General features: G+C 37.7%; 9 protein-coding genes and 1 long non-coding RNA gene across 21 annotated transcripts; 7 read left to right on the top strand and 3 right to left on the bottom strand.

Moving 5' to 3' along the window:
- Positions 1–1,867: 1,867 nt before the first annotated feature.
- Positions 1,868–10,034, top strand: pabir2 (PABIR family member 2). 3 transcript variants are annotated; one of them, XM_083561536.1, is made up of 10 exons: positions 1,868–1,953; positions 3,814–3,892; positions 3,994–4,047; positions 4,832–4,875; positions 5,070–5,124; positions 5,778–5,879; positions 5,969–6,054; positions 6,144–6,205; positions 7,565–7,667; positions 8,002–10,034. In XM_083561536.1, exons 1-10 carry the CDS (start codon positions 1,883–1,885, stop codon positions 8,135–8,137), a joined length of 792 nt encoding a protein of 263 aa, XP_083417662.1. In that variant the 5' UTR covers positions 1,868–1,882; the 3' UTR covers positions 8,138–10,034. The 3 variants fall into 3 exon arrangements, with proteins under 3 accessions (XP_083417662.1, XP_083417660.1, XP_083417661.1); XM_083561534.1 differs by lacking the exon at positions 1,868–1,953 and adding an exon at positions 2,470–3,521 and having other exon boundaries at positions 6,141–6,205; XM_083561535.1 differs by lacking the exon at positions 1,868–1,953 and adding an exon at positions 2,491–3,521.
- Positions 10,035–10,926: 892 nt separating this feature from the next.
- Positions 10,927–16,630, bottom strand: mospd1 (motile sperm domain containing 1). Its single transcript, XM_083561432.1, has 6 exons — positions 16,503–16,630; positions 14,472–14,749; positions 14,303–14,378; positions 12,727–12,959; positions 11,390–11,551; positions 10,927–11,301 (listed from the first exon to the last, which is right to left on the bottom strand). Exons 2-6 carry the CDS (start codon positions 14,623–14,625, stop codon positions 11,270–11,272), a joined length of 657 nt encoding a protein of 218 aa, XP_083417558.1. The 5' UTR covers positions 14,626–14,749; positions 16,503–16,630; the 3' UTR covers positions 10,927–11,269.
- Positions 16,631–18,613: 1,983 nt separating this feature from the next.
- Positions 18,614–44,740, top strand: ints6l (integrator complex subunit 6 like). Of its 2 annotated transcripts, none has more exons than XM_083561416.1 (18): positions 18,614–19,025; positions 19,144–19,221; positions 24,723–24,872; positions 26,170–26,259; positions 26,436–26,619; positions 29,974–30,102; positions 30,423–30,586; positions 31,591–31,743; positions 34,527–34,659; positions 35,909–36,003; positions 38,100–38,210; positions 38,963–39,178; positions 39,435–39,561; positions 39,782–39,924; positions 40,182–40,410; positions 41,200–41,589; positions 41,706–41,799; positions 43,464–44,740. In XM_083561416.1, exons 1-18 carry the CDS (start codon positions 18,915–18,917, stop codon positions 43,564–43,566), a joined length of 2,700 nt encoding a protein of 899 aa, XP_083417542.1. In that variant the 5' UTR covers positions 18,614–18,914; the 3' UTR covers positions 43,567–44,740. The 2 variants fall into 2 exon arrangements, with proteins under 2 accessions (XP_083417542.1, XP_083417543.1); XM_083561417.1 differs by having other exon boundaries at positions 18,731–19,025; positions 19,309–24,872.
- Positions 44,741–51,880: 7,140 nt separating this feature from the next.
- Positions 51,881–58,525, bottom strand: mmgt1 (membrane magnesium transporter 1). Its single transcript, XM_083561433.1, has 4 exons — positions 58,353–58,525; positions 53,225–53,277; positions 52,998–53,101; positions 51,881–52,880 (listed from the first exon to the last, which is right to left on the bottom strand). The coding sequence occupies exons 1-4, from the start codon at positions 58,429–58,431 to the stop codon at positions 52,724–52,726; spliced, it is 393 nt and encodes a 130-aa protein (XP_083417559.1). The 5' UTR covers positions 58,432–58,525; the 3' UTR covers positions 51,881–52,723.
- Positions 58,526–58,678: 153 nt separating this feature from the next.
- slc9a6a (solute carrier family 9 member A6a) lies at positions 58,679–73,690 on the top strand. The gene is made up of 16 exons (XM_083561427.1): positions 58,679–59,079; positions 59,788–59,987; positions 60,864–60,941; positions 61,127–61,203; positions 61,306–61,418; positions 61,788–61,893; positions 65,657–65,798; positions 66,203–66,308; positions 66,403–66,491; positions 67,023–67,136; positions 67,586–67,697; positions 67,894–68,047; positions 68,860–68,890; positions 68,977–69,062; positions 69,320–69,425; positions 70,508–73,690. Exons 1-16 carry the CDS (start codon positions 58,800–58,802, stop codon positions 70,769–70,771), a joined length of 2,058 nt encoding a protein of 685 aa, XP_083417553.1. The 5' UTR covers positions 58,679–58,799; the 3' UTR covers positions 70,772–73,690.
- A 3,911-nt stretch (positions 73,691–77,601) lies between these two features.
- fhl1a (four and a half LIM domains 1a) lies at positions 77,602–86,735 on the top strand. Of its 2 annotated transcripts, none has more exons than XM_083561430.1 (6): positions 77,602–77,721; positions 84,414–84,595; positions 84,783–84,960; positions 85,036–85,205; positions 85,373–85,559; positions 85,720–86,735. In XM_083561430.1, the coding sequence occupies exons 2-6, from the start codon at positions 84,440–84,442 to the stop codon at positions 85,872–85,874; spliced, it is 846 nt and encodes a 281-aa protein (XP_083417556.1). In that variant the 5' UTR covers positions 77,602–77,721; positions 84,414–84,439; the 3' UTR covers positions 85,875–86,735. The 2 variants fall into 2 exon arrangements, with proteins under 2 accessions (XP_083417556.1, XP_083417555.1); XM_083561429.1 differs by lacking the exon at positions 77,602–77,721 and adding an exon at positions 82,712–82,870 and having other exon boundaries at positions 85,720–86,445.
- Positions 86,521–117,409, bottom strand: map7d3 (MAP7 domain containing 3). Of its 6 annotated transcripts, XM_083561426.1 has the most exons (21): positions 117,256–117,343; positions 107,335–107,433; positions 105,999–106,079; positions 105,746–105,909; positions 105,501–105,609; positions 104,818–104,913; positions 104,050–104,151; positions 103,166–103,261; positions 102,312–102,407; positions 101,098–101,223; positions 99,236–99,381; positions 97,496–97,629; positions 97,174–97,409; positions 96,713–96,848; positions 94,174–94,354; positions 93,975–94,079; positions 92,867–92,920; positions 92,562–92,634; positions 92,282–92,471; positions 90,025–90,299; positions 86,521–89,422 (listed from the first exon to the last, which is right to left on the bottom strand). In XM_083561426.1, exons 1-21 carry the CDS (start codon positions 117,299–117,301, stop codon positions 89,415–89,417), a joined length of 2,553 nt encoding a protein of 850 aa, XP_083417552.1. In that variant the 5' UTR covers positions 117,302–117,343; the 3' UTR covers positions 86,521–89,414. The 6 variants fall into 6 exon arrangements, with proteins under 6 accessions (XP_083417552.1, XP_083417547.1, XP_083417548.1 ...); XM_083561421.1 differs by lacking the exons at positions 86,521–89,422; positions 90,025–90,299; positions 92,282–92,471; positions 92,562–92,634 and having other exon boundaries at positions 92,702–92,920; positions 104,050–104,154; positions 117,256–117,409; XM_083561422.1 differs by lacking the exons at positions 86,521–89,422; positions 90,025–90,299; positions 92,282–92,471; positions 92,562–92,634 and having other exon boundaries at positions 92,702–92,920; positions 99,236–99,357; positions 104,050–104,154; positions 117,256–117,409.
- On the top strand, positions 92,562–92,952 carry LOC310737221. Its single transcript, XR_014536785.1, has 2 exons — positions 92,562–92,628; positions 92,861–92,952. It is a non-coding gene; the product is annotated as an uncharacterized lncRNA (long non-coding RNA).
- Positions 117,410–121,131: 3,722 nt separating the features above from the next.
- On the top strand, positions 121,132–132,409 carry adgrg4a (adhesion G protein-coupled receptor G4a). 2 transcript variants are annotated; one of them, XM_083560111.1, is made up of 27 exons: positions 121,132–121,239; positions 121,333–121,446; positions 121,868–122,497; positions 122,783–122,880; positions 122,991–123,049; positions 123,270–123,324; positions 123,422–123,453; positions 123,555–123,706; positions 123,808–123,846; positions 124,543–124,628; positions 124,778–124,845; positions 124,986–125,021; positions 125,127–125,275; positions 125,909–126,035; positions 126,579–126,688; positions 126,999–127,203; positions 127,438–127,603; positions 127,759–127,905; positions 129,005–129,124; positions 129,231–129,276; positions 129,489–129,592; positions 129,682–129,803; positions 129,897–130,165; positions 130,853–130,949; positions 131,059–131,339; positions 131,679–131,780; positions 131,885–132,409. In XM_083560111.1, exons 2-27 carry the CDS (start codon positions 121,374–121,376, stop codon positions 132,001–132,003), a joined length of 3,492 nt encoding a protein of 1,163 aa, XP_083416237.1. In that variant the 5' UTR covers positions 121,132–121,239; positions 121,333–121,373; the 3' UTR covers positions 132,004–132,409. The 2 variants fall into 2 exon arrangements, with proteins under 2 accessions (XP_083416237.1, XP_083416238.1); XM_083560112.1 differs by having other exon boundaries at positions 121,133–121,239; positions 121,342–121,446.
- Positions 132,410–138,189: 5,780 nt separating this feature from the next.
- On the top strand, positions 138,190–141,442 carry vgll1 (vestigial like family member 1). 2 transcript variants are annotated; one of them, XM_083560109.1, is made up of 4 exons: positions 138,190–138,427; positions 139,171–139,362; positions 139,473–139,868; positions 140,531–141,442. In XM_083560109.1, exons 2-4 carry the CDS (start codon positions 139,173–139,175, stop codon positions 140,569–140,571), a joined length of 627 nt encoding a protein of 208 aa, XP_083416235.1. In that variant the 5' UTR covers positions 138,190–138,427; positions 139,171–139,172; the 3' UTR covers positions 140,572–141,442. The 2 variants fall into 2 exon arrangements, with proteins under 2 accessions (XP_083416235.1, XP_083416236.1); XM_083560110.1 differs by having other exon boundaries at positions 138,221–138,427; positions 139,530–139,868.
- The last annotated feature ends 1,777 nt before the right edge of the window (positions 141,443–143,219 follow it).

Here is a 143,219-nt window from a genome sequence, read left to right as displayed (position 1 = left end):
TCTATGCTACAGTATTGCGACGGTTTGCCCTCTGATAAAGCAAAGTAGCTGTATAAGTCATGTGTGTTGCTAAACATACCCAAAGTGTGACATGCAAATATTAATTATAAAGGAAAAGTCCATCTTGAAGCAAATACATTTTACTATATTTCTGGTTTTCCTATACATTAGCTGTTCTCAGCTACATGTGTCACAGTTTTAAACATTAGGGAAAATGGTTAGATTTTGCTAGTAGCTCCTAGACACAAAAGTTCAACTACTTCTTAAATCATGACATTTTATTTTACATAAATGTTTAATGTCAATGAGAAATCTAGTATAGAAATAGTGTAGATAGTAAACACTCCAGAATAAGGTGGATTTGATTTGATGGCAGACTCAGCTTGGCTAGTTAGCAAAGATGATGACATGGTGGTATGGATAGGAACCGTTTTGAGCAGAGTGTAGAGATAAGGATGTGAGAACGGACAAGACTGCTACTGCTCGAGTCACTTTAGGTAGTGTTAAAGCACAGGCAGTTAAACGGCATTGTGGATAAAACAGAAAACCATTAACCATAGTGAAAATGGACCAGGAGGTCAATAAAAGATGTTTAAAATAACTAAAACAAGCAACTCAGAATTTTATTACAAAACCAATTTTGGACTGCTAAAGATAACATGCTAATTCAAATGATCAATTAGCAAGTATTTTGGTGGATTTTTTCCCCCCTTTGATTAAAAAGCATATGAGGCATTTAGGAAATGTATGCTAGCCTGATATAACTATTCAACTAAGCTGTTCAATTTATTAAGGTTATTGCCAACATGAACATTACTTCCTGAGTAATGAATTTGTGACATCATACCACATTATAGGTAAAACCAAAAACCCTGTCTGCCAACGAACATAGGCTGTAATGTGAATAGTGAGCTCTGTGTATTTATTATGAAGTTAGACTAATGTGTGTGACAAAGAGTACTTTGTAAACTCTGGATAAGGGAAGTAAACTGAAACCATTTCATATAAATAATTTCATTAGAACTTCCACAGAGCTTTGTTGTTTCTTAAGAACTATCTAAGATCAGGCCAGTTAAATAAATATGGTTGTGAATTCCAATGGTGATCTGGTTAAAGATATTTTTTGTTTACCATGTATAAGTTTCGTTATCATTATATGTCTCTTTACCTACTCTGTGCTGTTTTTGTCCTTGTGCCTAGTCATAGGCTATACTAAAACAAAAAGTGACCAAAAAAAATGCAAGCAATGACATGACTTGTCCTAGAAACCCGGAGATAGACCTTCTCATGTGGTTTGGGAAGTCAGACAATCCCAAGGAAACCCTTGTAAGCTCTATATCGGCATATAGAGAACATGCAGAGAAACTTCAACAGACAATAAAACTGGGATTCAAGATCGCCGAAGTGGCAACACTATCCGCTATGCCAACATGTCAACCAAGCATAATATAGTTTAGGTTTTTATAGTTTTTATAGTTATAGAAAATATAGTTCATTTAAAATCAAGCTTCCTTACTGATATGTTAACACTCCTACTATGACAAAGAAATGAACAAGACAATACCCTTTTAATATTCTCCCTGTGGCATGAAGTCTTCATAATGTGAAGACTAAATAAAAAATTGATAGATGACATTAATAGGCAGTTAGATACTAATTATTAAAAAAATATTTACAGTTCACTGTTATAAATATAATAAATAAGTATGAGTGCAGGTCAGGATCTTTGCATTGTATTACCATATTACATGGAAACAAAATAAATACAGAATGGAAATGAGTTCTGGTGTGTCATATTCCTATGTTGTAATCAGAAATACAGTGCGTGTAATAACATGATATAGTAAAAGGATTTGGTAGTTTAAAGCAGTGAAGTGTGAACATGTTTAAACTGCAGAAGGCTGGTCAGTCTGAAGGAAGAGCCGTGGAGAGAGGGTGTTTGCTGCAGGAGAGGTAAGGCCTTAGAACCCAGGCTGGCTTGTTTTTATTTTTTTTTGCAGTGCATAATTTCTGCTGCTATAAGACAAGCTGAGCTATCATAAATCATACATTCTTTAGAAATCAACAGGAAAAAATGATATTTTAACTCATGTAGCTTAGCAGCTGTTTTTGTTATGAATACCACCAGGCCTACCAGTATTGGCCTACATGGCTGCTATAGTGTGAATAAAGGGTGTTTTTTTAAAGATGTGCTAAAGTATAATTATATGTTCACCATGATTCAGTGCTCCTGTGTAAATGCTTCCGTAAACTTTTAATATTGCATTGTTTGTTAGTAAAATAATTTCTTAGGTAACTTTACCAACAAAGAGCTCAAGGCACGCATGCGTTTCTCTGGGCCGAAAATGAAGGCGGGGCAAATATGACGTAAGAACGTAACGTTTCCAGGAAGTACGATGAACTTGCGATTTCATTGGCTACCCGCGCCCTGGTTTCCCTTTCAAAAGCTTACGCTTGCGGCGACCCAGAGGTTTGATTGGTGCAGGTTCTGTCGGTCACCCGGCGATAACAGGGAGGGCGGAACAGTTTGGTCGAGTCTCGATGTCCAGTGCGGCGCCCACAGGGATATAACCACAAACTTCGCACAGGAAGATTCATGCACTCGCATTATCTGTTCGCTCAGACTGATGCTCGGGCAGGACAGAGGTTGGACAGAAAGAGGATGATGGATAATAAGTTGTTTGCTCGTTCAATAATAGAGTAGTGATATAGGTAGCGGGTTAGCATTGCATGCTAGCGCATCAGCAGCATATTTATATATATATATTATATATATTTGCATGGATATAGAGACAGGCTGGTTAGCCAGGATGCTAGTTTTTCTTTTCTAATTAGGACCAACTGAACCTTTTTGTGTTTTACAGTTAAACTGAACATTTCCCAGTACGACCAGCTCCTGCTCGGGGAAGGTTGTAGGTGTTTTTTTTTTTATTGCGTGTCTTTTTTTGTATTTTCTAAAAAAAAACAGCAGGAGTTGAAATTTAAGCTTGCTGGAGTCCGAGGAAGTAGCGTTAAGAGCTAAAAGCTAACAAGCCAGAAAGCTGTAAGCGGTGTACCGAACGATTTAGAAGTTTGTGCGGCCGCGTGTTCATGCAGGTTACGTCGAAAATTTGATCGGGGAAAAAAAATCATGGACACATGGTTCCGTATACGGATTCGTGATTTCTGGTTAGTGTGGCCATGCATGTAGCTAGCAGCTGCTTTCGGTTGTAGACGTCCTTTACGCGTGCAGGGCTCGTTAGCTTGTGCTAACTGCCTGAACACTGCGAGATGCGCAAATAAAAGCGGCAGTTGAACTCGCTTTGGCTGCTTTGAGGCGCTCAACGATGTAGCTTTCTAGCGGAGAAACGAAGTGCACGCGGTTGTGAAGTGAATTCGGACATTTAGGAAAGCACCATGAACAACCAAGGCATGATGGCGCAGGAGAAGATGGAGTTGGACTTGGACATGCCGTCGGCTCTGCTGCAGGGAGACGGACACTTGCGGCGATCCAACAGCGAGCCCATGATAAACGGCTTAAGGTTCATTGACCGTCTATCGTCCGTCATTTTCATGAACTAAGACCAATTCCAAGATTTATTCTCACAGTTTCTGGGTTCGACCAATTTCGACTAAACTGCATGAATGTTACTTGAACACCCTCCTTGATATCAGGAGTGTGAAATCACAGATTTGCAAAACACTTTAAAGCGAACAAGGCCATTAGTCTTAAAGCACAGACTGTATACATTATACGCAATGTCCATGCAAACGCACCCTATGCTTTGTTTGCCTTTACTTTGCATTCAGTAACAATTTAACTCTGTCTTTCAGTGACAACTCTCAGGTTTTCCAGAGAGATATCCAACGAAGCAGACGAAACAGCACAACTCTTGTTAACCGGCCGAACATGGTGTGCAACACGCAATAAATCTGGTTCACATTCACATAATCACCATGTTGTTGACTGTGCACAAAGTTCTTTCTGCTTATTGTTGTTTGTGTAACACCTAGGTTCCATCTTCTCCAGTTCGTATCCCTAGCACCAGGCTTGAAAGAATCAAACAGGTAAACCCAGCGTCTGTTGATTAACTCTACTACGTGTTAGTAGGTTTTGAAATTTTAACTTATAAATACTTGAAAACACAAGCTGTTGGTGAATGTGAATGGAAACCTCCATTTCCTTTCTAGAATCTGTGCATTTACGTGTAAGGACCAAAAGAAAACTTTTAAGTCCCTTAATTGTACTATTTTTGGGGAATAACCAAAAATTGTACTATTTTTGGGGAATAACCATGTTTTTTGGGGAATAACCATATTTTTGAAGTGCTAACATGCAGCAGCTACTACAAAAATAGATGCCATGTTGAGTGTTTAGGAGTAATAGCAACAGTAGGCAGCTTTTTTTTTTTTTTCTTTCTTAGCACAATTTGTTAAGCAGAGAAACTGAGGTTGCTGTAGTGTGATTGTAGGGGAAGTCCAGAAGGAATGGGTTGTGAAATCCACCCAAAATTTTTGTTTGGGTAAAACTGAACACAATTGAGATGAGAACCACTTAAGTATGGAACTCAGTCTGTAAAAAAAAAAAAAAAAAAAAGGAGCATGTAGATGATGTACTGAAGTGCATTTTTGTCTTTATTTTGCCTTTACGCATTGGCTCTGTTAGAACCCTGCTTATTTGATGGTTTCCACATCTGTTGGATAAAGTTATCCGTTTCTGTGTAATTGTGTAATGTTAGAGATCTCATTGCACATGCCTGTTCTTTCCACAACACTGGAGCTTGCATGTTACTGTTTTGTAAATGGTGCTGCTTGATTAATAGGTAATATGTATGTCTGTCTGTCTTTGAAGGAGGAGGGGGTAGATGTGATGAACCGGGAAACAGCTCATGAACGGTAAATAACTGGCTTTCCGGATGCTGTTCATTATGGGTGACTATAATACAATATTTCTTTGAACAGATGAAATCTTGGTATCAACAACCTCTCTATGGTCATGGTGTGTCCACCCATTTCCTGTTATTTTTGAGTGATTTTTTTTGTTTTTTCTGTTTCTCTCTTTTTTTTTTATATTCTTTTTGTCCAACTAGGGAGGTGCAGGCTGCTATGCAAATGAGCCAGTCATGGGAGGAAAGTCTTAGTCTGGTAAGGCTTGCTGTAATGTCCAGAACTTCCTGGTTGTTGTATGTTGAGCACTTTACATCATGGGACACTGGGTTTCTGTAACACTTGTTGGCCCGTATACTATGTAAAGGATTTGTAAGTGATCAAAGGCTGAAGTTTGCATGCAGTGGCTTTGTTGCCACAACCCATCCACCCTCTCCCCACTGATGAGATTGTGGGTGTAGAAACAAGCATGCTACAGTAAGATGGAGTTAACAGGGCCACCAGTCTCTCGAGATCAGACTGTGTTGGTAGTATAAAACTCCTACATTCCGCCTCACAAACGCACTTTGCGGTTTGTTAGGATATGGGCTGGAGGTGTGTACAGAGGTCCCCTGGAACTCGTGGGGGGGTTACATTCTGAGATCTCCCGCGAGTTCTGAAAATCCACGAAGTTTGGACGCAGCCCCTAAACGTAATAGTGTACAGTGTTTGACCAAACCCATATTTTAAAATGTTATTCCTAACGTTCCTGAACATTCGGTCCCGCTGTGGATTCCCACGAATTTTAAGATAATCCGAAACTTGCTGTTAGATAGGTTCCAAACGAGAACCTGCGGATTTTCCGAGCTGCGAGTTTCCCGAACTGCGAATTATCAGGGGTTGAACTGTGTGTCTGTACTGTGGTATTACAGAGTGACAACGACTTTGAGAAGTCTACATCATCGTCACCGAAGCGTATTGATTTTGTGCCCGTGTCTCCGGCTCCATCTCCCACCAGAGGAATTGGGAAGAAGGTATTACTTTGACGATTTCATGCACTTCTGTTTTTTCTGATTTTATATCGCTAATGCTCATGCAAGTGTTCTCGTTTCTTAATGAGCAGCAGTGCTTCTCTCCATCTCTGCAAATATTGGTGAGCAGTAATGGTCTAACTCCCAGCCCAATTCCCAGCCCAACACGCCGCTTCAGGTAAATGTGCTATTTTATTTGACACGCAAACAATACCTGCTAATGTATTAACATTAATGCGATGATCTGGTGCTGTGTGCGCTCAGCAGAAGGAGTCAGAGCCCCATTAACTGCATCAGACCCAGCATTTTGGGGCCCATCAAACGAAAAGGTAAAACTATCAGCATGCATACAGAATTAGATTGTGGATGGTCCTGAGTAGTGATGCTAAGGCTGTCTGTCTGTAAGGGGGATTTAAAATTGCCTGTAGGAGTTACTCATGATTTCCTCACCATATCAATACATTCTAGCAAACATTTATTGGTGTGAGAATAGGAGAATATTATTTTCTGTCACAGAGACAGTACAGGGGCATATCATGCTTTCCTTAAAGTGTGTTGAGCTACTCTACGCATTTTGTGCATGCAGATGCTGTAAATGACGTCACATGCTGAGCATATAAATCTTCACAGAATCTTTAAAATTGCGTGTCTACAGCCTTTTAAATGTCATTTGGTGGTGCTCAGGATAAATCGGTCGCATTTAAACCATTGTTGACATTACTTTAGACAATAGCTTGAATGTGAACAATCATACAGCTGTTTCTGGTAAAGCGATTCTGTTTAACTGTTTAATTCTGTTCTGTAAAGATTCGTCAGTTCAGAATTTTTCTTTTTCCACATCATCCTGGTTTCATCTTCATTCTGAAATCGTAGTTTACGAAGAGCTTACAACAGGAGTACAGGATGTCATGTTGAAATGTATTTATTAGAGAGGGGTAGGAAAAAGTTCCAACACACGTTTACCATGGAACACTGTGAATCATAACGAGTGGCGAAAAAGGCAGTGACCTTACCAAGAACCAGACTCTCCAAGCTTATTAGGGAGAACTTTTAGAAAACTACAGCGACGTTTAACGAGCTGCAGAAAATTTAACAAGTGCTGGCCGTTTGATTTATGTGGCAAATATCTTGTCGTCTTTTCATGTCTGGGCTTTGGTGTAGTGTGGCTTGATAAAAGAACCCACATTCTTTTGGTGAAAAAAGCCATTCCTTCTTAACCCCTAAACAATATGGCAGATTCTGCTATAGGTAGCATTTTTTTGGGCCTAATTCTGTGGAGAAGCAAGGTAGTGATGGCATCATGCCTAGTAGGCTGCTCTCTTCAGATGGGACTGTGGCTCTGGTCGATTTAAAGAGAATTGTGAATAGCTCCAAATTAGCAATCTATTAAGACACAATATTTGCAGGACATTGTTAATCAGGCTTCTGGGAAAAAAAATATTTAACATGGCAATTTGAATATGTGGAATGACACACACACACACAGTGGAACCTCGATACTTGTGACTTTTCATTTGGAACCGGACTAAGATTAGGAATTAAGATTATTTTGATGTTTTGGCAGCTGTCATGAGACTGATAGGAAGCATATATTTTAATGAATGTGCACAGGACTGTGAAAAGCACTCTTCATTGAACTTTATTGAGAGAATTTTTTTTTTTGTTAAATCTGTTCTGTCACGTCTTAGTTTCAGGAGAGATGGAAGCAGAAAGCCAGCCAAAGAGACTTTTCCAGGGTACCACCACCATGTTGTCCACAGAGACGGCCCACCTGCCTGAACTCAACTCATGGTATGTTTTCCATATCTGATTTGGTTTTATGATTACTGGAATGACAAAGCACCTGAGTAAAAAACAAGCTAGAGTGTCTACTAAAACCTGGAAACATTTTGAGCTTGTTTTGGCTGGTGAAAAGTGTTACCAATGTAAGAGATTTTGTTTGCATTAACTCTATTGGGCTAAAATATATAAAGCAAACAAGTACAAGTAAGTAACTATTATCTTTATTTGAACCTGAAGCTCTGTTTTGCTTAGATTAGTAAAGTGATTACCTTTTTTTTTTTTTTTTTTTTGCTAGTCTGGTATCTGTTGTATCTTAAGGTTTGATTTGTTTTTATTCCTACAGTTTATCTGCTGACCTGCTTGATGGAAGCCTCAGCAGTGTCGGCTCCTCTTCGGGTTCTCCATCTAAGATGGAAGGAGTTTCACCCTCCTCAAGCAACTCCCCCTTCACCCCGCTCCAGGACCTTTCACCCAAGTGATCGAGACGTGTGTGTATATATGAACAAGAAAAGGCCACATGAATGATCCTCCAAAGTTTCTTGTGCTTCTGTTCCATGCCTTCCCAGCCATACTTATTTTTTATTTTATTTTTTCTTCGTGAGGATTTTTGTGGGTCATTGTGGGGAAGCTCTGTAATAAAAGAAGCCAAAGCCCTGCAGGTATTTTGTATGGACTGTACCATTTGGGTAATCAGCAGTAGTAAAGACTGAATGCTGTTTGCACCAGCTGCTATAAAAAGGTGTAATATTTGGGGTGATGCTCCATAATGAAATGAACAGCATTTCAGAACCCTGCAGTTTCTGTATGATTTATTTATTTTTTTTTTTTTCCCCTGGCTTTCTTTAATGAGGAGAGAATTCTATTATAAAAAGTTAAGCTCTTACAGAGCAAAGTTTTCCCATTTGCAACAGTACCAGTAGGTTGGCTGTGACCAGGTCTGTTAACTTACACAAACGGATTGCCAACAGGTGTTGTGAGAGAGAATTTAACTTATTTAAATTTTTTTTGGTTCCAGCTTGTTTTTTTTTATGTTCTTTGTAAGTATGTACATACATTTTAATGTCTATTAGCTTGTCATTTGTGTTCCACGAGGGATTGAATGTGTGCACAGTGCTCGAGCAGTTAACTGACAGCTGGGTGCGATTGCACGTCACATTCGTTTACCGTTTGAATCCGCTTTTAGTCACGTGTATAAGGATCAGCCTTTCATTATTCATACAGATGAATAGGAGGCGGCAACACTATTGACGAGTGCCTGTTTATCACTCTTAGTGCTTCATTAAGTTTTTTCTAATGGAGTTAACAGTTGCCACCAGCTATTCAGAAAGCGGCGCAAATGTTGGTCGACTGCAATATTAATGGGGATGTGTACCACTAAATCCAGGATTTGAGCACTACAGTCCGAGTTGCAATTTGTCTTCAGGTCTACCACCTTGGGATGTGGTTTAGCCCTGTCCGCTTTAGAGAAGTGAACTGCCTCACTGCAGTGTGTTTTACAGCCCTTTAAAACAGTGGCTTGACCCTTATTCGCTTGTCTTTGGAATCACTGTGTGACAATACCAACCTTATACAAATGACTTGTGTTCAATGCCCTTTTTTATTTTTATATAAACATAAGAACTACTGCATACCACTGTCAGTTATTTTGGCGAGAACGCAGTTTGGATAACTAGTAGAATAGAAGCAGCTGATGATGGAGACATTTAAATAGATTTAATAGATTGATGGGTCTGGAGGAGGGTCATCTGCTGATTCAAGTAGTTTGCCATTAAACGTTTGTAAATAAGAGATGTAAAATTGTACTTGTGCATTTGAGCTTTTGTTATTTTAGTAAATAGTATTTTTCTTTTTCTGTAAATGGCTTTATGAATTAGTTTCCTTGAAAAAAAAAAAATGACTTTACTTCCTCAGAGCATGATGCATCGTAAATGTTTTTATTTGCAAGCAAGAAAATGATTGTAAATTCTTTGTTCTTTTTTTTTTCTTCATGAATTTGAAAGTGTATTTTATTGTCCCATATTAGAAATATGGCTGAGGCAAAACTGCACTGTACATCCTTTCTCTGAATGTCTGTCTTTGCAAAGAGGTGGGGAGGAGCAGTATGTGGGTCATGGAGGTCCCCTTTCTGTACTGTATTGATGGTTGCAGTGTTTGTGGTTTGATTTAGCAATTTTTTTGTTTGTTTTATTTTGTCCTGTGGACTTGTCTGGTCTTTTATTTAAATTACGATGTCCTCTTTTCAAGAGCATAAACCTTAAGCTTATGTGTTAAGTGAGTCGAGTGCTTTGCTGAGCTCGGCTCTAAATGGACAAAGATAGTTTCTTGTCCCCTTTATCAGTGATCTTCAGATTACAAAATAAATTATTGGTCTGGCAATTCTTGGAATGGATTTTCTTTTGCCAGAAAAGAGGTCATGCTTTTTATATTGCAATTTCTTTGAGAAATAATTAACGAGCAACATTACAGTATTAAAGAAGCTACATCGGCAGATTTTAACTGCGCTCTTATTGTAGGACTCATTTCTCTCAAGTTGCTTTTAGCTATTAACTTTGACCCTGAATGTAAGAAATAGCTGGAAGTTTCTTCGTAATAAATACCAGCACTATGGGGAAATGAATAAAATCCAGTAGTTTAAGTTGCTAATACATTGCTATTAGATAGTTGCAAACTTTTCCAATAATGGGACTTAAATACAATGTGTTCAATTTTGTTAACATTTTGTTTAACAAAAATGTCAGAACACTGCATTAATTTCTACCTGTAGTTGATCTACCAGTCAATTGTGCTTTCTTGACTCAACAGTGCACCACCATACCCTTAAGACAGTCACTATTTTCACTGCTGAATGTGCTGCACAGTAACCTAAGTTGCCTCTTCGTTAAAAAAAAAGTTTATATATATATAAATATAAAAAGCACATTTGGGGAAGTGTTGGTGTATTCATTTCAGGATTTTTGTAAAAAAAATAAAATAAAAAAATCCGAGCCTATAAATGTAAACTGCAGTTTATGCAGATATTGTTACTAGTGTACAGTTAAGAGTGTACATAAGTAGATAATTGGATTGCAGTCAACTATTATGTCATAGCACAAAATATACTATTCATTATTTATGAACATTTATAAATATATATTTTTTTGCATGGATGAAAACCATACAAGAATGATTTGGCTGACATTGTAAACTTTATAGGTGTTAATAGACAAATCCACATGCATGTTTATTTTACATATTGTGGCAGTAAGAATAAAGGCACTGTCACAGGTGATGAAGTAAAATGTTTAATTTAACATATTCCTTATGGTTATGCACACAACCCCCATCCCACCATCCCTGATAGTCAGCGTGGCTCAGTCGCCAGCTCAGTCATTGTTTCTGGGTGTCCTCTCAGAGTACATTTCTCCCTGGCCCCATGATGTTTTCATCTTCATTTGGGCATACACTTGGTTGTAATATCATTTAAGCAGTTAGTTCCTGTTAAAAAAAAAGGGTTGATTTTTATCTTTCACATGGGTTCACCCCTTTTTTTCACAACTATTCTGGTTGTGCAAATGTCTATTTTCCCTCTTTTTCTTCAGTTCCTCTATACAAAGTCATCAGCCAGTGGCACATCATGTGCGGAGGATAACCATTGTGAGAAGACCTGAATCCGAAGAGACACAAAAATACAATGGCTACATGAGCAAAAAAATTAAAAATCTGTACACAATTTAATTTACAGTGCAACTCACCTAACACGTAAGCAGCTACGAGTTTCTTATTAACGCTTAAGTGGAGGTAGACAGGCACTGTGGATTCCTGCTCTCCCAGTGTAGGGAGCATAAGCGCAGCCATGCACACTAAGCCCAACAGGACAGTTAACAGGCTGGGGCCCCCTGACGCTGCACGACTCTCTGTAGAACACATACATAGAAAAAAAGTTCAAATCAATCATTATTAACAAATCATTATTAGTCATAGACGTAGCTCTCTACTGCCACCTAGTGACAAAAATTGTCCAGCAGGATAATGTAGAAGGAACTACTACACAGTGAATATTAAGAACAAGTAAATACCACTTTGCCAATGACTTCCCTAAACCAGTAGTGATGAGTGCATTTGTAAGAAGTAATCAAGGAAGCATGTTCATTCACCCAAGAAACATGCATTTCTACTATATAGACTTGTCTACACATATTCAGTGCCCAGAGATTTGTTATTTACTGAATATATATGCACCATGTAATGTTTATTGGATATATTTTTACATAGTCAACTGCACTTTGTTAATCTGTACAATGCTACTATTTGCATGTCTGGTAAATGCTAAAATAATTTTTTTATTGCTGAGTTGATTGTAAATTAAGTGCTTTAGCTAGCTACATTAATGGGGTTGCGACAGTAGCACTATACAGTAGTACTGCAACAGACAGTTGGTTTTGTTTCACTTTCGTGTTGTAAGTGAAGCACACATGATTGTCTTCAATGGTTCGGAATCCCTCGTTGTCAAAAATCATTAGCAGCTGGTCATTAAAGATTTATTGGTTAAGGGTTGATATTTTCACTCACCCTAACTGCTGGGTTTTATAGTTAAGATGTTTAATCAGGTCACGCGTAATGTAGGAAGATGCTATAGTTCCCGCTGTGGATATTTTTTGCTGAGCACAGTTTGAAGTCTGCTTTGCATTGATTGCCATTATTACACACGGAATGCTTTCAGACTGCTGTCTTTTCATGCAGTCTGCTCATTAGCAATTATATCACATCGTATCAGGTGATAGCAGATCTTGTTATCAGAGCACTTTTTTTAGAAGTACAGATTAATGGGCATGGTACTGGACCAAAATACGATTGCATTATTGATATTGATGCATTGTTAATGAATACTATAATATAATTTGAATAAAAACAAATTCTTCTTAATATGATACATGTATGAATGTCTTCCAATATTTAGCTTATACTGAGCTTAAAGTAACCCATATGAATTAAATATCTCTTCGGTGTCCGATCTTCAACAAACACACACGACTCACACGTGCTTATTCGTTAATTCAAGTTTCATGAGGTCTAGTACAGTTGTCGCTACCTGTCTGGAATGCAGTCTGCTCAAAGAACAAGCTGTCAGTGAGCTGCTCCTTCATCCTGCGCTCCTCCTCCTGAGGCCGGCTTTGAGGCTGCTCCTGAGCTGCTGAGGGCAGCAGCGTGGCCATCACTTCCTTCCGGCCCAGAGCTTTCCTCTGGCTCTGCTCAGACACCTGCAGGCGAAATTTATCGATCACTCCATAGTGGCAGGCCCGCACGTCTCGGTGCCGGATCACTCTATAGGACGGAGGAAACGGCAAGAGGTCAAAGTGGAAAGATCACATATCGACCATTTCAATTGTGTGGCCTTTACTAACTTCTTTAGACAAATCTAATTTTACAAAAAATAAATAAATAAAAAGTACAGAGACATAATTCTAAACCAACTGCAACACAGTACAATGTCCACCAGTATCCCACATTGTTTTGGAGAAATATATATATTTTTTTTACATTACTTAATTGATGTTTCATGGAATCCATTTCTTTATGCACGGCTCTCTCAATATTTTGCCACAACATTGCAATGGGGTTGAGGTCTGGACTTTGGTATCTCAAGATCGTTTTCAAGATTTTTTTTTTTCTTCTACAGCCATTTAGGTAATGATTTGTTGGTGTATTTAGGATCATTGCAATGTTTCATGACCCAATTCGGGTAAGCTGCTAAACACACATCTCACATTTGTCTCAATGACTGCAGAGACCTAAAGCTGCAAAACAAACCCAAATCATCCTTAATTCAACCCTAAATCATGCTTCATAATAGAGGGGGTTTTTCTAGTCACAAATAAATATAATCCATAGATGTCCAGCATTTTTCTGTGCTGTTATGAAAACGAACATTTAATGTGCTTACTGAGGCATGTAGGTCACATAGCTCCTGTTTTTTTTACCCCCCCTTAATATCCCTGAGCCCACTCCAGGAAATAGTGTCAGCTGTCTTAAAGGCTCTCGATTTGTAAGCAATCCTTCTTACTGTTGAATGGTGAATTTGAAATGGTTTGGGGATGGCCTTATTACCCTTCCCAAACTAATCAAGAGCAACTATTGCTTCTGAAACGTCTACTTCTTGTAATTATTTAGACAAATACACCAAAACCTGCCAAATAATCTGCTTTTATAGAGGTAGTCTCTATAGAGGAAGTTCCATGATGATGAATAAGTCTTGTGTATTTCATTAGAAACACACAATTGTAATCTAGTGCTGATAAACAAAAACTATTTTATTTTCCTCCTGTTCTATTCATACCAAAATAACCTTCTGTTAAATTCAATACAAAAGAAAATCACATCAAACCTTGTAAATTCTTGTCAAAACTTTTCTAATCACTTTTTTCTCCAATGACATTCTGCAACTTGGATTAAACTTAGGTGCATTTTAACCTGGTGCTAAGAAAATAACCAAATGGTGATTTTAGAAACTGTCACAAGTAGATGTTCAAACGTGTCCATCGCATTTTTGTAGTTTCTTTCTTTAAAATCTATACCCAGGTATACCTAGTAAGTAGTTCCTATTTAAATGTAATGCTTGGATCAACAATATATCTCTTGGTTAAATAACAGACACTTAAAAAACTTACATGTCTACACAGCATTGCGGCTTGACAGCACCAGTGGCATCCACTACTGCATACTTATTTGGTGCTGTGCACAGAACTGAGAAGGAACAACAAACTGTTAAATCAGTGCACCGTTTGGAGTGTACTAAAAGACAGTCATGTATTGCTTGCAGACTTGTGTTGATCTTACCTTTGAACTTGAGTGCAAACTCATATGGGTTGTAAAGGGTAAGCACCTGCTTGTGGGAGGCCTGCTCATCTGCATAAAAAAACAGCTCCGTGGGGAACACAAACACTGGAAGTCTTCCTTCCACTAGGTCGGGCTGCCGGCTGTGCTGCTGCATTGGCACAGGCTGAGCAAACCTAGCCCTTCAGTTTATACTCTCTTTTGGATTCAGAGTGTGAAGAAACTCCCTTAAACATCAGCTGGCCTTGCTCACTCAGTTCCTTCGCAGCATGATGATTAGCCTTAAAAACAAAGGCACAATTTATCTGTTTTTTATTATTTGTTTTTTAGTAACGAAACCTGATTCAGTGCACCAAAAGCACTGTGACAAAGAGAAATCTATAAGAAGAGAAAAATAAGCTTTTGAGGGGAAAAAAATGTTCCATGACTGAAGAGAATAAACTGTGTATAAGGTGGGATTTTACATCATTTCTAATATGTTTATATAATACATTCAAAAAATCCCATCTGTGCATGCATGTAAAAACAGTGAAGACGCGTAGCAAACTTTGTACGTGTACAATGATTGAATACAGCTTATTTGTGAGTCCTTCTCTACACTATATATCAGAAATAACCAAACCTTGACCAACGGGCTAAAGTGGGTCCATGGTGACCTTTGATTGAGTAGCTGGAAAAACTACTGGAAATAAGGGTTCATGTCTCTCACTGAAGGTCACTGAATAGGTCATTTTTTTCCTATTCATTTTAGATATTAAATCATAAATGAAAGGAATCATGGCTTTCATTTTAATATAATGTTCACTACACTGCAACATAGATTTTTTTGGCCATCGGCTTTCAATCGAGTTGGATTTTTGGCCATTCATAGGAAAAAGTGCTGCATCATGCGTGGCACTGGGATAAGACTCTACATGAACACTCCACCCTGTATGCCCCATGTATGATCTCATTTGTCTCATTTTGGCCAAACTGACCAATTAGTCCTGAAAATTAGTCCAATGGCCCAACCAGTGACAACGCTGCTCTTTACATAATCAAGACAACCAATGGTCAGTAGACTTTTCTGAATTCACAAAAAACACTGAAATCTCATACCAGTGGCACACAAACAGAGCAAAATAATATCTGTTAAGTAAAGATAATGTGGTGGTCTGTTCCCATGGATGGATGAAGTTGAGGTATAGAAACAAAACTAATAAATACTGGACAGAAGTTAACCAGCCTTTAATTAAATAAATACATTTTACAGAAATATATACACAACGCGACTGCCCAGGCCCAAATTAAAACCCCGAAGGCTACACGTGGCTAGTCACGTGACCACGTTTACCCGCAGATCTCATTACTATTGCGTGCGAGATTCCGCAATAATTCTAATATTTACTTCCCAAAATCAACAACACACAACCACACACACATATCAACCAGTTTGGTAGACTATAAGTTAACTTAACATGTGTGTTGACGCAGTACTCAGACTGATGATTGCTTCCTAAAATGCTGTGACATATATGACATGTATGCCAATGTTGTCCGGTGTAGCTCGAGCTAACAAGACACATAAACAACCGGCTGTAACATGATCTTTTCTCCGATACGGCTTTGGTTTCACCCAAAAACTCATTTTGTGGGATGTTTGTTAACAAGCTGTCGTGTTGTCACGTAGTATCCACATAGTATTCGTTAAACATTAGCTACATCCCACAAGCTATTCCAGCTACAGCAGCCCAATGTAAACATTGTAGACATCCGGACTTTAGCCATCGTGTTTTCTTTTACGCTATAAATGATATTTAACGATGGTGATGATTGTCGAGTCTTTTAATATGAAAACCAGAGTACAAAAAAAAAAACCCAGCCCACATAACATCGTGCTAATCCAGATATGAGCTTGTACACATCTCCTGCCATACAGGCTTTGTTCATCAGCTTGATCAAATAATGTCCATATTGACCCTGGTTATAACAGAATTATTTTTTTAATTGTCAAATTCACATCAGCATCTTAATTGAGTAACAGTAAAGGTTTACCTTTGTCACGACAATTAATGTTGATGCGAGGTACTGTGCAAAATCCCACCCTTGTTTTGCCTTTTTTCTTTGTCGGTGCGCTGCAGTTCGCGCACTGAACTCTGGGATGCCGGAGGGCGTTAGTTTCTATGACGTAACGAGCCTCCATACAATAATTGTGGACATGCTGTCCTCTTCCTTGTTTACGATCGTTTGTTCCGCTTTGCAAGGCTATAAAAAGTAGGATTCCGAGCGAGAAGAAGTGGGAAATCAGTGATATAAACGCGTGGTTTTCAGCAATTTATACAGTGCATAGCTACAATAGAGATCTACATTATTACTAATTGAAAACAAGTCCAGACCAAAAGTAAAATCAGGATGCATGCAAGATATGAACTAGTCGCCAATGTAGGAGACGAATATGGTACTCACTTGCATACAATAAAGAGACTTAATGCAACAGCCTACTGCTTCCTCCTTTAGTTCAAGGGCAATTCCCATTTATTGTAATATAAACCACCAAAAACAAATAAGTCCTCAAGAAAAGTTAAACTTTCTTTTTTTACAAGTCATCACATCTACAGCATTCAATTTGACCTTGTTGTTAAGACATTTCTATTTATCACATGCATGACAATAAACTGGACATTTTTCTTGTAAAGTGTTAAACTGTATTAATAGAGACTGGCGTTTACTGTCTGTTGCCTCATTGCCTTGAGGGATTCAACTTTCCACCTCGAAAACAAAGGTAGTGCAGGACTTTAAAATGGTTTATGACTCGTAATATATACTGCCAGGATTCATTGGAGGAGAGAGAGAGAGAGAGAGAGAGAGAGAGAGAGCAAGCAAGCAAGCAATCGGATATATTTACCAGTGTTAATGAATCCTGACGGGACACATTATGAGCCATAACTCTTACACGAAGGGACACATACGTGGGTCAAAATCTCCTAATGTGAATATGTGCATAAAATAAATCGCAGGTTGCCAAATAACTCAGAAGACATCCCACAAAAAAAAGCCAAAATCTTTGATCACCTGTGATGTTTTATCTGTCTGTACATCCACACAAAAAAGTTTCTATATAATATAAAAAGAAAGAAAGTGTTGCGCACGTGCAGAGTTCACCTGCAATTGTAGCTGTGCGAGGCACTTTGTCCAATATATACTTTTTTTTTTTTTTTTTATAATTACCATGTGCAATTTCTTTTTAATGGCGCTCAACATATTTTCACACGTGGCGATGACTGTTCATCAAAGTGTGCACATGCCAGTTAAAATTCCGAGTTTCATCCGAAGTTCAACAGGAACCCACATGCGTTATCTAGGCTGTGTCAGTTGTGGGCGGGGCTTAGCGCCCTGTTCCACGAGGCGGTTCTATAGAGAAGCTGCATGAATGTGACGTGGATCGCCGCTTCTCATGTACAGTGCACTGAGTCGCCTTCTGGAGTCACGTCCTGACATATCAATAATGTCCTTTGCACCATTAAACATAATCCAACCTTCTGGATTAAATGAAAAACAAGATCTGGTTATGAAGTTTAAATACCCGTATGAATAGACACGTGCGTCGCAGGGATTATATGGTTATATACACACATCTATTTATCGTAATTATTTTGTTTAAAAAAAAAAGGGAAATGCAGGATCCACCTCCCTCCTGCAGTGTCCGTATTGCAAAGGGCATGTACATGCATTAGTCCGTAGTATTTGTAAAGCATAATTGATGTTGATGAGCAACGCTTTTGAAGCAGACATACAGTGCAGCATGCATTGTAAAAAAAAATGGCGCTTTTCTAGGGCAAAAAAAAAGATCAGAAAAGGGCGAGGGGGAAATAATTATCATTTAAAAAAATCGCATTGATGAGCACTTCCCCCACCTCCATGAAGACATCCAGAAGAGAAGACTACTAAAGGACGTTTGGCGTGGGATTATCTTAAAAGCGTGTGCACTCACGAATTACATAACAGAAATGCCAATACGTATGCTTGTTCCAGCGGATCCAATGGCGTATCATACTCGTGTTTAGAAGTGAAAGGAAGAGCACGACGTGCCTGCGGTTCGCCCCTCACACCAAGAAGGAAGGAAAAGTGTGAGGCGGGTGAGAAGAGCTCTAAAACCCAATTCGCATATTCATGAGCCGGAGGCGTGGTCACTGTGGCCTGAGCTCGGCCAATGGGGTGTGAGCGGCGGAGCGAGGGCGTGTCTGTCTGTTCGGAAGAGAAGTTGTGTGAGCGCGAGCCCCAGCACTGCTCAGAAGAAAAGACAGATAGAGAGTCAGGCGGCGGCAAAGGGTGGCAGTGCGACCCTCTTTCTGAGGGGGGGTCTGATTATAACAAAATATAACACACCATATATGCATGCCCAGGCCGGTCATATGCCGATCATAGGGATTTTCGTAACCATCTAGCTCTATATCTATCCATTTCAAAATGCCTATTTTACTTTTCCTGATAGACACGTCCGCTTCTATGAATCAGCGCACATATTTGGGTACGACGTATCTGGACATTGCTAAAGGCGCGGTTGAGATCTTTATGAAGGTAAAGAATAATTTTACCCCGACTTTTACCGCTTACTGTTGTACCTTGTGGCAGTTAAGGATCCCTGTGATAGGATCAAGTCGAAATTAATGTGTTATTGTTTCGTTTTCTTTAACAGCTGCGTGCCCGAGACCCGGCTAGTAGAGGCGACAGGTACATGCTAGTTACATTTGACGATCCGCCATACGGAGTAAAGGTAAATAAATGCTGCTCAAATTGTTTGTGTGGATAAATCGTAGATTTTTTTCTGACAGTGAGACTCTACTGTCCCTTTGGTTCGTAGCATCGGGTCAGACGGCTTCCCGGTGACGAAAACGGCTATTTTTTGTTAAAATACCCGCAGACGCGGAGCAGCGCAGCCTCTGAACATGGCGGACATTTTGCTTTTGTGTTGGGAAGCTCTCGGGCGCTTAGATGGAGGCGGAGAGATTTATTATCTACCGTGACGTATCGCGTGACGCGATGGTGGGCAAACTCGTCCCGGATTGGACAAGCGATCTGCCCTTCTCCCTCAAGCCCGCCCCTCCCGGCGCGCTGTGGCTGACCTCTGCGCTTTCTTATTGGCCAATAAAGACTAAACAAATCAAAACTGATTTGATTTCTGAAAAGCCATCAATAAGAAAATGAGAGTGCATTTCACTTAGGGTGTTTTATTTTTATATTAATATATATATTTCCCCCCTCTCATTGGTTAATTTTACATTGACTGTAGTCTTGACATAGTCAAGTGCATATTTATAACAAGCATCAGTTTTTGGCCCTCTCCATTCACTTACCTCTCTCCATTTGAGTACATGAATCACCCTCTCATTTAGAAACTGTTTTCCCAGTGTCAAATCCCATGTAAGCATAAAACAAATTGCCTTCTCCTAAAGTTACCCGGTTTGCATTGCTTAAACAAATGGCCTGACAGAGACAGAAAGTTCACATTGTAGTATGTGACCCACACAAGGTGATCCTGACACATACAGATACATGCTTTTGGTTTGGCTTCCCTTTTTTTTTTGTTGTTGACATCTTCCACTTTTTAAACTGAACATTTCAGTTTTCACAAAACCCACCGACATTAAGACTTGACTACGGCAAATAAAACATGTTGCTGTGATGAACAAAAATAAATCCTTCAGCAGTTATAACAAGTGTAAAGGCAAAAACAAGTGACCATAAACACAAGTGACCATGTTTTTTATATGAATATATGGATAATTCCAAAGTGTCATATAAGCACAAGTGTACAACATTTACAACCTGAAATAGACTAATTAGCAGGTTGTTCCTAAGCATTTTGCTTCTATTTTTTTTCCCCTTATTCTATATCACATCTTTACCTCTCACATTTCTACAACTTATCCGCAGGCAAAGATTTAAACTACATTGCAATTGCCGTTAACTTTGTAAATTCATACCATTTCTTTTAGTTTCACAGTAGTTTCTAAATAATTTATTTTTATAACTCAGTAATATGCTTTATCATGAATAATGAACACCATTGAACAATAAGGAAAGGATTTAGAGAAGGACATGATCAATAATATTGTAGAATATCCTTCATTGGATGCTTATATTCTGTGCGGAAAATCAGTGTAACATTTATTGCAGTACAGTTCATGGTAGACCAAATTGAAGGGTCTTTTTATTTGCACGGTAGAGCTAAACGTTCTACCCTTGTCCTGACATGGATTTCAGGATCTGTGGATGTGACTTGCTGCTGCATGTGAAATTGCGTCCTTCATTAGCTGGTTGACATTGACAATGAGAGTGGATTCATTCCCAGGCAGTTCATTAGTGTTTTCTCTCTGGCAGGTGGCCAGGTACTCTCTCAGGGGCTTTTCTAAACCCACACTCCTTTTCAAGCTTATCCTAAAAAGTTTTGGGCTACTTTTTTCAGTGCTTTACGAGCTTTGAAAGTGTGTGCAGTCATATTTAGAAGAGGCCCCTAATAGACTTTTGTCCACACATATTATATACATGTCCTGTATTGTTCATTGTCTGTTGGACAACAGATTGTTTTTTTTTCCCTGCTCACTGTTGGTAGTCCTGCAAGGCATCTGTTTCGTGTTGATATTAAGCGTTATAAGACACAACAGCTCACTAAGCTGTGAGCGTTGTGTATGTGTGTGTATATGTGGGTGTGTGTTTGCTATTCATGGCCAGCATGTCCCACCCACCTGTTTAAAAACACTCTTCTCAACCAAGCTTTAACTTTTCGGAATTAGTCACAGAGCTAATCCAGTTGTCAAAAACAATACACCATGTAAGAGCCAACACAGCAAGATAGAATCTGGCTACAGTGTCCAAGAGAGTGGCTTTTTAATTTCCTGTCAATTATTCATGAGCTTTTCTGTAGCTAGTCAGTAAAGAGTTTGCTGTAAGCTTCCGGCTCTGACAAAGCTCTCTTTTTCTGAGCAGTGTGCTTCACTCTTCTCATTCTTGGACAAACAGATCATTATTCTTAGTCCTGCCCATTTTCTGAAGTTGTTTTTTCATACATTTTTCTCATCTCCTTCCCCTTGCTGTATGTTGTTGATCATGTTGGTGGTGCTTACAAAGTTTGAGCTTAATTTCTGTATTATTACATGTGAAAGGAATTTAGAGTTTAGAGATTAGTTTTGGGCAATGAGATACTTTGCACATGGAATCCGTTTTGCACATGATGACGGGGTTCCTTTTATTATGCTTAAGTAGATGGACAGACCTCAAAGGCTTTAAAATATCAACGGAAAAGGAAATGAGTTAAATGGTGGCTGTGTATTTATGGGAGAATTCACAAAGTATTTCGGTCTTTTCTGAATCAGGCTACTAAAGGAGGGTTTATTGGATGCTTGAAATAAGCCTGATATAATTGCTACCACTTTTACTCTTCGCTTTCTCCTCATTTTGGTGTCCCTTCTAGTGCAGGTTTTACGTGGCTTGGTAAGCACACCCCATTCCGTTTCTTAAACTCTGTCAATCCACGTATGAAGCAGGACAAATAGTGATAGTAAAAGGCTTGAAATATTTTTGTGTCAAGACCTTGTTCTATTGCCCCAGATGCAGAGGAGCTTTTCACAAGTGGGATTTTTTTTAAATCTGTGGGTTAGCCAGTCATCATTAATTAAAAAAAATAGATTTTTCCTACATATCAAAATTATGTTTTTACATATAACAAACACCTGCCGGTCAGCGCCATTTTTTGCTACAGATCAGAATGTCAGACTCTGCGTTTGTGTTGATTTAAAAAAAAGACAACCTCATCTTGGAACAAAGCAGACCCACAGGGAGAGTCTCTCTCAGTGTTACTTACATGTACAAAAAGCTCTGGTATCTAACACATACTACATTCCCAGCTAACAGACACCATTTAGTAGCACACAATATTAGAACATTTGAAAAATATCCAGAATTCTAGGTTCTAAGAATGTTGGGCTGTAACTTTCCAAAAATAATGTTCCTGCAGTGTTCAAAACACTTGCTGTAATAGTGGTTTGTCAAGGAAAGACAAAACATTTGTCGTGGACACATTCCTACTAATGATCCTGTAACATACAAATATCCAGTAACATTGTAGGAATCTTGACTGATTTATTGTCTTTAAACCAAAACTTTCTTCAGCCATTATGTTATAAAATAATATTTAGCTAGCCTTATGTGTCCATGGTCGATTCAGTTTTGGCGAATAAAGGCTAAGCGCTAGGACAAGTCTCTGCTAAGGTTCCTTATTTGGCTACATTTGGGGGCAATATTGCATGAGGTCTTCTTGGCAACGGCAATAAACGTAAGAGAGAGAATTTAAAATGTTAAAAACAGTAATGCTAATTAGAGAGGCCGATTCAGATACATGCTATTCTAATACAAGATTCTGACATTATAAAGTGTGATGAAAGTTAAGGCAATTTCACATTATGAAAATATATTGCATGCTGTCTGAGTCCACCCCAAGCTGTCACACGTCTGGCTCTGCCAAAATGATTCCTGCTGTTCCTTCACAGACGTTGCATTTATACGGGTGCTGGTTTTCTCATAACTGCAGCTTAACAGGGAACAAGTCCTTATCTGTCCGTTTATGCTGTGCAGCTCATTTGTACTAGCCACCTGTCCTGCATTTGGATAAGGAATACAGTCATGTTTGGCTTGTATATTACTGACACCATGCCTCTACTCTATTTTAGTTGTGTTTCTGCAAGAAAGCTATCGGGGTTATTTTGCGCACTAATTGCACTCATTTTTTTTTTCCTTAATGATTTCAGTGGATTTGAGTTCTACTGCATTGTTTTGACACAAAATATACCCACAGTTTTAACTATACTGTATTTGATGTTAAATAACATGGCATCTAATCAGCAAACCTAGTGCAGAACATATGTCTCTATCATTGATATCGAGACATTGGTGTATGCAGTTCTTGATTTATTTAGTCAAAGTCTTTCTGAAACTCTGTTTTTCTTTTATGTCAATGGACATGGCAAGAAAAGCACTCTGACTCACACCTGTTGATGAATTGTTAAAGTAGATGGAAAGAAATATAGAATTCACAGTAACAATAGGTCCTCTAACTGAATTATTGAGTGCCACTGAAGACACCTACACTCTTTAGTGTGCGTTGGTTTCCTCAACATACACAAGACCAGCCCTTAAATGACCTCAAACTCTCAAAAGACAAATATCTATGCGTTTGATTCTTATAAAAGTCATCCCTATACACTTTTACATTGAGACTGAGCTGTCTCAGGGTGGAGCACTGCAGCATCTGACCTGTGACTCTTGTGGAGATTTGACATACATGCACATTTACATGTAATGCACTGATTTCCTCCGAATGAATAATTTAATTTTGGATTAAATGATTGTACCGTTATTATGGGCCATTAAGCACGTTTGTTTCCTGGGAAGAGAATCTGAAATGTCATGTGCACACATAATGAAACATCCCTGTCTGCAGTGTGTTATTACGAAGAGAGAAACTTTGCAACGCAATGGCAACTTGATTTTTTTCAAGAGATGGAAGCAAATCATATCAGAGGTTTTATATCTGGACTGTATCACTGAACTTTTGGCTACACACACACACACACACACACACACACACACACACACACACACACACACACACACACACACACACACACACACACACACATTATTTGTCTTACTGTCATTGTGAGGACCATCTATTGACGATTCTTATTACAGCTTAATAATGCTGTGTTTACAGCTGTTTCTTTTGTCCATGCAAATACAAAACTTGTTGGTTCCCACCAAGAAATCCTGTCAAGACACAGCACACTTATCCTGTCTCTCAATGGATCCTGTCCATGTTCTCTCAGTTACTTTTTCATTCCCATTTGTGCTCGGTAAGGCTGCAGGTCATTTGTAGATTGAGCATAATGCTGTAACAGTAAGGCACTTGACCTCACTGGAAGAAGCAGCGAGACAATTCACAGACAGAAGGATTCATTAGCCTGTGCTGTCCTGTGTAGGCTTTGATCGCATTTTGTAGTACATGCCATCCGATACCGTGTGCGAGTCTGCTTGTGTTTGTGTCTTCACAGCGCTGCAACGTGACCTAATGTGCGCGCTCTCTCTTTCTCCCTCTCTCTCTCTCTCTCTCTCTCTCTCTCTCTCTCTCTCTCTCTCTCTCTCTCTCTCTCTCTCGGTCCGCCAGCCTTTTTTTCTGTGTCTTGTGTGACCTTTTTCTGTATGTGTTTGTGTGCACCATAGGCGGGCTGGAAAGAGAACCATGCCACCTTTATGAGTGAACTAAAGAATCTGCAGGCATGTGGACTGACCACTCTTGGTAATGCTCTACGAACTGCCTTCGACCTGCTCAATCTCAACAGACTGGTGTCTGGCATCGACAACTATGGCCAGGTACTAATGACATTCTCCTTCATCTTCTAAAGTGGAAAATAAGTGGTGGAGCCTAAATGAAGCCTGGTCTGGCTTTCATGATTTCATAGTTAGGCTGTTTGTTAATGGCAAAAATAATGTTTCATTTTGCTAAGTATTGAAAGTATTATTTATTTTGTAAATGATTCTGAAGCAAAATAGTTTGTATTCACTTTTTTTTCTAAATCTCAGAGACTGCTCATAAACTATTTGTTGATTTAAAGTATTTAGCATTACACATTTTTTAAAATGTAAAATAAAATGTACACACCACAGTATACATCTAAATAAATACAAATCCACAAATGGAGTCTACAGAGATTCTTTTTTAAATAGTTTTCTAAGGGTTTTTTTTTTTTTTTTTGGAAGCAAAGGACAATCCAACCAGTTGTGATTAAACACAAGTCAGCTAATTTTATCTTAGCTTGTCACAGACACTTAATTTTGGAAGCCAATAATTATGACAGTGATTAATTGCACTTCCCATTTTTTATAGCCTATATTTTGTCCTTATGTACATTTAAAATAGTAAGCCATTTAGCATTCAGCCACTTTGTCTGAGTGAGTGTGTAGGAATGCTGAACCGCTAAAGTACAGTACAAGATATAGATAGAAAATTAAATCACAACATTGTGTCTATTCTCAGTGTAGTCCTGCTGTAGCCATCTACCATTGAGCCAACGCTTGTAATATCTACCGCACTCAGTCAGACTGCATTAAATATATGAACAGAAAAGTCAATAGTATGGTTGCTTCAGGGCTGCTGCATTTGTGAGTGCTTCCCTCTAAGGAACGATCTTATTTTTATAACCCCATGGGCCAGCGGGTCGATGATAGGAGCTCCAAAGGTCTAGTTTGCTGTGTAGATGTGCAGCATTAAAATTTTTGATGTTTATGATCGAATACTTCACCTACGTCAGGTCTACATTAAGTCAAATTAAAAATAGTCCAATTTTACGTGTTACACTGCGATGTATTTTGATACTTTTAACTCTTAACTAAGTTTTAACAAACCAACTCTGACCTTCTGGACCAAGACTTTGGGGTGCACTGCAAATTTAGTAAAGTTTCTTTTGATACATTTGAAATTGCTTGTTTCAATACCAGTTTTCCTGTTAACGGGATCTAACTGACTATGATCTCTTCGTTTCCATGTTTTCCACCCTTACATTTTGGTCTGTGTCATGATAGAAGTGTGTATATATAATCTGATTCACTTACACACATAGTTCTTCTGGTCGCAGCCAAGTGCTCTAAGAGTGTTTTTCTTTCCCTTCAGGGTAGGAATCCCTTTTTCCTGGAGCCGTCAGTCATCATTACCATAACGGATGGGAACAAGCTGACACACAGCTCTGGAGTGCCAGATGAGGTGAGGACCTGTGACCCACCATTTGGAGATTCTGTTTTAAAACTGCGTTGTATGATCATGGAGGCCTTTTTTCTCATCTAGGTCATTTTGACTATCTAGTAGTACAGCAAGGAAACGTGGTGCAACCTTAAGTATTTTTTCTGTTTGTAAGCAGTTTTTTTCCTATGTCTCCTCAGCTTCACCTGCCTCTGAACTCCCCGCTACCCGGGAGTGAGCTAACCAAGGAGCCGTTCCGTTGGGACCAGCGTCTCTTTGCCCTGGTGCTGCGCATGCCCGGTGCAGCCGTCCCCGACACCGAACAGCTTGGCAGTGTGCCCAGTGATGAATCAGCCATCACCCAGATGTGCGAGGTTACCGGAGGTACTAGCACAATTTGTTCAAAGCCACTTGAAGCCACTTTTCTGTCCATCACTTTATTTGAAAGTAGCAGAGAAGAGTTATGTCCTGTGCAATTCCCACACTGTTCTTTACACACTATTTAGAAGAGAGTTTTATCTGTGCCAGATGAGTGGTCGCAATTTCCTATAGATATACTTATCCCCAGCAGTAGAAACATTATAGCCATTTGATGTTGGATTAGTCTGTTTAATTTTTTCTTCACAATACACAGAGCCACCTGTCAGTTACAGGTCATTGTAATGCATCGAAAACCTTTTTTAATTTATACACCTGTTCTTATTCTGTCAGATTGAAATGACTTCTAAACGTGTTTTTCTCTTAAAGTTTACAGACTATTCATCGTGTCATTTTAACTTGCAAATCCGTGCTATTAAAATAATGGAAGAACTTCTAAGATTTCCACAGGAAGAATGCTGAAAGGCAAGTCGGTCAGTCAGTAAAGGCTAATATCAGTAAATGGATATTATATTTACGTCATTCCTGCCAGAGTTAAGTTCAGTCTGTTACATTTATGGCATTTGAAAGATGATCTTCAGAGAGACTTCTTCTTTCCGCTTCTCCCATTAGGGGTCGCCACGGCGACTCATTTATAGAACTGAGCAGTTAAGGGTTAAAGGCCTTGCTCAAGGGCTCAGCAGTGGCTGCTTGGTGGTGCTTGGATATAAACTTGCAACCGTCCCTTCATAAATCCAGCTTCTACCGAACTACCACATCCTTGCTGTTAACATTCATTCAGTGGATAGGTACAATACACCTAGTCATATGTAATATTAATTATTTAGTATGTTAAATTAGCAGGTTTACATGTACGCATTAGGTGATCTTAAATCCTTAAAATTGGAGGCACCATATACAGCGAGAATAAGAAGGTTACACACCACCCACATGTGAAAAGTGTAGGTTTTATGTTAGGGTGAAAAAAATAATTAAACCAATAATAAATAGATAATCATTGCCAGATGTATTTTCTATTTAATATTATATATCATGAAAAAATAAGTATGAACAAGTGTTATTAACCAACAAGTAACAAATCTCATTCAGAATATTGCTCAAAAGTCTTTTGTGAAGTGATTCTGTTTAATTCCAAATAAAGCTTGTCAGTTTCTGTAGAATTTTCTTGACATCATCTTGGTTTCATCCACCTGCTGAAGTGATGACTCACTAAGAGCTTAAAAGGCATGTACAGGATCTCATTGTCAAAAGGCTATTGATCTGGAGAGGAATGCAAAATAATTTCCAACACATTAGATGTTCCATAGAACATTGTAAAGGTCATCATCAACAAATAAATAAATGGAACATCACAGTGACATTATAAAGAACAGGACACCCCTCCAATTTTGATGAAAGGACAAAAAGAATGCTTATTAGGGAGGTTGTCAAGAGACCCAGTTTAAATATAAAGGGGCTACAGAAATATGTGGCAAGTTCTGCTCACTCCCTGGATGTTGTAATATATATTTAATTCCTACATGTATTCTCCACATGTCTGGGCTATGGGGTTGGATGGCTTGATTAAATCTTTTTCTTGGGAAATAAACATCCAGTCACAGCAAAATCATCTTAAACTATGTGCAAAGTTTGTCTGATGAACTTTTGAGTAACATTTAGAATGTTTCCCACAAAGAACACCATGTTCACTGTGAAGTGAAGCGTAAACCCGTGGACTTACTTAGGCATCTGAAAATTAAGAAGAAAAAAATATCAAGTCAAGTCAAGAGGCTTTTATTGTCATTTCTACTATACACAGTGGTACACAGTGAAAGCGAGACAAAGTTCCTTCAGAACCCTGGTGCTACATGTAACTACAACACACAACATAAAGCTACATAAAGTGCAACCTAGTGCAAACATTCATTCATTCATTCATTTTCTCCCGCTTATCCGTAATATGGGTCGCGGGGGCAGCAGTCTAAGCAGGCCCCCGCCTTCGACTGCTGCCCAATCCTAACAGCACCGTCCCTTAGGGTCCCTCCTGCAGGTTGTGAGCCCACGGGAAGCTAGTGCAAACAGTGCAGACAAAAAATAGTACAGACAGACAACACAAGGCAGTGTGGGACAATCCACATAACACAAGATAGCGCCGACCAGTAAACCTACTGTATACTCTGATTATACAGTACAGTGCAAAGAGGACTAGAATGACTATAACCAAGAGTGTATGTAAACAAACACAATGCAGTGCAAAAACAGCAGTAGCAGCAGTCAAGAGGTGCAAAAAACAGCATGGAAACGGTAGTTTAATTTTAACAAAATATTCTAGCAGAACAAGGATTCCAAGCACAAACAAAATAATTGCTTAACAAGAATATAAACATTTTATAACGGTGAAAACCTATGTTATGATTTGAAGAGAGCTGTGTCAAGTAGACTCCGTCTTAATTTGATATCTCTGAAGCATTTTTTAAAGAGTGGAATCAAATTGCCAAATCTGGATGTATTAAGTTGATTAGACCCATTCTGACAGTGCTGAAGTACAAACGAGAAATGGTTTAACAAAGTATTATAAGCGTTGTTTACACTTATGCACTCAGGTTACTGTATGCCTTTTATTTTTCTACTAAAACATTTCTTTTTGTTTTTTCACTTAAAAAAAAAAAATAAATTTAGGTTGTAAAATAACATAAGGAAAAAGATCTGATGTGATTTATTTTGAGTGTTTTTATTTATTTATTTATTTATTTATTTTTTAAACCCAAAAAACTGCAAGTTTAACAGGGGTGTGTAACCTTTTTATATTCACTGTAGGCTGTAAAAGTCGTTATATTGACACCCTGCCCAGTATAGTCATGTACATAGAGAGCCATTTGGTATTTAGCCTGCTATTGTTCTGCAAGAGATATCTTAGCAGAGACTAGACTCTGATTCAGGATCATTAAACCTGCCTCCTGTCTGTCATTATTCTAATTAGATATGACATTAGTGAATTATACTGATAGTACAGAAGGTCATTTGTTCTTGTCCTTACTGAGTGAAAAGACAATTACTGTTTTTTTTTTAGTCAGGACATTTACAGCATTTAAACACCATTCAGTAAATGCAACTCAGTTTTATAGGCTTCACTGAAAAACACAAGTGCATATAGGCCAAGGTTAGAGAACACCATCCCCCTAGAAGCCTTTTTCGGAGGAGTTAATGTGGAAGTTTGATATTACACCTCTGAAAACTGATATTTATTTGTTTTTTCCTTGTTTCTTGTCAGCGGTTGTCTGGTGCTTAGCACTTAGTAGATACACCACTGTCAGGTTTTTTTTATTTTTTTTATATTCTCTCAAATACATAAACAATACATTTTCTCTTGGTGTTTTTAAGGTCGGTCGTATTGTGTTAGAACACAGAGGATGTTGAACCAGTGTCTGGAGTCTCTGGTGCAGAAGGTTTTGAGTGGAGTAGTTATTAATTTTGAGAAGATGGGCCCAGATCCACCTCCTGTGTGTGAAGGTATGTATCTGGGGATTGGCACAGCACACTATGCTTGCAACCTGATGAAATTAACATGAATTGTAGGATTTCATTTCCCCCAGCATAACTTATTCACGCTATCGGTTTGATACACAGGATGCAAATCGGAATTATGTTTGAAATCCACCATTATGATGAAATTCATATTGTTTACAACCCCTTTTTTAACATGTCCTTGTAGAATTAGAAATGATGTTAAAGAATATAAATATATATAATATATATAATATATTAAAAACTTGTAGTGCCTGTTTGATGTGATCCGTTCCACTTCATTTGCTCTTATTTTTGTCATGCAGATGGTCTGGTAGATCCAGTTCGACCTCTGTCATCCTTTAGCTCCCAACCTTGGCACAGCTGCCACAAACTCATATATGTTCGGCCAAATCCCAAAACTGGTGTCCCTGTGGGCCACTGGCCGATTCCTGAGTCCTTTTGGCCTGACCAGAATTCCCCCACCCTGGTGAGTTATACTATAAGAGTCAATCCTAAATTCATACAACTTGTTTTAACTGCCCACACACTATTCACTCCAGCTGACACTTTTGCTGTTGTTTAGCAAGAATGTCCAGATGGTATGCCCCTTTTTGCTTTTTTTTTGCCAGCATGACAGCAGCAATCAATTAACCCCTAATCAAGAACTGTGTATTTCCTGGAGCGGTCTTTCATGGCTTAGAGACGGCAGCTTCTTTTTTGAAATCAACAAAAGGTCTGATGTCAGATTGAGAATGACGTTAGCCACGTCCTCAGACCTCTTTGAAGGCATCATGCTGTTTGAGTGTAGCTAAATATTTGCCCGATGTAGTTGACAACATTCTTTGATTCTTTTTTCAAAACAAGGAAAAGGAGTTAAACGTTGAAATCAAAGAAGCCTAGTGTCTGTAAACCCAGAAGTTTGGCTCATGTTATGGAGCCCATTCTAGATCTGCAGTATTGCATGTAAGGATATAAAACACTAAAAAATAACTATCGAAAATCAGCAGTATTGGGAATAACGTTAAAAAAGACAGACTCGGTAAAATGAACGCAGGCCAGTATTAATAGGCTTAATGTTCTAGAACACTATGCAGTAATTTAGTAGTTTTACTAGCCATAATAGTTGCTTACTGTGCTATGTTTGGTGTCCTGCCTTTCCTTGCCATGTGGGCGCTGAGAGTGTGATCGAGGCAGCAGCGATCGAGTACGCGACTGTGCCTTCTGACTGAGCTGTAGAAGTCCTTTAATGCTTGCCTCTTGACATGAGGCCTTTTCCACCTCTCCACTTTCTATTGCCTTATTATAATAGTATTGTGTTCACTGCTGCCTGTGGATAACAAAACTGGACATTTGCATTTCATTAAAGCAGCAGTAAAACTCTGCAGTTTTTTTTTGTTGCCTGAAGTTTAATGGTTAAAATGTCTGTAGTAAAAATCAGCAGTTCTTCAACAGCATACATATATTAACTCTGTTTATTATTTACTCCCTTAGCCTCCTCGATCTTCTCATCCAGTTGTACGTTTCTCTTGTGTTGACTGTGAGCCTATGGTTATTGACAAGCTGCCTTTTGATAAGTATGAGCTGGAGCCTTCACCTCTTACCCAGTACATTCTGGAGAGAAAGTCCCCTCATATGTGCTGGCAGGTAAGACCTACTTTTTTTCCCCCCAGATAATTATTATTATTGATATCAATTGATTTTAAATAATATAAATGTATGCCCCATTGACCAAACAAAGTTACTCTCAAATTAGAGTGAACTAAACATCAGTGTTGGACAGTAACAAAGTAAATGTAATTCGTTACTGTACTTAAGTAGTTTTTTCGTGTATCTGTACTTTACTCAAGTATTTCCGTTTGGGAGACTTTTTACTTTAGTTTCACTACATTTCAAAGTCAAATATCTTACATTTTACTCAACGACATTTTAAAAAATTAGTTTCCTTTTTATTTATAATATATATATAATGGATCAAATGTGGATAAAAACTGGTCAAGCACACCAATCAGGGTAGAGCGCGTGCTCTGTTTTAAACTTGTTTTGATTGCCGCATGACAGTGGCGGATTTAGGCGACATAGGCAGCATTAAAATTATTATATATTTTTTTTAACTACTGCTCATTTGCAAGGTCAATTGTTATATCATGTCACGGTCAATAAACCCGGTTGGTACTCGGAGTGTCCACCGCCCAGGGACGTTCCCTCACTCATACATTTAGAAAGGAAAGCCGGGGGTTTGGGTAACGTAACGTCAGTAAGGAGAGCTGAATTCAAATTTAAATTGTGGATGACAAAAAAAGGTCTAAACCCTCAGGAGCTCAATTTAGAAAAAAAAGAGATAAGTAGGGGGGGGGGGGGGAGATACATGCAAAAGATAAAGGTGTGTATGCAGCTCTATCATCATTTCGTTATGAGGATAGTAAAAGCTAATGCATTGAATTAAATAGGCTAAAAACTATATAGCACTTAGGTTATGCTATGTTGCTATGCTTTTATGCATATAACATCAACATTTCTTTTAGCTGCATAACATTATAATTTAAAGTATGTAGTTCATCATAATGTGTGTAGCAACAAAATAATTACAGCCAAACAAGTCTAGTTTGATTGAAGTTAAACAGCACTTATTAATTTGGTTTCTTTTAATTGAGATGATGTCATAAAGGTTTTCAGTGATTGTACTGAAAAATGTCCTGGAAGGAATCTCCAGTGCAGCTTAAAAGGCTCATTTAAAATACATTTATTATAAGGATACCGATGTTGTATGTATCTTATGGCTACACATAGACAAGGAGTTGTTTGGTTCTTGGTTCTGAGAGTTTGATAAATTATGGACGATGACGTGTAATTAATTGCGCAATAAATGCATATAGGGTGATATTTCTACATGAACTAATGCTCCATCTAAATTTGTGGATTGCTCTGAGAATATGTCTTACTCAACCAGTGACGGTAGCTGAAGCAGAGAGGAGCTTTTTAAAGCTGAAACTAATCAATGGGGGAGACGTTAGGCCATGGCGGGGTTCACCCAGGGCATCATTCATGCTAAAACCACTTTTGCTGGTTGTTGGTATCTTCTTAGCATGAACATACAGTTAAGCGTCAGTTTAACATCAAGCAGAACATTTTAAGAGGAATAAATGATGGAACTCCTGACTCAAACTTGCCACAGCAACCGTGGCCTTATTTGCAGAGGTTTTGGTCTCATGATAATGTATTAGATATTAATCAGTGTTTGACTTATTCATTTCATTTATTAATAGATTGATATGCTAAAAGGAACAGAGTCTTTTCACATCATTCACCCAAATAAGGATAGGTTCCCCTTTTGAGGCTGGTTCCTCTCGAAGGTTTGTTCCTCATGACATCTAAGGGAGTTTTTCCTTGCCACAGCCGCCACGGCTTGCTCATCAGGGATAAATGCACACCATCCACCTTGACTGTTGATTTCTGTAAAGCTGCTTTGAGACAATGTCTGTTGTGAAAAGCACTATAGAAATAAACTTGACTTGACTAGACATCAACTGAGTTGATTAAGCTCAGTGATCAAAATGATAATAAGACCTTATAGCCATAATAAATCATAGTACTTTGGATACTGTAGTACATTTAAAGGCAAATACATTTGTACGTTTATTCATATGAAAGTTAAAAGGGAGCACTTTTACCGGGGTAATAGTTTACCTAGAGTATCTCTACTTTTACACAAGTACATGCGTTGTGTAATTTGTCCACCGCTGCTAAACATACACATCGCTTTTAAAATACATATTTCATCTCGAATTGTGAAATTGAAAAACTACACTTTACACAACATAAAGTTTAACTAAGTGTACTATACGTCAATCTTTCTTGTACCTCAGCATATTCGCTGGCATCTTAGACAACGCCCACTGTATCAAGCGCATTAACATTATGCTTATTTTAAGGCTGGGCGCTATGGCAATAAAACTATCATCAATTATCTTACAGTTTTCCAAACTTTGTGGACTCCATTTTTAATCACAATAAGAATTAGATCAGAAAAGAAGCATACTTTTGTACCAAATGCTGAGTTAATAAGTGTAATCAGTTGGGTTTATTCTGAAGTGTAATGTGTATATTAATGAACATCAGTAGTAATAGATTTGAGGCACTGGAATGCTATTATAGGGGATTTGGAAAAAGAACAGCTAAAGTAAATATTGTGTAAACTTCGAAGGCATGTGGTATATACATTGTCAAGGGACCCACTAATTTTTAAAAAAACCCTGCAAAACTTTGGCATTTAATGTGGAAATTTTGACACCATGTTTAGCTCTGCCCCTATGGAGCACTCCACATGATGAGGCATTGAAGTCTTTTTGTCTCGGAGGACTGTGTGAGAGTAGAGGGAGCTAAGCCCAGAAGAGGCTGAGCTCTGCTAACACTTGTCCCTTGCCACCTAGGTGTTTGTGAGCTGCAGTGGTAAGCACAGTGATGTAGTGCAGCCCTTCGGCTACCTGAAAGCCAGCACCACTCTCACCTGTGTGAATCTTTTCGTCATGCCTTACAACTACCCTGTACTGTTACCACTCCTCGGTAAGTGTGTGTTTTACTTCCCACAGCTAGAAGGAACTTTTGTTAATTTGTTCTTTAACTTGCCAGATTTCATCATTCTTACATTCGTCCATCTCATATTTATCAATGGTCTCTTCCGAAAGTATTGGAACAACAAGAAAAATTCATTTGTTTTTGCTATAAAAGACATTTGGTTTTGAGGTCAACAGATGAGACAATCGTGTTTTTTTTGTTTTTTTTGTTTTTTATAGATATTTGCATGTAGGTTCTTAAAATGTAGCACATTTGGTGACAGACCACCCAATTTTTTACATCTTATTGATACCCTGATAAATAACCCTTGATATTTAAATGCATATCCATTGTTTTCTATAACTGCATCAACCTGGCAACCCAGTGACACGACCAAGCTGCATTCTTCTTCTTTAATGCTTTTCCAGGCTTGTACTGCAGCATCCCTTATTTGTTGTTTGTTTTGGGAGAGTTTTTACCTACAGTATCTGGATTCTGTAGGAGTGTCGTGTTTTCTGATAAGCTTGTATGTTTTCTATCATGATCAAATTCTCATTTTGGCTTTTCCATCACTTTAGTAGAAATTGGATTCTGTATTTTTTGGCAAAATCCAAGCTGTTTTTTCTGATGCTAGCTGCTACTGAGTGGGTAACTGATCTTTAGTTCTGTTCTTGAAATCTTATTTTGTACAGTAGATTGTGATGTTTTCACCCGTGCCTTTCAGAGGGTTTTTTTTCCTTCACAGCTCACAGTGTTTCTGTCATCAACTGCTGTTGGCCATCTTGTTTGATGTCTGGTTGTTAGTACACCAGTGGTTTCTTTCTTTTTTAGGACATTCCAAATTGTTGTTGTACTGGTCATGTGCTTGTGCAGCAGCTCTGATTCATTCTATCTATCTATCTATCTATCTATCTATCTATCTATCTATCTATCTATCTATCTATCTATCTGTCTGTCTGTCTGTCTGTCTGTCTGTCTGTCTGTCTGTCTGTCTGTCTGTCTGTCTGTCTGTCTGTCTGTCTGTCTGTCTGTCTGTCTGTGTCTGTCCATCCATCCTTCCATGCTTCCATCCTTCCATCCTTCCTTCTATCTATCCTTCTATCTATCCAACAATCCAGCTTTTGATCTCAATCCCAAATGTCTTCAGTTTACAAATGAAAAGAAAAAGAACAGCTTTTGGACATAACACGCATATTTTAGGACATCATAAAGTATTCTAAATTTAAATGAATAATCTCTTATTTTTTTGACTATACAGATGACTTGTTTAAAGTGCACAAACTAAAGCCAAACCTCAAGTGGAGACAAGCCTTTGAGGTGTACTTGAAAACTATGCCTCCTTACTTTCTGCTGGTAAGAACTGCAATGCTGCATTGGAATGTTTAGGTGTAACATTATATTTATTTAAATTGTTTTTAAGTATATTATAAAATATACACAGTATACAGTTGTTGTAAAATAGTGATGTTTTTTGAAAATAGAAGTGCTGATAGTGTATTTTACAAATGAATGAAATTAAAGTAAATGAACAGAAGAGAAATGCAATAAAAATCAATATTTGATCAATAAACCACCTTTTGCTTGCCAGACAGCATCAATTCTTCTAGGTACACTTGCACACAGTTTTTGAATGAACTCAGCAGGTAGGTTGTTCCAAACATTTTGAAGAATGAACCATAGATCTTTTGTGGATGAAGGTTGCCTCAAATCCTTCTGTCTCTCCAGGTAATCTCATACAGACTCAATGATGTTGAGATCAGGGCTCTGTGAGAGATAAAACTATTACTTTCAATCTTTTGGGGTCATTGCCCTGCTGCAGAATAAATGTAGAGCCAATCAGACACTTCCCTGATGGTATTGCATGATGGATAAGTATCTGCCTGGATTTCTCAGCATTGAGGACAACATTAATCCTGACCAAATCATTGCATCGCTCTCTAGCCCTTTGACAAACAACTTGTTTTTTGCTACAGCCAATTATTTCAGACTTTGACTCATCATTGAGTCACTTATCCTCGGTTCCATGTCAGAGGTATGGCCCTTTGACCACAATTCTTCCATGATGCCCACTTTTGGGAACACTTCTTCAGATAGTAGATGGATGTATCTGGGTCACACTGGTTCTGATGGCGCTGCTGAGAATCTTTCGATACAGAAGGGACGTAAGCATGATGTGCCTTTCATCTGCTGCATTAGGTTTCCACAGGCGAACACTGCGTCTACGGTCCTCAACACTGGCATTTCTTTGTGCTTCTTCAAAATAGCTTGAGCATCACAACTTGATAACCCAGTCTGCTTTGAAATCTTTGCCTGGGAGAGATCTTGCTGATGCCAGATAACTACATTGTGTCTTGTTGCCTTGGTCAGTCTTGCCATGGTGACATGAAACTGTCTTCCACAACCTCACCTAAGTAGCCTAAGAGTTTGGTTGTTTCTCACCCAGTTTTAAACCTCCTACATAGCTGTTTCTGTTTCAGTTAATGATTGTGTTTCAACCTTCTTCTTCTTTCGGCTGCTCCCATTAGGGGTCGCCACAGCGGATCATCCGTCTCCATACCACCCTGTCCTCTACATCTGCCTCTTTCACAGCAACTACCTGTATGTCTTCCCTCACCACATCCATAAACCTCCGCCTTGGCCTTCCTCTTTTCCCCCTTCCTGGTGGCCCTGGTGGTCCATCCTCAGCATTCTTCTACCAATATAACTCATATCCCTCCTCAGCACACTTGGTATAATTGGTTAATCATACACCTTACTCTGACCCTATAAAATCCCTGACTTTGTGCAAGTGTATGAACTCTGAAACCCGAAGGGTGGTCGCACCAAATATTGATTTGATTTTGATTTCTCTTTTGTTCATTTACTTATCATTTTGTTTAATGATAAAAAATTTTATGAATTATTCTATTTTTTGTGTATGTACACAATATGTACCAAAATATATTGTGTATATATTTATATATACATATATATAATTAGTATTAAATATAGAATATATTTTGTGTTTTCTGTTGTCTGTGTGCATTTCACTGTGTCCTGCATCAGCTATATGTGGTTGAAATGACAAAAGCTTCTTGACTTGACAAATGTGAAGCAGGTTAAAAAAGGGAAAGCGTTTTTTAAAGAACATTAAATTAGATTGTTATTAAAATATATTTTTATTAGCTGGAAAACTTTATGTAATCCAGAAACGTTAGGTAACAGTCATAACTCTTGACACTCAATGACAGAGAGGGTTATATCAAATCTCCTAATAAACACAGTAGTCATATAGCTGTTATGTACATTTTTATGTCTACATAGTCAGTCATCAGATTGTAGTTAACACTGTTTATTTGTGTGTGATTTAATCCTGTGTTGTTAAGTCTATAATGAGTTTGAGATACTGTTCTTTAATGAGAATGACCTCATTTTGTCTGTTTTTATCTTTTCTTTCCTGCTTTCTGTAGCCCTTAAAGAAGGCACTTAGGATGATGGGAGCTCCGAATCTCATCTCTGACAACATGGACTGTGGCCTCAGTTACAGTGTCATTTCCTACCTAAAAAAACTCAGTCAGCAGGTAAAGTCACACACTGATAAAAATTATATATATTAACTATATTAACTTTATAATATATATATATATATATATCCATACATACACTATGTGTTTGGACACATTTTCTCTCGAACATTCTTCATAAGCTGTATAATAAATATATACGATATATAGCCAATAATTGTGGACACCTGATCATCCCATTCATGTTTGTTTTTGGACATTTCTGGGAAGCCTTTCCACTAGAGTAGGAGGATGTATGTGGGGGTTTGTCCTTTCAGCTACAAGAGCTTTAGTGAGTTCAGACACTGATGTCAGTCAAGAAGGCCTGAGATGTAATTAGCATTCCATTTCATCCCGAAAGTTTTCAGTGGGGTTAAGGTCAGGGCTTTGTGCAAGCCAATTAATTTCTTTCACTTCAAACTTGTCAAACCATGTCCTAATAACTTGCTTTGTGCACAAGACATTGCCATGCTGGAACAGGTTTGGTTTCTTATTTCCAGTGAAGGAAAATTATACTGCTACATCATAGAGAAACATCCTGTGCAATCGTGGCAAAAGTTTGGTGAAGACCCACTTACCTGTGTTGGTCAGGTGTCCAGTGTTGTACAAACAAGGAAAAGCATTAGTGTCTTAATGAGTATTAAGTAAATAAAGGGAGTGGAAACTATCTAATTTTGGATAAGTAAACATTTTAGAGGACAGGGTTGTTTTGGTTCATTTTGTGTATTTAATTCCACGTTTAATCAAAGTAAGCATGTTTGTTATTTTAGGCAAAGATTGAGTCAGACCGGATTATTGTGTCGGTGGGGAAAAAGCCCCCTCAGGAGACTGGCATCAAGGTGAAGAATCACTCAAATACATTATCCCTTGCCCACCGGCGTGACTTCAAACAGCTACTGCAGGGCATCACAGGCGAGGTGCCTCTCCGCCTTAACGACATCAACCTCAAAGAATTCGCTGGATTTCAAATCGCTCTCCTCAACAAGGTACAGCCTTTAACATTCGGGGCTGAGCCCGTCAAGGGCAACGCTTCTAAATCACTTATGTCACAGATCATGTTTTTGCCTGACGACCGTATGGAATGTCACAGTTACATACACGCATCATTTAGCTGATCGTTTTTAACATTATATATATATTTTTTTTCTCGTAAAACTGTGTCTATCTGACATGTATGTCTTGGTTTTATTGAGTGATACATCAGTTATTGCCTAGTAAGTTCTTTCTAAATTTCCTGTACAGGATGTAAAGCCCCAGGCGTATCGCAATGCCTATGATATTCCGCGGCGGAATCTTCTGGATCAGGTCACGCGAATGCGCTCCAACCTTTTAAGGACTACTCAGAAGCTAATCAGGAGCCAAGATGAAGGTGTGCTCAAAAGACATACACAATCTTTGGACTGTTTCTGGTTAAATATTCGTTCAGGTCTTTTATATTGATTTACGGTGTGCTACTTCAAATACAGAAAGAAACTAAGGAGATGGTGAATGTCAAAACAAAACAAAACAAAACACACCGTTTTATGAATGACCTCATTTTACGAATGAATGAATGATGTTAACTTTTTTTTTTTTTTTTTTTTTTTTAGATTATTTGCATAGTATTCCTGTGGCTCAGATGGGAAATTATCAGGAGTACCTGAAGATGATGCCATCCCCCCTTCGTGAGATCGACCCCGATCAGCCCAAACGCCTGCACACATTTGGCAACCCATTTAAACAAGACAAGAAGGTGCTTTCTTTCACACCTGATCCTCAAATTCCCTTTTTACAATACTTGAACACCCAATAAATTAAAGAGCACAATGGCTTAACTTAATTTTTGTTTATCCACATGATTATATGTATAATAATAATGAGGATATTATTGTTGGTACAATACACATGCTTTTTTTATTATTATTATTATGTTTCTGTATTATTTTAACTATGAAAACATCCAAACAAAACAGTGTTAAAGTAAGTACGTTTTTCTCTTTATGATCACAGGGAATGATGATTGATGAAGCAGATGAGTTTGTCACAGGCCCTCAGAACAAGAAAAGGGGAAACCAAACAGATCCTAATTCTGGTGCAGCTCCAAAGAGGCGGCGGAGTATGTCCCCTTTGCTGCGTCGACCCCAAACCCCACCTATCATCAGCAATCATGTGCTAGGCAAAGGGTCCACAGTAGTTCCGGGCCAACATGGTCTCATCAAACCCATTCCACTGCACAAAGGTGAGCATTATAAAGCTATTATAAAGCTATTAATAAGGTCTGGTTAAAGATATTGCATTCAATACCTCACAATGAACTTCCAATGAACTTAGTTCATCATTGTTTCAGCAGCCATACAATTTAAAGTTAATTGAATTTCCCTGAATAATTAGCAAACAGTGTTGATGTAAACAGACATAAAACATTGCCATGTGCTCGGGGCGCCACCTGATGGTAGGAGCACGAACAGATGTAATTGAAAATTAAACTTCTAAAATGGTCAAATGGTTTTTTAATGTATTTACAAAAGCCAGGCATTTTAAAACCATTCCTTTGTTTTTTGAAGGTTAAAATACACAAATCCAATCTTTGTAAAATAGCATCATTTCAGAGTGGTTACGCTTTTATTAAATATCTTTTCATGACCTGACATTTTCTCTCATGGGTGTTTTAGAGCTTCCTGTTGCTACGTATGTATGTATGTATGCATGTATGTATGTATGTATGTATGTATGCATCTACAATGCCTGGCTTATAAAGTTCAGATATTGCAATTGTTACATTTCAATTAGTTTTGATTGTGTTGAAAATCCTTTGTCAACTAACAGGAAGAAAAGTTTCAGCCATGAGACTTAAAATAGCCATTTGGTGAATTAAATTGTCAAGTGTTAGCTTGTTACTTTGTCAAGTGTTTTCATGTGTTTCATGTGCTTTAATTCTGCTGGGATTATGTTGTCACAATGGGTTTCTGCAGTAAAACCCATATGTTGGTAATTGGAGCATGTCTGGTTGCTGTCTCTCCCCCTGTAGGAGTGGAGGGAAATAGCACAGTGGGTGCAGAGAGCAATGGTGAGAGAGTGATGAGTGGAGAGACTGGAGACAGCTGGTCTGGGGGAGTGGAAGGGGTCGGGGGAGGAACTGTGGTGCTCTCTCACGAGGAGAAAGGAGGAATGAAGGTCACTGATGGAGGGGAAGAAAGGGGACTGCTGGAGAACAGGCTGGGAGAAGAGTGTATGGAGGAAAGACCGCCTGAAAGACCACAGAACTGTGATAATCCAAGTCCTCCAGACCAGGACAGAGACATGGAGGGTGCAGGAGAAGACACTTCTACACGGCCCACCATTGTTATGGTTCCTCTGGAGGGTAGTAATGCTGAACTGCGCACTCGAGTCATTAAAGAGGTCCGAAAACCTGGTCGCAGTAAGTGTCGTGGCTATATACCTTTATATCTGCGTGATTTTTACACTGACATAACTTGTAATGAGTTTTAGTCATTCTCTTTTGTTGAAATGTCTCTTAATCTCTGCCTTTGGAAGATTACGAGGCAATATTCAGGCTGCTAGAAGAGGTAAAAGGACCAGTGTCAGTCCAGAGGTACTTTATCCATCACGCTATCAAAGAAGCAGCCAGGTGGGTATATGCATGTAAACACACACACAGACACACACAAATGCACACACACCAGCACACTATTTGAATTGTGTTCCAACTAATTCCAACATCTATTTCCTGCCCATAATACTGTTAAGCAATATATACCCCAAAACATTTATTAATTAAAGCTTTTCAACCAATGAAGATGATCATGAATCTACGTTCATGCATATCCATGTCTATTAACATTTCATATAGGTTCTATATAGGTGGCTTGCATATAAAATCTGGAATAGAACTGGTTTGAATAAATTATTTTATATACCCTGTACCCATGTACTGTGCTAATCTACTTTGACATTAAAAAAAGTCTTTGAATTCTATGGTTTTAGCTACCAGGATATAGTAAATAAAATAATCTGTCCCTCAGCAAATCTTCTCAAACGTCAAAAGAACAACACATGGGGTATTTCACTGTTATCATTTATTATTTATTTATTAAGTCATGTTTAAAAAAAAAAAAAAGCTAAGCACACCGTATAATTTAATAGTAGAACCACAAGTCATGTTCTGTATGACTTGATCAGTCTCTTACTTCATTGAACTTTAACTTTTAACATGATAACTGAGGCCTGTAGAGTCTGAGCCGAACTCCTATGTTTTTTTGCAATTGGGAAGATTGGCAATTGTCCCGAATGTTTTCCACTTGTGAAAAATCTTCCTCACTGTAGAATGATGAGCTTCAAATTGTTCGGAAATGTCCTTCCCAGATACTGTAGATGGGCAGCAGCAACAAAGTGGTGGTCCATTAGTTAAGCTGCTGACTCTGCCTTTTTGTCAAAAAAAAAAAAATAAACACACGATAATTCATTTGTAATATAGAATATCACCGTTTTTTTTCCGTTACTTTTTTCCCACTCTTTGAACCCCTCGGCTTAAACAATGAAGTGGCTAATTGATGGATTTTCCTTGGTTTTTCCCGGTTTCACAAGCTTCAAGCCAAAAAACTGAGCCCCATAACATTAGACTAATAAAATTGCAGAATGGGTTCAGGTGAACCAATGAAACTCTTTATATTAAACCACATCATAAATATGGATGCGGTTTCTCTGACGTTTGACCTGCCGCTCACTCGGACCGTCTACAGGAAATACGAATCATTCGTCACGCTGAAAACAACCGGGCATGAAAAAACACACTTCACCTGTGTTCTGAGCTGCACGGCATCGGGAGAAAAGCTTCACCGATGGTGATTTTTAAACGCACAACGATGCCAAAAGAAAAACGAGAGAGAAATAGTTGTGAAAGAGAGGAGGAAGACAGTAAACAATGACTTTCTTGGTAGGCTACTGTTTAGATACAAGCTGTGTAACAGACACTGTCTTTCGTTAAAGCCTGTGTAAAGTTCATTAGTTTCAGTGTAGAAACCTGCGGCTTATAGACAGGTGCGGCTTATTTATATTCAAAATCTTTTTCAGTGAGTGTGGCTTATATTTGGGTGTGCTAAATAGTCGGGAAATTATGGTATATATATGCAAGCATATTTAGGTATTTCAAGCTATTAGAAGTCCAGACCACAGGAGGACCTTCAGTTATACACACCCAAACGTTAATCATCAGAGCCCTCAACACGCTCTGACTCCTGCTAATATATACATGCAAGGGCTTAACTTCTGTCTGTCTACTGTTCTTTGTCTCAGATTTAAGAAGCGTGTACTGATCCAGCAGCTGGAATCTGCTCTCGAGGAAATTGAAGAGAGACAAATGATGCCTGCACAAGTAAACAACATCCATGGCAGATAGTGAAACGTTTGGCAGCGAGGAATAAACCGCAGAGATGGCGGAGCGGGCTACACAAGCATGCCTGTTAAAGGCCAGCACTGTACTTCAGAATCAGAGAAAGATCCAGAACAGGAGAAATGAGGAAGTAGAACTTCATTCTGTTGCTGACACTCTGAGTAGCTGGAGTCGTGACACATTAGAAAGCGCTTATGTGGAAAAGTTATAGGCTTGACAATATAATATAATATTGAGTGGAAATCCCTGGCCATTTTAGCACATCAGACGGCCCACGAACACACCCTCTCCAGCAAAAGCAGGTTTAGCCCCGAGAGAGACGAGAGATGGTAAGAGACATCATGTTAGCGCAATTGTCTTTGTCTGTAGATGTCTGTCCACTGTCATAGACATCAGCTGAACATGATGGGTATGCTTTTGCACAAAATATCTGTAGCCCGTAAGGTTCAACAGCAGTCCAGGGACTCCAACCAGCCTGGCCACCATCCAATATTGTAGACCACTGTGGAGCAATAATTCAGTTATCAGTTTTCCTTTACACACTCTTCAGAATAATGCAGTCTTAAAAATTCTCGATACCCGACACCCCATGAAATCATCCTGAGCAGGAAACAGGAGGTCAGTTTTGCTGTGTTTGTGGTAATAAGCAATGCTAAGCAACATAACAGGACCAGTCAATTTGATGTTTTGAAAAGCTTCACCAGACTCTGTGCAAACTAACTAGAAACATGCAACGCATCTTTTAAGCAATAGATTCCAATGAATGCCAGGCAAGCTGGCACCAAACTGTCACTTTGATTCAGGCCAAAAAAAAAAACCCAACAAAAAAAAAGAATTCTAGTAAGGAGGGATGTAGTTGTTTGGAAACTCTAGACCCATTCAGCATCATCTGTTCTAAACTGGATCATTTGTTCGACTGTCATCGGCTACTTTTCTCATGCAAAAGCTACCTTAGTGACCACATGGTTGTTCCCTTTGTTTATTTTTCAAAGCAAATGTATATGACTTTTTGACGTTCATAAATAATATAGATTATTTTTGGATGGTATTCTTACCAGAACATAATATTTTAAGAATTGTATAAAACATTTTTGTAACTTTGTTATTATATATAAAATGTAAAGTTTTATGATTTTTTATGAAGAAAACCGTGAAAACAAAATAAAACATTATAAACAAATGAGCTTTTAAATATTTCTAGTCTCTGTTGCTCGAAGGGGAGAAAAGTGAAGCTTGTCAAGACGTCCCTTTTCCAGCACACACTAAGTAATGAAGCCTGTTTTTAAATCTAAACCTGGCATAGCTCTGATACGTGATCCGTAACATTAGAAGCAGTATAAACTGCATAATGGGATATGGCCATTTGGCCATGGGAATTGTGAAACTTTTACTGAATCAGTTTATAGATACTACAATTCAAATAAACCGATTGACCTTTTTTAATCCGGTGAATGAAATCAAAAGTAGGGGTCTGTACGAACATCATCAGCCTGTAATACCTTTTACCGTTTACATCACAATGCAAACCGGGAGCATAAATGACATTTCCTGAGCCATCCTTCTATATCTACATTCTTTAAGGTAACTGACTACATTTTTTCAAATGACCGTAATATAAAACTGAGAAAAATGGAAATTTAACTGGAATCAAATTGATTAATAATAGACGTTTGACCAGATTTAGTATTTAAATTTATGTGACAGATGTTTTTAATCCAGAACAAGAGATACAGAATCCAAATGAAGCACAAAGTCCTGCAGTTTAGAGCTAAAGGTAGGTTTAGTGGTTTTTAAATCAGTACACGTTTTGTACCGTTTGGAAAAGTTCCTCTCATATTCTGGCAGCTCTCAATAAAAATATGTGCTTGGAGAGAAAACTACTAGTCTCTGTAGCACCCCAGGCTTCTGTAAAAGGAAGTCATTTAAGAGAGAGAAAATGTGGCTTTGGCTGAAAGATGGTTATTTTTATTTATTTATTTATTTTTTACTTTTAGGTTGCTCAGGGACCCAGCAGTTTCTGTGGCTGTTCTGGGATTCACTGCAGCTTTTTCTTATACCAATGTAAGCAGGGTTGGGCAAAGATACAACAAAATGTATTTTAAAATAAAATACCAAATACCTTAACTTTAAGTGTATTAAAATAATCTACTGTATTAAAAAATTAAGTATTAAAAAATTATGTATTAAAATTAAGTGTATTAAAATTAAAACCCCAGCCATTATGGATTCACAAGCCAGTGCACTCTTAGTGCCGGTCCCAAGCCCGGGTAAATGGGGAGGGTTGCGTTAGGAAGGGCATCCAGTGTAAAACATGTGCCAAATCAAATATGCGGATCACAAATGAGAATTTCATACCGGATCGGTCGAGGCCCGGGTTAACAACGACCGCCACAGGTATCGTTAGCGACAGGGTACCGGTGGTAATTGGGCTACTGTTGGCCGAAGGAGGAGAAGGAGAGGAGGAAGATGTCTACAGAGACGGCAGGGAAAGGAGCAGTGCAGGAGAGTGGAGGTTCGGGTTGGTACTTTAAATGTTGGTACTATGACAGGTAAAGGGAGAGAGATAGCTGATATGATGGAGAGGAGAAAGGTAGATATGTTGTGTGTTCAGGAGACCAAGTGGAAAGGGAGTAAGGGCAGGAATATTGGAGGTGGGTTTAAACTGTTTTATCATGGTGTGGATGGAAAGAGAAATGGTGTAGGGGTGATTCTGAAGGAAGAGTACAGTAAGAGTGTAGTGGAGGTGAAGAGAGTTTCTGATAGGGTGATGATCATGAAGGTGGAAGTTGAAGGGATGATGATAAATGTCATCAGTCCCTATGCTCCACAAGTTGGCTGTGAGATGGAGGAGAAGGAAAGATTCTGGAGTGAGTTAGATGAAGTGGTAGATGGTGTACCTAGAAAAGAACGATTGGTGATTGGGGCAGACTTTAATGGGCATGTAGGTGAAGGGAACAGAGGTGATGAGGAGGTGATGGGTAGGTATGGTTTTAAGGAGAGGAATGTGGAAGGGCAGATGGTGGTGGATTTTGCTAAAAGGATGGAAATGGCAGTGGTGAACACTTATTTTAAGAAGAAGGAGGATCATAGGGTGACGTATAAGAGTGGAGAAAGGTGCACACAGGTGGACTATGTGCTATGCAGGAGATGCAACCTAAAGGAGATTGGAGACTGTAAGGTGTTGGCAGGGGACAGTGTAGCTAGACAGCATCGGATGGTGGTCTGTAGGATGGTTTTGGAGGCGAAGAAGAAGAGGAGGAGAGTGAGGAGTGAAAGAAGAATAAGATGGTGGAAACTGAAGGAGGAAGAGTGTAGTGTGAGGTTCAGGGAAGAGGTCAGACAGAGGCTCAGTGGTGTTAAGGAGGTGTTGGATGATTGGGCAACTACTGCAGGAGTGATGAGGGAGGCAGCTAGAAAAGTACTTGGTGTAACATCTGGAAATAGAAAGCAAGACAAGGAGACGTGGTGGTGGAATGAGGAAGTGCAGGAGAGCATTAGGGAAAAGAGATTGGCAAAACAGAAGTGGGATAGACAGAGTGATGAGAAAAGTAGGCAGGAGTACAAGGAGATGCGGCAGCAGGTTAAGAGGGATGTGGCGAAAGCCAAGGAAAAGGCATATGAGGAGCTGTATGAGAGGTTGGACACTAAGGAAAGAGAAAAGGATTTGTACCGATTGGCCAGGCAGAGGGACCGAGCTGGGAGGGATGTACTGCAAGTTAGAGCAGAAAAGGATGGAGAGGGAAATGTGTTGACCAGTGAGGAGAGTGTGTTGAGAAGGTGGAGGGAGTATTTTGAGCAGCTGATGAATGAGGAAAATCAGAGACAGAGAAGGTTGGATGATGTGGAGTTGGTGAAGCAGGAAGTGGATAGGATTAGTAAGGATGGAGAGTGGAAAGTCGGTTGGACCAGATGACATACCGGTAGAAGCGTGGAGATGTTTAGGAGAGATGGCAGTGGAGTTTTTGACCAGATTGTTTAACAGGATTTTGGAAGGTGAATGAAACTCAGTAGGAGTAAGACAGAATACATGTGTGTGAATGAGAGGGAGGGCAGTGGAGTGGTGCGGTTGCTGGGAGAAGAGCTGGAGAAGGTGGAGGAATTCAGGTACCTGGGGTCAACAGTGCAAATTAATGGAGAGTGTGTTAGAGAAGTGAAGAAAAGAGTACAGGCAGGGTGAAGTGGGTGGAGAAGAGTGACAGGAGTGATTTGTGATAGTAGGGTATCTGCAAAAATGAAAGGGAAAGTTTATAGGACTGTGGTGAGACCTGTGATGTTGTATAGATTAGAGACAGTGGCATTGAGTAAAAGACAGGAGGTGGAGCTGGAGGTAGCAGAGCTGAAGATGTTGAGGTTTTCGTTGGGAGTGACAAGGATGGATAAGATTAGAAATTAGTTTATTAGAGGGACAGCACATGTAGGATGTTTTGGTGAAAAGGTGAGGGAGGCGAGATTGAGATGGTTTGGACATGTGCAGAGGAGGGACATGAATTATATTGGTAGAAGAATGCTGAGGATGGAGCCACCAGGTAGGAGGAAAAGAGGAAGGCCAAGGAGGAGGTTCATGGATGTGGTGAGGGAAGACATGCAGGTAGTTGGTGTAAAAGAGGCAGATGTAGAGGACAGGGTGGTATGGAGACAGATGATCCGCTGTGGCGACCCCTAATGGGAGCAGCCGAAAGAAGAAGAAGAAGAAGAAGAAGAAAATAATCTACAAAATAAAGCAGCCACACTATGTATTAAAATAAACTACTGTATTTTTGTATTTTAAAAATACTTTTACAAGGGAGCATGAAATTTCATCACAAACCTTTTATAAATTTGATTTTTTTGTCATTATTACGCTGACTCAGATGATTAAGTAAACAATGTTTGATATCAACAGCTTTTCTCTGCCCGGGTCATGCAATAAATCTGACATATGAAACCGTTAACAGATTAAATATTCACATACATTTCTCTGTGATCTCCCAACTGAAGTTTATTTCTGAAGTAACCAACAGTTTAATGTTTAACAGTTTGCGAATGAGTCATATTTGCATCTTAATTTAGTTATTTGGTGTTTGGTAACAAAGGGCTACTTTGCATCAGCAACACTGACTCAATGACAAACAAGTCATTCATAAGAAGACAACTGATAGCACCTGTATTTATAGCAATTAGTTTCTAACTAACTAACCATTTGATTGTTAATCATAAATATAATAATATATTATGTCATTCATGCAATGGTATGCAAAATCATGATCCTACTAAACAGCTACATCAATTAGGGTTCAATATTCGGCAATCAAATATTTATTTATCAATCATTGGACACTTATTTGAAAGCTGGTTTCTTACCTTCACCACCTTCTTCCATATGGATCAATTTTCTGTTCCGATCTCAATATACTGAAAAATCTAAATACCGAATAGGGACCGATGAAAGGCTGCATTTTTATGATGTCATCATGTAGACTTCTTACAAAGTATTTTACAATATTTAAAAACTACAAAAAATATTTTGATACAAAATATAAACCTATTTTCATCAACCCTATCAAACACAAATGACAAAATCCTTTTTTATATTTGAAATACATGTATCATAAATACTGCCAATCCCTGAACAAAATATCATAACCACTGAGCTACTGCAGCTGCTTTTAAAGGATGTTCTTGAGAAACTAGTATTAAAAATAACATTGGGGAGGTCAGTGGAAGCATTCGATTTAAAAGGCTTAGATAATAATCTTAAACTAAAACCGCTTAATTCTCTGAAAAAAAAGCTAAACAAATCTAGAAGTGGTCAAGCAGGTAAAGAGCATGTGGAAATGTTATACATTAATTGTACTTCTCCACAGCACAGACAGGCTTCGTGTTCAACCAATTGAACTAGCCCTACGGCTTATATTGTATACAGATGGTTGACATATTAAAAGTAAAAGAAATTAGGTGTTGAGCCACAAGCTGCCAGGAGAAATCCAATGCACCTTGTATAAATTATATATGTCTCTGGTTCTGCAATGGAGGCATGCGTCCAAATACATTTTTTGGTGCTCACTTTTGTTGTTTTGATGATTGTGATAGGAAACACTAAGGTGTTTTAGAATTGTTTCTTAATATTAAGACCTTGTAAGTGTGACAGCCATAGCATATGATTTCCATTTACATCATATTCATATACATCAAACTATTCAGTCAGCCTGTGGATGGGAGATTTGACTCTTGTCAGGTTGAAAATGATTCAGAATTCATCAGATGGCCTTTAATGATTTACAAATCCCCAAATGTAGAAAATGAAAGACACTACTTAACTTTTTCACTCTTACAATTGGAAAACATTGAAACATTAAAATCCCAGAACACTTTACAATTTAACCTTCTTAAATTTCTTGTGTGTTTGTGTTAAATGACAAAATAGTCAGGGCATAGACAGGTTGATGCATCCACCATTAAGTCTAATTATTCATATTACTAGTCTATATGCCATAAATACCCTTTATTATATATATATATATATATATATAAATATATATAAAGGGTATTATCTCTTCTCAAGTGTCAATACAATAAAAATAAACTTGAATATATGTTATAGTCAATGTGCAGCTATAGATTTACTGTCCTTTGGAAATAACTCAACATACAGCTGTTATTGTCAAAATAACTGGCAACAAAAGTGAGTAGGTTGTAAATGAACATGTCAAAACTGTGGCAAAAGTGTTAGTATTTTGTGTGAGCACCACTGTTATCTAGCACTGCCTTAATCCTCCTGGGCATGGAATTTACCAAAGCTGCACAGGTTGTTGCTGGGATCCTTTTCCACTCCTTCATATTGACATCACAGAGCTGCTGCTGTTACACACATGCCACTTCTCCACCTTCCAATTGAGGATCCCCCACAGGTGCTCAATAGGGTTCAGGTCGGGAGACATACTTAGCGACTTCATCACCTTTAGCAAGTCAGTCGTCAAAATTTTGGCCTCAAAATTTTAACTGCTCTAATACAAGATACACAAATTTGTATGGTCCTGTCAAACAAAAACATGAATAGGACCTGTGGCTTTGCATGTGTATATAAAAGTATTTTGCCCAGCACTTTCTAGCAACATAAGTTTTTTCCCCCAGTTACCACAAAGTTGGAGGTATACAATTATGTGGAATGTCTTTGGAAGTGGTAGCATTAAATCTTTGCTTTATTTTAACCAGGAGATCCAAACCTGTTCTGGCATGCCAATGAACCTGTACATAACACAAGCTCCATGAAGATATGCTTTACATTGTTTGAAGTCAAAGATCTTGAGTACCCTGGTACAGAGTTCTGACCCTAACTCTATTGAAAACCCTGGGATGAAACTGAACACTGACTGCTATAATGTCCATATAATGTATTTCAAAAAGGAGGGAAGCCATTGAAGAAAATCCATTTCATACATTTGAAACCTGCAATAACCTTTAATCTGTTTTGTTAATTCCAAAAACTGATTGTGATTATAATAATAATTACAAAAGTTAATTGAGATCACTAATTTGAGGGATTGTGCCAACAACAATCTTGGACAGACACATGACCAACCCCTAAACACACACTGCCTAGTTGTATTGAATATTCTGAGCTTGTGCCTCTTCAAGGACTCACAGAAACATAGCAAGGGAAGGATTTCATTTTGACACCCTGCTCCCAAGTGGATTAAAAACCGTGCCAACAAAATGACTCTGAGAACACAACAGAGCTGTTTTCCCCTTTTCATCGCCTACCGATACACAATGAAAATCAAAAGTCTACACACCCTGTTTAATATAGCAGGTTTCTGTTTCATCAAACTAAAATCATGTCAGAACGTTTCCCACCCTTAATATGAAACGACTGTATACAAATTAAATGAAAATCATTGTGAATATTTTAGAAAGAGGAAAATGTGATCAAATATAAACCTCCTGATCAATATCTTTCACCAAGTGACATAGTATGCAGCTCTGTAAGCTCTCTGGACAGCATGGTTTCAGCGTTTAGATAAATCAAACAAACAAAAAAAAAAAAAAAAAAAGGAAAGGAAATTCTACAGAAACAGCTGATCTTTATTTGGGGGTTAATAAATAAAAAATTGCATTCATGACAATTGTTAAATTTTAATTTTGCTGATTGTTGTGATAACGTTTTATCTATTTTGGATTAATCACATAAAACTAATTTTATATTTATATATATATATATATATATATATATATATATATATATATATATATATATATATATATATATTTTTTTTATACACACACAATTTTTGTAAAGAGTGTCCTGATACAGTGGAAGTAAATACATCTCTTCAGTTAAAAATTCATCAATAAAATCTCAGATTTTATTGTTAAAGAAAAAAAGAAAAATCAGATGCACTGTAACATAAAATAAAATAAAATGAAAAAAAAAAAAAAAAAATACATCATTCCCATTCACCCAAAGAAATCCAAAAATTAAAAATAAAAGGGGGTGTGTACCATTTCCCACAGCGTGTTCACAGTATTATAATTATTAGACATCTTTATTTGTCTTTTCCTAGACCAGGCATCAATTTAATTATACTAACCTTAGTATTATTTGCATACCAAAATCTACTGTTGTAGTCCGTCAGTCATAAATAATATATCTTAACACAAGTAAAATTAATGGTCCATAGTAGTTACCTCCTTTGAAAGAGACAGGGTTAGAAAGGAAGGGAGGGAAGGAAGAAAGAGGGGGGGGGGGGGGGGGAGACACACGACTCATTTAAACATGGCAGCACAGCAGGTCATGTGGCAAATGGAACGGTATAGGAGATGGGATTAGGGCCCCTTGTGAAACAGAAAGATGGCTTCTCCTGTTTTCTGCGTGCCACCTGACTACAGTGTATCTTTAAGACATTAAAACAAACGTATCAGCTGAGGGGAAAAATGAAAATAAAAATAAAATGACGAGTTGGCACAGTCCTTAGACTTCAAAGTAGTAACCACGTTGAGATGCAGATTTGTACAGCATACTGACATGTGCACAGAAAAGAAAAGAAAAGAAAAAAAAGAAAAGAAAAAAAAAAAAAAAAACGACGGAAAAACGGTTTATACGCCCATTCCAACCGAGGAGCTTACTGATGCAGAGAAAGAAAAAGACGGCAAACCAGGCAAGGGGAAGCCCTTTGTAATGCTAGTCTCAGTGAAAGTTCTCGAGCTTGCGTAACCTCAGAGGATTGGACTGCAATGCCTGAGGAGTTGGGGTAGGAGCTTCGGGCTCAGGTGAGCTGAAGAGCACCCTGCCTCGGTGGTTAAACAGGTAGAAAGACGGGTGGTTTCTCAACGTGTTGAATGTTCTGAAGAGAGAAAGAGGACGGGGTTTATGTTGAACACCAAATTTCAGATGCTGTCTTACAAGGATTAAAAAAACCCAAAACAAATAAAACTGAAGAATAATAGTGCACTTTACTTACTTGTGTTTAAGCTCTGAAGATGCGTCCATGTCTTTAAACTCGCCCGAGATGTGGACTATTCCACAACATGTAACCACAAACGCTAACAATGTCTGTAATACTATCTGTAAGCACAAAACATATATATTATTAAACATGAAATTAAATATTTTTACCGATTTTATACTTGTCCCGTTTTGATCCTATGGATTCTAATGCAAACTCCGAAACATGGAGCAAAAACTTACATCTATTGGAAGGGTTTCATTCTCTTTTTCTGTCAGACGCATGTAGGATCGATCTGGAAAAACATTGCAAGCAAATATACATGATTGTAATACTTATGATTTAAATTACATTTCTATCCAACAAGAATATATTACAAAACAAACTACAAATAATAATCGATAATGAAATTTTGTCGTCAACGGATGCTGTTATCGATTAGTTGGGCTGCTCAAGTTACGGGTTTGCGTTACGGTAAGATAACAGCTACCCGCGAAAATGGTGGACAGTACAGGCTCAACCGGCAGCAGGGAAAAGTGTGCGTCCCAACTCATCCAAGGCATGGGAACATTTTATATTAAATTGTAAATGGAAAGAAAACACACTGGTGTCACAGATGAAGGTAAAACATCAACGGTGAGCAAAAACTATAATTCTCAGTATATAAAAATGATATAGATTAATGAAGTGTTATTATGTAAACTGGTAAATTCGGGACAGTCGCACTGGATCTGTTCTGTCGTGACTCGAGAGCTTCGGGTTGCACAATCGGCTCGCTCGTGACATAGTGATGGATTTGTTCAAAGGAAAAATCCCCCATGCGCTCCTTAACAAGCAGCCACTATAAGCTTTAAAATGGCGAAAGTAAAGAGTGTTAAACTCTATATTGATTTTGCATTGTTTACGTACACTTTTATTCACAAATACCCTGAATTCTACTTTTATACAGTTATAATAAGCAATACATCCAATTGTTTCATTTGATTAATTGTAAATAATAATAACAACATTCAATACAGTAATCCCCTGATAAACTGTGATAAATGGACGCCACCCCAAAAATGCTATTTTATGTATACAGTGCTGAATTAACATTTTACTTCATTTTATAATTAATAATTATATTCCTATTTATTAAATTCATTATTTAAACATAAAACTCCATAAAAACAATTCCCTATAAGTTTGTTGGCCTATCGTGCTGTCCGCTAGAGACTGGGAAAGTCAACCAAACAAATGAGTTATGTTAACCTTAGTAAACCTTTCTGCCACGCTATAAAGCAAAACCAAAGGCTTTCGGCTGATGTACTTTACACGTTGTGTCCTTTATCGGCAACGTAATCTGTGTAAAATCTAATCAGAGACCGATGCAGTGCTTCAGAACTGTATTTGACCTGATATTTGGTACTGCTAGTGGCAGTTGTTGTCAAATCTGCGATCTAAATGCTGACTGCAGCATCAGGAACAGTCAGGAACTGTACCTACATAAACACCTTTATCTTAGACATCGCACTTGTATTACATTACTGCATAAAACAGGTTATTTGATCACTTTTTTCCAGAAATGGCAAGTTTTACTGGACAGCTTTCTGCAGAAAAGATTCACGTGCAAGTCATTCTCAGGCACACAAAGATGCACTGCCTTTTCCAAAACCTTAAAGCTATTTATTCATGAAGTAAAGCTATTGGGTCTTTGATCCTTTTTTTTTTTTTATTACACGTTCTTTTATTTTTTGGTGTTGTAGCTTAGTCCAGCATGCATAGCAATGTACGAGAAATTGGTTTTCATACACAGTTTTTACTGAACAACAGCACAGACGAGAACACTTCTTAGTTCACACGGTCATATGACGAGTGTTAAGGAGTGTAAATATTTATGTGTGATTCATTCTCAGGCTTTTTAAAAACCTAAAAGCTCTGAGAAGCCCAAGTGGCTTCACAAATCCCCAGTGGTTTACACAGCAAATGCTTTGATGTCTTTTATTTTGCACGCTCGTGAAAAACCCATTATCACTAGTTATAGCCATTATTGCTTTCTCGTTATTAGTGTACATGCAGTATACTTGGCTGTTAGATAGATAGATAGATAGATAGATAGATAGATAGATAGATAGATAGATAGATAGATAGATAGATAGATAGATAGATAGATAGGACAGACAGACAGACAGACAGACAGACTATAATTAGCTTGCCAGCTACTGAGGCAAGAACTATCTTTATGGCAAGAACAGTTTATAAGAACAAGAATACCATAAAATCACAAATAAATAAATATAGCACAAGACAATTTTACAATATCAATAGAAATGTCTGTTTTATAAAATGCAAAGCTTTTGTGCTTATAATAATTATGAGTTTAATATCTTAAATCTGTACCCTGCTGGGTAATGAATATTTTTGGAAAGATGGCTGCCTCGGTGTGGCGCTCTGCAGTTGCTTTACTGTTTTTGTTATTTTGTCCAGTCTTTTGTCTTTCATGTATAGTTTTTTTTTTTACCAGGGACGAACTGCTGAACATTCGCCAAAACACACCACACCATCTTTTACCGACTATCTGGACATTTTGCTGGACATTGTAGTTAGCCGAGCAGTTTCGCTCTTCAAGCGTTTTAAAGACACATAAACGAAGGAAAGTGAGCTGGTGCATTGGTCAGGCTTTAGAACCACGCTGCCTAGTATCTATCTGGCGAAGCTCCATTTTGGAGACAACTTTCAAAATTCTAACAGCCCTGTACACCAACATCTGCACCTCTACAGACCCTCTGTCAAGCTCCTGAAGTTTGCAGACGACACTACAGTCATCATTAACGACGGTGACGAGTCTGCATTCAGAAGCGAAGTTCAGCAGCAGGCTGTCTGGTGCGGTCATAACAACCTGGAGCTCAATACGCTCAAAACAGTGGAGATGATATTGGATTTCAGGAGAAACCCCCCTGCACTCCCCCCAGTCACCATCATGAACAGCACTGTGGCAGTAGTGGAGTCATTCGGGTTTCCTGTGCACCATCACCATCTCTCAGAGCCTGAAGTGGGACAATCAAATCGACCCAACAGACGATTGGTGAAGGAAGATCAACCTGCCACAGGAGCTGCTCAAACAGTTCTATTCAGCCATCATCCTGTCTGTCCTTGCACTTCGAAAACCATCTGGTTTGGCTCAGCAACACAATCAGATATCAGAAAACTACAGAGGACTACAGCTAAAAGGATTATTGGTGCTTTCCTGCCCCTCTACAGGAACTGTACACACCCAGAGAGAGAAAAAGGGCTCGGAAAATCACCCCGGATCCCTCACATCTAAGCCATATGTTTGTTTTTGTTTTGTTTTTCTTACTTTTGCCATCTGGCCGACGCTACAGAGCACCAAGCACCAAGACTGCCAGGCACAGGAGAAGTTTCTTTCCTCCGGCAATCTACCTCATGAACACTTAAATGCTCCCCATTGTGCAATAAAATTTAAACATATTTGAAATACCACTTTTACCAATCTAACTCTGTACTTTTTGTGCAATAATTGCTCTTTTACTTCAATTTTACTTTAGAAAATGTGCAGCTGGAAGCTTTTTATCACCAAAACAAATTCTTTGTAAGTGCAAACATACTTGGCACTAAAGCTCTTTCTGATTCTGAAACACTTTAGTGCATGTGTGTCAAACTCAAGGCCCGCGGGCTAAATGTGGTCCGCCACGTTATTTTTTTAGCTGAAAAGGTCTGATTATCTTATAATATATAAGTCAAGCGGGCGCATTGACCATAAACTACATTTCCCATAATGCATGCCGATCGCGTTACCCATGAAGTGACGGCATCCCACCACTAGATTGCAGTGTTTTCACATCAGTGCCATTTTCCAAATGAAGAAATACAATGACCCCAAAATGTCCAGGAAGAGAAAAATTGATACAGATGAAAGGCTGTTTCAAGAAAGATGGGAAGGCGAATATATGTTTGTGCTTCAAGGAGAAAAACCGGTATGTAAAGTGTACAATCTCCGTCGGCATTTTACCACCAAACACGGAGCTAAAAGTACGCCAAAGTAAGCCTTCAAAAACAAAAAATGGTGAAAGAATTAAAAGAAAAATTGCGTTTGTTTATGCAGACAAACGTTCACTGTAATCAAACCATCCCTCATTAGTTAGCTGTATGCCCTTGCAAACAATTTTGAACAAAGTTAATTTCATAACTTGTTATTTATCCTTATTCACTTGGATAGTTTGATCGTTGATTGATGGAGCAATGTGGGGTTCATAAGCTGTTGAGCGGATTTGTTATAACAGAGCAACAAGCAAACATTTCTTTTAACATTTATGCAAATGTATATGTAATATTTGTAAGTTGAATAATACAAATCCAGAGTTATTTAACATTAAGGAGTAGTTGCATTGATTTTACATAATATTTAGCTATATTTATATCGCCTCAAAGTTACATCTGGCCCTTTGAGGGGAAACCGTAATGCTGATGTGGCCCTCTGTGAAAAAGAGTTTGACACCCCTGCTTTAGTGGATCCCTGCTTTAGTGGATCCCTGCTTTAGTGGATCCCTGCTTTAGTGGATCCCTGCTTTAGTGGATCCCTGCTTTAGTGGATCCCTGCTTTAGTGGATCTTCGGGTGCAACAAGGAGCATCCGATGCTTTATAGACATATCAGACGGATTAGTATTGGCTGCGGTGTTGATTTAAACTGGATTTAAGCTTTAACACTGTAAAATGATCCGGCTCACAAGCTGCTTAAGTTTGACACGAGGAGCTGCAACTTACAACCTGAGACCAATCATTTACAGACATTTCACTAACATGATCCAGATCCATTAGTCAGCAAGCCTGGAACATCCTGCCAAGTACTTGTTTTTAATATAGTTTATTATTATTATTACAATTACAACTTGTAATAATAGTAATATTACAATTAATATTACTATTACACGGGTGCTGGTACATCTTTTATATAGTTATTTAGAGTCCCAGGTGTATATCCGCAATCACGTTTTGCCTCGTTAATGCACCCTAATGTTCATTTCACAGAATCCCACCTGACTACACGATTGTGAAACTAGCCTTAATATTATTTTTACACCAGGTTGTTTGTACTTTGTTTGTATATCTGTGAACTAGCAGCTGTAACATTTTCGCTTTTGGATGAATATATTAATATTTCTGAATCTATTGATCTATTAGCAGCTCGATGGCCACTGAACCGAAGCGACTGAACGCCGTTAATCTGCTTCATTTCCATTGAGCGCAGCCGCTAGCTGTCATGCTAACTCTCCGACTAGCTTGATCGGGCCATTCTCTAGCATGTGCTTAAAAAAAAGATCTACCGTGTTAAATTTCGTTTAGTTTCTCTAGAGAAATCGTTTTTTACTCACGCTGCGCCGCAGAAAAAGCTGCATGAGCCAAGGCGAAGAGTCCTAAACCAACAACACCTTTCCAAAAGGACGAAGCCATTTTCCATGTAAGCGCAGAGAACCGCTTTCCGTCGGCTACGGCAAGTACGCAGCGTGAAGCCGGCTTCAAAAACTACTTCCGGTCACCACTTCTGGTTTGTATCCGGTATGAAACAAGAAGGGGGGCATTAAAATAGATTCGCAGCGATTCGTAGAGGGGACGAACTGCGAGTCAGTGCGGGATAGATTTAATACAGGTATATATATATATATAAAGTTAGATGTTTGGTTCCACACATTTCTGCTTTTCGCGTTCTGTGACGCCATTTAAAAGGGGGCGGAGTCAGTGCAAGATTCAGGAACAATCTGTATATTATATAGTGAGCAGTCATCCAACCTGTAAGGTTTTAACCTGAAAGCGATGCCAACATGCTCTCTCCGCGGAAACACTTCGATATTAATGGAGCGTGGGGGAAACTGCCCTTGTGCTTTTTGGCTATTCTGTCCGTTTGTATGTGTCTCTGCCGAGCAGAATACAGTTCAATGGAAAACATCGTGACTGAGAAAAAGGCTGAAGAAAGCCATCGACAGGACAGTGCCGACCTGCTCATTTTCATCCTTCTCCTCACCCTCACCATCCTCACAATATGGCTCTTCAAACACCGCAGATTCAGGTTTTTACACGAGACTGGCCTGGCGATGATCTATGGTGAGAGCAAGCAACATGTCTATCTTATCGCCTTCTGCAACCTTCAGATTCGAGCTCAGATCAAACAGCTTGGCTAAACACTGAGCCCAAATGCTGCTCTGTCAATTATTGTGCTGCAGACGAACCCAGGTTATGTGTTTATGGAGGCTTTATAATGACAGCTGGTAATAAACTGGTTATCATGTAACGAAAGGGCTCGATCTGATCCAGTACACTGCAGGCCACATATGTAAAACGCTAGTTGGCTAGGTTGTTTTTCTGCCAAACAATTAGCTTTGTACATTTTTGTTTCCGTTCTTGACATTGCAAACCAAAGCAGGATTAGTTAAAAATCTTCTGCCCTTTTACTGTAACTGGAGCTTTCTAGATGTGGGAGAACATTTATGAGAACCAGGAGCTAAGTCTCTTGTCCACATAAGACATACAGTTTACATGCTGCTTAGGATTGTGTGCAGGTTTAATACTGGAATACAAAATAGCATCATGTTTATAAATGACCATTAATAATTTTAACAGTGAATACCTAAAGTACAGAATACTAATTAAGAATAATTTAAAAAGCAGTTTAAAGCTGCTTATAAATCTGAATCTGTGATCTGTTCAGGACAGCGGACAGTGCCGGGTTCTGAAACATCATACCCTGTCTGATCAAATCTGTCACCTCTTTCGTGAAACATCATTGTTCTCTCACTTGTTTTGTGTCACTAGGATTGCTGGTTGGGGTTGTGCTGCGTTACGGGATCCACGTGCCTCGTGACATCAACAATGTTACGATGAGTTGCCATGTCAATGCCAGTCCACCCACGTTGCTGGTTAACGTAAGTGGCAAGTTCTACGAGTACACACTGAAGGGTGAGATCAGCGCCAACGAAGTCAAAGATGTCCAGGACAACGAGATGCTTAGGAAGGTAAATCGTGGGCAGGTTGTAGCCCTCTCATGATTTGTTCCTTGAAATTCTTTCCAGTTTCATAACATTGTATAGTGTTAGATGTTTGCTTTTTTTCAGGTGCTTTCATAGCTATGGAACTGTCACTAAAAAGCTGGTACACTTTTAGAGAAAAATTTCAGACAGAGTTCACTGCATGACTAGGGTCTCCCAGTATTTCTTAATAGCAAAAGCATTTTACCTCAGACTACATATGATCACTGTCTGAAAATGAGAATCAATGATCATCATTCATTCATTCATTGATTCATTCAGATGTTGTACATTGTACATGCGAACCCTGCAATATTTTAGTATTAAGAAAGTGCTGCATAATAGTAGAAAGGAGTGAAAAGAAACATTTATCACAAAGAGAATTATTTTGGATTCATCAGATCATTTGACACTTTTAATAGGAATTTAAAAGAATAATACAACTGTAAGCTTTTCTTGTAAATTAGAATATCATATGACTCAACTGCTGGTTAGAAACAAAAGCCACTGTTTATATTTCCACTTGTGCACTTACTGTTTCCAATGCTTTAGGTGATTGATCTGGTTCTATGGTTATATGTTTAGGTGACTGCACATTATTATGTTTGTCCTGGTAAAGATCCATAGTTGCACAGAGGCATTGTCTCTTCATTGTACCAAATACATTTTTTTAATTTTTAATTACTCGTTTTATATTTTAGAATTGTGAATTTGTTACGGAGCACATGCCAGAAAATGCGTATTATTTTTACTCTGCTGCAGATGTAAACATACGTATAACACGCACAATTTTGAGGTAATGTGTTTATAATGGCATAATCATATTACAGGTTTATCACTGCATCATAACTCTTTCTGTTACAGGTGACCTTTGACCCAGAGGTGTTTTTTAACATTCTGCTGCCTCCAATCATATTTCATGCGGGATACAGCTTAAAGCGGGTATGATATCTTTTTTAATATTGCATAGAAAAAAATGTGGATATAAGAATTAGCATTTTTTTATACTTCAATATAAATGTCAGTTATTTAAACCCAGGCTAAATAGGTCCTTGACAGTTTGTCATAAATTATTATTATTATTATTATTATTATTATTATTATTATTATTATTGCCTGTGTTTCAGAGACATTTTTTCAGGAACATGGGCTCCATTTTGGCCTATGCCTTTGTTGGAACTGTGGTGTCCTGCTTCATCATTGGGTCAGTGTGCTTCATGAATTTTTCAGTATCTTTTCTGCAGTGGCTCTTTTTGGTGTCTGAAGTCATGAACACGGGTTAAAACTAATGGTACTGCCTTTCCAGCTCACTGATGTATGGCTGTGTGATGCTTATGAAGTATACTGGCCAGCTGGCAGGAGACTTCTTCTTCACTGACTGCCTATTCTTTGGTGCCATCGTTTCAGCCACAGATCCAGGTGTGTCCTTAAAGATTTCCACTGCCAAATTGGAATTTGGTTCATGAGGCTTGGAGGTGTTCCCTAAAAATAAATCTATAATAGTAGGAGTGGTATAATCGTAGATATAATATCTGTACATGCATTAGTATAGATGATGCAAAAACAACATTTCTATTTTGCATGTGATCTTTGTGCTGGTCCGGGACATAATGAAACTATAATGTGAGATCTTTTATTAATTTATATTGTATATATATTTATATAGTTTTTCATACAAGGTAATGTCTGATTGATGTAAAACATGCTTAGGTATGATGTGCTATAGCTATAAATCTCAATATAAAGACTAAAGCTTGTATTTTGTATTCTGTAAACTTTGCATTCTAGTGACCGTCCTGGCCATTTTCAACGATTTACAGGTGGATGTCGACCTCTATGCTCTGTTGTTTGGAGAGAGCGTGTTAAATGATGCTGTTGCTGTGGTGCTTTCCTCGTAAGTCCCATTTGCTACCAAAATTCATATATATATATATATATATATTATATAGTAGTCAAAATTTGATTATGGTGTGGGAGGAATTGTGCAGTCATGATTTTAGTCCACTTCAAGAAACTTTTCTGACTGTTCACCTTTTTGTTGTAATGAATGTATTTCCATTGTAATGCTTGTGGATCTCTCAGTGATGATGCCACCATTCACAGTTTACTAAGCATAAAATTGCGGTAAATCGTATGCCATGGCCATATCATGTAATCATATCATTTCAAATAAATCATATGCTATATCAGTCCGGTTGAAAATTGCTATGGAATTCTTGGCAGACATTGTTGACTATCATCATTAAAAACTCCAGTTGAAAGAGAATATAATTTTTGGTAGACATATAATTTTTCATCCCTATAGTACAATTACAGGGAAATGTGTAATACCATATGAACATTTAAACTCCTCTATTGTCTTCTGATGGCCCAGAATGTTAGTAAGACATTTTTTGTCCTGTTTCCATTTAAATTGTGCATGTTTTAAAGGCATATCCAAATTGTGTCAGGTTTGTAATACACAACTTTAGTTGTTTTGTTGTTTGATCTCAAAAGTAAATTATATTAGTTATAATGTAAATGGTAAGCATCTATACAAGTAACTAAATTAAAAGGGATTTAATAGCTGACCAGTGTATCCTGATAAATGATATATGTTTGCCAAAACCACTTGCTGTATAATCTCAATGTGGGCTAAACAAAAGATTAGATCTTATTTGCATTACACAATAAATAGTCAGCAGAAACACTGTCAAAGAAACCAGAATGAGGTATGAAGCAAAACAATGTCTCTATGCTCTAATTTAATGCTAGCACACACAGTTGTATTTATTATTTTTATGCATTTTTGGGTAAATTAATAAAAATGTCTAGACAGGCAGCAATAAAGAAAATGACCTGAATTATAACACTCAGCCTAAATTAGATTTGTTTTTCTTGTGGTCTGTGTGAGCATTGGAGTGGAGAGGCAACCAATTGATTTTCCACCTTGTATAAGTGTGTAACCCAACAGTCTGCTGGAGTATGTCAAGTAAAACGGTTGGGATTTATAGACGTAGGATTTGACCTACAGATAACACTGGGAACCAGCCCAAGCACACCATTTAATATTTAAAAGTGGTCACGTTAAAATGATGTAATTGAAAGACAAACATCATGGAGAGACTGGAACACATATTCGGTATCAGTAGTGGATTGTCCACAGGGATATGGAGCCGGTTATAAAGTGTTTTTTATATATAATATATATTACTGTGGAACCCGGTTATGTCGATGTCCTAGGGGGTCGCCAAAAAGCATCGAGGTAACCGAAAATCAAAATGGCGGCAATATATTAACGTGCTTGAAATTTCTTTATGTACATGATGTGCGTTAATAAATGAGAATGTGCATGCACGTGTTTTTGAAGGGTTTTTTTACACAACAGCGTTGCCGCGATTTGTTTGATGAAGTCATGTTATAAAAATACATACACTACATGTTTATCTGTCAGGAATCCACCTGCCACGCCCCCTTCGGCCCCCTTCAGCATGGCAGGTGCTTTCTCGGCCGCTTTCTCTGAAGCTCCCGGCTTTAATTGCGCACATATGGTGCTCGTTTAGCATTATCACCAGCTCCTATTTAACATCAACATAACCGATAAAAAATGCTTAGAAAAAGCAAGAATTTGGCGGTTCCACTTCAAAAACGTTGACTTAATAGGGTTGTCGAGGTAACCGAGGTCGAGATAACCGGGTTCCACTGTGTATATATGTGTGTGTGTGTGTGTGTGTGTGTGTGTGTGTGTGTATATATATATATTAATATATATATATATATATATATATATATATATATATATATATATATATATATATATATATATATATATATATATTAAGCCAATTAACAAAGTATATTTTTTTATTAAGTCATTATTAACAACTTTATAAATCATTAATTGAAATAATTTAATCTAAGGATTTATTAATAACCAAAGATTTTTACATTTGTTCACTTATGTAGTTGTGAATTCAGCAGCTAGCAAAATGTATCTAATATAATTATTATTACACAGAGCAGTTACCAGGGTTGTCAAATGGGAATAGACTGGAACAAGGTGCAAAGCTCTTGTTTTGTAACAAATGACCAGATTTATATCTAATAAAATTCAGCACACCGTATCTGAGTACATATGGCATTTTTATTTTAATACCCAGTATTTTTTGGATCGGTTCTTTTGTGTGATTTTTTTAAGATATTGTTGATTTGGAAAGTTTGCTCAAACCTTAGCAAATAAAGTTAATCATATTAAAAATGCTCATCTAACTTGGTTTCTTATTTGTTTCAAAAAAATCAAATTTTTGAAATAAGTTTGTGTAATTTCCACTAAGGCTGTTATATTTACATCTCTGTTATATCTACAATCTAAAAGCAATAGATCCTACTTTAGACTTGCTACATAATATGTAACTCTCAGCATACACTTCTGCTTGCAGTTCTAAAATGCTGAGCATGTTCCATTTTATTGTACTGTAGTTTATCACTAACCAAAAGCTCAACATGGTGTGGAATGTTCCTAACTCTTGTGTTTTTTTTTTTTTCCTGCTGGACTCGTGTCCTCAACTCAGAATTTTCCTTTATTACCGCCGACACAGTGGGGTGGGCCAGCACTGCTCTGGAGGTGTGGCTCAGTGCATAGAGGGCGGTAACCACGAGCAAAGATCACCCCAAAATGGGTGTGATACACAAGTAGCTTTGATTCTGCAGTTAGTTTATTTTCTTGCGTGTGCATTGCCTGGTGTAATCCAGAGTATGCAGAGCGAATGACCCACAGTCCAACCTCACATTAGATCCCATTTTACACAACGTGGTATAATTTCATTTTTCATTCCATATACTCATTCCTATTATTCACAAACTTATACTGAAGTAATGTTTCGAGTTTTATTATAACGTTGCTGTCATGTGACGTGACACGCGAGTCTGTGATCAGGAGTGGTGTAGGCACTTTTGCATGACTAATTAGTGGGATATTGAGGCTGGAGTGTGGGGATTTGCTCGCTGGATGAAAGGTTTGTTGTATTAGGGTTTGACCCGCAGCTGCTATCATCTAGAACAGTTACAGAGTGTAGCGATCCCTTTAACCTTTAAGTTGCTTAGAGCTTTCTGCCTCTGATCTACGGGGAAACAATTATACTGGATTTCCACTTAGGAAAAAAAAGTAGGTAAAGATAGCTAATATTTCTTGTTTTTGTATTATATATATATATATATATATATATATATATATATATATATATATATATATATATATATATATATATATATATTGTAATAAATAAATAAAAAGTAATGAACAACCAGTCACACATGAAGAGCCATTGTAGAAGTTTGTTTACTGTGTGATTTCTAGAACATCAACAGAAGATTAATTTGGCTGGTAGGTGTTGAGCTAGTCGTTTTGCATCCCTGAAAACAAATATCCTGGTTTAGGGTAATAGTTAGTATGGTTCAGTGTATTGGGTAGTTAAGGCATGGTGTGCTGTGCCTCCTCCTCTTCATTTTTCTCTGATCTTTGTGCTTTCCATAGAGACAACACAACATTACCATTGTTTGTGTTGTGTTCGGTTTACTTTTTCTGTGTACTTGAATATTCCTTTTCTTTTTTTAAGGCTTCAGAGAACAGTCAGAGTGTTAGGATTTGTGTTCTAATCTTCATTTGTCTCTCTGTTTAGGTCTATTGTTGCATATCAGCCCCAGGGAGACAACAGTCATACATTTGAAGCAATGGCCATGCTAAAGTCGTTTGGTGTCTTTCTGGGCGTCTTCAGTGGTTCCTTTGCTCTTGGAGTGGCTACTGGTATAATGACTGCCTTGATATCCTTCAGATTTTTAACAATTTGTGTAAAAATATTCTGCTAAGGCCTACATGTATACTCATTGCTCAATATAATATCATGCAAGATTTTGCAATTGCAGGCAAATTTTGTGGCTTGCTGGAAGTTCCCATTAAAGTGTCCATGATTCAATTTAGCCAGATAATGTAACGCAACCTAACAGGCATCAGATAGCAATTTCTAGGTAGCTGGCTTTGTTATCCAGCTTGCTCTTTGTTTTCAATATGGTGTCCAACAAGAATAGATACAGGTCATTATCATATTATGAACATTGTCAGCTATGTTAAATAGTTATTATAGTTTTTTTTTGTATATCCAGGGCTCAAGGCCTAAATAGAATGTGTATTGTATAAAGCCAAGTAAGGCTCCTTAACTCTTTCTCACGTTACCAAATTCACCAAGTTGCGGGATTTTCCACTGCTAGAAACGGCCCTCTTCTTCCTCATGTCCTGGAGCACATTCCTGTTGGCTGAGGCATGTGGCTTTACAGGTGACTTGCTTTAATTCCAACAGTAATTCTGCTTGTCTTAGTATTTAAAATGTGGTTGGATTGTAATGTGGTTTATTGTTTGTTGTATGCGTAGGTGTGGTAGCGGTTCTTTTCTGTGGAATTACCCAGGCTCATTACACCTATAACAACCTTTCCCCAGAGTCACAGGACCGGACCAAGCAAGTAAGACCCATCATTAACTTAAATGTCTAGACATGCAAATGCCATTGAGTAGCATTTATTGGGCAACATGTTAACAGTGAACAGTCAGTTGACATTTGAAGTTGATGTGTTGGAAAAAGGAAAAATGGGCAAGTGGAAGGATCTAACAAGGGCCTGACTGTGATGTTAAGACCACTAGGTAAGAATCTCTAAAGTATCAGGTTTTGTGGAGTGTTCTGGTATGCAGGGGATAATGGCTACCAAAAGTGGTCAAAGGAAGAAAAACTGGTTAAGGGTCAAAGGTCCTCGAGGCCCACTGATGCGCATAGGAAGCAAAGGGTAACTAATCTAGTCCAATTTCACAGAAGGTGTGTCACAGAAAAGGCAGGTGTTTGTGGATTTATGGATGATGTGTGTATTTAAAATGAGCTGCCTTCTTATTTAAAATTTGTTGCATTTCCTAAACTCCTAAATTTTTTTAAATTGTCTTTTTATATATTTTTGATTATTATTAAATGTAAACAATATTTTGCTTTGGTTTCTTATTTTTAGTTATTTGAGCTGCTAAATTTCCTGGCTGAGAACTTCATCTTTTCCTACATGGGCCTGACCCTGTTCACCTTCCAGAACCATGTCTTCAACCCAATTTTCATCGTGGGAGCATTTGTATCCTGTAATGCTACCGAGATGAAGAAAAATATGACTTTAATCTTCTAGTTAGTGATTTATTGAATTTATGTAAGTATGTGGGTAGTGCATGTTTGTGTGCACATGAAGATGCTGATCAAGGCCTGATTTAATTTATCATCAAATCAGGTTTTCTAAAATCACACAAAATTGTCTTCAAAAGAATGAGATTGTCAGTGCTCAAGTTTAAATCTGAGGTTGACTTCATTTTGGATCATTCAACTGGGGAAGTGGCTAGTAACCAACTACTGAGTGTATTGTTTGTTCTGTTCTCTCTGTGTGTGTGTGTGTGTGTGTGTGTGTGTGTGTGTGTGTGTGTGTGTGTGTGTGTGTGTGTGTGTGTGTGTGACTGTGACTTCTCTTATTGAAACATGGGAAATAACCTTTGCTTAGGGTTTTTTGGTTCCTTAATGACTTTAATGTTCCAGTTGGCCATTTTCTTGGGCCGTGCAGCTAATATTTACCCGCTCTCCTTCCTGCTCAACTTGGGCCGCAGGAACAAAATAGGTTCCAACTTACAGCACATGATGATGTTTGCAGGTTTGTTGATTGAGTGAAATTGTACTTAAGTAAAAATGAAATTGAATTAATGTTTTTAAATAAGCCTTATGTAATAGAATAACTGTGTAGCCCATCTGTTGCTTTGGGACAGTGCATCAGGTTGTTCAATTATTAAGGGAGTAAAACAATATCAAATGCTTTCTCAAAGAAGGTTTTTACTTTTTTTCTTGCTCAGGTCTCAGAGGGGCCATGACTTTTGCCCTTTCTATCAGAGACACAGCCACATACGCACAACAGATGATGTTCTCCACCACACTGCTGGTGGTTTTCCTCACTGTTTGGGTATGCGGAGGAGGCACCACTCAGATGTTGTCTTTCCAGCGCATCCGGTCAGTCCTGCATATTTAGACATCTGCCTTTTTTGTGTACAACCTGAATTCCGGAAAGTTGAGATGCTATATAAAATGTAAATAAAAACAGAATGGTATAGTTTGCAAACCATCAAATTGGCCATCAAATTCAAAATGACCTTATTTTGTCTTTAAAATGGTACATTTACTCAGTTTAAATATTTAATGTTTTCTATGTTTTACTGTGAATACATTAAGGGTTTATGAGTTTTTTCAAATCTTTGCATTTCTTTTTTATTTCCATTTTACACAGTGTCCTAACTTTTTTGGAATTGTATCTAGTCCACATATTATGGTCCCCTGGTGGTCTAGTGGTTAAGATGCAGCGCTCCCACCGCTGCGACCCGGGTTCGATTCCCGGTCAGGGAACCATCCCCAGCCACTCTTAGTGCCGGTCCCAAGCCCGGATAAATTGGGGAGGGTTGCGTTAGGAAGGGCATCCAGCGTAAAACATGTGCCAAATCAAACGTGCGGAGGATCTGCTGTGACGACCCCTAACGGGAGAAGCCGAAAAGAAAGTTTTATCTAGTCCACATATTCAGAGACATTTTTAATTGTTTCCAGCTCTGCTTATTTATTGGTTTTGTGGTCAGTGATACGGAAGATGTAATGCAATGCCTATTCTCCTTTTCAGAACCAAACAACCTCTAACCAATACCGCTTTATAAGTTATATCTAAAAATGTATAATGGCAGCAAGAGAATCAGGATGTTTGGGTCATTGATTATAATGAAGTTCCTACTGTTGGAGTAATATAAATTGTTTGTTCATTTTGATTTTTGTTCTAACAGTGTTGGAGTGGACTCGGACCAGGACAATTCGGTAAATGCTTTTGTTTTTACTTATCCTGAAGACTTGTATGGGTTTTAATGCACTATAATGTATATTAACCCTAATGCTCTCTGTAGATTGGCCCCCTTGACGGATTGGAAAGGAGGAGCACCAAACAGGAGAGTGCTTGGTTGTTTAGAATTTGGTACAACTTTGACCACAAGTATCCTTTGTGCCATGACTCTAAAGCAGATGGTATTGAATTATAATAATAAAAAAAAAAAATCAGATTTTATATCTAGAACTATGTTTGCTTTTATGCAATATATTCTGTTATTGTAGTGTTTATTATAATACAAAGGCTTAAATCTGTTTGTCTTATTATATTTTTTTTATGACCTAAACTCTGATATTCTTTAGTGTCATTAATCTGCCATTATTGATTTTATGCACACTATTCCTTGACCACCTTTCCCACAGCTATCTTAAACCCATTCTGACTCACAGCGGGCCTCCACTCACAGCCACCCTGCCATCCTGCTGTGGTCCACTGGCCCGATGCCTCACCAGCCCACAGGCGTGTGAGGTCAGCCTCATACACAACTGATTATTTTTAATGACCTCCCTCTGAAAGAAAAGCGTTAGCTTTTTTTGTGGCATTTTCATTAACATTTTTGTGTCAGTTAATTTCATTTTTAACTCTAGAGTTTTAACAAGAAACTGTATAATAAAAGTAAAAGAGACAACGCTAAAATTCATTATTTCATCTGTAATCCCAGCATCAATGGAAGGTAATAAAAAGAGAGCATAGATTGTGGGTAAAATCATCAGGAACATAGATGTCAACATTGATGTTTTGGAAATGTATACACATATTTAGAGTGGCAAGTTGATATAGTAAGCAGCTTGGATGCCTCACAGCTCCAGGGTCCCTGGTTCAATTCTGAGCTCTGTGTCTTTTTGTGTAAAGCTGCTGTGTAGAGTCTCTGGTTTCTTTCCACCTTCACAATAATATATGCCAGTAGGTTCCCTTGGTTTGACTGTGTGTGTGTGTGTGTGTGTGTGTGTGTGTGTGTGTGTGTGTGTGTGTGTGTGTGTGTGTGTGTGTGTGTGTGTGTGTGTGTGTGTGTGTGTGGGTGTATGTGTGTGTGTATGTGTATGTGTATGTGTGTGTGTATGTGTGTGTGTATGTGTATGTGTATGTGTATGTGTATGTGTATGTGTATGTGTATGTGTATGTGTATGTGTATGTGTGGGTGTGTGTGGGTGTGTGTGGGTGTGTGTGCCCAGTGCTTTGCAATGGCCTGGCTTCCCATCTACACACACTTCAGACTTCTATTATGTCATGAAAAATTCGAAATGATTTGTGAATATTACCTTATAAGGAGAAATTTTTTGAACGGTAAGAAATTGGTCTCCCATCTACACACACTCCTTGAGCCATCTCTAGAAACATTAAAACATCTTATTGATTGGTGAATATTACCTTTAAAGGAACAATTTCTTGTACCGTACTTTTGCTATTTACTCTAAAGTTGTGCCGTCAATTTGAATGACTGCACTTCACGTTTTGATTGGAGTTAAGTATGTAGCCATGAAAGCACTTGTCAGATCCAAAATAACTGCACTCTTACATACTTCACTGATTGCTTCATCTTCTCCATGCAGAACGAGGGCCAGCTGAAGGACGATGATTCAGACCTTATCCTGAACGACGGGGACATCAGCCTGACTTATGGGGACATCGCAGTTAGCACAGATGCGACAGGCGCACACATGATCAGCATTCCGGCCGGTGCAGCGGGTGTCTACTCTGATGAGGCTCTGGACCGAGAGTTGACCTTTGGCGACCACGAGCTGGTGATTCGAGGCACACGCCTTGTGCTACCCATGGATGATTCAGAGCCGCCTCTACGCCACCGGGAGATTTGAGCTGCATGTAAATTAAATCTTGAAGGAAGTCAAAGGCTTTCCTGCCCCTCTTTCCATCACCAACACAGTCCGGAGCGATCTCTCTCTCTCTCTTCTCGCTCTCCCTCTCCCCTTTTTTTTCTCTCTCTATCACTACCACTATCTTCTTTCTGAAGTAGCTGGTTTGATGTCTCTACCTCATTTGTCATTTTGTTTCTGCTTCTCTAAACACGACTTGTGAAACCTTGTCAGTTCTTGCCATCCATTTTTTGCCATTTTTGTCCGCACAGCTTGACTGTTAAACATATTATGGCATCTTCAGGCAGTGTGACATTGTCTGTCTCAGAGGGTTAGAGTGAGAAGTGATAGAGCAGTGCTTTCTTGTCTGCATAATAAGGTGTGAAATAGCTGTCCATGCAAATTCTTGCTTCCTGTTGGTGTGTGAGACATAGTTCAAAAAGTGTATTCGGGCTTGTGCAGTGGAAAAAAATGCTCTTAGACTTTTAAACTGCCTTCTTTATCTGAACATCAGATCAGAGGCATGGTACCCTGATGGCTCAGTGTTTGTTATGTGGTTGCAATCAAGTGCCTGTCGAATGTAATTTTGACTTATTCTTGGAGCAAAACAACACTGCCATCCACTAGAGGGAGGCCTTGTATCTTAATACTGAACTTTGTGCTGTCAGCTTCAATTTGGCAACATGAGGGACTTGCTGTAGTTTTGACTGGCTGCTGAGGGATGTCTGTACAATCAGAAGGCCCAGAGCTCACCTACTGACCTTAGACTGTGACTCCGGCGGTCTTACTTCAAAGAACACAAACATGTATATGGTGTAAAGTGTTCTTTCAGTGGGATTCATGGTACAAAATCTGAGGCTATGTCTTTCTGATTTGTTTGCATTTCGCAGTCACAAAAGATCAATATTAATTTTACCTGCTCTACTACTGAAATGACAGTCATGTTTAACAGTGAATGACAAATAATGTCATCTGTATTACTAATCAACCAAATAATAGATAAAAAAAAAGAGGATTCTTACCAGTGCTAGTGCAGACCTTTTAAGGTCTAAAGAAGAACATTTCACAGCAACGTGTTAGATTTTTTTTGTAGGCCTTTTGATGTACTAACCTTTGCATGAGGTGTGCTATGTGGAGATGCATCTTTGTGTTCTTTTTTTGCGCCATTTTGCATTTTTATAGGGAATTGAAACATCGTCGTCCAGGTTGGCGTGTTATGTCACTGCAGCACAAATTATATTTATTTATTTTTTTTTTTTTTAAGTATAGAGAGAGTATGGATAAAGGAGAATTTTAAGCATGATATTAAAGGGCTGAATGAACAGGTATTAATACTGTTTTAATATAGTTCTTTTGGTGGGTAAAAAAATTCTAGAGGAAATCGACCATTTCCTGTTTGAGTAAAATGTTAGGGTGTGGTGCAGCGATGAGATGAACAACGGCACTGATGGTGTGTGAGCGCAACTGCGTGTTTGTTGCAGTTGTACTGAATTGTATGTATGTATGAGATGGATGAAAAAATTTTCTTGATTTTTAATACACTGTCTATTAAAAAGGATATGAATTCAGTTTAAAAAAGTGTGAACAACCCATTAAGAGATTTGTGTTGCATTTATGTATCTTAAGAGTGTGTGTGTGTGTGTGTGTGTGTGTGTGTGTGTGTGTGTGTGTGTGTGTAAATGCTCATAAAACAAGCTGACTTTCTAGAAGGGTGGTGGTTGCCTTTAATGGAATGCACTCATAATGCAATGGGTCTTCTGAATGAAACAGTAACATAAGACACTGTATGTGTTAGAATGTTGCTGTGGATCTAGGCCCTTGATGAAAAAAGCAAGAGAGAAAAAGATGCAGAGAATGAGTGATGGGTGTCTAAAAGAAGAGTGAACAAGCTTTCAGTATAGCGTTATCTCCTGCTGTGCAGGACATTTTCCCAGAGGGCAATGTAGCATTCCTGTAGGCCTGCCTCTAGATAACATGGCCCACAGAAACAGAGTGTTTATATTTGCATGGTCACCAAATGAAGGAATTCAGTATGCTTGCAGTCTTCGCACTTTGTTTAGCTTTTTATGTCTTGAAGTATCAAATTATTTTATTGTCTGATGGTAGATGATTTTTAGGTTAAAATGGCATAAAGATGAACAGACCTGCTGTTAGACTGAGATCAGCTTTGCTCATTTGTCACGTGAAGAGAGGATTTTAGCAGATACGCTTTTCTCTGTGTTACCTTAATATCTAAGAGCAGCAGTCTAGCAATGTCATAAATATATCATACATTTATGAGCAAGAATAATTGCAAACTTGCAGACAGTGTCTTTACTTGAACCAGTGTGGTTTAAAACGCCTGTGAGGTTTAAAAAAACCCAATTGAGCTCAAAATGTTATTACTTAAAATGAGCAAGATTTGTTTTGTATGTTGTTCCTGAAATGTGTTGTAACTTCCCTAAAGACTTAATTGATGAAAAAAAAAGCTACTTAGTTACTGTTATTTCTGTTGATGTAAAATATTTCTTTAAGTAAAGTGTATTTCCCCTCCATGTCTGTTACATATTTTTGATCTTGAGTTTCTTGAGCAATGAGGGATCAGGTTCTGCTTATTACACAGTGGTAAGTCTGTGTTCAGCTCTACTGTTCTTCTGCTGCTTGTCCAGGATAACGTATAATCAGCTTCGTTGTCCATGGCCACTCAAACACTTTTATATGAGTGATCGCTTGTCCTAATTGTTTGCCCTATAACAGAAAGAAGCAGATCAACTTGCAGATTTGCCTATGTTGTGGTTTTACTGATAAGTAGCTAAGTGCTTGTCACATCATGTGCAGTCTCTGTTATTACATGTCGCAGGTACTGACTGTTTACATATGTGTAAATACGATCATCTGTTCATGTGCGTGCAATGATCAATAAATAGAAGCCTGTAATTTCAACTAAGTCTGCTTCCTTTCATTGGCTTTGGTCTGAACCGATTAGTTCATTGTGACTAGCAGAAAACGCTGCCTGGATGATTCATGCATGATCTCAACAGACTCCTTTAAGCCAATCTGATCTAAACTGAAAGCTGTTCTGTGAATGTTCTGGCAATATTCATCAAACCTCCCTACTTGAAATCATTCTGGACAAAATCACAAGCCTCAAGTGCATACTTGCACCCAATAATGAGAGACTCATTTTTCAGTGTGATTTGGTGCTTTTCCTGAAGGGGATGTATTGGAAACTTTTTGTCATGAGCAGTGTTCTAGCATGCACTTAATGTTCACTGATGTGTATGTGTAGACTCCTTTGTGTCTGAGAAGGAGATTCACTCCACAGCTGGAAAATAGAGCTCTCCAAAACAAGAGAAGCTGACTCAACCCAGCTGGGTATAACTAGTCCACAGCAAGAGATCAGGTAATGGGCTCCTTATATGGTCCGAAAGATCCACAGGAATGTGTCTTCTTATAGACGGTGTACATGATATTGGTTTCCTGAAATATATATATATTTTTTTATTGTTTTTATTTATTTATTTATTTTTGCTGGTTTATACTGCCAGTCAATTGTTTTTTAACATGTGGAGTTTCTTACTAGTGGTAATTAAATAAGGCTAAATAGTGTTCAAATAAAAATATTCAAGAATTTCATCATCTGAACATTAATTTTAGATGTTTTTTAAGAGCAAGTACAATAGTCTGGTGAAGCAGTTACTGTAGTCCTTGTATCAGCTGTAACATAGATATCGTTTTGTTTGTTTTAATTTATGTAGATTATTTTTATATCCTTGTCTTTGACCCTTTATTTTGTCAAATTATAATTCTCATTTTAAAATACTGCAATATTAAAAGAAACTCGTTTCTTGAAGGTTAAAGAACGCTAGTGCTCAAAAAATACATCTAGTTTGTCAATATTTATCAGTGTAGAGTTTAGCATACTATATATGTTTCTTCAGTTGTCTCAACTATTAGGGTGGGAACAGTGTTTATAGAAAATCTTGGCTGTGTCACAAATAAGAAAATTACTTCAGCCAAGCTTGTCTGATTGGAGTGTGCCTGCCTATGCAGTCAGTAAGTAAGAAAGACAGTATAATATCCAACAGAGAAATGAGAGCCAACATAATTTCCAAACTGATTTTGGGCTTGTGTAGAGGGATTTGACTCAATGCTACCCAAAGTGATCTACAATAACTCCTGGTCAAATCCAGTAATGTTTATATCAGTCCACATGTTTGCAAAGTACTTGAATGAGTCAGAGTTTCTACAAACACTTTTAGTTACCCTACAATAGATATAAAAAATCTACACTCTCTAGTTAAAATGACGGGTCTTTGTAAATATCATAAAAAAGATGAATCATGCTGGAATTCATTATATACTCAATGTAAAATGACAGCGTATAAGAATTGAGAAACAATCTGAATCCTTTTAGAAGAGAAATAAACAAAAGTACAATAATTTAGTAGCATAAATGTGCACAAACATACACTATATGACAAAAGTATCGGGACACCTGCTTTTTCAAGCCATATGTGGTTCTTCCCCAAATTGTTACCACAAAGCTGGAGGCATACATTTTTATAAGATGTCTTTGGATGTGGGATAATAAAATGTTATGCTCACTTGAAGGGGTCTCCATGAAGATATGGTTTGGAGAGGAAAATATTGTGTGGCCTGCTATAGAGCTCTGATCTCAACCCTACTAAAGATCTTTGGGATAAACTGGAATGCTGACTGCACCCCAGGCCTCCTCATCCTACATCAGTACCTGACTTTTCTAACAGCCTTGTGGCTGATGAACACAAATGTCCACAAGCACATTACAAAATCTATTGGAATCTGGCAATGGTATCTTAATTTGACAGTCTTTTTTGAAAAAACCAAACAAAAACCAAACAAAAAGTAAATTTACAGCTCGAATCTTTAATTCATTTAATTCAAACATAATACAACTAGATCAGACAATTCTTGCTTTTATAAATTCATTGGACATCTGTATTTGCATGTGGATTCAAATTTGTCAAACCATGTACAGATATGTGTAAAACTCTCAAAAAACAGTCCTTATAAAAACACAATTTGGATTATTTTCCAGTAATCCTGGACCTGGCATTAAGTACAACATGGACTCAGAGTCTGAAGCACAATACAATCCCAATTCCAAAAAAGATGGGAGAAATTTAAATAAATACAAAATGCAATGATTTGCTAATCTTATTAAACCCATATTCTATTAAAATTAGAATACATTTTTTGATGAAAATGAACTATTCTGAGAAAAAACAATTAATTTCTAATTTGATGGCTGCAACATCTCAAACAAGTTGGGACAGAGGAAACAGAAGGCTAGAAAAGTAAGTGTTACTAAAAAGAAACAGCTGGAGGAACATTTTGTAAATAATTAAGTTAATTGGTAACAGGTTAGTAACAGTAAAAAAAAGAGAGAGGCAGAGGCTCACTATTCCGTGTATGCATATTGTAAAACAATTACTGAATAATGTTCCTCAACATCAACATTCCTTTCCCAAAACTCCAGCAACTGGTCTCCTTAATTCCAAGATATATACAGACTGTTGTTAAAAGAAGATGGGATGCTATACAGTGGTAAACATGGCCCTGTTCCAACTTTTTAGTTTTTCCTTAAAAATGTACATTTCCTCAGTTTAAACATTTGATATATTTTGTATATTCTATTGTGAATAAAATATGGGCCATTGAGATTTGCAAATCATAGCATTCTGTTTGGAACTTTTTGGAATTGTGGTTGTAAGTAGGAGTACATCATAAGACACACACACACACACACACACACACACACACACACACACACACACACACACACACACACACACACACACACACACACACACACACACTTTCACAATCACAGGGTCAAGTTAAAGGAGGCCAATCCACCTACTGCCATGTTTTTGGGAGGTGTCTGAAAATATTTTAAATACAATTTTTACATTTCCAAGTATTTGGAAAAACATGTCATCTAATAAAGGTGTAATAAAATTGTTTTTTTTCTTCTCTTTTCTATTTATTACATTGCGTCTTGTAAAGTTTTTCCTTTTTTCCAAAGAGTCTGGCGTGTTTCATTAAACCTCAGCACCTGTAACCTCTAGTTTCCTATTTCCAAAAAGAATTGCAAGAATCTCTAAAAACAACTGAGATGTGGCTGGATTTGAATTCATATAACAAATGATTTAGTTGCGTAAACGTTTGTTAAATTAGAATATGTTCATTAATCTCAAGGGACAGAGGTGTGCATAAAGGGTGTAACCTTGTAGAAAAATCCCATAGAAAGTGATGCATTTGTTACAGACTGCTCTAATGTAAATAGTAGATAAACTCATTTCGCAACTTAAGAACGATGAGGATGGATTTGGACTGCAATATAAACAGTTTATTACAATGGCTTAGGACTGATGTTTGCATGAACAGTTTTGCATTATGAAGATCCATTACTGAACATCACACCTCAACAGTGATTGAAATACAATATACAATCTAATAAATGGACATTATGGATGCCACTGACTTGCTCATTAGGGATAAACTTATAAATGTAAATGTTAGAGCCTCTTTATCATTGCAAAGCTGCTTTGAGAAAGAAAACGTCGGTTTTTAAAAGTTCTCTTCAAATAAAATAGAATTGCATTGAATTAATTGCTGCAGTCTCCTAACACATTTCTCCGTTAACGCTTTGCTGAAAAACAACTTAAAGCATTTCTGCTTTAAATGACCGGAGCTATGCGGGTTTTCTCCCCTGCTGAGGTAGAGGTTGTAAATTCCTGGTTGAAGTCGGTGTTAGTGTGAACATAGCGCTTGGATCAAATCCCGGATTTGTTTTTTTTCCCCCTCACCGCGCACGAGCCTTTTAAGCGCTGCGCGAGACCCAAACCGTTAGAGCGCGCGCAGGCTGAACATCAGCAGCAACCTTGAGAGAAAACCGCTGTCTCATTTACATACAGTCTTACATTTGGGTAAGTTTTATATTAAAATTAAATTATATATTTTTTTTACTTCTCTTAAATCTTTTATATTCAGTGACCGACTGTTACATCCTAAGTGTCTGAAGGAGCGATACAGAAGGTCTTTTCTCCCTGCTGCTATTAGACTTTACAATCAGAGCTGCTCCCAGTGATCCAGTCACCAAAATACACACAGTTATTACTGTTTAACTGCAATTATAACAATAACAAACTTTTTAAGCAACAAATGTGCAATAACAATCATTTAAAACAGTGCAATATTACCTGTGTGCAATATGTCTGATAGCTTATATAGTTGCTCTGATCTCTTTTCTTCTTTTGTATACATTGTGTTGTATAAATACTATATACTGTATTATGTCTCTATTCTTTTATATATTTGCACATTTCTTTTTCCTTGGCTGCTGTAACTGATACATTTCCCCACTGTGGGACGAATAAAGGTATATCTTATCTTAGCTTATCTTATCTGATCATATTATATATATTTTTATATATATAAAATATATACATATATATATATATATATACATATATACTCTATATATATACAGTATATATATATATATATATATATATATATATATATATATATATATATATATATATATATATATACTTTTTGTGTGTGTGTGTGTGTGTGTGTGTGTGTGTGTGTGTGTGTGTGTGTGCGTGTGTGTGTGTGTGTGTGTGTGTGTGTGTGTGTGTGTGTGTGTGTAAGAAAGCGCTCTCTACTGTCAATTAAATTCCCTCAAAGACGGTAATATTATCAATGCTAATGTCTCACACTGAGGTTTTTTCTCACATATTTCAAAAATTCATAAATAAATTTTTTCCTTTTACAGTGATATAAACTAATTTAGTATAAAAAAACCGAACCATTACTAAAGTTTACTTTAAATAAATACCTGTTTTTAATAGCACGAGGATTGTCTCCACTCAGTTCAAGAATAACCTGATGATCATATGTTTAACTAAATAAAATAAAATAAAATTAAACAAAAGCCAAGTAACAAAAGAGTTATTTTGGACATAATATAACCTTTTTTTTGTCTTTGTTTTTCCAGATAGAAAGATATGTATAATTTATGTTTATAATTTAATCCTAAATGCATCAGTTAATATAGTAATTTCATATTACATATTTATTTCATAATATTCATGTTTTCTTAGATTAAACCTGACTCACACTGATTTAACGGGCAAGACCTGCCCCAGGCATTTAGACCTCATTAAGACTCATACAAATGTACTTCAGCCCAGCAAAATCCATGAGCTTATTTCTCTCCAGCAATCTCACACACCTGGAAGTTGGGCCAATAAAGTGACATCATGTCGCTTGGCGCAACCATTAGCTCCTTCTACTCTTTTCCTCCCAGTGGGAATTCTTTTTTTTTTCATGTCAGTCTTTTTTAGTCATTTTATACTTCCTCAGAATCTCTGATCTTTTTGCTTTGTGCCTGCAGAGCACATAACATTAGAGCATCATCATCCTGGCAAAAGATAGTATGAGGTTAAGTGGTTCATCCATAAAAGGTTTGTACAGAGAGCACTGTTTGTACTCCTGGCTTAAGGATTCGAGAAAATTTTTGGAACACAATTTGTGCAATTAGTCACCAAAGGAGCTTACAGCAGCTGGAATCCTTCATTCCCCAGTCTTGTTTCTCTGCCCTCCACTAGGGGGAACCTGTGAGACTATAACTTAAGCGTCTACCCTTAGCGCTGGAGGTCCTAATTAGGTAATGTGGAGCCGCGGAGACATGTACTGAAACATTCTGTCCACTAGGGGGCACACTTGTGTCCCTTAACCTCTGAATTTCTTATCCATTATTAATTTTTTATCTCCAGCAGTCTGGATGTGAGCCACATGAATGTCCATTAGCGATAATACTAAACAGTTCTGTTTAATATTACATAGTTGTAATATTAACTTATATAACGTATATGTAGCTTTATGTTGTTTTATGTAGCATCAGGGTTCTGGAGGAGCGTTGTTTCATTTCACTGTGTACCGCGTCAGCTATATATGGTTGAAATGACAATCAAGGCTTCTTGACTTGACTTGACTTGACTTGACTTGACTTGAACTGCATTGTGCACATTCAACTCACCACAAAGGAATGAGGGAGGATGAACCAAATTCTAAGGACCTAAGCTAAGCTGAAAAAGATACATAGATATAAATTGAGAGAAAAACGTACCTAAGTGTTGTATGGATTTCTATCTTACAAACCTGAAACTTTTAAGCAGGTGATCTGGATAGGGCTTTTTACATTTTGTAAAAATATTAAGTATTTATTATGTGTTAGAGTAAAATAATAGAAAAAAGTATGCATATGAATAATTTTCTCAGGAAAATCAAAAGGCCATCACACTTTGTTGACCTGCAACTGGTTTTGGATTTGTTTCTCAGAAAATGGGTGATATTACAGAATTGGACTCAGAACTGAGTTGAATAAATAATGCTGTGCTCACCTGTGTGCTGAATTCTTACATGGAAATATCTTTTAGAAATGTATTCCTAAGAAAATGTATGTAATGTTTTGCTTATTAAGAGCTGACTATTCCAAGAAAGCATACATGTTGTGTGTGTACTTGGTAGTGGGAATTTATAAGGATTATTTGTTCATAACATGAAGTAGATGTGAATGGTAAACTGGAAAGATAGAGCTCCCTAGTGAGAGCTAAGGCTTAGTGCAGGCACGTTTAAAATGCTGCTTATCCAGACTGCCCCAAGTTTCCTGTCTCTCTGTGTGCTCTCACTTCACATTCTTACAGTATACAGTACAGAAGTGTACAGTATGAATCTACATATAAATATGAGCCATCATTAGCCACAAGTAGAATCGTTGTTTTTAGAGATGGCTCAGGATAATTTAGGCATACAGGACAAACCTGAGCTCAATTTGGAGTCTGGTTGTACTAACAACCTGTGTCTAGACGTCAACAAGCATGTCATCAGATGGTTTAAACTAGTTGGGGACTGGGGAGGGGCTTGTAAAAAGCATTTGTTATCACTGAGCTCATGAGTAATGTACAGTTGGTCTCTTAAATTGTTTAAATCACTTCCAAACCAGACCTGTGTCGCATTTGTGCACATTTTTAAAAGTAATATTTGCTTTAGTTCCTGTATTGGGCGACATGTATTGGACTCTACATAAGTAAAGAGATGTAGATGATGTCTCTTTTTTGTCTCTTTGTGAGCTTGGAGAGCTCTGCTGTTCATTTTAGATTTTCAGATAAAAACTTGCCCCTAATAGTGAAGAAAAATATCTGGCAGTTTTTGTTAGAACTTCCCTTTGGAAAGGAGCTTTGTGGTGTTGGGTCTTGTTTAAATCCTAGGTATATTTTTGTGCATATGAACAGCTTCCTGAAACAGTACTCTCCGCTCCACTGGATGTTTCTCAGTTCCTTAAGATCTCACACACCTAAACTGTGAGATTACCCCCCTCCCGATGATCCTATCTGATACTTGTCTCACATATGTTGACCTTCATAATCGGCGTTTATGAACGGGCTGCAGACGGTCCACCCGGATCAAGAGCAGTGCCTGTTTCTGTGTGGAGGGGGTAAGATAACAGATGAGTGAGGCGTTGTTTATGGGTTGTGCCAGTGGGAGTACGCAGAGCTATTTCAGGCCTTCAGAAGGGATGGTCTCAGCAGAGGACAGGTGGGATGGCAGAGAAAGCTTTCCATCTCTATTGTATAATATAATCACAGCTGCATTTCCAACAAATGACTCATTCTGGCCAATGTCAACATTCTAACTTTTCAGAAATGTTATTTATGGAGACTATTTAAAAACACATACATTAACCATGTCACTATATGTCATATCATCAAGTGTCTGAGCAGTTATTGGTTCGAAAAGTAAAGACATCTAATGGAAATGGAAACAAATAAACAAAGAAATGTAACAAATTTTGTTACAAGTGTGAAAAATCCACAAAGGCATCATAAAAAAATAAAAAAATAAATAAGTAAATGTTATTTATATATATATATATATATATATATATATATATATATATATATATATATATATATATATATATATATATATATATATATAATAGGCCACTTTAATATGTTTAATCCAAAACTCAGTCATTTAAAATCATGTTGCACTATTATTAATGTTAATTTGAATCTATTAAGAGTTTTAATATACATATGAAGGATAGTTTAGAAATGAAGAAATCTTTTGTTTCCAACAGGAACAGCATTTCAGAAAGAGCACCAAATTAGTGTTACACTCCAACATGTCTGAACCTTCAACCCACTGAAACATACTAATGTTTCTTCTCTTTAATACCAAAACAATTTTTGTAGAAAAAGTGCAGGAATGTCTACTACATTTCATACATTGTCATTATAAATTGTTGCACTGAAAGTCAGCAAAAAAAAAATTAAATGTATATATATATATAATGCAAATAGTTATGCTCAGGTATTTGAGTTAAGTGATGGAAGTTATAGTCACAGCACTATAAATAAACAGGCAACTAAAGGTAACCACTAATCATGAAAGGATGAGACATGATCTAACAATCTGATACATACATTATAAAAGGCTAATGGCCAAAAGGTACAACAAATCCACTTGATCCAAACACAGACACAAATACGTGAAACCTGATGTTTGATAAATTATAAACACAAATGCATTATGTAAACACAGTAAGAAAGCTGTATATATACAGTTCCCTTCTGAACCTTAAGCCTTTTGCAAACAGATGATCCACTAATCCATTTAAGTACACAAATACCAAGCATGCAAATGTTAAGAGATGCTTCTTGGTATCTAAATCCCTGTTGCTTCAAATCTCTTTCTGTATTAATAAAAGGAATTAATTCTCTACCTGCCTTATCTCCTTTGGCATACCCTAACATGGTTAGTGGTTTAAATATGATAAAGCATGGGGCAGCTTTGGCCAGAGAGTGTTTTGGGGGTGGTTTGAAGTTGGGGTTATGCAAACACAGAGTGTGGTATTGGTGCTAACTGGGTGTGGGTGTGGTTTTTACAGGGTATATATATAACTGTGAGGGTACTTTTTATTTATTCTCTACATTGACTTCATTGTTCCAAGATCTTCTTTCTTCCACTAGAAAACAACCATGACGTTCTACAGGCACTCAGGTAAAAAAAAAAAAAAGTGGGATATAGATTTTTTGGATTGGTGCTTGTTCTTTCCACACTTAAATTCTGGGATGAATCGCCCTGTGTGCTATAACCTGGTGGATGATCAATTTATCAGTATTATGATTGTGCTGTAGGATTTGGAAAATGTGTTCCACTGACGAGTTTTTTTTTTTTTTAATCGTATGCTTTCCATACAAATCCCATGTAACACTAATTCGATGTTTATTCAGGTGTGAAGGATAATTTTGGCAAAGGCTTTTCTGTGACCTTCGGTTTATTGTTAGGTCATAAATATTTACACAACTGTGGTTTCAACTGTATGACTGAATTGTTCTTTATGAAAGGGTTAGGGTTAGGGTTTGTCTATCATTGCTGCCTATTTCTCAGTGACTCAATGTAGACCTTTACAGATGAGCCATGTTTTTCCCACTGGGTCAAACTGGTATTTTATTAAACCCTTTGGCAGAACACACCAATAGTGCTCAGGTCACATGGAGGAGGATCAGATTCCGACTCTACAGTACAATACATTATTTCTTGTTATGTCTGGCGAGTGAAGACCCATTCCAAGAAATCTACAATGCTTTAAAGTTTAGTTACAACATATTTAGAAGTATTATTCAAGCTCAAAGATGGAACTAAACCCAAACATTATATGTACAGAAGCAGAGATATCTGTTCTGTGAATGGACACCAATGTTTTGAACCCTCATGAAAATATTACAGTAAAAAATATAAAGGTTTAACTATTGGATTTATTATAATTATGAACCTTTACAAGTATCAATGTTAATGAAAATAAAGTATTTCCTGTATTGATAAAGCCCTGATTATGTTGAACTGATTTCTTCAGTACTTGTAATACGTATATATATATATGTATAGATCACCATCAGTTATGTTAACTCATTGAACTGGAGGAAAGAAAACACTAAGACTGCTGCCAGGACCATTCTACTGGGACAAAGTAATCTGTCCTTTAAAAAGCACTCTCTTGTCAATAGCCAGAATATTTAGCTCCGTCACTATTAAGTGAATGTGTAAAAGCTAGTTGGAACTTATAATTGTGGCCAGTTGGATAGCTGTCCTTTCATACATATCCCTCAGATGTTTGGTATGTGGTTGCTGGGCTGTGCATGATCACAGCCAACAGTGAGGGAGAACGGATTAGCCTGAGACCATTCATCATCCCATTCTCATCTTTCATACATGGCTTTAATGGAACATCTGAGTCACCACCACAGATATACAGCTGCAATGTCATTGTATTTTCTTTCATAGGTTAAAATAAAGCTTCTGACCTTTGGTGCTGTTATCACCACTAAACTAATCAATCTTAAAAAAACAAAACAACAACAAACAACTACTCCTGCATTGTTAGACTTTATAAATACTATAAATACTGTATATCGTCTAACCCTGGTTGGATCTGCTTGTGTATATTCTTTATCTGCACTATACTGCCAAGTGTTTACATTCACAAGGCTCATAAAGACAGAATAATGTCTGATCAAAATGTAACTTTCTCCCGTCACTACAGGCCCAAGAAGCTATCTCAGCTCCATCATGACCGAGCGCTTTAACTGCTTCTACTGCAGAGACGACCTGCATGGCAAGAAGTACATCCAAAAGGATGAGAAGCACGTGTGCGTGCGCTGCTTTGACAAGCTCTGCGCCAACACCTGTGCAGAATGCCGTCGACCCATAGGAGCTGATTCTAAGGTGGATTTCCTGTTTAGTACCAGAGAGAGATATACCCTGAGAAAATATCATGTTTATCACCAATTCCCCAATTACAATATACTACAGTTTAATAGATAATGAGTGTGATATTTAATAAGTGTAAATAAGTGAAGCCGACATCTATATAAGGAGGCGTTCTCATTCTTTTTATCCCTTCCTTTTTAAGGAGCTGAATCACAAGAACCGCCACTGGCACGAGGACTGCTTCCGTTGTGCCAAGTGCTACAAGCCACTGGCCAACGAGCCTTTCGCAGCTAAAGATGATGGCAAGATCATGTGCGGGAAGTGTGGCGCTCGCGAGGACTCGCCCCGTTGCCAGGGCTGCTTTAAAGTCATCATGCCTGGTGTGTGATTCCACTCATTCAAACCGGTGTCTGTTATTACACATTATACAGCACTTCACCACTGTTTCTCTTCAGGGTCTCAAAACGTGGAGTACAAACATAAAGTGTGGCATGAGGAGTGCTTCATCTGCTTCGAGTGCAAGCAGCCGATCCGTTCTCAGAGTTTCCTGACCAAGGGGGACGAATTTTACTGCGGCACATGCCATGAGAAGAAGTTCGCCAAGAACTGTGCCCGCTGCAAGGAGGTGACTGCTGCGAGTGCAGTCTAACACAGATTCCCTCTAGTGCACAGATTATACTGTAGAACCGGAGAGAAGAAATAGCCATTATGCTATATTTTATTATCCTAGGTCAGATTTCTGTGTTTTAATGTCCGATTTCAAAATATGCTTTTGTGTCAAATATTTTCCAGCCCATCACCTCTGGTGGAATCAATTATCAGGATAAACCGTGGCACTCTGAATGCTTTGTGTGCCACACCTGCAAGAAGCCACTGGGTGGCGCTCGCTTCACTGCTCACGAGGATGACTTCTACTGTGTGGACTGCTACAAGACCTCTGTGGCCAAGAAGTGCTCTGGATGCCAAAATCCTATCACCGGTAAATATGACATGTAGTGACATAAATAAATGTATTGTCAGTTTTCAGAAAACACGCATGTTGATGTGCACAGCTGCCACTCACAGAGCAACATAAATTAATAAATCATTGACGACTCATAGGTTGAAAAAATTGATCATCTCCTTTTTGACACCCGCAGGATTTGGCAGAGGGACTAATGTGGTAAACTACGAGAACCACACTTGGCATGAGTACTGCTTTAACTGTAAGAAGTGCTCTCTGTCCCTGGCCCACAAGCGCTTCGTCATGCAGGAAGAGAACATCTACTGCCCAGACTGTGCCAAAAAGCTGTGAGACTGAAGTTGCTCTTCTCAGATTACATTTAAAGAAAGATTGACACATTATACCGGTGGTAATCGATTCATTATCAGTGTTTTTTTGCTCTTTAAATGGTGAATCAATAAGCAACCAAACTAATCAAACAAAGAAAAAGTACTGACTTGCAAATGTTTTAGTGATGAGATACAAGTAGCAATAGTGAGTGGTGTGTAATTACTGCAGACACATTTATAGTCACAATAAATACGCATTTAAACGTTTATATTGTTATCATAACTTCACAGCGAAACATGAGTCTCTGGTGAGCGGTAATGCTAAGCAATTATTTCATGTTAATATTTCATTTTCACGATGTTAATTCAGGCTTTACTGGAAGATTTCTCGTCATCAAACTTTAAAGGAAAATGTATTTTGTCTGTTTTAGCGCAACACCTGAGTATTGTGAGTTTTTTTGGATTTATGACGTGTGTGACACACATTTAACATGAATCTTTCGGCATGCAACAATGTTAGTATATACTTTATTCATGGCATTTCGGGTGAAGTGACATTGAATCAGAACAATAAATTTCAAGCTTCGTCTAAAGCCTTCATTTATGCATTATGAAAGCACAACTATATTACAGTAGGTATGGGCAACTTTACATCAAAAACTGACTTCTTTTATCTAACAAAACTTTTATTTAAACAGTTTGATATATTTTCCAGTACAGTTTGGGAAATTTCACAAGTAGAATTAGAACTTTTCTATTTTAAGATACAGAACATTGCATACTATTTAGGGCACTGGTCAAGTAAAATGATTGTCATGGCCAGCGAAAGCACATCATGAAACATTGAGTTATTAATATATGAAAATAAATATGTCTCACTCTATTCCTAAGGCACCGTTCTATCTTTCAGCCATGGTAAACACTCCAAGCTAGAGAACAGCTCTAAAACCCAAAACACTCAAAAGGTTTACAGGGTCCTGGGACAAAAACAAACAACAACAAAAAAAGCAGCAGCAACAGTACTGGTGTGACCCTGTCCAAGTGACCATGGTAGCGTCCTGCAAAAGCAGCACACGTGAAAAATACACATAATGACTGCATGCGTTTGAAACAGCCACCGCAAGACTACAAGCCCTTTGGGTGTTTAGCATCTTTTTGTACACCACGTGGTAGGAAGCGACTGCTGAAAGGCTCAAATGAAAGAAGTGTTCTGCAGCACATCTCTCCCTTATTGGTACAGGCTTATGGGTTTTTTTCTTGCCTGAGTGTTTGCCGAGTGTCACCACTGGAATTACGGCAGTGTTCGGGTCCTCAATCTAAAGTTACTATGGAGTCTTTTAGAAAAATGCCAATGAATTTTAAAGCTGTGGCAACAACAATAAAAAAAAAAAAATGACACCTTTCATTTAAGTGATCCATGTCTATATTGGAAAGAGTGTTATGAGAGGAATGATGCTAGTTAGTTTATTAGTGAATGACTACGATTCTAAATAGTCAAATGCCCAGTGCTCATTGGCCTTAGTTACTTCGGTGTAAACTAGTGTATAAAAAAAAAGCCCAAGCAGTCCTGAAATAGACTATGAACCTATAACCATCAACGCGACACTTCAAGCACTTGAGCTTCAAGCTTGCAACGACTGACAACAGTGCGAGTAAACAGACAGAAACTCAAACGATATGAATTCTTTTTGCTAGGAGTCCTCCGAACCTTTCTTCTGTATCCACCACCTCGGATTCCAGCATTTTTGACTTCTAAACAAAGTCCACGTGCTTCGTTTCTATGCAGTTACATCAAGACGATCATTATCAAATCAAGAGTAGAGGAATGATCGATCGTTTTTTTATTTTCTACAACATGACTTGCACACAACCTCCTACAACGTTCAAAATTCCTCAGCCATTCATTCCCCAGAAAACAACTAACAAAACCAGGCTTTTTGATGTTCCAGATCAGATGCTGTTATGTAGCAGCAGTACTGATGTGCGCCAGAGAGAAACCAACCAAATTACACTTCCCTTCCACATCCTACATCCCCTAAGTCATAGAATAACAGTTGAATACTGATCCATGTTCATAATACTTACACAAGTACGAATATCATTTTAAATATTATCTTAATATGTGAGATCGATTTTACAAAACATAAAACTGGCTGAGCCACTGGATTAATGATTTAAAAAGAGTGAGAGCAAGAGAAATAAAAATGGTGGTCTCCAAAACCTGACAGAGCTCCGACCCTGAGGGAACGTGGGGTTTAACAGAACACTAGCAATTATTCAAGCGTTGAAAAGAGAACAGAGAATCCCCTCTGTCTAACATCCTACAGGGAACAACATGCACCTAAACAGAGTTTACAGTAATATTCGTATGTGCTGCAATGGCATGTTCGCATGTAACATAGAAATTCACGCTAACGTTCCATCGTTTTAGTATACTCTTAAATTAGACTCTATGCCTAACTGTGTTTACATTTACGTAAAAATATATGTAGAAGAAAATGTAAGCTTGAGGCAATAGCCACAGCCACAAACCTGAAATTTACAAGGTTAAAACTTCATTCAAGTTACATATGTTTTTTTCTTTCTTTCTTTTTGCTTAAGAACCTTCATCTTTTAAAGACTAAAGCAATTTGAAAAGATTTCAGCGGTCTGACATTTAGCACTTTTACCAGTTCCTATTTTCGTCAACTTAATGTATGAAATATCTTGACCAAGATTTGCTAGAGGACAATAAGCAGCTTATTGGCCAGAGAGATCACATTAGTTTGGGAAGAAGCAGAAAATGCAGGTAAGGCGCCACATGCATCAGTGTAACTTTAAAGAATCCGTGCTAAGGCTTGTGCTCTCTCTCTATCGCTCATATATATATATATAAAGAGAGAGAGCGAGAGCGAGAGAGCGAGAGCGAGAGAGAGAGAGAGAGAGAGAGAGAGAGGAGTATCTTGGTATCTCGGATTCATCTTGAAAAGCTTTCAAATAGTTGAGCACTACTCAGTTCACGAACATTTTAAACCAGTGTGTGAGACCGCTGGAGGTTTTTCCCCCTCGGACCTCAACAGCGTTAATTCACATTAATTGCTCTTTTCTGCTTCAATCCACTGACTAACTGGGATCACATGTAACACCTAATCAAAATAAAATGGAATACAAATGTGAAAAAAAGAAAGATAATACAGAAAGCAATAAGTCATAAAAGAAGTCAGAAGAATAAATTACTAAAGATTTTACATAAAAAAAAAAGATCAATACATAAATATTGGTGAGAGCGAGAAAAAACAAAACAAAGATAAATGACTAGATACCATCAATGAAAAAGAAATACAGGAAAACAGAAAATAAAGCATAATGGAAGATTATGTTTCCCTGAAGCATTCTTCTTTTGAAAAAACAAAACAAAAAAAAACCCCCAAAAAAGTATATTCAACTTTTCTTGATGGAGGTGCAGACGTCGAGGTCTTCCTGTGTGATTCACTTTCTCTGGCTGTTCAGGTGAAACTTGGAACTCGACGAGGCAAACATCATGCAGTGCAATTAGCAACCATCCATGGGTGAAGATGTCAAATCAAATCTCTGATGAAAGGGAGAAACAGGACCAGGAGGAAAAGAAAGAGCAATTCAGTTTTATGTAAATATCTTTAAATGGAAGGTAAGAAATAACCTCAAAGTTATACAGTGGGGGAAATAATTATTTAATCCCCTTCTGATTTTGTAAATTTACCCACTTACAAAGAAATTAATAAATTGGGTTTGTGGGAGTCAGAATTCTTGTTAATTTGGTACGGGATCGAATACTTATTTCATGTGACCAAATACAAATTAATTTAATCACCTTCATTTACTTATTTTTTTTATATTTTGTCGCTGTATTCTGTTGAAATAAATCTATTATAAAAAGTCTAAACCAGAGGTGTCCAATACGTCGATCGCGATCTACCGGTAGATCACATGACAAAAAATCTATTTTTATTTTGATTTAATACTATAATTTATATGTAGAAGGTAAATCATTTGGACTTGGTCATTTTATAAGTAGCTCGCATGCTAAAAAAGTGTGTGCACCCCTGTTCTAGACTTAAACTCAAAAAATAAGCAGGGGATCAAATAATTATTTTTCCCCACTGTAACGAGGCACATAAGATACAGGAACTCTATTAAACATTAAAGTTCCTCACCGGACAGGGTTTCAATGGGCTGAGCAGGGTGGAGGGAGTTCACAGGGGCCGACTTGTCATCAAAAGCCACTCTGGGTCCTTCAGGTGCCACACCACACTCTATTAGACCCTGATTACAGGTTTCGGGCTCCATGAGTGGCCGGCCTTTAGTGTGAACCCCGAGATCAATGAACTCCTCAAAGCTCCAGGACCCTGCTTTCCCATTCATTCCCATGTTACAGTCCTGATTCACAAATTCAGAGCCCTCCACCAGATGTGTCTTTGTATAAGAGTTACTAGAGGGAACAGAAATGAATTTTTTTTACTGATAAATTAAGTGACTGTGTTAAGCTATTTTAAACAGAACAGGGTTTAAATGCTTGCTATAAAATGAGTTTAGAGTCCACCATTAGTTAAATCATCCTAAAAGCTACATTTAATTAAACAAACAATCAGAAGAGATTCAGCTCAGCCAGATATCGTCTGGAAAATTCTGGTGAAATCATGTTTTTGAGAAATTATACAAAACCCTATAAGCATTATACAATTTGATAAATCTAATAATGATCTTGAGGAGTATGTTGGGCAATGCATATACAGTGGTATGAAAAAGTGTCCTGAGTTCTTAATTTTTTTGCATGTTTCACACTTGAATGTTCCAGATCATCATACTAATTTAAATATTAGTAAAAGATAAGTGAACACAAAATGCAGTTTTTAAATTAAGGTTTTTATTATTGAGGGAAAACAAAATCCAAAACTACATGGCCCTGTGTGAAAAAGTGTTTGCCCCCTAAACCTAATAACTGGTTGGGACACTCTTAGCAGCAACAACTGCAATCAGGCGTTTGCGAAAACTTGCACTGAGTCTGTTACAGCGCTGTGGAGGAATTTTGCTCCACTCATCGATGCAGAAATGTTGTAAATTCAGCCACATTAGAGGGTTTTGAGCATGAACTGCCTTTTTAAGGTCATGCCACAGCATCTTTGACTTTGACAAGGCCACTCCAAAGTCTTCATTTTGTTTTTCTTCAGCCATTCAGAGGTGGACTTGCTGGTGTGTTTTGGATCATTGTCCTGCTGCAGTACCCAAGTTCGCTTCAGCTTGAGGTCACGAACAGATGGCCAGACATTCTCCTTCAAGATTTTTTTGGTAAACAGCAGAATTCATGGTTCCATTTATCACAGCAAGTCTTCCAGGTCCTGAAGCAGCAAAACAGCCCCAGACCATCACACTACCACCACCATATTTTACTGTAGGTATGATGATCTTTTTCTGAAATGCGGTGTTACTTTTACGCCAGATGTAATGGGACACACACCTTCCAAAAAGTTCAACTTTTGTCTCGTCAGTCCACAGAGTATTTTCCCAAAAGTCTTGGGGATCATCAAGATGTTTTCTGGCAAAACTGAGATCAGCCTTTATGTTCTTTTTGCTCAGCAGCGGTTTTTTCTTATGGTGGAGTCATGAACACTGATCTTAACTGAGGCAAGTGAGGCCTGCAGTTCTTTGGATGTTGTTGTGGGGTCTTTTGTGACCTCTTGGATAAATAATCGCTGTGCTCTTGGGGTCATTTTGGTCGGCCGGCCACTCCTGGGAAGGTTTTTCCACTGTTCCATGTTTTTGCTATTTGTGAATGATTGCTCTCACTGTGGTTTGCTGGAGTCCCAAAGCTTTAAAAATACTTTATAACCTTTTCCAGACTGATAGATCTCAATTACTTTCTCTCTCATTTGTTTCTAAATTTCTTTGGATCTCGGCATGATATCTAGCTTTTGAGGATTTTCTGGTCTACGTGACTTTGTCAGGCAGGTCCTATTTGAGAGATTTCTTGATAGCGAACTGGTGTGGCAGTAATCAGGCCTGGGTGTGGTTAGAGAAATTGAACTCTGGTCTGATAAACCTTTTAACAGGGGGACAGACACGTTTTTACACAGGGCCATGTAGTTTTGGATTTAGTTTTTACCTCAATAATAAAAACCTTTATTTAAAAACTGCTTGTTGTGTTTACTTGTGTTACCTTTTACTAATATTTAAATTAGTATGATGATCTGAAACATTCAAGTGTGACTTGCAAAATCAGGAAGGGGGCAAACACTCACACCACTGTATATAACTAATTACAGATATGTATGATGAGTGTAAATGCATAGTATTACAAAAACAGTTAAAAGGAACAGATATAAACAGGGTCTAAGATTCAAGGTAATCTACAAATTGTAAAATAATGAGAATGTATTTCTCTCAGGTGAGGGACAGACAAGACACTTTATGTACCTGATGGCTGTGGGCTGTGCTGCACTGAGGCCATTGTTGTTTTCTTTGTCGTCCACTTTGGCCTGTTCATTCATATTGTCAAGAGTCTCGTCTGACTCAAGCTGAGCTTCTTCTGAAGACATGGCTCGCTTCTGAATGTCTGATTGGTTGACGAACTCTGTCTCTTGCTCTGACGCCACAAATTGGTCCTCTGTAATCACAAAGATGTGTGAATACTACAAAGCAGACAAAACTTATGTAAATCATAATGAGGTGCAGATTAGAGGGAAGAAAAGCGTACCCATGGTTTCACAGTTAAGCTCGTCAGTAACCTCGTCACCATTCTCATCTGGAATGCCTTCCTCATCGTTTCCCTGCAGAAATAGAGACCCATAAGCCAAACATGTCAAAAGCTACAGCTATATTGTGACATAATGCGAACGCAATAACAGACGATTAGCAGACCAGTAATAGACAATTTTGCAGAATTTGCAATTCCTTTTTTTCCAATATTGCCTGGAATATCCTTCCATATACAACAGCCCTAAATCTAAGCAATACATTATTTAATAAAAAATAAAAAAATAAAAACATAAGGAGACTTGCCTTAAAATCATTTTGGTCCATTTTTCTGGTTCTTTTCATAATTTCCTCGATTCTCTATAAAAGCAAGCAGATACATGAACAAATTTTTTTATAAATGAAACAAAGTCTATTTATGTAACAAATGTAAAAAAAAAAAACCCAACACAAAACAAAAATCTTTATGAACAATGGGAAAAAAATCTGTCAAAATGGGGAAGTATAGTTCAAGGGTTATTGATCGGAAAATCAGGGAATTTATGCCCCAGTAGCGCCTAGCTGCCAATGTTGGGCCCTTGAACAAGGCATTCAAGGCATCAGCGAGGATAAAAAGTAGGACCTGTAGTTTAAATATTTGTTCTTGGTAGGTAAACTGTTTAATTAGGGTTATTTTGTGCCATACTGGCATTTCTGCACAGTCAGTGCAAGGAAAGCCTGCACCATCCGCTCTTCTGAAATGATCACTGCACCAGTCCTGAACCAGGGACTTTTTCCTTAAACGTATATAAATAGCAAGGTGTTGTGTGACTGCTTTGCGTTGGCTCACAAAAAAGTTTCACATTCAAAGTTTACCTTTGTCTGATTCTAGTGTCTTTTAAAATCACTTACATTTTTCCCGTCAGGAAACTGGATTTTATATTGGAGCGGATCTTAACTGAAGAACAACTGGCTATGAGGAAAATCAGCAGATGGAGGGGCTGCTGTTTAGATCTTCTTAGACCTTGCATTTTAAATACGGCAGCCATTGTAAATTTCTGTACAAAACAGTTTTGCAAACAATTTCTCAATGATGTTTAAAATGATGCACAATAGCATATAAGGGAAGTGCAAAACTCGTGTCTGAATCAGCATTTTTTCCCCCAAATGATCATTTCAGTTTTTACTAAATAACATGCCATTAGTGAATGAGGAGAAACTCCACGTTAAAGACAAAAATGATATTGGGAAACGCAGACACCAATCGCTTTCGCATTTGTGTGATCTCTGCACATGCAGAAGGCTTTTACATTGCTTCAAAATACATTTTACTTCTAGCTCGATCATTAGCTGTTATGTTCATCTTCATCAGGCAATAACACTGCTGACCACTTCACACTAGGCAGTTGGACAGAGAGAGCGTTTACAAGTTCACCTTCTTCCTCTCCATGCGCTCCTGCTGGTTCTGCTGCATGATGCGCTCTCTCTCCTGTCGCTGCTTCTCTGCTTCTTCCAGAGCCTTTGCTTCTGCCTCCTCTCGCTGCAATTTTTGCAACACAAAAATCAATAAAACTCACACAATGATTACATCCATCAGTCTCGGTTATGTGTGTGATGCTTATACTGTTTCTTGCCTCTTTCTGTAACTCAGTTCGTTTCTGCTGTTCTTCCAGCTCCAGTCTCTCTCTTTCCTCTTCTGCCTTTTGAGCCTGCTCCTCCTCTTCCCTCTTTCTCTCCTCTGCCCGAACTTTCTCCTCCTCCAAACGTCTCACTCTCTCCTCCTCGGCCAGACGTTCTTCCTCTTCTTTTCTTACCCTGAAATGGCAGAATACTGTTTAAATCTGATCTTACAGTTATAGGAAATGAAAAACAGGACATAAAATTTGCAGCAAGGTCACTTCATATAAATGTGTCTGTAATTACACATCACACAAACTTAATTTAACTAACATTTCAATCCACACTATCTCCTAGAATTCACTCTCAGAAAAACACAACCTTATCCACTTTCTTTAAAGAAACATTTAGATAATCATTTGTACAAGAAGCCAATTTTTATAAACAGAATAATCAGACTTATTTTTTTTATAAATGTAATCATTATTTCCAGTTAGAATGACAAAATTGCAAAAAATAAATAAATAAATAAAAATAAAAAGTTACGATGTACAGTGAGGAAAATAAGTATTTGAACACCCTGCTATTTTGCAAGTTCTCCCACTTAGAAATCATGGAGGGGTCTGAAATTGTCATCGTAGGTGCATGTCCACTGTGAGAGACATAATCTAAAAAAAAAAGAAATCCAGAAATCACAATATATGATTTTGAAACTATTTATTTGTATGATACAGCTGCAAATAAGTATTTGAACACCTGTCTATCAGCTAGAATTCTGACCCTCAAAGACCTGTTAGTCTGCCTTTAAAATGTCCACCTCCACTACATTTATTATCCTAAATTAGATGCACCTGTTTGAGGTCGTTAGCTGCATAAAGACACCTGTCCACCCCATACAATCAGTAAGAATCCAACTACCAACATGGCCAAGACCAAAGAGCTGTCCAAAGACACTAGAGACAAAATTGTACACCTCCACAAGGCTGGAAAGGGCTACGAGGAAATTGCCAAGCAGCTTGGTGAAAAAAGGTCCACTGTTGGAGCAATCATTAGAAAATGGAAGAATCTAAACATGACTGTCAATCTCCCTCGGACTGGGGCTCCATGCAAGATCTCACCTCGTGGGGTCTCAATGATCCTAAGGAAGGTGAGAAATCAGCCCAGAACTACATGGGAGGAGCTGGTCAATGACCTGAAAAGAGCTGGGACCACCGTTTCCAAGGTTACTGTTGGTAATACACTAAGACGTCATGGTTTGAAATCATGCATGGCACGGAAGGTTCCCCTACTTAAACCAGCACATGTCCAGGCACGTCTTAAGTTTGCCAATGACCATTTGGATGATCCAGAGGAGTCATTGGAGAAAGTCATGTGGTCAGATGAGACCAAAATAGAACTTTTGGGTCATAATTCCACTAAACGTGTTTGGAGGAAGAAGAATGATGAGTACCATCCCAAGAACACCATCCCTACTGTGAAGCATGGGGGTGGTAGCATCATGCTTTGGGGGTGTTTTTCTGCACATGGGACAGGGCGACTGCACTGTATTAAGGAGAGGATGACCGGAGCCATGTATAGCGAGATTTTTGGGAACAACCTCCTTCCCTCAGTTAGAGCATTGAAGATGGGTCGAGGCTGGGTCTTCCAACATGACAATGACCCGAAGCACACAGCCAGGATAACCAAGGAGTGGCTCTGTGAGAAGCATATCAAGGTTCTGGCATGGCCTAGCCAGTCTCCAGACCTAAACCCAATAGAGAATCTTTGGAGGGAGCTCAAACTCCATGTTTCTCAGCAACAGGCCAGAAACCTGACTGATCTAGAGAAGATCTGTGTGGAGGAGTGGGCCAAAATCCCTCCTGCAGTGTGTGCAAACCTGGTGAAAAACTACAGGAAACGTTTGACCTCTGTAATTGCAAACAAAGGCTACTGTACCAAATATTAACATTGACTTTCTCAGGTGTTCAAATACTTATTTGCAGCTGTATCATACAAATAAATAGTTAAAAAAATCATACATTGTGATTTCAGAATTATTTTTTTTAGATTATGTCTCTCACAGTGGACATGCACCTACGATGACAATTTCAGACCCCTCCATGATTTCTAAGTGGGAGAACTTGCAAAATAGCAGGGTGTTCAAATACTTATTTTCCTCACTGTATAAATATAACTAAATTACTGTTTGGGTTTATTTTTTGCTGCTCTCTTGTTGTTATAACCAAGACTGCATTGGAAATTAAAACCATAGAACATTTTTACTCTTATGCAATACATAATTGTGACTTATTTGTCAATATTTGTAACTACTGAAACAAAAGAAAACAATCCTGCACAAAAGTTTAAAAAGAATTACAGCATATGAACAAAAGTATTGGGACGCCTGACTTTTCCAGCCATATGTGGTTCTTTCCAAATCTGTGACCAGAAAGTCGGAGGCACACAAATGTTTAGAACGTTTTTGGAGGCGGTAAAATGAAATCGTCCCCTCATGTGAACTAGGAGACCCAAACCTCTGAAAAGCAATCTCCTCATCCACACTACGTGTGTGCTCACCTCTCCTCTTCCTCTCTCTGTAGTCTGAGCTGTTCCTCTCTCTCTTTCTGTTCACGAGCCAGACGCCTGTTCTCTGCCAGGATCTTAGCAGCTTCAGCAGCAGAGTTAGTGCCGGCCGTAGTTTTCAGACTAGGATCTAAAAAGAAAAAAAAAAAAGTGTCACAGTCAATAAGTGACTTTAACAAACAAATATGCACAGATGTTTGTCCAGTAACAGATAATGCTTTATAACACACTATAAAACTGGCATGATATGTATATGACAGCCTGAAATGAAACAGGAGCTTCCAGGCATGCAGACTAATGGCTCCAGAAGAGGGTGCAGTAAGTCAGTACAACTGTGTGTTGACTACAGTAATGCACTTATGGGTAATTGTACCAATACGTGCAAAACATAATACATAGGGAAAAGGGTGAAATAAATATCTACTGGACTATACATTTACTTTATTGGACCCTACCATCTTTGGGCTTGGTGCTGGAAACTGGGCTTGAAGTGCTCATATCTTGAGGCTGTGTTGTTAGAGCAGTCATTGGAGATGTGTCTTTGGGTTTGGACTCTCTCTTTCTCAGAATAGGAGGACCTGTTGGGGTGAGGGCAGGTTTCTGGATAGGTGGTGGTTTGGAAGTAGGCTGAGGTGATGGAGGCCTCTGTTTCACTCCACTGGGTGAGGGCGGCCGATTACGAGGACTGTGCCTGGAAGGGATGCACACAGTTGAAACCCCTCAAAAAAATGGAAATGCGAGTAAGATGAGTGAGAAAATGTGATGTAGATCTCTTACTTGGCTGCTCCAGGTGATGGCGTTCTCCTGGGTCCACCAATAGGGCCTGGGGAGGGAGAACGATGGCGACTGGGAACTGTGGAAGGTGAAGGAGGACGTTTTGCAGCCGGTGAAGTCTTGTCCTTTTCAGCTTTCTGCACGCACATACAAACAGTACGTACAAACACGTAAGCACATAGAATGAGAGAAACGTTTTTCAGCTTTTGTCATTGATTTCAGAAGGTTGACTTGGTTTCTACGAGTGATCCAATTTTTATTATTTGCAATGCGTTCTTTACGTACATTTTCTTTACCTTCAATACATATTCTTTACTTTAGTAGATTTTAATGCTGTTATTGTAAAGCACATTGAGACGTGTTAAGATGGAAAGTTCATAATCCCAAAGTAAATCCAATACCTACATGAACAAATCATTGCTAACTTTACATTTTATACTAAAATAGTGTAATATAATATGTATAAAAACAGTAACAAAGGTTGATCATATTCAACAACTCAGTCTGTTACCGCAACAAACAGTTGACAACGTCAAGGTGAACGCACCAGGCCTCCGAAAGTCCATCTATTTATATTACACAAGTCATAGTTGCCAGAATCAGAGCAGGGTTCCTCAAATGCCAAGGACAAAGGCAGAGGGTGTCTGGATAAGTAAAATCATGTCATAATTTCTAACCAAACTAATTTTTAACCTAATAAAATACTTATTTTAAATTGTGGCTGTGTGTTATTTAGAATATATAATGAAGAGGAAAGTACTGCGTGTATCAGTGCGAGTGGTTTGGCAGACCGAATGAATAAATATATATTAAGTTTTAAAGAGCATCGCATAATTCCAATTTCAGAGTCTGATGCATACAATGTCTAATGACTCAGTTTTCTGGTAATTTGTTGAAGAATAAAACAGTTTAGCGCTAACCATTATGGTTAGTTTTTAATATTTTTTATTTAATATGTTTAGTAACAAGGCTAAAATCCTCTAAACATTATAGGTTTAAATGTCCAAAAGATAAAATGTCAGCAATGATTTTATTACCATGGTTCATGCAGTAAAAAAAAAAAATACTAGATTTGGATGAAAAATTTAAACCAGGGCCTGAGGTGACAAACCCTACTTTGCATCTGAATAATGATCCTTTCTTTGTGCATTGATGGCATTCTAACTCAAGCTCAGAAAATGGCCCAGGCCACAGAACATCTCACTGTCATTTGCAGCAGCAACTGCTATTGCTTATTTCGGTGAATGGTTTAACCAAAAAAAATTATTATTTAATTAAAAAAAATTTTTTTTAACACACTTTGTTTTTGATCACCTACTACAGTTTTAATCTCCGTAAACGGCTAACAAACAAGCATAGTGGAGCTCAAACAGTATCTGATTCTGTTTGCTCTACCTGACAGAGAATACTTTTTAATCAGATCTAATTTGAGATAAAGGACTGATACTGGACAAGTCTGCTTTGCAAAACAAATCAAAAGGATGTATGCTTCTAAACCAGATACACCAATGTAAGCGTATTATTTCATTGTACTGTTATTACAGGCAGAGAAAGATAAAGAAGAGATTAATAATCTGACATATTTGATGCCCTCATTATATTATTCTTGTTTAGCACATGAGGTCATGGGGGGCTGAGGAATTAATCTTCCCTTACAGCCACAAAGTGAAGGTTTTTAAGCATCTTTAAAAACCTATTAGGCGTATTACCTACGAAGTAAATAATGATTTCGAATAAACTCACCTGAGCAATGTTTGAAATGGAGTCGGAAGAGGCAGAGGTAGAGCTGAGGCTGGTTTTTTGGCGGTCGGTGCTGCGACTCCGCAGGGGGCCACGAGGGGAGGGCTGCAGTGGTGTGGATGACACTGATCGAGGACACAGGTGAGACTCTGATAAAGGACATGGTCAGTGGAGTATGGAACGGGTGGAGCCGGGAAAGGGACCAGAAGCAGGCCAGTGGATGAAGCATAAGCAGGAGGAGTAAAGAAGAAAGAGAGGAGAGGATGGGGATGATAAGAGCACAAAACAGTTTGCTATGTGTTAGATCTATACTGACTGATGGAAAGTTTGCCACTGATTCAGGAGCAAGCAATGATTGGCTTGAGTGGGCGAGGCTGGTGGGAGACTTTTGAAAGACTGAGACAGACACTGACACACACCCGCACAATTAGATTTTTATATATGCTTATACACAGACACACAGGTAACAAGACAAAGAGAAATGGTTGGGGATAGGTGCACTCGCATCCCAACACAATCACCAGTGAAAAGCAGTTCTTAAGCAGAATACACACTGGACACTTGATGCACCAAAGCAAGACCTTCAGCCTTGAACAATGAACAGCCCTCATATAGCCGAGCAAAAACACACACACCCAAGCAGACACACAAGCAACAAAATAAAAATAATAATTCTGTCTGACCTAGTATTATTGTGAAACTGTCTAAAGATATTTCTGCAGAGAACCGACGTTTATTTGGAACTTAAGACACTTTCACGTACAATAAAGCATTGTTCTATTTTCTTCTGGGTGCATTCACATACGATGCAATGACCTAAGAATGAAATAGTACCAGTACCAGGAACCTTTTCATACAAAAATGGAGCGAATGCAATTACTCATACTAAACACATATACATGTAAAAAGTATATGTACACATTTACTCTATATAGAAAATATAAACTTATGCACATACTGCCACATGAATGCATTTATTTATGCATGTATGTACATGTCAGTCACACACACTACAGCATTCATTTTTTTGAGGAATGGTTTGCTTTTAAATTTTCCAACACTAGTCACTAACCAGCTGGATTTGCTCCAACAGGGGTGAACTGAGTACAGGTTAATCCTCATTTGGATAATCAACCGGGGTTATAAAGAAAGAAAACACTTGACGATAATTGAGCCATAAGCTGCTGCTGATTCATATTGTGCTTGTCTACTTCAAGGGACAGCGACACAGTCTTCAAATTCTACTTAGATTATATAAATCACTGGGGTGAGAAGAATAGACACTATTTCAGTCCCTATCAACCTTAACAATTAATAAAAAAATTAGGATGAGCAACAGTAAACCATACATTTGAGGCTTGTTGAAGGCTCAGTTAAAAGGTGAAAATTAAAATGCTTTTCATAAATGCAGCAATATTTGGGCAAATAAACAAAAGTAAAAAATCAGATTTTTTTTTTTTTTTTACAGCAGTGATTTATACTACCAGATTACTGTCTCAATTGAAAGAAAGAGTATTTATGAGCACACGTTCACACTAACATGCTTCCTGGTTTTGTATCCGTTTACTAAAGTGAAATCTGAAACCAAACCCAATGGTAGACAAACCAAAAGCATACATTTTTCTGATTCGGACAGGTGTGCTCTTATAACACAAATCATTTTTGTGCTGATCTCACAATTTTGTTGACTGTTCAACGAATCTCATAGACATGATAAGCTTAAGTGGAAGTATTCAAGCATGCTTGATCACTGCACGTTGTCATGCGCCACAGAACACCAGAGCATAAATCACCACCAACACTACAGTCATCAGTCTCTACATAAATCGGTCCGCTTCACTCTTTCTAGATATACTCTAGGTTACCTGTCTCATCCGCTCCATTTGCTGAAAGGGCTGCTGCACTCTTGCTCCTAGCTAGAGAGGCCTGGGTGGGGGTGAGGAGACGACTGAGGACACTGCTGTCCAAGGGACTGGCCAACGGGCGATGGGCTGCACACGCAGCATGGCAACACCAAAAATATAATAATAAAATAAAAAATAACAGAAAAAAAGAGATAAAAATGTTGAAGGATAAACACATAGTGGTGTTGGAAAGGTGAGGGACAAAAGGATAGGTAAAAATAAAAATGCTTAGATTACAAAATAATAAGACACCAACATGACACCAATAAATATTGCTCTTAAGTCACCAGGTGGTGGTGACTGAAGTCACGTCATGCTACTGCAGTGAAATTAGTGGAATATTAGCTATGAATGATAAAAGGGAAGGTAAAACAAAAGTGCATGTGGATCCAGCATTCAGGGTAGAAATCAAATGAAAGGGAGCAAGAGCTCATTAAGAGACAGACATAAGGCAAATGTGTTCATGTTTAGGTTTTCAGTCTTCTTTGGCACAGGGTTAAGGGAGGTACAGTTCTGTCTGGCTGAAGTGTTCTGAACTGTACTCTGGTTTTACTAAAAGGATGCAGGTTATCGGTGAGCAACTGATAATTTGGCTGTAGGATACAGACTTTTAATAGGATTTTACTAATACACAGTCTCTCTGTCTATCTCACTCACACACACACACACAGACACAAAGTATATTCTGGAAGAGAAAACAATGATGGTTCACATTGTTAGTAAACAAAGCTGCCATTCTCGGTCCAGAGCTTAGGGAAAGGACGTTTCAAAAGTTGACCTCAGCATGCACAGCAAACACTGGAAAGCACATAACAGTAGCATACATAAGCCTTGTATATGAACAGCATTGTTGACAAAAACTGCAGAAAGAGAATAGCAATGGCTTCTGCTGGTACAAGAAGAAGACAAGAGAGTGTGAAGTCTGGCTTCAAATGTCCACCAAGAAAGAATCTTTTAACACGTTAACTTACTCAGAGAATTAAAAACCATGTTGTTAAGATGGACATAAGGAGTAAAACATCGTGCTGCAATGCTGCAATTTATAATATGGTTAGTAAAACATCATGCTACAAATGTCACATGAGCACGGCAGGCAGCTCAATACAGCATTTGCACTTTGTTATTAAAGGGATGCACAAAGAAGCACATAAAACTCTCATGGTTAGACAAAGCACCTGATTCAACCTGTGTGGGTTTCTCTGGTTTACCAGTGGGAGGAGCTCTATTCCCCACACGGGAAAGGGAGGAGCTCCGTTTCTTCAGGACAGGGCCTAAAGACAATCATCACCGAGAAAGTTAAAGCCTAGTATGTAAAACAGCTTCCAAGCATTTGACTCTCATTTCTTTTCGTTTTTATCCAAAGGATGCATTCAGCAATATTAAAGTAAGGGGTAAAAAAAAATATATAGTTTTTCATTACTATAAAAAAGGCTTGAATAAGACTAATAAAATACCAGCTGTATAAAATACCAGCTATATATATATATATATATATATATATATATATATATATATATATATATATATATGTATATGTTTTTTTTTTTTTTTTTTTTTTTTTTTTAGAAAAATGCATAGACAGGGCCTTAACTACTAGAACCACCTCCCAATGATTTTATTTACATGTAAAAAATTTCTTTTGATATGTATAACCATGAGGTAGCTGGATAGCCATAGCAGAATTGAAAATGAGTAGACAAGCACATCTTAAATATATCAAATACATTCTCAGGTTCTGTTGTCCACTAGTTAATTATGAATAAAACATTAAAAACATTTAAATGAGCTTGTCCTGGGTGCTCAGGCTTTTGCAACATCCTTCCATATTTCACAACTTGACAGCATCACACCGTCTGTGACAGTGCTGTAAAAGCTATAAAGTTGAAATCACCACAGATTATTTGGTGGTTGTTCATTTATCAACTGATTGATATTTTTTCTACACATTTTATGCAACTCTTTAGACAATCCTCTTGATTCATCTTTTGCAAAACTGCCTCTAGAAAGGGAAGAGGGGGAAAATCTGCACCTGTCTGTTCCACCTGAGGCTGCTTATGTGCTTCTTTAGAAACCCGAGGGACAGTGCTAGGCAACCGGTTCAAAGAAGAACTCCTCCGCTTTGCACCTACAAGACAAAGAGATCTCACAACCTCATTCAGAGTTTAAGAAGAGATTACTTTATGATGTCAACGCTTTGAAGGTTCCAAGAGCCCATATTTGGTTATTCCCTACAGAGTGTACATTTAAATATAAAAAAAAAAAAGAAAAGGGGAAAATGTTGCTGGAGCAGTAGATTTTAAACAAATCTGTAAGCTTCTTCCTAATAAATAAAATATAAGCACAAAAATAAATTTTATATTGTACATGATTTCACTTATCATATAACCTGGTAGTCATGCTTTATGATTTCAGGAAACACATTCTAGAACCCATTCCAGGGTAAAAAGGGTGTAGTCTTCTTAAGGGAAGAAAAAATCAAGATGAATCCAAACAAATAGTGCTGAAATCAGGTGAGTCAATACTGAATGATCCCTCATTCCGATCCCATAAAGGAAAGCTGCAGAGAAGAACAGCACTACCATAGGTATTGTTAGTGCAGCCTTTCTGTCGTGGTGAAACTAAAAATAGCATTGAAATCCTATTCAAATTACATGACAACTCTATTTACACACAAAAACAACCCTAAAAGGTAAGACCATCAAGCAAGAAATGTAATAAAAACACATACATGCCTTTCCCTGGTGATTATTACACATTGATTTGTTAATTACATTACCAAAAACGAATTTTGATTTTGAGACATGCAAGAATGACACTTCCTGCATGAAGGGAGGGAGGAGGTAAAAAACGTGTGTATATGTGTGTGTGTGTGTGTTGGGGGTGTGGGAGTTATATAAGCAAGGGAAAACTTACCTTTGTCAGGAGAATTAAGGAGGGCTGCAGATGAGGAAAGGCGCTTGCTGATAGCAGGGTCTGCAGACTGTTTGAGGTTTGTAGTAGAGGAGGAACGCTTGTCTACTGGGTCAACAAACAGAGAGACCACGGCAGCAAATTAGGTGATTTAAGACAACACAGTATCTTATAGGTGTGACAAGTCTAGGTTAAGGAGGATCCTAAAAAAAGAGGATCCTAAAAAAAAAAAACTAAAGCAACTTTAATTCTTATACCAATGGAAACAAACACAGTGTTTTAGAATACTTGAAATGTATGAATTCCAAATGACCATAGGATAAACACATTCCAGAGAATTTCCCCAAGATCACTAAGGCTCTCATAGCCGGAAGAACATCACCTAATAAAGTCAGAAAGTTGCAGAAAGATGCATTATGTTCATAGCATAAAAGTTACAAGCCAAACAAAGGCATTCCAGTCTAGCAGGCAATTAGCAGTGAATGAGTCCCAGTATAAAAGCAAAGACACATTCTTAAACCCTGAACTATACATGGCTATTTTTTTTTAAAGTGCATACACAAAACATTGTGACATTTTGGGTGTCCCATTTCAGTGAATAAGTCAGGAAAAAAAGAGTGAGAGAGATAAAAGGAAGCACCACATGTAAACTTCCTTGTTGTGAAAACAAAAGCAGGTCAGTGATGAATGCATGAGTGAGAAGAAGTGAGAGAACAGAGCCGGTTCGTGCTGAGCTGTGCCACTAGGGGCAAGCAAGCAAGCATTGACCACCTTGGGTTGTGTGGCTTCTGGGAGGCTTGGAGATCGGAGAGGCTGGGGAGATTACTATAGTGACTGGGGAAGAGGTGGGACCACTGTCACTCTCACCTGTGGGAGGGGCATGGATAAACACATCGCTAAGGGTGATTCATATACTCTCTCCACAGGAATGGAGAGCTGGAAAAACACAGCTGAGATCATTAGGGAGTTACCTGTTCTCTAGCAAACTTACATAAGCTAATGTAAACCAACAGAAAAATAACATGTAAAAAACAAAAGAATAAAACACACATGCGCGCGCGCGCGCGCGCGCGCGCGCGCGCACACACACACACACACACACACACACACACACACACACACACACACACACACACACACACACACACACACACACACACACACACACTTCCAGTGTTATATATGCAAAATTTAACCAACAATGACTTGCAAGTATTTCATTGCCTGCACCAGCAATTTCACTGTTTAAAGAGCTTGTCATACTCAGACTAATATTCCAAAGCAAGGCTGTTGATGCCATACAACAAATATTTGCACCTGCAACATATTATTATTTATTTATTTTTCATTTTATGTATGTGATTCTGCCCAGAATACATGCTCTAGTGCTAGAAATCATCATTTTTGGGAAACAAATAAAGGGGTTAAGAAAATTTCTATTTCAGTTCTCATACCATTTCTGTTGTCTGAATCTGTCAGGCCACTCCAGGACCATCTCTTCTGCCTCTGCTCCACTTTCTGACTGCGCTCTATTGTGCGCCGCATCACTGCCTCATAGTGCTCCTATACAGAAAAATATTACACTGTACAAGCATATACTATCAAGAAAAGGACAATGCTTTCTTTCAACCTTTTTTTTTAACTCACAATTCTTACTATCATGTGTGATATAACAATCAGCATGAAAGAGAAGGTTTACCTTCTCTTCCTCCAGCTTTTGTTTCCTCTTCTCCTCTACAGCAGCTCTTCTTTGCTCCTCTTTCCTGCGCTGCTCCTCCAGCTTTCTTTGTCTCTCCTCCATCTGTCTCTCGACCTGAAGCTTGGCCTTACGCTCCCGCTCTAGAATCTGAGACCCGCGAACTGCTGTGTTGATCACACAGATCATTTTGCTTGTTAGCACAGTCTATGTTTCTGCACATTCTAACAAAACAAACAAAACACCCATGGCTTACCTTGCTGCTTCTCTTGCTCATCTCTCCTTTCTTTGGCTACTCGAAGCTTATCATCAACTCTAAGAACTGCTCCATCAATCACTATAGGGAATGCAAACACTTCATGGCCCAGATGTCATGCAGTACACTTTACTCTAATTAACATTGCTCTTCTTTAGAAAGACACTCGGCTAACAGCAATGATGTCAGACCGTTAATCCAAATCCCATGCTCGCACATGTGACCGATATTTTAGATTGAATTAAAAGCTCAAGCAACCTCATGCAGCATTTACACACCAGGCAAGAGGCCTGTCAGCAAAGTGCAAAAATGGCGTTACTCTTAATAAATGCATTTATTGCAACACCTCATGGTTTAAACTCAGAACCAGACAGTAATATAACTATAAAAATAGTATTTACAGTCAACTACCGATAATTTACGGTTCGGAACTCGCGGCTCTGAAAATTTGCGGGTTCTCATTTGGAACCTAACGAACAGCAAGTTGCGGATTATCTCTAAATTTGTACGGAATTACGCAGCGGGACCGGATGTTTAGGAATGTTAGGAATACAATATTAAACTATGTATTTGGTCAAATACTTTTCACTATTCTGTGTATAAAGTGATGTAGGGGCAGCAGGGTTCAACCAAAATTCGCGGATTTTCAGAACGCAACACCCCCCACAAAACCATATGGTCCATTTAAGATCAAATCCACTGCTTGAACACAGGCTTCAACAGAATTATAAAAAAACATATGGGGGGGAAAACTAAATTGTAAAGCATGGGGGAATTTTGACCTTTTGTAATAAGCGGTTTACATGGTCAATATATGAGATTGTGTGATTACGAGGTCCCTTACGAGGGAAATATCAAGGTCCGTGACATCGGAGTGACGTGGGGCCGCCTTCCCGTGGGCTCACCACCTGCAGAAGGGACCGTAAGGGACGGTGCTGTGGGGATTGGGCAGCAGTCGAAGGAGGGGGCCTGCTTAGACTGCTGCCCCCGCGACCCGAATTACGGATAAGTGGGAGAAAATGAATGAATGAATGAATGAGTTGCTTTCTTCGTTTTACACATTTAGAAATTCTAATCAATCGATCTATAATATGGTGTACATGGGTTGGAGTGGAAGATCATGAGTGGCATGCTGTATCTGAACACATTTGAATAAATTGGAATGCTGACTGCACACCAGGCCAAAATCTAGATGAATATCTTGCAAATGGAGACCAAATGTGTAATGTGGGGAAAAAAGCACATACAAATCTTACTGCTGTTTTACTTACCATATGTAAATAGCCCTGATGAGAGAAACAATACCACATGGGGACATTATCATTTTAGCAAATACCTGGTTTAGCATGGCTCTTGGTAGCGCTGGCTGTAATTGGTGCCGTGTTGTTCCCGGCAAGGCTCCGTCGCTCTTCAGCCTGCGCTTGGGCAACTGCAGCTGCATAGGACACAAGAGACAAAAGTAACAAAAACAATAAAGAACAGCTCCCTGATATAAAAAAAAATTTATCATAAGAATATAAGCAAAGTTTGTCTAATGCATAACTGCTTTCATGCAACACAACAAGAGGAATTCTGTTGTTGTGGAATTAACCACAAAAAGCAAATGACATAACAACTGTAGTCAGATTACAAATTGTGCATTAAGGAAAAAAAAAAAAAAAAAACTATTAACAGTACATAGGTGTGTACACAATACATGTACGGAACATGAATAGAAAATAAACTATTTTCTTGTTTAAATATGTAGCCTCGATCATGGGACAATGCAGTGAATCTTTGAGAGGAAAAAGAGGAAAGAAGGGCATGATCAAAGTTCTTTTTAACCTAAATGTGTGTCAGTAAGAAAGGTACGCATGTAGAGTGAAACAAGTGATATGAATAGTTTAAAAAAAAAAAAAAAAAAAAAAAACATGGAACCTGGAATATAATAAATGTTTATAATGAAATATTCTTGATCTTGTTGATAGCAGTCCAACTTTGCTGTCGTCAAGAGATCTTTTCCTGCTCACCATTTTTTAACCAACATTCAATATCATTGTAATGATCCAAATACAATCTAGATACACTACATACACAAACGTTTGTGTACACCTTTCCATAAGATTCTTATGTGCTTTATAACTCTCCCATTTCACATTTAGTGCCCAGTCGCTGTTATATAATAACCTCCACTCTTCCGGGAAGATGTTCCACTAGATGGAATGGTATGGAAATTTGTACTCAACCACACGGTTGTTAGTAAAGTAAAGGCACTAAAGATCCTCCACCCCAAACCATATAAACAATATCTTCATGGAGCTCACCTTCTAAAAGGGGATAGTCATGATGGAGTAGGTTTTTGTCTCTTAGCACAAGAGAAGAGTAAATGTAATGCTACCACATCCAAAGACATCCTATGCAATTGTGGTAACAGTTTGTAAAGAACCACAATTGACTGTTGCTATCGAGTCTTTTAGTAATCGAGTATACTAACGATATTTCCAACAATTAATCAAGAAATCGGATAAGAAGTACTTTTTCTTGATCCAAAACTTTGGAAACTGTCATTTTCTTTGGCCTGAATCCTATAGAAGCCTGTTTCCCACACATCTTAAATGTCAATTTGTGGAATTAATGGGGAAAAATGTACCAATTAATTTCCACAAAAAAAAAAAAATAATAAACTGAAACTGAATCATAATTTCATAGCACACTAATCATTAGACACCATCTGGTTTTGGGGCGGTTCTCACTTATATTGCTGAGTAGCAAACTGAGCATTAATTTCCAACACAGCAAAAAAATTTAAAAAGGGAAATGGCCAGACCGGAAGTATCTTTAACAAAAAACCCCAAAACGAACAAAGCGAGGCGATCAACAATGAACAAAAGCACCTATAGCGGAAGGAGCCGGTAGAAGACACAGTAGAGGAAAACAACACAGTGCAATTTATTACACCAAACTATCAATTCACAAGCAATACCTGTGAAACTTCTACATTAGAAACACAATTTTGTTAAGTGAGCATTTGGGCAGAAAATGCTGCGCTACTGACAGATTTAAATCGATGTACTAGAGTATGATGTACATTTAATCCGAAAAAGTCGAAAAAGCTTATTTGTTCAACAGACTAAATGCATACCTTATAGCAAGACTGAAAGAGTGCAACAAAGAGTTGGAAAAGACCTCAGCTGACACAGATGCCTATAATAATAATAAAACTGCAAAAGATCTCTACATTTTTTTTTAACAATGCACACAGACGCACATGCACACAAACCTTGAGTTCTCCAAAAACTTGATCCCTGTGTCAGATCTGATCCTGAATCGAGTGTATGCAAAATTCACACAACGATTTCAGTTTCAATTTCAACTTTGGCGTATCTGTGTAAATAAACTCACGTCTGGTCAGAGCGTGTGCAAAATCAGGCTATCTATATAATAATAATAATAATAATAATAATAAGAGTATTTATATAAATCACATCATTAATAATTAAAGTATGGATATAGAGAAGTATAAGTAATAATAAAAATCTACAGTAAATTTAATAACATTAATGATCCCTTTTTTCAAACACAGGGATGCTTGCACTAAAAATAATAGATAATAGAATTTGGTCTTACAGTATTTTATCTAGATCTATTCCAGCAAAATCACTCTTTCCTTAACTGTTTATTTGCTTATATTATGCCACTGGTCAAATTTTGAATGCTAACAACCTAAACCATCTTTTTATCTTCTGAGGTGAAATTTAGAAAAAGGAAATGCCACAAGCCTGCCTTATACCAAAGATTGCCCAAAATTATGTCCCTTAGATGTATGCCATTTCTTTCTTTTTTTTTTTTTATGGTTAGCAAGTGGCCTGCAAGCTACCTGTGTGTCCAGACTGAGCTAAAAGGAGCTATTTCAAGAGCACTTCAGAGCCACAAAGAAGCCGAATCAGCTCAGTATGCAAAAGGACATTGAGTCACCTTCTGCCACTGTGAACTACACAACATGCAGCATGCAAATACACAGCTGCCAAACAATGAACACTAGCTAAGCGAATGAGGCCATCTTACTGAGGCAAATCTCCTGAGCAGAAACAACACAAAGCATCAAACTAAGGAGAAAAACTAATTTCAGTCAAGCAAGTGCTATGTATACAGACACCATATGTCTGTCCTTTTCATTACAGTAAATTTAAGACTACACCTCTGAAGAAATTAGGCATTTCTGCATCAGTATTTCAGGTGCAGAAAATCCACACCACCATCTATTCTCACTGATTGGCAGCATAACAAAAGGTGTACATTAGAATAGGGCTAAAACAATTCCTCAAGTAATTTGAATATACATTATATACACACAAAAAACATTGAGGCAAATGCTTCCTTTAGTCCATTTAACTACACACAGAGCACTGTGTTTCCCCACAGACCAGTATTACTAATGCACCACCAGCTAAACTAGGGACCGCTCTGGGTTCTCATTTATTTACGTGGCCTACGCACAAAACTGAGCTAATAACGTGCATACGCCAGTTTTACACAAAGGTTGTGTAAATAGTGGCGCACGTTTTTAGTCTCGTTTTGGGAGCACGCCACGTTTATAAAGGAGACCCCAGGACAGGTAAACACAGAAGACGCAGCAGAATGAAGAACGTAGGAACAGAGAGAGAAAACGGCGAGGGGAAGATTCAGGCCAAAGAACACAACAGTAAGTTTCCAAAGTTTGGGATCATTTCAAACCAAAACAAAGAGAACACTGTACAGTGCGTTTACCTTTTTTAAAGTAGTCTGAAAATTATGTTTATATTTTTATTTATTATATTTTATTTCAATTTTTTTATTTGCATTTTATGTAATATGGCAACTGAATGCACTAAATGGGTTTAGTTTTCACAGATTACAATTTTAGCAACAAATTACTTGTTCATTTTAAGAGACCAGTCTCATTTTCTCGTTTATTTAGTATTGCTCGATAATAAAGAAAAAATACTTCCAATAACTCAATTCATTGATAGAATAATCAAAAAAAAAAAAAAACTCGATTACTAAAATAATCGATAGCTGCAGTCCTAAATTAGAATGTCACAAATTTAAATATGGTTATAACTGCAAGGTACATAATATCTATATATAATTTTAAAAAATACATAACTAAACAAATAAATAGAAAAGGTGTGCAACTTGCACTAATAATAATATTCTTTTAAGTTCAAGCCCAGCTAAACTACACAGTATTCAAGTAAATCTAAAACCAAACACAAAACAAGTGCAACTTGGTGAAGCTGCCCTTAACATCTGGATCTTAATGAAGGCTCCCGTAAGGTTCTGTCCTGCTCCCGCTAATATGTTATTATCTCCTGCCCACAATGTTTTAAGTTTTGTCCCACTCCCACCTGCAGGTAAAATGTATTAGTAGTTTTATTTTCAATGCCCTGACTTCTTCTTCCTACTACTCTGTTTTTTTTTTTTTTTTTTTTTTTTTTGTTTTACTTGCTTCCCTTTTGAATATAAATAAAAAAGAAACAGAACAAACAACCATGTTTCATTTTATTTGAGTAAAGGATGAACACGGAATTGTTCAGAAAAAAAAAAAAAAAAAAACAGGCCACGGTTTTGTTGTAGTGTACGTTTCTTTCTTTAATAATGGAGTAATATCTATAGCACTCAGCGAGTCTCCTCTCTCTTGCGCTTCAGACATTGTGCCTTGGTGTGTTCTAGTAGTTACCGCGCATGAACCACGAGTTCCCTTCAGACCTGGTGCCTGTAACTCGCTTTATTTTATTCTTTTTTTTAAGACCATTTTGCACGAGTACAGTGAATAATTGTATTTTCCCACAACCCGCACACACACACACACACACACACACACACACACACACACGAGTATTTTATCACCTGCACCCGCATTCACCCATCAAAACTTACCCGCGCCCCACTCGTTTGCGCCTAGTCCCGCAGGAGTGCAGGTCTCTACTCTCAATGTCTATCCTATCCACCGTCTCCGCCACCCTTAGTAACAAATACAGCTGTGCCCTCACCAGCGCAACAGTGAAAAGAGACACCTCTCTAACAGTGTAGCACCCTGCCTCGTTCTGAACGTTGTTTAGGCGACATATTGCGGTATAATAAAAATTCATATCATGAGAGAAATAAACACGGATATTCGGTATGAACCGGTATACCGCCAGCACTAACTCAAGATCTTCCACTTAAACCCATGTAAACCATATTGTTATGGGGCCTGGGCACAGGGGCACTTTCATTCTGGAACAGGTTGAGGGTCTCCTAGTTGAAGTGAAGGGAAAATGTAATGCTACCGCATCCCAGACATCCTGTACAATTGTGTGCACCTCCAAATTTGTGGTAATAAATGTGGAGAAGAACCACATGCGGCCGGAAAAGTCATGTGTCCCAATACCTCTGTGCATATAGTGTAGCTCCCTGGAGCTCTAGATGCTTTTGAATTCTGCTTAAATACACATTGCTGTATTCACAAGCTACTATGTTAAAGTATAAGCCTGTGAATCACAACATGTTTAGGAGAAGCTTGTTTTTTTTTTTATCCACTGTATCTTTGATTAGAGAAAAGCTGTTATTGAAAGTTGGGGTTTACTTCATTTTTAAATGTTTATTACACCAGTATGTACAGTATCTCACTCTATAATATAAAGTCATTGTTTAATACACAGATGTATCAAAATAAGGGCCTCATATAGGAACGCTCAAGTATATAAAATCACACTTGCACACGCAGAACTTTTCTCAAACGAGAATCTCTTTGCTCATGAGTCAGTCATTTTATATGGAATGCAAATTGTGTGATGCAAATAAAAAAACCTAAACTTTTGCTTTCACGTATGGTAAACAGGTGGCAGATAATAATATTACGGCTGCTGGCCGTATCAGTACGTCTGCTCCCACTGAAAATAAACGATATGCGTTTTAATTAATCACTGCATCTTCACATGCATCAAGAGTGAGTCATAGACAGATGTGGCAAAAAGAACAAGTTAATTTTCCAAAATAAAACATTGTTCAGAATCAGATAATAAATAAAATGGAAATAATGTAAGTTATGTATTCTTTCTGTGCGGCCCGGTACCAATTGACACACGGACTGATGTCGAACTGCTCTAAGGTACACTCACACTGACATTCATTTGATTAAAGTAACAAGCCATGTTACTATACTACTTAATTGTATTTACCAGCAAACTAAATTCATTTAGTCAGAGAAAACTTTATAAACAGTCATGGAAAAACACTACAGCCCTCTGTATTCCTCCACACTGGGAGGAACACCAGGCAGTGAAAGTCAGCTCACAGCTAGTCAATGGGCTCCAGTTACGAAAAGCGGACGGCCTGAGTACGAGCTAGGGCAGCAGGAAGTGCTTTATTGCTGATGTCAATAATGCAGGCCTTTACAACGGGCATTACTGCGATTCCCCATCTCGCCTTCTCTCGGTTTCATTCACTCATATTCATGATCTCACTGCAGGTAACAAGAGAGACATGACAGCATTATACCGAGTCTTATTCTCAAGTACCAGCATTATGGCTATCAGTTAGGAATCCTTTTTAAATGCAAAACAATGTTTACAGTGCCTTTAGTACAGTAAAATAAACATAATACAAATATTCAAATATTAGACTTATAATATAAATGTGTACAATACAACTACATTTTCACACTGATGGCATTAATGCGGGACCTTTTTACAAACAAAACACATTAGTTCCCAGTGTGGTTATTTATAAACTGAATTTAAGTTGAAATGCTTTCAAGTTACCAGCTAAACAGGCTGATGTTATTTGTCACATACACATTTATACAGAGTACAACATGCAGTGAAACGCTTTATGACTGTCCAACATTTAAACATGAAAAATAGATATACAATATAAGCACAAAAAATCAAGTCAATAAATAAAAAAGTGTAATGTATAAGAAAAAAATACACATGAATTGTAAGATACTGTAATATAAAATAATAAAAAAGAAAGAATTATATATATTTAATATTTGATATATATATTAAATATTCAAAGCTTCAGCTGTTACGCTTCAGGGATCTCTGTAAACCACTGGACCCTACTCTGAGAACCAGAAATATAAACTACATAGACTACACCATATTATCCAGTATCTACAATGTTAAGGTGCATCATTCATTATAGTTGTAAACTTTATCAATGTTTAAAAAAACAGCAGTACAAATAAGATCTGTATTTCCCTGAATGATCAACAAACCCTTTAATCAGGACTCGTTGTCTTTTTAAAAGCATCAAAGATTAAAAATTTGTTTGAAATTTTAATTGTTTGCAAATGTGGGCTGCAGAGAAAACACACATTATATATAATATTTCACTCAGACATTTAAACCCAGATAATTTAAACCCAGATAGCCTATATGTGAAATTTTGCAAGAGATTATAGGTTTTAAACAGAAAAGCACTGCCATTACCGATAAATATTGCATCATCTGACATCATACATCACATGCCTCTGGTACAATCCAATAAAACCCCAGCAGAAAAAGCAGGACATCAGCATTATGTTGGAATCTTCCTGTATCTGTGTGTAAAAGTGCGTCACCTTCACTACCCTAACAGCTATTCACTCTGATAACGGTACCTAACCTAGGAAATGGAGTACTATTTCAGTATTGCGTGTGAAAAAAAGAAGAGCCTACAGTACTGTATTTTCACTAAACAATTTATGTATACAGATAGTATGGTTTTAGGTTGTGTTACAAAACATTCTATAAACAAGGTTGGATAAACCTTAATCCAAAGGATAAATGCTCATATAAATAGTGCAGTCATATGGCCATCACTGAGTTTTGGTTTTTGCTCAACAGCCTCTGACTATAGGAAGAGGTACAGGTAACATTTCCTCCAAAGCAGGCCATACACTCCATTCATGTCTGTGGTATTTTAGTTTAGAAGCCATTCTGGGGCAGTCTATCTAGTCTTCAAATTCACCTTCCTGGTTCTGAGTAAATGCTTACAGGCACATATATCATTCAATCTCTACAAGGTCAGATGATCTCTTGCATCATCTGCTTAGGTTACCTCCTCTCCACTTTTAGCTTCTCATTTCCTGGGATGGCAAAAGGTGCCTGCAGTGAGATGTTGTATTCAGTTTGGCAAGACAGAAGTAGGCCTCTTTTCCAATGCCAAATGAACTCACTGCCAACTCTGGTTCTCAATGATGGAGTGGGCTAGCACTCTGGGTCAGGACATACTAGCTCACAATTGGCCTTACTGTTTACTTTAGGCATTTCTTCCTGTACTGCTCATTATTCCCACATTGCTCAGAATTCAGCACTCAGGCCACAGAGTCTTATTTGTGGCCTGTGAGACATGGTCGCCCCGAGACTCTAATCAGTGTACCAAACACCTGCACAAAACCAGACTACCAAAATGGTGTCTTAATCCCATAATAAAGCAAAAGATTACATCATTTACTGACTTTCTTCTCTAATGTTTATATTTCTGCTGCAATTTAAAAGGCTTGGTACAGTTATTAAAAGATTCATTTAGACAGCGAGTACATCATAGTCCTCAAGAGCAATTTCACAACCAAGCCTTTTGCTATACAAACAAGTCTCTTCATTCAAGCCGCACAAGGTTTGATGACTTAATTGCTACACTGTGATGATCTGTTTAGTATTCAGCAATGTTTGATATTTGATCGGGATTTACAAAAAAAACCTTGTGCATACTGGTGCAGGTTTCGCAGATTTTGAAAGATGTTTACATAACCTAATTCTGAATGACCGTGAGACAATAGTGTCATGCTCAAAACACAAATTGGTATTGAACATCCACCACAACATGGTGCTGTGTGTTTATGCCGTTTAATGCTATCGCGATCTTTATGGCCAAAGAAGGGATATTTTGATATTCATAACGGTGCAGTTTGGGGTGTTACACAGTGACGTTCAGTTCTGACTAATCAGTGCTACTCAAAGCTTTCAATGAACCCATGTCTGAAGTATTCTGTAACTTGTGTATGAGTTCGTTCACTTTCAGTGACCGCTTTATGGACACTCGGCATGAGACGAGAACACATTCTTAATGATACGGAAGTCCAGCACAGGGGTGCAGGACTCCCGCGCGCGCGCGCGCACACACACACACACACACACACACCCAAACAATTTAACATAACCACTCCAGCATGTTTTAAAAGATGGAAAGTAATCTACATAAACACAGAGTAACCTGATCTCGGAATTAGATCACAGGAGCTGTGAAACAGAATCCACCTCAACCACGATTACAATTATAGGAGCGCTTCCTATAAATAATGACACGCATTTAGTTTCAGACAGCGAATCATTTATTTTTATCGCGCATCACGATATTATTATGATAAAGTTATGGATGACAAATCATTGGTACGGTGACAACCCTACCCTCGACAGAGGCGATCAATCGTGTTAAAAAGGTTAGATTACAGATTCAACAAACAATCGAACAATTACAAAACCAGTCAAAGGGAGATTAATACCACGAGTCTCTAAAAGTAAATAGCTCTAGATAAGCTAGGCTAGTTAGCAAACTTACACACAGTTATAGACCAACATTACAGCAACTACCATGAACAGGTTAAATATATTTACGAAGGGGAAATGCACCTGGATTATATTTCTCTGTGGTTATTCAGCACGTTGTCGAGTTGTTTTTTTGACCCTGGAGCTAATTTGGCTAGTCAGCTAAAACAGTCACAAGATGACAGGAGCATCCTTAGCTACGTGTCCCAGAGAGGCGCCAGACAAGCAAACTAGAGATATAGATAAAGACAGAGGGAGATCTGTGTCAACTAAAGCAACCGATCACAGTTCACTTATAACACTAATAATATTTTGTTACCCGTTTTTCATCCATATATAGATATATACGTACACAAATAAGCAAACATAAGAGACTATACAAATATGGACCAAACTACTTAGCGGAACAGTTAGCTGCTACATCCATAATGGGTTGGGAAAAAACTAGACAGTTACGCAAAATAATAGCACCTTTTAAAACTCGGTTAAACTTGCTTTTTATATATAAAACTAACGATAGTTGAACGATTACCGGTTATCATGCTCACAATTCAATCTCAAAGCCGCTAAACCGCAGCCTGTCTGTATAAAAGTGACCGACTTTCAGCTCGAACTGCTTCACAACACTTTAAGCTTTTGTTACAGAAGTCTGTTGTTTTTTTTTTTTTTACATCTGCAGTCAGCGAACTGTCCAAAAACTGAGGTAAAGGATGAATTCTTACCCATTTGCGCTCGCAATCCTTTCAGAGACGTTGCGCCTTCCGCCATTTTTACCGAAGTTTTTCCTTCTCTATTTTTTTTCTCCTCCTGCTACATTCATTAGCTCGCAGCGCGCGCTTTACCGGGCACGCGCACATGACGACAACAGAGCGCTACAGCGCCATCTATATTCGAGCTGAAATAAAACATTGCAATAGTGTCTTCCTCAGTCAAATTAGCTCATTACGGAAGAAAAGAAAAAAACATGGCTTATTTAGTCTTCTTCATAAATATTAGGAAATATTTGTAAATGTTACAATAACCCTAACCCTAAATTCAGTTTTGTGCAGCGGGATAAAAAAAACAAAAACAAGGTTCCATGTATTCTGTAGAGTTCACATGACAGAATATGGAATTTGAGTGGAGCTGCGTAGTGGTGGACCACTCCTGTAAAGAAAACACTGTGCTCTTGGCAGTCCATCTTTACAGTCGTTGAACACTATGTCTCCTGTTCTATTATCTCCCGAGACTTAGCGTGCATGTCTGCTCATTCATTTTTCAGTTTGGTCTCAGTTACCCTGAATAATCTAGGGCAGAAGTGTCCAATCTTCTTCCTATAAAAGGGCTCTGGCTGAGAGCCGTGGGCCGAAAGTAAATGTTGCATGGAAGTAGATGTTTTTCCACTATACAATGAAAAAGCTGATGAATTTGTTCATGTATGTTAAATAAAAAGTCACTTACTTTTATTCTTTACCTTTAATTTACATTTGTTTTACATAAAACAAATACAAATAAAGGTTTGTGTCAAAAGGTTTGTTTCTTTCTTTTTCCCCTCTTCTTGTATATGGCATGGGTGTAGCTTGTAGTTTGGGCATTTCTAATTAAGGGACAACCTTGTTACTTAACACTGAAGCATTTGTTATTGGAAGTGGTGGTGTCAGGTGGATGGTCATTTCATATATTAACTGGAATATTATGAGAAATTAGCCTAGAGTTTAATTCATTGTTAAGATTTGATAATGGCCTTTTAGCTTGTTTAATAAATATCACATGTAACAGTTGAAGTGTACAAGTGGCAGGTTCACTCATGGTAGGTGCAGACTTATATAGATGTCTACTGCTTTTGACTTACAAAGACTTACATATCGTCTACTGCATTTGTAACTCTGGAGCAGTAGTTAAGTGATATACAGTAAGTCATTTAAGGCAAAGTTTATTTCAAAACAAATATACACCTAAGAGTAAAACAAAATAATATAGATTTCTTTATTATTATAGTTCAGTGTGTGGATTCTTTCTTTTCCACTCCCATTGTAAACCATTAAAAACCATGAAAATAAAAGAAAGTACAATCATAGTACTAAACAACCAATATCAGTTACCATGGAGTTTTCTCCTTTATCTCTGGCTGGGTATGGCCTTATATTAAAGTAGCATTGCCAAAAATTCCAGTTAAGATCCTAAGAAATTATGTAGTGGTACCAAAACATGTGATTCTATGTGTGCTTTGTGCACAGCAAAGTAAAATGTATCAAATCATTTACAGTAAGCATGAAAGCATAGTGTTTCTCCATGGAAAGCTGCAATAACAATACCAAAAGAAACAGAAGTAAACTGGATTTCAAGACTGATAGAACTGGTTCTGTCGTTACAGACCAAAGTAATAGTAATCTCAATGCTGTTCAGACTGGAATGTTAATTGCTATAATTATTCATCTTCAACCGAGTTCAACCCCTAGAGCTGCTAGGCCACAAACAAACCCAATGCCCAACCCACAGTCAAACTGAATACATTCTAATTTATCATCAGTTTGCTGAAATTACACAGATGAATATAGTGATGCAACATCTGGTCCAGCATGTGGAATAGACACAAACTAAATACCACATAAATAACTGCTAAAATGTTTTTAAAGTAATGGCAATGGGAAGACCATCCACATCTGGAGACCTAAAAAAACAAAATGATTTTGTAAGTCCGGAAGACATGTAACAATTTAATTTAAAAAATGACTTTTGTGGCCAATTTTGCACTAATCATTTAACCTTTGACACGTTCCAGTTCTAGCTTAAGCAAAAAAAAAGACACTTTTTGCACAACACCTGATTTGGTCTTGAGCTAAGATTTTCTATCAGAGTGTACTCATCAATGTGACAAACGATACAAATTTGGCTGAAAATATGATAGATAGCCTAATGTTAGGCAGCTTCATATAGAGCTTGGTTACTACAGTAGTTTGCAAAACTCATGAGATTTGTAAATAATAGTATTAGACACTCTTGGGCCCTTGAGCAAGGCCCATAACCCTCTATGCTCCGGGGGTCCCTTACGAGGGAAATATCAAGGTCCGTGATGTCGGAGTGACGTGGGGCCACCTTCCCGTGGGCTCACCACCTGCAGGAGGGACCGTAAGGGACGGTGCTGTGAGGATTGGGCAGCAGTCAAAGGCAGGGGCCTGCTTAGACTGCTGCCCCCGCAACCCCGAATTACGGATAAGTGGGAGAAAATGAATGAATGAATGAATGAGTATTAGACACTTTGAAATCATCAATCATACTTTTAATTTAAAAACAGGTATTAATAACAAAACAGCAGTTATAAATGTGTAATTAAATAAACGATAGGTTTAAACAAAAAATATATATTCATTTAACCCGTTCCGGTGTTATAGCATGTGTGGTTTTTAAGCTATGCCATATAATCTATGCAATGTCATTTTCTTGCTCACTCTGCAAAAAATGAGAGTGTGGAATAAGTGGCATACGTAGAATAATATTTTGACATATTTTAATCACAGTAGTGTAGGACTTTGATAGACTGTGATACATGACATATTGTTCTTCTAATTTCTACTACCCACGCATTAAAAATATTGATTCATGACATTCCTTGTTAGTCTGCTTGATTTTGAATTATTGAGAACTAAATTCATGTCCTTCAGTACAAATGGAAAAATACAGTGACTCAAAGAACAGATTATAAATATAACTTTTATAATAGTGATTTTTTATTTCTCTTTACTACACCAAAATAAATAAATTAATCGATTAATTAATTAATTAAAAATCTCACCCCTTATCTATGCCTCACAGAGCTCGAGGGGTTCTTGGACCGGACATTGAGAACCATGGTTACAAACTACCAATTTCAATTTACAACCAAACAGAGAGATGGCCTTATATGAAGGTCTATCTATGTACGCTTGACTGATTCAAAGCTGTAAGGAAAAAACTCTAATTAGATTTGTTTGTGTAGAACCCCAGCACATTAGCTCTAAGCACCAACCAGGTAAAGACAGGCTGTGAAAATGTTTGCAGAACATCAACATTGCATTTTAGATTCACAAATTCTGCGACCTTTCTATTTTACCACCATGTCATTTTACCTCCTTTTAGATAATTACATCTATGTCTTTACCGAGTGAGCCATAAGCATTTAAATCCAAATGGAATAAACATACAAATCATCCATTTTTAAGAATACAAAGTGCCTTTTCAGGAGTATACAGTCTGTTTTCCAGTTTTCTTTTGCTTATCTTTCACTATAACCTTTGGCAAGGTGTGCCTTGTCTTATACATGAGTTGTCAATGGCACCACGCAATGTTCCTAGAATGACTTGCTAAGTGGAAGCGTTCAATGTGTAAACATTTGCATTTCATAGCCACCTTTTATCGTTTTAAAAAACACAAGGCTTAGGCTGGGGTCATGTCTACTGTAACTTGACATTAAATTTGTAGCCGTAGTTTATACAGCTTTTTTTTTATGATAACTCATATCAATTTGTTGATACGCATTATTAAGTTCATTGCTTGTTCTGTGTTTAATGATTAACTGTTGAAGAGAGTGGGAGTGGCTGTAAAGGAACAGCACAGTAACTTACAGTGCTTTCACGTTAGACATGAAAACGCATGGACTGAGTTAAGTGTTCAAGGGTCGCTACTTTGCACGGGATGGTTTATTAATACACTTGGACATTTTTCATGTTATGCAGAGATGTCATAACCCTGTAAGTATTATTATTATTATTATTATTATTATGTATAAACTAATACATTAATGTGAACTAACGAAAATGTCGCTGCCATATCTATTTGGTGAGAATGTATAGGAAGAAATATCCTGTTTCATAAGATCACAACCATGGGTGAAAGTAGGAAATGGCTGGCTTTTATGGTTTGTGTATGGACATTTGGGAGCTATTACTTATGCTCAGGTAAAGTTGATCAGTAACAAATAATTTATAATGTTTGTCAAAATATTTTGAAAGTAATATATTAAATACATTTTTTGTACCCGGATTTTGTATTGGGCCACTTGCATGTGCATATAAGAAATAATCAATAACAGCAATTAATTATAAAACAAAAGTAAATGTTTAATTGTAATGATACAAATAGATAGATACAACTTTACTGTTATTTCATAGTACAGGTACACAGCAACGAAATGCAGTTTGGCATCTACCAGAAGTGCAAAAAGTAGCAATCGTGCAAATACAAATGTTTCTTTTGAAATATTTGTTTTATATTATTATATTAGACTTTTTTTTTTTTTTTTACATATAAAATTTTCTTTACATAAGTAATTTCTTAAATCCCATGCAAATTCTAATCCATATTGTTTTGATATTTCAGTTTCTGCCAATCCCAGCCTCTGGGGAAAGAAGGTGGACTTTGTTGGTGTGGGTTCATGTCACTGGGAGCTGAATAAAACGTTCTCTATGCCGCCTTTAAAGGAACTAAGCGTGTGTGTTGACCTCATGCGATGGATTCCCAGTGCATCCTGGACTGCTTTTGTGTACAATAAGCCAGGAGGACATAAAATCGAACTTGGTTTGGCTGGAACAGGGGGCAATTTGAAAGCCTGGCTTTTTGGAGAGGAATGGATGATTGCACATTTCTTGCCCCTTCTAAGCTGGCACACAGTTTGCCTGACATGGTCAAATCACAATAGAACATTCCAGATGATTATTAATGGCACAGTTTATTTAAATGTGAAAGTAAACGAATCAATGCCCAGTAGCCTGGCTCCGAGTGGCACTCTGACTTTGGGGGCGTCTCACAGAATTATTGGTGGAGTTATGATTTTTGAAACGGGCACAAATTACATTGGGGAAATGACCCTGTTCCGTATGTGGGGATTGGTTCTGACATCACAGCAGCTTACTGATTTGAAGTGTATTAGTGGAAATGTTGTAACCTGGAGCATGAATAACTGGGAATATCACAGTTGCCCACCAGTAACCGACCACAAGCTGAAGTGTGGTGAGACAAACCTACAGATATTAAATGTTGATTTTAAATGAATGATTTTTATATAAATAAATGATTTTGAATTAATTGACACAATACATGACAAGGACTTTAGAACTAGGGCTTTATGAATCTGTCAAAAAAAAAAAAAAATAGTATAATTCTGTCAGATTTAGAAGGATCATAAAACTCCAATAGTGCAGTGGATACAAATTTACTAATAGTAACGTTTGCACCAACACTGCTTGTGAAAATCTGTGTATAATTATGAAGTTATAAATCTTGTTGTTATTTCAGAGTGTCCAAAGTATATGATAAATATGAAGGTATTCCTTACACAAAAGATCAATTACAATTTAAATGGCAGTATGATCAAGGAAATCACAGAACAGTGGGTAAGCAATAAAACAGATCAACATTATTTTAATCAAATAGCAGCGTAAAAAAACCATGCAATTTTTTAAATGGGATGTCATTAAACCTTTTCCTTTCTTTTCCTTTTCAGCTGCAGAGCATTTTCCCTCAGAATGTTTCTCTGAATTATGTGTTGATATCACATCTACGGTAATTTTTCGCATAATGTCTTATGTATAAGGTCAAGTGTATTATTGTCATTTGATTCTAATGATGTTTTAACAATTATTTATTTGTCTATACTTTGTTTTAAATCATTCTTATTCTTAATGATATTAGTTTTATTTAATTGTCACGCTTCAGTTGACAGAGCTATAATGAAAGCATTTAATAACGATATGTAACTGGAATACTTTCTGTTTAAAATCAGCCAAACACAGGGCAAAGAGACACAACTCAGTGAAAAAAACAATACTGAAATCCAGGTAAGGGAAAACGAATGGACAGATAATGACATACTATTACAAAGATTTGAAAATGTTGGGCATATACTGTGCTAATAAACATTTTGCACCTTTGCAGGAGGGTAATATTGTGTTATATAAAACAGAATGGTAAAGTGAATACATTTATTACTATACTGTACATACACACAGCTGAATCAATAAATTATCTATCATACTTAATATATGTTTTTTTCATCACACATTGAAAGGTTCAGCAGCCTGGTATATGTGACAGTAAATCCTGCAGGTGCTGTAGATGAGACTCAGGCTCTGCTGTGGAAACTGTTAGCACCCACCTACATCCACAGTGATCACATCATCCTACAGACTGATCTGGCTTCTATGTACATCCATCCTCGAGGTATGTCTGTGAATGAGTGTGTATCAATCAGTATTGTTTCTATGCACAAAAAAAGCATTGTTTTTAATCGTAGATGTCTCTTCTTGCTCATCCTATTCCAGTAACAAACTCTGAAGGCTCCATGAACTCTACAGAATCAGGTTAGAGTAAAGTAACTACTTTTAATACCAATTGGAATACCATTTTGTTGCAAACAAAAGTGCTGAACAAATGGTGTTGTGTGCAATACGATTCAAAATGATCATTTAGCTGACCCTGCAAGATCAAGTTAACATAGAGCTCAGCAATGGAATATACCCAATCTAATCATTCATGATCTTACTATTTGAAGGTCTCTCTAGGGTTAACTCTTTAAAGTTAAACAAGCAACTATCGAGTATAATAATAAAAAAAAAACAGTTGGCACTGGGAAGTAAAAAAGTGTCATCTCTTGTTGGTGAAAATAAAATCTTGGGTGATTTTGATTGAAACTGGAAGTGACACCATAAAGTTTACATTTAAACAAACACCAATATAGATGCAGTATGTTTTTTATATATATATATATATATATATATATATATATATATATATATATATATATATATATATATATATATATATATATATATATAATTGATAGTCTTTTATCATGATTGACTGACTCATGTTTCAAGTCGCTGAATATTACTCCACAGTATTTTTGGTTTGTTAATTATAACTAATGCGGCAAATCATGTTTGTCGGTTATGTTTAACTCCTACACCTCATAAAAAGGAAACTACTCTTTATTATTGTTATTTATTTATTTTATTTATTTATTTTTTATTAATTTTTAATTTTTTTATCTCCTCCAGGTTTTATAGACACTTTTTATAGAGTTCATATGAACCTTACAATTATTGGTGTTGTGTGGGACCCAGCTGAAACCATTCTACTCTGGGTAAACTTCACACACACACACACACACACACACACACACACACACACACACACACACACACACACACACACACACACACACACACACACACAAACAAACAAACAAAAACAAACAAATGGATACCTCTAAAAATATTTGTTTGTCCTTAGCTCCAGCAAACATTAGGAGGAAGCCACAAAATGAAAACTGTCAATTTCAAGCTAACCAGTATTCCTAAGTAAGTGTATAGATTGTATTTTCAGTGTATTTTGCTGCCTGAATCATTTTACATGATTATAATTACTGTGCTGATGCTGTAAACCACCTCTTATGTCAGTGTATGTGTGTTTCCTTTCCTTCCTTTCTTCTTGCAAACAGAAAAAATGGAATGAGTAAATATTTGCCATACTTCAGGTACTGCATTTAGATATCAATAAACTAATGAACTTCACCATTGTGCAGATCACTTTGTGCAGCTGTCATTGAATTAAACCATTTCTTTGTGTCACATGTATATAGGTATAGTTGCACCTTCCAGGTCCAGGCCTCTTCTTCAGTGAATGTCACTGAAAATGGATTAATTATTTTTGACCTCTTAACAAAAGGATTTGCCAATAGTTCTCTCACAATTAATGTCCCAACTGATGAGATCAGCATTTTACACATAGGTATGCCATACACACTACCAACAAACACTGTACATGCTACAAAATACTGTATATATAGTGTATTTAGTGTACAGGTATACATGGGTCATAAATGGCCTTGCTTTACTTGGCAAGATGGCCCATTTGGTGTTCTGCATTTTCAGTATAAAGTTGATGCAGTAGATAAGACTTTATTGTAAAAATTCATCTCAATTATTTTAACATGAAAGAAAAAACTTTAGTAATAAATAAGCAAACAAACAAACATAAATAATACAAATATAATACAAATAAAAAATGTTTAAAAGTAAACATACAGACATACACAGACGGACAAGCTTTTAATAAACATGGTCTCGGATCGGATATTATTATTATTATTATTATTATTATTATTATTATTATTATTATTATTATTATTATTATTATTATTATTATTATTATTATTTAATAGATGCCATAATAACCTTCTGAACATAGTTTAGATCAACCGAAAGCAAGGCACCCACACACACACCCACACCCACACCCACACACACACACACACACACACACACACACACACACACACACACACATACCACACATGCATATATATGTGTTAAATGTTATCTTCTGTTTATTGCCTTTCTCTCTTTTCTTCCTTTCTTACAGAGCCTGGGTTCTGTCCAGAGGAAACCACTTTAACAGTTTATGGCCATTACATATGGTCCTCCACTCCAGCGCAAGACATCTGTGAGATGAAGTGTGAGAAGGGAAATGATGTTGCTGTTAGACTTTGGTATGAAGTTTACAACTTTACTATGTTTGTGTCACACCACTGTTTATCATCTGTTTTTCTACTACAAGATAATAACATAAAAATTAAAAGATTAATTATATTTAATGTTTGGCTTTGTGCGTCACAGGGCACACACAATCATTACATAAAGTACACAATTTTTTGCTTGTTGAATATATATATATTTTTTTACAAGCTTATGACAAGCAATTTACCTTAAAGCAAAAATTATCTTTGAAGATACTGCATGCAAATTCAAACATATCTCACATATTAATCCTTGGACAGTTTATGATAACAATGAAAAATTTAATAACTAAGGCACAACTCATTTATTTTATGGAGCCCGTGTTCAGTATATGATGACGACAATGTTAGCTTTGGGTTTGTTTGCTTCTGGGATGTATTGAATCCTGGGGAAAAATATGTTCTGAGAAAAAAAAAAGTCCCTAGTTGACCCTGTGTTTTTTTTTATAAAAGAAAAGATTGTGTAAAGTATTTTAAAAGAATGTACATTTAAAAATGAACATTTTTGGCCTTCAGTAAACTAGATGACAGTACAAATGCAGCAAAATGGGATTCACCAGACTTGTCCAAATGTGAGAAAGTTCTGACTGACATTAATGACTTAGAAAATGTCACAGTTACAGAAAGTAAGTGCTTTATATATTTCTATATCTATTCAAATTATTAATTGTATTTTTTGGATACTGTTGTTGCCTTTGGCTTAATAATTCCACAAATAAATCAATAAATTATTATCTAGTTTTATATTTACAATTCACAGAGCTACAGTCTCACAATTCATTAGGAACATGTCAATAAATTAAACACATGCTTTCTGAGAGAAAAGTTTTTTTGTTTTGTTTTTTGCTAGGAAATAGATTAAAAGTTTTTCCTCCTGTCATCTTGAGCCTATGAATCTGGCTCGAATGATCTGCTTCTGTATTTTCTATCTACCAGACAATTCAGCTGAAATTGTTGCTATGATTGAGAATTTGCTGCAGAACCAGACAGATTTGAGTACATCTGAGATGAACACTGTGTTGCACAAACTGTCTGATGTCACACATGTTGGTACCATGAACACTCAGCTGGCCAACAACATTATAAGCGTGGTGTCAGATCTCTTTGTTTGCACACCTTTTCTTGCTGAAGCCACAAATGAGTAAGTAAAGCAACTCTTAGTATTGCATGTAAACTTGTTTAATGAGACATTTAAATGAAGTAAAATATTTTAAATATCTGCATTTTTACTGTCATTAATCATCATTTACTGCATCAGTTTGATTTGGATTGTGTCACAGTTCCAGCAAGTGAACCAAACCTATGCACTGTTTCTTAATTCTTTCAATGCTACATTTTCAGTTTTCTGTCTTCCTTTTTTTTCTCTGTGGTTTAGAATTCTCTCAATTACTGACCAAGTTGGAAACAGGGTGGATTTCTCTGGAGACTATCATAACACCACAGTTCCATCACTGGCACTGCAGCTAATCAATCAAGATCCATTGCTTTTTCAAGGACTCACATTTGGCGTGTCCTCTTTTGAGACAGGACATTCTCCTGAGGTAAGACTTACAAATCACCATTTAAACCATTGCTGAAACACTGACACAAAACAAGTGGGTTTATTCTAAGAAGATGGAAGCATGATTAGAGAAGGTATACAGTAACTGAACTGAGCAACAGCAACAGAACAGCTATTGTCTCCTCTCTCTTGCAGATATTTCTCACCCAGTCCTTTGTTGAGCAGTCTGACAGTGGCACTGTGGCATCAATATCTGTACCTGTTGCCCTGGAGATGTTCTTCCCCCAGAGTATCAGAAGTCGTGTTCAGTTTCATTTTTATGGCAGTGAAAATCTATTTCAGGTAATAGCCACCTCCACAATTTACACATACCAATATCAAATTCCCCCTTGTTGTCTTATCTAGGTTGATTGTATGTTTTTGAAATACACTTTATTTTATTCTTTAAAAAATATAATAAACTACAATGGTTCTTGATGTCATAGAAATTATACTAAATATCTCTAGGTAAGTAAAGAACTAAGGATTTGCTGAAACAAACCTTAAATGTTGATTACAAAAAGAGTAAAGTTTGAAATTTCAGAGGACAGCACACACTCCTTGCTAGGAAAGTAGACGTGCTTTAACACTTTTTAATAGCATTTGCATTTAACAAGTCTAGGTACACTATATTGCCAAAAGTATTGGGTCACCTGGTCATAAGTATGGTATGTGATTTTTGAGCATTGCATTCCACATTTAGTCTGAGTTTGCTCTTATAATTTCCTTTCTTCTTCTGGGAAGCTGTTCCACTAGATGGTTTGCTTATGGATATTTGTGTTCATCAGCCACAAGCACATTACAAAAGGCAGGTACTGGTGTAGATGAGGTGAGGAGGCCTGGGGTGCAGTCAGCTTACAATTGATCCCAAAGGTGTTCAGTAGGATTGTAATTAGAGCTCTATAGCAGGCCACTCAAGATCTTCCTCTGCAAAGCATGTAAACCAGATCTACAAGGAGCTCACTTTATGCACAGGGCCATTGCCATGCTGGAACAGGTTTGGGTTTCTAAGTTCAAGTAAATGCAAAATTGTATTATAGCGTAGTTCCAATACTTTTGTCAATATAGTGTATGTGCTGTTTTTCCACAAACTCAGTTTCCATACAAGGAGTTGTTTTCCTTAGAGATTGAAATGGGTGTTAAAGAATCTTTTGAATTTATAAAAGAAAGATAAAGCAAGGTGGAAAATAATAAGTTTCAACAATTGTCATTACACTTGTCACTGGGACATTTTTCGAAAACATATAAGGTATATAGTAGCCCTTAAAATTTTAACTTTGTCCCTTAAATGGTTTAAAGCTGGGTTTACTTACATACTGTAGATAAAAGATACACACCTAAAAGTACAATGTGCCCCTGTGACAAAAGTATATGAATTTAATCTTGATTATCCCATGTGTAGGACCATAATAGTAGCCTGGTGATGAATTCCTATGTGATTTCTGCTAGTGTAACTAACACTAGTGTGACTGCCTTGAGGGACCCAGTTGTAATCACTCTCCTTCATCTACAGCCCAAAGAGGTCTGTAACAGCATACAGCTGCTAAGTACAAGTGTAATAAATATGGTGGTAAATTTTATGTGATATTTAAACTTAGTCAGAAATTTGCTCTTTTTCTTTCTTGTAGGACCATGAAACGGTTCAATGTGTCTACTGGAACTTAGAAATGAACTGTAAGTCAGTAGGTCAATAAGTCAATAAGTAATCTATCTATCTATCTATCTATCTATCTATCTATCTATCTATCTATCTATCTATCTATCTATCTATCTATCTATCTATCTATCTATCTATCTATCTATCTATCTATCTATCTATCTATCTATCTATCTATCTATCTATCTATCTATCTGTTTTTCTCGTGATGCATCTGTTTGTGTGACAGATGGAAAAGGAGGTTGGGATGATACTGGATGCCAGGTTAAATATAGCAATGCCACTCATACATCATGCCACTGTTTTCACCTCACACACTTTGGAGTGCTGTTGGTAAGTTCACATTGTGTATATTTGAATATATGCAAAATGTATAGAATAACATTTCTTAACACTTATTTTATACTATACCTTTCTTTCAGGATATATCCAAAACTCCCATAAACCCCAAAGATGACATGATTCTCACAATCATTACGTACCTGGGCTGTGGCTTGTCTTCGATCTTTCTAGGCATCACTTTGCTGACTTATATGGCCTTCGAGTGAGTTACATAACATTAATGGCTTCTTAGCATTCTGTGAAAGACTGGCAGTGTCATAATTTCTGAACCTGCATTTTTTTACTTGTTGAACAGGAAGCTGCGGCGAGATTACCCATCAAAGATCCTTATCAACCTTTCAGGGGCCTTGCTTGGGCTCAACATGCTCTTTCTCGTTAATTCCTGGCTTGGTTCATTTAACAACTATAATCTTTGTATTGTTTTGGCTGCCATTCTTCACTACTTCTTTCTGGCCACATTTACTTGGATGGGATTAGAGGCGATCAACATGTATCTGGCATTTGTGAAAGTCTTTAATGTCTATGTCCCATCCTACATCCTTAAATTTTGTGCTCTTGGATGGGGTAAGACATTTTTGTTTAGAATATATATATAGTTTTCTGATCAATTGAATCAAAGAAAAGCAAAGTTGTTAAAGTTTTAGTGGAAGTGAAAGATTTTAGATATACATTAATCCCCCTCTTTGCCGTGGTTTCTGATCTCGCGCCCCCGGTTGATCGCGGAATTGCATTTGCCACATAACTAATTTGTTTAGCTGATTTTCCCGGTCTCTTGTGGATAGCATGATAGACCAAAAAACGTATAGGGGATTGTTTTTATGGAGTTTTAGGTTGAAATAATGACATTTATTAATAAAAATATAATTATTAATTATAAAATGAAGTAAAATGTTAATACAGTGCAGTTTTGGAACGTAACCAACGTGATAAACGGGGGATTACAGTATAACAAAATAAGTAGCAGTGTTTAAAAACACACCCAAGTGTTTTGGGTTGTTATTTCTTAAAAATCTCTGATTCAAATCATTATTAATCCTCAGTAATAAATATAATATTAAAAACAGGATCACCTTGCATGATGCTATTCTACATTTCCCTGGGCCCATTAGTATTGGTGTGATAGTAAAGCTGTTTGACAGCCACAGAGCAGGCAATAGAGATGAGAAACAGAGCACTGTAATTTAAGATGAATAAACTGTTCACCAAATGATGCTATCAGGGTGCTGCTAATTTTCAAACCATTCTTTGCAGGTTTACCTTTGATAATTGTCAGTGTAGTGCTTGCAGTGGATAAAGACTGCTATGGTAGCAAAAATTCTCTAAAACCGGTTGAAGATTTATCATCTTTGTAAGTGTTTTAAGCTCTATACTGTACAATTCAGATTCAGATCAACCTGTATAAAGGTTCTTTATACAGGTTGATCTGAATCTGGATTCCTTCCTGTTGTGTTTCACAGCTGCTGGTTACAGAATGACATAGCATTCTATCTGACAGTGGTGTCATTTGTGGTGCTGATCCTGATCTGCAACATTTGCGTGTTCATCGTGGTGCTGGTGCAGATACGAGGCATGCAGCTCAGTGCAGCTGCAGGCCACTGCAGTAGAATGCTGCATGAAATACGGGTGGTTGTCAGTCTCACTTTCCTTCTGGGTTTCACATGGATGCTGGCTTTCTTTACATGGGGCCCGATGCGAGTCCTTTTTCTTTATCTCTTCTCAATCCTCAATACTCTTCAAGGTAAGAAAGTAGCTGGAGTGACATAAAAAGAAATAAACTATAGTAAATAATAGAAACTTTATTTAGAAAACTCCTCCTGTGAATGTAGGACATTTTTAGTTTGTGTTAATGTCAAGTTTCTAAAGGTTCTGTCTTTGTATGATTTCTGACATATTTACTGCTTTGCACCCAGACTCTAAACTCTTAAGCAAACTGTGCTGCAAACTTGTTAAATCATGAGACTTGACATGTATTGCTCAGTATTATAGCAGAGACAACAATAAAATACCATCATGTGAGCATCAGTCGTACTTCTTAAAAAATCTACTAAACTATCTGTCATCTTTGTGTACTCTTCAGGCTTTTTTATATTTCTGTTCCACTGCCTCATGAAAGAAAATGTGCGTAAGCAATGGAGAATTCACCTCTGCTGTGGAAGATTTAAACTCAGTGGCCACTCAGGTTGGGATTTAAGCTGAAGAACATATAGATCTGTACTTGTGTTCACATTCAGTGTCATGTTGCATGACAATTTAACTAAAAAACTGTTTACATTTTATCCTCAGATTGGAGTGGTTCAGGGACACTGGGTGGAAAAGCTAAGGGTGCAAAATTGGCTCACACTCAATCTGTAACCACAAGTGAACGCAAAATTTCCAGCAGCAGCCAGAAAGATGAAAACTAGAGACAAGAGACAACATCATTTACTGCTCCGTGTCTTGGATGCTGCATGATGCAGTTTGATCCAATATGTTTCTACTTCTATGATATATGTAATCCTGTTATTAAAACTGTTAATGCAATTTCTTTACCCTCTCTTTTATAATGCAGTTTTTTTGCATCAACCTGTGAAATGCCTGCTATCTAATTATTCAATTACAGTATTTCTCAGTTGCTTTGGAGCATTTTTCGAATCATCCTTAATATTTGCAAACCAGTAAATGCATTCTCAAAACAATTTGTACAAAGAGCACAACACATTGGATTTCTTGCAAAAGCCTGTACTTTTCTCGAAATCTCTCAAAAGTATTTTTGTCAATGAACTTGTCTTTCCCATCAGAATAAAAAGCCCCTTTGATATTTTTCACAAAAATCATCAAAATGTTTAGTCATGTTGGCAGTATGACGGTGCAGAGTTTCAGGACTTCCTGCTGTATGGTATATATACATTTCAGCAGCACAAATTCATTTATTTGATTGCATATTTGATTTATATTGATTGCAGAATTCACACTTTTACTGTACTGTAGTGTTCATTCATTTCTTGGTTGTTCATCCATTTTCAGAAATTGTAATTCTTTTGTGTACGAGATTCACCTTTGACCTGTTTTAGAGAACTAGTTGATTATTGGTTGATCGGATGCCATACACTCGCCTTCATTAGTGACAATCGAGATTTATCTGCCCAACTTATTAATTCAAGAAACATTTACACAAAATATAGAAATTTTAGATGACAGATGTTGACAACTGGCTTAACCATTTTGCATTCAATGACTCATACAATGAACTGATGCCGAGATGTTTTGGGGGTTCAGACTATTCAGGTAAAACCAGTATAATATATTATGATCAACATGACATAAACAACTGATACAACAGCAGACAATTGTACACAATAAATTAAATAGATGTACTAAAGCATTCACAATTACAAGACACAAGAAATGTTGTTATGATGAGCTAAAATGAGTAAATGATGTGGAGGTTAAACAAGGAGTTTCAAGAATTTATTTTCTGACCTGAGAAACGCTCCAGAGCACCTGAGAAAAACTGAAATTATTTCTTTAGTAGAGAAGAGTAGATAAAATGCACATAAATAGATGAATTGTGCGTAGTCTACACCGCTTATTATAAGTCATGGGCCAGTAGACACGTGCCGCTTAAATAAAATGCATGCTCAAATACATAGCTAAACAATTACTCTGTAACTGGCACTATTAATGAGTATAAACCGAAAACACACATTCAGAGAGCAATACTAGTTTTTTATTCTCAGTGCTGTAGACACAGGGCTAAATTCTATAACTTTTTTTTAACAATTTAAAATTATTTATAGTTTTTGCCACGTATTTTAGTTTTTGTATTTATAATGCAGGATACTGATGCTTCAGTGGAGAGGGTCCTTATCAATGCACAAATTGTTTATGCCTGGCAGCAAGCATTTAAAGAGCAAATAATAACAGCACGTTAAACGTATTTCAACATGCAGGCTATAGGAATACTGCTAACTATTCACCATGTAACATCTCAAATGTCACACTATACAGCAAGGAAAAAAGCAAACAGTAGACATGGTCAAAGAGTTTCGCTAAAAATAAAGAAGTGAGTATCAGAAAGACAGATGGACAAACAACTGACTGAATACTCTTTTTTTTCTGAGACATTTGGTACAAGCACCAGGAAAAGTCTTCAGGAGGCACTAGGCTGCCAATTACTTTATGGTGTAAATGTTTGAGATAAGTCTTCAAGCGCCCCCTTCTGGTATGTCTCTTTAAATACATTAGTTAAATTACTGCATCAGATGGAGGGAGATACAAGATAAAATGAAGGCCCTGTTGATTTCTTCGACAGTCATTGTGGCAGCTAGAACCACACAAATGGTTCAGTGTTAAACAACTCTTGCAGCTTTAATAGAGCCACAGTCTTTTCCTATCTGTGCGTGATTTAAAAAAAACATGGTGGAATCTAAGTAACTTAAACGCTTTCTTGAAATAACTGACGTTTTGTGTGCTACGCATATCGGTTGTGTTGCACGTGTTGAATAAACACTATTGATCTGTGACAATACACCCGAAAGGTACATAACTCCACATTCCACGGGCTGTGGAACACGGATGACTTTAATTATCAGCACATTCTCTGACTCTTATTGACATTCATTGTATAAATGTTCCAGCAACATTCAGCAAATCAATTTATAATATATAGATCTGCACCAGAAAGAAACAACTGACTACATTATTGTATGTCATGTTTTAGGAATCAGTTGACAAAAAGCTCATCTAAAGGATCATACCAACACTAAAAAGCAGTTAAATGGGTGTTTTGATATCCCCTTATATTCACAGGAGATCTTCTTGCTCAGAGTGTGACATTTGTTTTTGTGGAAATTCAGTGGTCCATCTGGTAATAAGTATGTAATTCTGTTTCAGATACCTACCCTTATGTACTCTTTATTTAACAACATTATGCCAACATTAAGACATTAAGATTTTGTAGAGGTCCTAATCCCATTCAAATATCCGAATATTCACTTCAATAATTTATTGAGTATAAAAATATTCAGGGTATTTAGTAGAACAGAACACATTAGGTTCAGATTTTTATTTATATTATTTATAGGCCATTCTTTTTTTGGCTAAAATTCATTCAATGTGTTCTTCTTCTTCTTCTTTCAGATGCTCCCATTAGGGGTCGCCACAGCGGATCATCCGTCTCCATACCACCCTGTCCTCTTTATCTGCCTCTTTTACACCAACTACCTGCATGTCTTCCCTCACCACATCCATGAACCTACTCCTTGGCCTTCCTCTTTTCCTCCTACCTGGTGGCTCCATCTTCAGCATTTTTCTACCAATATAATTCATGTCCCTTCTCTGCACATGTCCAAACCATCTCAATCTCGCCTCCCTCACCTTGTCACCAAAACATCCTACATGTGCTGTCCCTCTAATAAACTCATTTCTAATCTTGTCCATCCTCGTCACTCCCAACGAAAACCTCAACATCTTCAGCTCTGCTACCCCCAGCTCCACCTCCTGTTTTTTACTCAATGCCACTGTCTCTAATCCATACAACATCGCAGGTCTCACCACAGTCCTATAAACTTTCCCTTTCATTCTTGCAGATACTCTTCTATCACAAATCACTCCTGTCACTCTTCTCCACCCACTCCACCCTGCCTGCACTCTTTTCTTTACTTCCCTAACACACTCTCCATTACTTTGCACTGTTGACCCCAGGTACCTGAACTCCTCCACCTTCTCCACCTCTTCTCCCTGCAACCGCATCACTCCACTGCCCTCCCTCTCATTCACACACATGTATTCTGTCTTACTCCTACTGACTTTCATTTCCCTTCTCTCCAGCGCATATCTCCACCTCTCCAGGCCTTCTCAACCTGCTCTCTACTCTCACCACAAATCACAATATCATCTGCAAACATCATAGTCCAGGGAGACTCCTGTCTGACCTCGTCCATCAACCTGTCCATCACCACTGCAAACAGGAAAGGGCTCAGGGCCGATCCTTGATGCAGTCCAACCTTCACCCTGAACCAGTCTGTCGTACCTACTGCACACTTTACTGCCGTCACACTGTCCTCATACATGTCCTGCACCACCCTCACATACTTCTCTGACACACCTGACTTCCTCATACAATACCACAACTCCTCTCTCGGCACCCTGTCGTACGCTTTCTCTAAATCCACAAATACACAATGCAGCTCCTTCTGTCCTTCTCTATACTGCTCCATCAACATCCTCAAAGCAAATAAGGCATCTGTGGTGCTCTTCCTCGGCATGAAACCATACTGTTGCTCACAGATGGTCACCTCTTCTCTCAGCCTGGCTTCCACTACTCTTTCCCATAACTTCATGGTGTGACTGATCAACTTAATTCCCCTGTAGTTACTGCAGGTCTGCACATCTCCCTTATGCTTAAAGATCGGTACCAGCACACTCCTTCTCCATTCCTCAGGCATCCTCTCCCCTTCCAGAATCCTGTTAAACAATCTGGTTAAAAACTCCACTGCCATCTCTCCTAAACATCTCCACGCTTCTACCGGTATGTCATCTGGTCCAACCGACTTTCCATTCTTCATCCTCTTAATCGCTGCTCTCACTTCCTCCTTACTAATCCTATCTACATCCTGCTTCCCCAACTCCACATCCTTCAACCTTCTCTCTCTCTGATTTTCCTCATTCATCAGCTGCTCAAAATACTCCCTCCATCTTCTCAACACACTCTCCTCACTAGTCAACACATTTCCCTCTCCATCCTTTATTGCTCTAACTTGCAGTACATCCTTCCCAGCTCGGTCCCTCTGCTTGGCCAATCGGTATAAATCCTTTTCTCCTTCCTTAGTGTCCAACCTCTTATACAGTTCCTCATATGCCTTTTCCTTGGCTTTCGCCACATCCCTTTTAACCTGCTGCCGCATCTCCTTGTACTCCTGCCTACTTTTCTCATCACTCTGTCGATCCCACTTCTGTTTTGCCAATCTCTTTCCCCTAATGCTCTCCTGCACTTCCTCATTCCACCACCACGTCTCCTTGTCTTGCTTTCTATTTCCAGATGTCACACCAAGTACTTTTCTAGCTGCCTCCCTCATCACTCCTGCAGTAGTTGCCCAATCATCCGGCACCTCTTCACCACCACCAAGCCCCTGTCTGACCTCTTCCCTGAACCTCACACTACACTCTTCCTCCTTCAGTTTCCACCATCTTATTCTTCTTTCAAACCTTACTTTCCTCCTCTTCTTCTTCGCCTCCAAAACCATCCTACAGACCACCATCCGATGCTGTCTAGCTACACTGTCCCCCGCCAACACCTTACAGTCTCCAATCTCCTTCAGGTTGCATCTCCTACACAGAAGATAATCCACCTGTGTGCACCTTTCTCCACTCTTATACGTCACCCTATGATCCTCCTTCTTCTTAAAATACGTGTTCACCACTGCCATTTCCATCCTTTTAGCAAAATCTACCACCATCTGCCCTTCCACATTCCTCTCCTTAAAACCATACCTACCCATCACCTCCTCATCACCTCTGTTCCCTAAACCTACATGCCCATTAAAGTCTGCCCCAATCACCAATTGTTCTTTCCTAGGTACACCATCTACCACTTCATCTAATTCACTCCAGAATCTTTCTTTCTCCTCCATCTCACAGCCAACTTGTGGAGCATAGGCACTGATGACATTTATCATCATCCCTTCAACTTCCACCTTCACGATCATCACCCTATCAGAAACTCTCTTCACCTCCACTACACTCTTACTGTACGCTTCCTTCAGAATCACCCCTACACCATTTCTCTTCCCATCCACACCATGATAAAACAGTTTAAACCCACCTCCAATGTTCCTGCCCTTACTCCCTTTCCACTTGGTCTCCTGAACACACAACACATCTACCTTTCTCCTCTCCATCATATCAGCTATCTCTCTCCCTTTACCCGTCATAGTACCAACATTTAAAGTACCAACCCGAACCTCTACTCTCCTACACTGCTCCTTTTCCTGCCGTCTCTGTAGACGCCTTCCTCCTCTCCTTCTCCTCCTTCGGCCAACAGTAGCCCAATTTCCACCGGTACCCTGTCGGCTAACGATACCTGTGGCGGTCGTTGTTAACCCGGGCCTCGACCGATCCGGTATGAAATTCTCATTTGTGATCCGCATATTTGATTTGGCACATGTTTTACGCTGGATGCCCTTCCTAACGCAACCCTCCCCATTTACCCGGGCTTGGGACCGGCACTAAGAGTACACTGGCTTGTGCCCCCCTAATGGCTGGGTTTCATTCAATGTGTTCTAATTTGTTCAAATGACCTGGAAAGTACACTGACAAATATCAGACCTTGTGTTGTGATTTTCACACCCTGGAAAAATATTTTCAGAACGTGTAAAAAAAAAAAAGAAGAAAATACGCAGTTGAATAGGAATGTTTAGAATTAGCACAGCATCACAACTCCATAAGATCTCCTCTTGATTCCATTTTACTTGTGGGGGGAAAAAATCTGGAAAAGTAAAATGATTAATAAGACAAGTTCATTTGTAGTTGTGCTAAAGTCATTGCTTTTCTAAGAAGTGCGTTTTTTTCACTTCTGCGTCAGTGTGGTTTGACCAGTTCAGGCACATTCTGCTTATTCTGGAGGAACTGCAGGAAGAACACACCTGAACCGGGCATCATTAAATAAAGACACTAACACAGGTAGAACCCCTTGTCTAATAGCTTAAGAAAAAATACAGTTTCTTCACCAAAGGAAAGGATTCTTTGTCATTCCAGTTATTTCCAGATGTCTAGATGAAAACCAGCTGTAGACTTTGAGGACACTCATTGTTTATTTATTAGTTTGGACATATTCGACATCTACTTCAGGTAAGTAAGAAAGCATTACAGAAAAACACAGGAGTTCCAATCTTTCCACATCTTACTGAAATATTATTTAAAGTATTTTTAGTAGCAAATTATTAAATGTTAAAAGCAGGGACAGTTCATAAAAGCAGACTGTTTGCAGATTTTTTATTTGTATTTTTATTAATTCTTTTATCAAAGATGCATTCAAAAGTGAAAAAAAACCCCAATCAAGTAAACTCTTTTTAACCGCTTCAAAGAGGTAAATTTCCAGTAGAAAATGTGGTGTATTTGACTATTCAGTAAGTTTTTATTTTTGTAATCCCCTACACATTCCATGTGTGCTCATGCTACGGGCAAAACAGCGTTTTATTTTTAAGACATGCCAAATATTTCCTTCTTGAGATGTTATTTCCACACCAAGTTTCATTTTTATCCACTATTTTATTGCTGAGTTAAAAGTGGGAATAAATAATAAAAAAAATGTTGTTGTGTTGATGGATATTAAAGAATAAATGTCAGATCTTTAAGATAAATGTTCAATTATTTTAAATATTTTAGCTTCTTTAACTATTATGACCCAAAAGGTATGCTTTTTTTCACAGTTGCAAACAGAACATTATTTTAAACCAGCAAACAAAATATTACTGTTTTATCCAAAGGACTTTGAAAACACTGAATGTTTTTAATCATATAATTCACTTTTAACATAACGTACTTTGAAGAAATGTGTAGATTAACACACACTGTATTCTCCATAATCTCAGTAATGGAGCACCAACCAGGGAGTCCAGTGGCTGGGAAGGCAGAGGAACGATCAGGAAGTCTACTCCTTACCTACTTTCAGGGAGATATTAATAGCATGGTAGATGCACATTTTTCACGTGCCTTAGAAAACATCACCAAACCAAAGGGAGACATCACTAAAAACAAGAAACCTCGCAAATCGTTCAAACCCGGTAACATATTTCTTTATGTCAAAATATCTTAATACCTTGTAATCAATGACAATAAGGCAATACGTATCGACATGTATAGAGTGAAGTATTTCTATTTGGATGTGTTGTAGAGCAGCCAAATACAAGTAACTGGGACATGCAATCGCATCTGTGCTTTGAAAACACAGATTCTTCAGGACGGGTTGAGTTTGGCAGACACGAAGGGCTGCAGACAAACCCGCGTCTGCCACTTAACACTCCTGTGGAGAGCTCCAGCGTTTGGCTCGGTGGTCCACGGCAGGCCACGAGTCTGGTGTTGCCTCCCATGGTGTATCCCTCTGCTGCGTCTGCTGAGGGCTTGGCAGTGGCAGACCATCAGTACAATTCTCTATTAAGTCTGCTGCACAGTGAGCGGCCAGACCTGGGCTCCGTCATGGTATCCTCCTCCAAACAGGAGCTCATGCAAGGCTGGGCCCGGCATCCGGGATATGGAGAGCAGATGACTCCAGATCACAGCCTTGACTCTGGTACTTGAATGTTTGCACTAGCATGCACATTATGACACTTTTGGGGTATCTTAGTTATAAAGAAACTCAGGTTTACTTCCAGCTTCCATGTGATAATAGGTTGATCTACATAGTGTTCCAAAAGGCTCTATACATAGTGAAATGGAACTTATTAGACATCCTGTACATGATTGACATTTCTTTATACACACACCCATCCTTCCCATTTATGATTAACATCATCATCTAGTGTTATGCACATAATTTATTCCAAATGCATTCCTATTAAAGATCTTTTTGCTGTATCTTATTTAGATTCTACCATGTTCTAATTTTGTCAAAGGCGTTATTAAAGTCTTTGGGGAAAAAAAATTATAAAAAAAAGACAATAATTAGATTGACTGAAATCTTGTTTATTTGTTCGGTATGTTCAACAACTGATATTGTTACAAAAGTTTCTTGTTTCACAGAAATCTGACCTGACTTGCTTATACTGAAGTTGGGACAGTGGCAAGAATTACTAATGCCAGAGAGGACCACATGTAGATATTATAAAACAAAATAAAAATTAAACCATACAATAATGTTAAACTTCAATGCCAGGTTTTGTTTTGATCAAATGGTTTGTATTAAGCATTAACGTGCCAGCTTCTTGACAATAATTCATCTTGTATCTTTTGCAGGTGTACCAATGATGGAGAAGAAGGACTTATATTGGTATTAGACAAGCCTTTTTGCAGTTTTTTGACGTCTTCACACAAACCAAAACCTGATTCTCAAGAACAAGGAAGTCTTATCTTTGTTTTACTTGTTTTAAGAGTTCAGAGATTTGAAATGCTTCACCCAGAAGCCATTGCACCTGACTACATGCAGACAAACCTGTTCAAGAACAAGCTCATCATGTAGTCCAGCAAAGTGAGTTTGATTTGAAAAGAAATTCCCTTAAGCAATTTGGGGGTTGGTGGTTCCTCTGCTTGTAGTCAAAGCATTTTAAGTGACATCCAGAAAATTTGCCCATGCCAAGCCATACCTAGATATTTATTATGCTAGCCTTTTTTTTTTTATATATATATTTGTTCTTGGAACACAATTAAATTAAATCTACTGTATGTGTTAATAAACAAATAAACACATGTCTAGAATGAAAAACATAAAAATGAAAATTTTTAAATTAAGAATAACCATATGAGAAAATAAAATCTGCAATAAAAAACACAAAATTTCTACACCTTTCTATTCACATTCTAGAAGTATGTTTATAACTGCCATCTTTCAATTAAATAGAGTAAGCAATCTGAACATGGTGAAAATGAAAGAGATAAAAGAAAACAAACTGAGTTGGATTCTGTACCGAGACAACCTGAGATATTCATCTGACACCTTGCTTGTGTGGGCTGCCTGAACTGATTTTTTTGTTTCTTTGTAATCCTAGTTGAAAACAGACTGTAAAAAGTATAAATAATTATGTATAGAGTATAAGTATATGGCTTCTGTTAACATTAAAGATAACAAATGTGAACAATGTTTGCTGATGTCTTTGTTCGTGATCCACTGTAAATATTGCAAATAAACACAACAATGTGTACCCTGAATAATAGAGACTATTTGTTTTATCCCTGTATGTTAATATGATATATGAACACCAAATGGTGGTAAGTGCAAAGTACTGGTACTGTAATAATAATTTACATGGGTTAAAGAAGTGATCAAGTTAATACTAGGAATGTATGTCATCTGGTGAAAAAACTACTTGAGTAATTACATTTTACAAATGCATTTTTTTTAATAGGTAGCTACACAGAAAATATTCTATATCTAAGGAATCACTTTTGAAAAGTTATGTTATGCCAAAACAACCTCAATTATCAACAGTTCCCCAATCATCAACAGTATCCTTAATGCTTTATATATAAACTATATATATATATATATATATATATATATATATATATATATATATATATATATATATATATATATATATATATATATATATATATATATATATATATATATATATATCCTTTATATATAAACTGGTAATATTAGGTAAACGTAGCTAGCCTGCTAACATAACAAAATGCTTCTGGGGATTCAGCAGCTTTATTCGCTTTGAATAATTAACTTTGGGATGAACTGGAATGCCAACTGCACCTCAGGCTTCGTCATCATTATGACACCAGAATGAATGCCATTACTAAAGCAAGAAACCCAACTAACACTTCAACAAGTCTCCTTTAACTGCAGCCACAGCTGTGCCATGGACATAAATCATCTCTAGCAGATGCATTGGTATTAACCTCATACAATGTTTTCCATGTGCATTTTTTCCATGCATTATGGGTTTCCTTGCGAAATGAAATTAAACGCAAAATGTAAATGGTTCATGTTGTTCAACTGCTCAGAGCTGTTTTGGCTGACCTTTCCTCATGATGTCCAGCTTTTCTTGAAATGTCTGTCTTGCAAATGTCCTTGTAATGTATATCTACAATCAAATTCATTTCTTCTCCTTTCTCAACAATTGTGAAATGAAAGAAATGGAAATGCTAAAGTTATCGGACATCTTCTAGATGGCCTCAGAGTCAGCAACTCAAAATCTTATTGGTTAAAGCAACTGCTTCATTCTCATGTATGATTGGAGAGAAACTCCAACAAATGCAGACACTCCTTGCAGCAGCGCACCTGAGAGCTATGAAAATAATTGATTGAAGTTCAGGGTGATTTCTGCTATGTGCTAGATGGCCAGGCCATGACTAAAATCTCTTGAGGTAAAGCCTTTCAAAGAAGCAACTTTTTGTTTGTGAAACTACATTTTAAAACTAATCATACACTCATTTTTGAAGTTTTATTTTGTTTCTATTGATTAGCTTATATAACATTAAACTTTTTAAAATATGAGAATAAAAACTGAGCTTCACTTCATCATTATGGTGTGTTCAACTAAAACTGGATCTAAAAATACAATAATAATAAACTTTCTTTCGGCTTCTCCCGTTAGGGGTCCCCACAGCGAACCATCCGCATGTTTGATTTGGCACGTTTTTACGCTGGATGCCCTTCCTAACCCAATCCTCCCTATTTATCCGGGCTTGGGACTGGCACTAAGGCTTGTGCAACCCTAACGGCAGGGGTTGGTTCCCTGACCGGGGTTCGAACCCGGGCGGCAGTGGTGAGAGCGCCGCATCCTAACCATTAGACCACCAGGGAACACTCTAAAAATACAATAATAATAATTAAAAAAGTAAATAAAATTAGCAAAAAATTACAGCGACAGTGTTCTTTGAATTGAAGGAACACAAATTTTTGCTTTAAAAAAAGCAAAAAATAATCTGACTAGAACTACTTTATTTTTCTAATTAGTATTCTCATTAA

Source organism: Silurus aristotelis (assembly GCF_946808225.1).
Source record: "Silurus aristotelis genome assembly, chromosome: 14".
NCBI classification, from domain to species: Eukaryota; Metazoa; Chordata; class Actinopteri; order Siluriformes; family Siluridae; genus Silurus; species Silurus aristotelis.
The sequence above is the reverse complement of the archived record's forward strand: the minus strand, read 5'-3'. Positions and strand labels throughout refer to the sequence as shown.

Excerpts from the sequence above, each read along its gene's own strand:
- pabir2 (XM_083561534.1), top strand. The coding sequence starts at position 3,397 with ATGAACAACCAAGGCATGATGGCGCAGGAGAAGATGGAGTTGGACTTG. Across the intron at positions 3,522-3,813 it reads CCCATGATAAACGGCTTAAG|TGACAACTCTCAGGTTTTCC; the intron begins GTTCATTGACCG and ends TCTGTCTTTCAG. Across the intron at positions 4,876-5,069 it reads CGGGAAACAGCTCATGAACG|GGAGGTGCAGGCTGCTATGC; the intron begins GTAAATAACTGG and ends TTGTCCAACTAG.
- mospd1 (XM_083561432.1), bottom strand. The coding sequence starts at position 14,625 with ATGCAGCAGCACAGCCGGCAGCCCGACCTAGTGGAAGGAAGACTTCCA. Across the intron at positions 14,379-14,471 it reads GTTTGCACTCAAGTTCAAAG|TTCTGTGCACAGCACCAAAT; the intron begins GTAAGATCAACA and ends GTTCCTTCTCAG. Across the intron at positions 11,302-11,389 it reads CGTAGCTGCTTACGTGTTAG|GTCTTCTCACAATGGTTATC; the intron begins GTGAGTTGCACT and ends CTTCGGATTCAG.
- ints6l (XM_083561416.1), top strand. The coding sequence starts at position 18,915 with ATGCCTATTTTACTTTTCCTGATAGACACGTCCGCTTCTATGAATCAG. Across the intron at positions 39,179-39,434 it reads AAATCGCTCTCCTCAACAAG|GATGTAAAGCCCCAGGCGTA; the intron begins GTACAGCCTTTA and ends TTTCCTGTACAG. Across the intron at positions 39,925-40,181 it reads CATTTAAACAAGACAAGAAG|GGAATGATGATTGATGAAGC; the intron begins GTGCTTTCTTTC and ends TTATGATCACAG.
- mmgt1 (XM_083561433.1), bottom strand. The coding sequence starts at position 58,431 with ATGGCTTCGTCCTTTTGGAAAGGTGTTGTTGGTTTAGGACTCTTCGCC. Across the intron at positions 53,278-58,352 it reads AGCTTTTTCTGCGGCGCAGC|ATCGATCCTACATGCGTCTG; the intron begins GTGAGTAAAAAA and ends ATGTTTTTCCAG. Across the intron at positions 53,102-53,224 it reads ATGAAACCCTTCCAATAGAT|ATAGTATTACAGACATTGTT; the intron begins GTAAGTTTTTGC and ends TTGTGCTTACAG.
- slc9a6a (XM_083561427.1), top strand. The coding sequence starts at position 58,800 with ATGCTCTCTCCGCGGAAACACTTCGATATTAATGGAGCGTGGGGGAAA. Across the intron at positions 61,419-61,787 it reads CGTTTCAGCCACAGATCCAG|TGACCGTCCTGGCCATTTTC; the intron begins GTGTGTCCTTAA and ends TTTGCATTCTAG. Across the intron at positions 68,891-68,976 it reads ACTCGGACCAGGACAATTCG|ATTGGCCCCCTTGACGGATT; the intron begins GTAAATGCTTTT and ends TGCTCTCTGTAG.
- fhl1a (XM_083561429.1), top strand. The coding sequence starts at position 82,849 with ATGACGTTCTACAGGCACTCAG. Across the intron at positions 82,871-84,413 it reads GACGTTCTACAGGCACTCAG|GCCCAAGAAGCTATCTCAGC; the intron begins GTAAAAAAAAAA and ends CCGTCACTACAG. Across the intron at positions 85,560-85,719 it reads ATGCCAAAATCCTATCACCG|GATTTGGCAGAGGGACTAAT; the intron begins GTAAATATGACA and ends TGACACCCGCAG.
- map7d3 (XM_083561426.1), bottom strand. The coding sequence starts at position 117,301 with ATGGCGGAAGGCGCAACGTCTCTGAAAGGATTGCGAGCGCAAATGG. Across the intron at positions 107,434-117,255 it reads AGGATTGCGAGCGCAAATGG|CTGCAGTTGCCCAAGCGCAG; the intron begins GTAAGAATTCAT and ends TGTCCTATGCAG. Across the intron at positions 106,080-107,334 it reads CAAGAGCCATGCTAAACCAG|TGATTGATGGAGCAGTTCTT; the intron begins GTATTTGCTAAA and ends CATTCCCTATAG.
- adgrg4a (XM_083560111.1), top strand. The coding sequence starts at position 121,374 with ATGGGTGAAAGTAGGAAATGGCTGGCTTTTATGGTTTGTGTATGGACA. Across the intron at positions 123,050-123,269 it reads GTGTTGATATCACATCTACG|CCAAACACAGGGCAAAGAGA; the intron begins GTAATTTTTCGC and ends GTTTAAAATCAG. Across the intron at positions 123,454-123,554 it reads GTGTTATATAAAACAGAATG|GTTCAGCAGCCTGGTATATG; the intron begins GTAAAGTGAATA and ends ACACATTGAAAG.
- vgll1 (XM_083560109.1), top strand. The coding sequence starts at position 139,173 with ATGGAGCACCAACCAGGGAGTCCAGTGGCTGGGAAGGCAGAGGAACGA. Across the intron at positions 139,363-139,472 it reads TCGCAAATCGTTCAAACCCG|AGCAGCCAAATACAAGTAAC; the intron begins GTAACATATTTC and ends GATGTGTTGTAG. Across the intron at positions 139,869-140,530 it reads AGATCACAGCCTTGACTCTG|GTGTACCAATGATGGAGAAG; the intron begins GTACTTGAATGT and ends TATCTTTTGCAG.